The 136,252-nt window shown below is 46.8% G+C and overlaps 14 protein-coding genes, 3 long non-coding RNA genes and 18 other non-coding genes across 47 annotated transcripts; 15 read left to right on the plus strand and 20 right to left on the minus strand.

The window, feature by feature from the left end:
- Window positions 1-15,614: 15,614 nt before the first annotated feature.
- LOC116587677 lies at window positions 15,615-56,632 on the minus strand. Of its 5 annotated transcripts, none has more exons than XR_004284552.1 (6): window positions 56,152-56,632; window positions 42,584-42,716; window positions 24,071-24,210; window positions 18,801-21,651; window positions 16,670-17,271; window positions 15,615-16,521 (listed from the first exon to the last, which is right to left on the minus strand). It is a non-coding gene; the product is annotated as an uncharacterized LOC116587677 (long non-coding RNA). The 5 variants fall into 5 exon arrangements; XR_004284553.1 differs by having other exon boundaries at window positions 18,801-18,921; window positions 56,152-56,626; XR_004284551.1 differs by lacking the exon at window positions 18,801-21,651 and having other exon boundaries at window positions 16,670-16,822; window positions 17,118-17,271; window positions 56,152-56,618.
- TRNAK-UUU lies at window positions 16,259-16,331 on the minus strand. Its single transcript has one exon. It is a non-coding gene; the product is annotated as a tRNA-Lys (tRNA).
- TRNAM-CAU lies at window positions 17,545-17,616 on the minus strand. The gene has a single exon. It is a non-coding gene; the product is annotated as a tRNA-Met (tRNA).
- On the plus strand, window positions 19,710-19,815 carry TRNAL-CAA. Its single transcript has 2 exons — window positions 19,710-19,747; window positions 19,770-19,815. It is a non-coding gene; the product is annotated as a tRNA-Leu (tRNA).
- Window positions 20,762-20,866, plus strand: TRNAL-CAA. Its single transcript has 2 exons — window positions 20,762-20,799; window positions 20,821-20,866. It is a non-coding gene; the product is annotated as a tRNA-Leu (tRNA).
- Window positions 26,355-26,427, plus strand: TRNAT-CGU. The gene has a single exon. It is a non-coding gene; the product is annotated as a tRNA-Thr (tRNA).
- Window positions 33,960-34,053, plus strand: TRNAI-UAU. The gene is made up of 2 exons: window positions 33,960-33,997; window positions 34,018-34,053. It is a non-coding gene; the product is annotated as a tRNA-Ile (tRNA).
- Window positions 44,900-44,972, plus strand: TRNAF-GAA. The gene has a single exon. It is a non-coding gene; the product is annotated as a tRNA-Phe (tRNA).
- On the plus strand, window positions 47,291-47,364 carry TRNAI-AAU. The gene has a single exon. It is a non-coding gene; the product is annotated as a tRNA-Ile (tRNA).
- On the minus strand, window positions 49,971-50,052 carry TRNAS-CGA. Its single transcript has one exon. It is a non-coding gene; the product is annotated as a tRNA-Ser (tRNA).
- On the minus strand, window positions 51,565-51,637 carry TRNAV-AAC. The gene has a single exon. It is a non-coding gene; the product is annotated as a tRNA-Val (tRNA).
- TRNAT-AGU lies at window positions 54,425-54,498 on the minus strand. The gene has a single exon. It is a non-coding gene; the product is annotated as a tRNA-Thr (tRNA).
- A 324-nt stretch (window positions 56,633-56,956) lies between the features above and the next one.
- TRNAI-AAU lies at window positions 56,957-57,030 on the plus strand. The gene has a single exon. It is a non-coding gene; the product is annotated as a tRNA-Ile (tRNA).
- A 1,508-nt stretch (window positions 57,031-58,538) lies between these two features.
- Window positions 58,539-62,842, plus strand: LOC116587674. 4 transcript variants are annotated; one of them, XR_004284547.1, is made up of 5 exons: window positions 58,539-58,804; window positions 58,933-59,037; window positions 59,843-59,945; window positions 60,759-61,513; window positions 62,035-62,842. It is a non-coding gene; the product is annotated as an uncharacterized LOC116587674 (long non-coding RNA). The 4 variants fall into 4 exon arrangements; XR_004284545.1 differs by lacking the exon at window positions 59,843-59,945 and having other exon boundaries at window positions 60,759-60,977; window positions 61,101-61,513; XR_004284546.1 differs by having other exon boundaries at window positions 58,933-59,945.
- A 3,954-nt stretch (window positions 62,843-66,796) lies between these two features.
- On the minus strand, window positions 66,797-66,879 carry TRNAL-UAA. The gene has a single exon. It is a non-coding gene; the product is annotated as a tRNA-Leu (tRNA).
- A 1,530-nt stretch (window positions 66,880-68,409) lies between these two features.
- LOC116587678 lies at window positions 68,410-76,973 on the minus strand. 4 transcript variants are annotated; one of them, XR_004284554.1, is made up of 3 exons: window positions 76,071-76,973; window positions 74,884-75,526; window positions 68,410-70,873 (listed from the first exon to the last, which is right to left on the minus strand). It is a non-coding gene; the product is annotated as an uncharacterized LOC116587678 (long non-coding RNA). The 4 variants fall into 4 exon arrangements; XR_004284555.1 differs by having other exon boundaries at window positions 74,884-75,154; window positions 75,406-76,973; XR_004284556.1 differs by having other exon boundaries at window positions 68,410-70,631; window positions 70,720-70,873; window positions 74,884-76,973.
- TRNAT-AGU lies at window positions 70,943-71,016 on the plus strand. The gene has a single exon. It is a non-coding gene; the product is annotated as a tRNA-Thr (tRNA).
- On the minus strand, window positions 72,348-72,420 carry TRNAV-CAC. The gene has a single exon. It is a non-coding gene; the product is annotated as a tRNA-Val (tRNA).
- A 96-nt stretch (window positions 76,974-77,069) lies between the features above and the next one.
- TRNAM-CAU lies at window positions 77,070-77,141 on the plus strand. The gene has a single exon. It is a non-coding gene; the product is annotated as a tRNA-Met (tRNA).
- A 2,595-nt stretch (window positions 77,142-79,736) lies between these two features.
- On the minus strand, window positions 79,737-79,808 carry TRNAQ-CUG. Its single transcript has one exon. It is a non-coding gene; the product is annotated as a tRNA-Gln (tRNA).
- Window positions 79,809-83,430: 3,622 nt separating this feature from the next.
- On the minus strand, window positions 83,431-83,502 carry TRNAQ-UUG. The gene has a single exon. It is a non-coding gene; the product is annotated as a tRNA-Gln (tRNA).
- Window positions 83,503-89,133: 5,631 nt separating this feature from the next.
- On the minus strand, window positions 89,134-89,606 carry LOC116587655 (histone H2B type 1-C/E/F/G/I). The gene has a single exon (XM_032338283.1). The coding sequence runs from the start codon at window positions 89,569-89,571 to the stop codon at window positions 89,191-89,193; it is 381 nt and encodes a 126-aa protein (XP_032194174.1). The 5' UTR covers window positions 89,572-89,606; the 3' UTR covers window positions 89,134-89,190.
- A 242-nt stretch (window positions 89,607-89,848) lies between these two features.
- LOC116587641 (histone H2A type 1-H) lies at window positions 89,849-90,334 on the plus strand. Its single transcript, XM_032338269.1, has one exon. It carries the CDS (start codon window positions 89,895-89,897, stop codon window positions 90,279-90,281), a length of 387 nt encoding a protein of 128 aa, XP_032194160.1. The 5' UTR covers window positions 89,849-89,894; the 3' UTR covers window positions 90,282-90,334.
- A 2,906-nt stretch (window positions 90,335-93,240) lies between these two features.
- LOC116587629 (histone H3.1) lies at window positions 93,241-93,736 on the minus strand. Its single transcript, XM_032338256.1, has one exon. It carries the CDS (start codon window positions 93,697-93,699, stop codon window positions 93,289-93,291), a length of 411 nt encoding a protein of 136 aa, XP_032194147.1. The 5' UTR covers window positions 93,700-93,736; the 3' UTR covers window positions 93,241-93,288.
- Window positions 93,737-95,464: 1,728 nt separating this feature from the next.
- On the minus strand, window positions 95,465-95,950 carry LOC116587637 (histone H2A type 1-B). Its single transcript, XM_032338265.1, has one exon. The coding sequence runs from the start codon at window positions 95,923-95,925 to the stop codon at window positions 95,533-95,535; it is 393 nt and encodes a 130-aa protein (XP_032194156.1). The 5' UTR covers window positions 95,926-95,950; the 3' UTR covers window positions 95,465-95,532.
- A 263-nt stretch (window positions 95,951-96,213) lies between these two features.
- Window positions 96,214-96,657, plus strand: LOC116587659 (histone H2B type 1-C/E/F/G/I). The gene has a single exon (XM_032338287.1). The coding sequence runs from the start codon at window positions 96,249-96,251 to the stop codon at window positions 96,627-96,629; it is 381 nt and encodes a 126-aa protein (XP_032194178.1). The 5' UTR covers window positions 96,214-96,248; the 3' UTR covers window positions 96,630-96,657.
- Window positions 96,658-101,237: 4,580 nt separating this feature from the next.
- On the plus strand, window positions 101,238-101,595 carry LOC116587667 (histone H4). The gene has a single exon (XM_032338296.1). It carries the CDS (start codon window positions 101,253-101,255, stop codon window positions 101,562-101,564), a length of 312 nt encoding a protein of 103 aa, XP_032194187.1. The 5' UTR covers window positions 101,238-101,252; the 3' UTR covers window positions 101,565-101,595.
- A 2,980-nt stretch (window positions 101,596-104,575) lies between these two features.
- Window positions 104,576-104,972, minus strand: LOC116587663 (histone H4). The gene has a single exon (XM_032338292.1). It carries the CDS (start codon window positions 104,929-104,931, stop codon window positions 104,620-104,622), a length of 312 nt encoding a protein of 103 aa, XP_032194183.1. The 5' UTR covers window positions 104,932-104,972; the 3' UTR covers window positions 104,576-104,619.
- A 1,851-nt stretch (window positions 104,973-106,823) lies between these two features.
- LOC116587622 (histone H2A type 1-H-like) lies at window positions 106,824-115,960 on the minus strand. Of its 3 annotated transcripts, none has more exons than XM_032338249.1 (3): window positions 115,514-115,960; window positions 114,712-114,811; window positions 106,824-108,924 (listed from the first exon to the last, which is right to left on the minus strand). In XM_032338249.1, exons 1-3 carry the CDS (start codon window positions 115,900-115,902, stop codon window positions 108,889-108,891), a joined length of 525 nt encoding a protein of 174 aa, XP_032194140.1. In that variant the 5' UTR covers window positions 115,903-115,960; the 3' UTR covers window positions 106,824-108,888. The 3 variants fall into 3 exon arrangements, 2 of the variants coding, with proteins under 2 accessions (XP_032194140.1, XP_032194141.1); XM_032338250.1 differs by lacking the exon at window positions 106,824-108,924 and adding an exon at window positions 115,171-115,255 and having other exon boundaries at window positions 114,777-114,811; window positions 115,518-115,957; XR_004284542.1 differs by lacking the exon at window positions 106,824-108,924 and having other exon boundaries at window positions 114,777-114,811; window positions 115,344-115,955.
- Window positions 115,961-116,148: 188 nt separating this feature from the next.
- LOC116587652 (histone H2B type 1-K) lies at window positions 116,149-122,772 on the plus strand. The gene is made up of 2 exons (XM_032338279.1): window positions 116,149-116,632; window positions 122,723-122,772. The coding sequence occupies exon 1, from the start codon at window positions 116,228-116,230 to the stop codon at window positions 116,606-116,608; it is 381 nt and encodes a 126-aa protein (XP_032194170.1). The 5' UTR covers window positions 116,149-116,227; the 3' UTR covers window positions 116,609-116,632; window positions 122,723-122,772.
- A 3,947-nt stretch (window positions 122,773-126,719) lies between these two features.
- LOC116589455 (histone H2B type 1-M-like) lies at window positions 126,720-128,224 on the minus strand. The gene is made up of 4 exons (XM_032341392.1): window positions 128,212-128,224; window positions 127,995-128,013; window positions 127,440-127,838; window positions 126,720-126,774 (listed from the first exon to the last, which is right to left on the minus strand). The coding sequence occupies exons 1-4, from the start codon at window positions 128,222-128,224 to the stop codon at window positions 126,735-126,737; spliced, it is 471 nt and encodes a 156-aa protein (XP_032197283.1). The 3' UTR covers window positions 126,720-126,734.
- LOC116587636 (histone H2A type 1-B) lies at window positions 128,207-128,682 on the plus strand. The gene has a single exon (XM_032338264.1). The coding sequence runs from the start codon at window positions 128,243-128,245 to the stop codon at window positions 128,633-128,635; it is 393 nt and encodes a 130-aa protein (XP_032194155.1). The 5' UTR covers window positions 128,207-128,242; the 3' UTR covers window positions 128,636-128,682.
- Window positions 128,683-129,031: 349 nt separating this feature from the next.
- H1-5 (H1.5 linker histone, cluster member) lies at window positions 129,032-129,849 on the minus strand. Its single transcript, XM_032338241.1, has one exon. The coding sequence runs from the start codon at window positions 129,775-129,777 to the stop codon at window positions 129,097-129,099; it is 681 nt and encodes a 226-aa protein (XP_032194132.1). The 5' UTR covers window positions 129,778-129,849; the 3' UTR covers window positions 129,032-129,096.
- Window positions 129,850-132,893: 3,044 nt separating this feature from the next.
- On the minus strand, window positions 132,894-133,343 carry LOC116587627 (histone H3.1). Its single transcript, XM_032338253.1, has one exon. The coding sequence runs from the start codon at window positions 133,324-133,326 to the stop codon at window positions 132,916-132,918; it is 411 nt and encodes a 136-aa protein (XP_032194144.1). The 5' UTR covers window positions 133,327-133,343; the 3' UTR covers window positions 132,894-132,915.
- A 674-nt stretch (window positions 133,344-134,017) lies between these two features.
- LOC116587664 (histone H4) lies at window positions 134,018-134,402 on the minus strand. The gene has a single exon (XM_032338293.1). The coding sequence runs from the start codon at window positions 134,382-134,384 to the stop codon at window positions 134,073-134,075; it is 312 nt and encodes a 103-aa protein (XP_032194184.1). The 5' UTR covers window positions 134,385-134,402; the 3' UTR covers window positions 134,018-134,072.
- Between the last annotated feature and the right edge of the window lie 1,850 nt (window positions 134,403-136,252).

Genomic DNA, 136,252 nt, shown 5'->3' on the forward strand with positions numbered 1-136,252 from the left:
TTTCTTATTCTAATTTTTTTAAACTTTGCCTCTTTCCTCTTTTAACATTTATTAACTAGTTTACCTTAACAATACCTTTCTAAAAAATCTTCATTATTATAATCATATTTTATCCTTCATTGTATCTAACGTTATTTTTTGTATACATACAGGGTTTTTTTCTTCTAAAAACGTTTTGGGGGGCACCTGGGTTGTTCAGTGGGTTAAGCCGCTGCCTTCAGCTCAGGTCATGATCTCAGGGTCCTGGGATCGAGTCCTGCATCTGGCTCTCTGCTCAGCAGAGAGCCGGCTTCCCTCTCTCTCTCTGCCTGCCTCTCTGTCTAATTGTGATCTCTCTCTGTCAAATAAATAAATAAAATCTTTAAAAAAATTTTTTTTGGGATACAATTTCTTCTAATAGATCAAAATATACCCTAAATCTAGCACAGGGCTTTCTTCTAGTCTCCAGCCTGAGCAAATTCTCTCCACTTTCTTTTTCTTTTTCCAACCAACTTATCAATTCCTTTTTTAGAAATTTTTTTAAAAATTTTCATCTTTACAATCATATTCCATCACTTCATTGTGTTTACCCTTATTTTTGTATATATTTAAGTTTTTCTTTCTTTAAAATTTTGGGTCTCTTCTAAGAGACCAAAATACACCAAGATCAAATGGGTGGCTCTGTTCTATTCACCAGTCTAATATATATATATAAATTTTATAAAACTTCTTCTTACCCCCTTTCTTCTGCCCCCAATTTGGGATCTCTTATGGTTCGATTAGCATACATTTTTCTGGGGTCTTGGCCACCCTTATAGTATTTTATTCTCTCATTCATATATTCTTATCTGGATAAAACGACAAGGTGGAAAAACTCACCACAGAAAAAAGAACAAGAGGCAGTACCAAAGGCTAGGGACCTAATCAATATGGACACTGGTAATATGTCAGATCTAGAGTTCAGAATGACAATTCTAAAGGTACTAGCTGGGCTCAAAAAAGGCATGGAAAATATTAGAGAAACACTGTCTGGAGAAATAAAAGCCCTTTCTGGAGAAATAAAAGAACTAAAATCTAACCAAGCTGAAATTTAAAAATCTGTTAATGAGGGGCAATAAAAAATGGAGGCTCTTACTGCTAGGATAAATGAGGCAGAAGAGAGAACTAGTGATAAGAAGACCAAATGATGGAGAATAAAGAAGCTGAGCAAAAGAGAGACAAAAGACTACTGGACCATGGGGGGAGAATTTGAGAGATAAGTGATACCATAAGACAAAACAATATTAGAATAACTGGGATTCCAGAAGAAGAAGAAAGAGATGGGAGGGAGAAGGTATATTGGAGTGAATTATTATAGAGAATTTCCCTAATATGGCAAAGGGAACAAGCATCAAAATCCAGGAGGCACAGAGAACCCCCCACTCAAAATCAATAAAAGTAGGTCCACACCCCATCATCTATTAGTAAAACTTACAAGTCTTAGTAACAAAGAGAAAATCCTGAAAGCAGCCCATGATAAGAAGTCTGTAATGTAATGTAATGGTAAAAATACTAGATTGGCAGCAGACTTATCCACAGAGACCTGGCAGGCCAGAAAGAACTGACATGATATACTCAGAGCATTAAATGAGAAAAACATGCAACCAAGAATACTATATCCAGCTAGGTTATCATTGAAATTAGAAGGAGAGTTAAAAAGCTTCCAGGACAAACAAAAACTAGAAGAATTTGTAAACACCAAACCAGCTCTATAGGAAATATTGAAATGGGTCCTCTAAGCAAAGAGATAGCCTAAAAGTAGTAGACCAGAAAAGAACAGAGACAATATACAGTAACAGTCACCTTACAGGGAATACAATGGCACTAAATTCATATCTTTCAACAGCAACTCTGAATGTAAATGGGCTAAATGCCCAATCAAAAGACACAGGGTATCAGAATGGATAAAAAACCAAAACCCATCAATATGCTGTCTACAAGAAACCCTTTTTAGATCCAAAGACACCTCCAGATTTAAAATGAGGGGGTGGGAAACAATTTACCATGCTAATGGACATCAAAAGAAAGCTGGGGTGGCAATCCTTTTATCAGGTATATATCCTTTATATATCAGGTAAATTAGATTTTAGGCCAAAGACTATGATAAGAGATGAGGAAGGACATTATATCATACTCAAAGGATCTTTCCAACAAGAAGATCTAACAATTTTAAATATCTATGCCCCTAACATGGGAGCAGCCTACTATATAAACCAATTAATAACAAAATCAAAGGAAACACATCAACAATAACAAAATAATAGTAGGGGACTTTAACACCCCTTCACTGAAATGGACAGATCATCCAAGCAAAAGATCAACAAGGAAACAAAGGCCTTAAATGACACACTGGACCAGATGGACATCACAGATATATTCAGAACATTCCATCCCGAAGCAACAGAATACACATTCTTCTCTAGTGCACATGGAACATTCTCTAGAATAGATCACATCCTGGGTCACAAATCAGGTCTCAACTGGTACCAAAAGATTGGGATCATTCCCTGCATATTTTCAGACCACAAAGCTCTTAAGCTAAAACGCAATCATAAGAGGAAAGTTGGAAAGAACCCAAATACGTGGAGGCTAAAGAGCATCCTATTAAAGAATGAATGGGTCAACCAGGAAATTAAAGAAGAACTGAAAAAATTTATGGAAACAAATGATAATGAAAACACAATGGTTCAAAATCTGTGGGACACAGCAAAGGTAGTCCTGAGAGGAAAGTATATAGCAATACAAGCCTTTCTCAAGAAACAAGAAAGGTCTCAAATACACAACCAACCCTATACCTAAAGGGGCTATAGAAAGGACAGAAAAAAAAAGCCTAAACCCAGAAGGAGAAGAGAAATAATAAAGATCAGAGCAGAAATCAATGAAATAGAAACCAAACCAAACCCAAAACAAAACACAACAACAGTAGAACAAATCAACAAAACTAGGAGCTGGTTCTTTGAAAGAATTAATAAGATTGATATACCCCTGGCCAGACTTATCAAAAAGAAAAGAGAAAGGACCCAAATAAATAAAATCATGAATGAAAGAGAAGAGATCACAACCAACACCAAAGAAATACAAACAACTATAAGAAATATTATGAGCAACAATATGCCAGCAAATTTGACAATCTGGAAGAAATGGATGCATTCCTAGAGACGTATAAACTACCAAAACTGAACCAGGAAGAGATAGAAAACCTGAACAGACCCATAACCAGTAAGGAGATTGAAGCAGTCATCAAAAATCTCCCAACAAACAAGAGCCCAGGGCCAGATGGTTTCCCAGGGGAGTTCTACCAAACATTTAAAGAAGAATTAACACCTATTCTCCTGAAACAGTTTCAAAAATAAAAATAGAAGGAAAACTTCCAAACTCATTTTATGAGGCCAGTATTACCTTGATCCTAAAACCAGACAAAGACCCCATCAAAAAAGAGACTTACAGACCAATATCCTTGAGGAACACAGAGGCGAAAATTCTCACCAAAATACTAGCCCATAGGATCCAACAGTACATTAAAAAGACTATTCACCACAACCAAGTGGGATTTATTCCAGGGCAACAAAATTGGTTCAATACATGCAAATCAATCAATGTGATACAATACATTAATAAAAGAAACAAGAAGAACCATAAGATACGCTCAATAGATGCTGAAAAAGCATCTGACAAAGTATAGCATCCTTTCTTGATCAAAACTCTTCAAACTGTAGGGATAGAGGATAAATACCTCGATATCATCAAACCCATCTATGAAAAACCCACAGTGAATATCATTCCCAACGGAGAAAAGCTGAGAACTTTTCTGCTAAGTCGGGAATACGGCAGGGATGTCCTTTATCACCACTGCTATTCAACATAGTATTAGAAGTCCTAGCCTTAGCAATCAGACAACAAAGAGAAATTAAAGGCATCCAAATCAGCAAATAAGAAGTCAAACTATCACTCTGCAGATGATATGATAACTTTATGTGGAAAACCCAAAAGACTCCACTCCAAATCTGCTAGAACTTGTACAGGAATTCAGTAAAGTGTCAGGATATAAAATCAGTGCACAGATATCAGTTGCATTTCTATACACCAACAAAAAGACAGAAGAAAGAGAAATTAAGGAGTCAATCCCATTTACAATTGCAACCAAAACCATAAGGTACCTAGGAATAAACCTAGCCAAAGAGGCAAAGACTCTGTACTTAGAAAACTATAAAGTACTCAAAAAAGAAATTGAAGAAGACACAAAGAAATGGAAAAACATTCCATGCCCATGGATTAGAAGAACAAATATTGTGAAAATGCCCATGCTACCTAAAGCAATCTACATGTTTAATGTAATCCCTATCAAAATACCATCAATTTTTTCCAAAGAAATGGAACAAATAATCCTAAAATTTATATGGAACCAGAAAAGACCTTGAATAGCCAGAGGAATGTTGAAAAAGAAAGCCAAAGTTGGTGGCATCACAATTCCAGACTTCAAGCTCTATTACAAAGCTGTCATCATCAAGACAGTATGCTACTGGCATAAAAACAGACATATAGATCAATGGAACAGAATAGAAAGCCCAGAAATAGACCCTCAACTCTATGGTCAACTAATCTTTGACAAAGCAGGAAAGAAGGTCCAATGGAAAAAAGACAGTCTCTTCAACAAATGGTGTTGGGAAAATCGGACAGCCACATGCAGAGAAATGAAACTGGACCATTTCCTTACACCATACACTAAAATAGACTCAAAATGGATGAAAGACCTCAATGTGAGAAAGGAATCCATCAAAATCCTTGAGGAGAACACAGGCAGCAACCTCTTCCACCTCAGCTGCAGGAACTTCTTCCTAGAAACATTGCCAAAGGCAAGGGAAGCAAGGGCAAAAATGAACTATTGGGACTTCATCAAGATCAAAAGCTTTTGCACAACAAAGGAAACAGTTAACAAAACCAAAAGACAGCTGACAGAATGGGAGAAGATATTTGCAAATGACATATCAGATAAAGGGCTAGTATCTAAAATCTATAAAGAACTTATCAAACTCAACACCCAAAGAACAAAGAATCCAATCAGGAAATGGGCAGAGGACATGAACAGACATTTCTGCAAAGAAGACATCCACATGGCCAACAGACAGATGAAAAAGTGCTCCACATCACTCGGCATCAGGGAAATACAAATCAAAACCACAATGAGATACCATCTCACACCAGTCAGAATGGCTAAAATTTACAAGTCAGGAAATGACAGATGCTGGCAAGGATGCGGAGAAAGGGAACCCTCCTACACTGTTGGTGGGAATGCAAGCTGGTGCAACCACTCTGGAAAACAGCATGGAGGTTCCTCAAAAAGTTGAAAATAGAGCTACCCTATGACCCAGCAATTGCACTACTGGGTATTTACCCTAAAGATACAAACGTAGTGACCCCAAGGGGCACATGCACCTGAATGTTTATAGCAGCAATGTCCACAATAGCCAAACTATGGAAAGAACCTAGATGTCCATCAACAGATGAATGGATAAAGACGATGTGGTATATATACACAATGGAATACTATGCAGCCATCAAAAGAAATGAAATCTTGCCATTTGTGATGACGTGGCTGGAATTAGAGGGTATTATACTAAACGAAATAAGTCAATCAGAGAAAGACAATTATCATACGATCTCCCTGACATGAGGAATTTTAGAGGCAGAGTGGGGTGTTTGTGGGATAGGGAAGGAAAAAACGAAACAAGATGGGATCAGAAGGGAGACAAACCATAAGAGACCCATAAAACAAACTGAGGGTTGTGGGGGGAGGGGGTATGGAGAGGGTGGTGGGGGTATGGACATTGGGGAGGGTATGTGCTATGGTGAGTGCTATGAAGTGTGTAGCCTGATGATTCACAGACCTGTACCCCTAGGGGCTACAGTGCATTATACGTTAATTTAAAAAAACTAAAAAACAAAACAAAACTGAGTGCTCTTTCCACATGAAGAGATCCCCAAATACTTCCAAAATAGAAAAGCAAAGTACCATCATTCTTTTGGAAAGAGGGGGAAATTGGGAGGATCCAGCCCCCACATCTAATCACACTGGCCCCCGTTCACAGAGAACCGAAGCCAAGGAAATGACAAAGCTACTGCAGGAGATGGTGCCCAAAGCAGAAAGGGAAGGGTCGAAATTACCTGGCCACGCTGTCCCTCTTCTGCTCTTATCTCCCACAAGGGCGTTTTATTCACTAACATAAACTGCAGACAGGTGGGAAGTTGGTTTGGGAAATGCAGCCTGAGGAGGGGAGCCCTCTTGATATAAAGCAGTGCAGAAGGAGGGGTTGGAAAGATGAGGATCCACGGATAAGTGAGGGCCACCTCATGAGAATGTGCATTGGAACAGCAGAGGGTGGAAAGACTGGTGAAATACGACCCAGAAATGCTACAAGGTTCTAGAAAGCTTTGACAGGTTTGTGTGTATGAAATGAAGTTTCTTTTAATCAAATTATCACTTAGAATGAAAACACAAGTTACACTGAGAAAGGTTAACTGCAATTCAAATAACTGAATTGCAAGAAACTGAAGAGAAAAAGAAAAAAAATGTATCAAGAACTCCCACTGAAAGACCCCCTTCTCTTTCTCCTTGCTGAAGGCGAAATTAAGTAACTTGTTACCTCCATAACTAGATAACGGCAAGCACGTATCCTGTGCAAACAGGATGCCTGTGATCACCGGGTCTGTCAAGAAGGAAGACAAATGAGGAACAGGGACCTTCTGGAGTGATAATAAGTCAAGGCTGTCAAGGCTATGCTGAGAGAGCTGCCAGAGCAACCAGCTGTGCCCGTGCCTTGAACCCAACAATGCATGATTTCAAATTTACCAATCAGACCCCTGTAACCATGCATCTACTTCTGTAAGCTCGCTTCCCGCCACCCCAACCCCGCCCTATATAATCTGCTCCCCAACCTAGCCCGGCACGCTCAGTCCACAAAGGCTGATGCGTCCGCAGGCGCCTGTGTAACCAATAAACCTCTTGCAATTTGCATCCAGTGGAGGCGTGCTGTTCGATTCTTGGGTGGGGCTCCAGGTTCTTTCACCACATATGAAAAAGTCAAGCACATCAACCCAGTCAAATAAATAAGTAAACCAGAATTCAGGAGACCATTAAAATGTATAAATCCAAACATATATAGAGATGTTCAACCTCACTGTGACACAAAAATTGTAAGCCATTCCTCAGTAAACTTCTTTCCACTTGATAGGATAAAAATTTAATGAACAAAAATAACAATAGTTGGAGAGGATTTGAATAAACAGTATCCCTTTATACACAGCCCAAAGAGACCATGATGGTTAATTTCAAGTATTACTTTGCCTGGATCACAGGGTACCCAGATATTTGGCTAAAGATTGTTTCTAGGTGTGTCTGTGAGGGTGTTTTTGGATGAAATTAGCACTTGAATGAGCAGATTCACTGAGGCCTTTTGCCCTTGACAGTGTGGATGAGCACCATTCAAGCCCTTGAGAATCTCAGCAGAACAAAGACAGAGAAAGAATTCAGCCCCTCCTGCCTGTTGGCTCAAGCTAGAAACATGGATCTTCTTCTGCCTTTGGCACTCCCGGTTCTCAGGCCCTTGGAGTCAGATTGAATTACATGGGGCAGAATGTTGTGGACTGAATGTTTGCAAACCACAAATTCACGTTGAAATCTTGATCTCCAATGTGATGTTACTGGGAGGTGGATCCTTGGAGAGATGATTACGTTATGAATTAGTCCCTACTGAATAGGATTAGTGCCCTTTAAGGGAGATCCCAGGGAGCTCTCCTGTCCTTCTGCCCTATAAGGACTCAGGGAGAAGACAGTGGCTTATGAACCAGGAAGCTCTCATCAGACCCTTGATGTCTCTAAAACTGAGAAATAAATTTCTGTTTATAAGCCACTGAATCTATGATCATTTGTCCCGGTGGCCCTGTTTTAGAACCTGAACTGGATCCTGATGGAAGAACCAAGTGACACTCAGAGATTTTGGAGGATTAGAAGTTTATTTAACAAGGGCAGGCTCAGAGGAGACTATTCTCCAAAGGTCTGAGTCCTGAGCATGAGCAGGGATGGGAATTTATACCCTTCTACTTCCACATACTTGGCACTTTTGGCATGTGCGGGAAACAGGGTAGGAAAGAAGAACCTGGAAGGTCTTTGAGACAGGGACTGGTTTGCTGGTTTGGTCGGCCATCTTAGAGTACAGTTTTCCCCTATCATTCCCCTCTTTGATGCCCCTGTAAACGCCTAGTTTAGAGGGCATCTTTATCATCTATTATGATGGCCCTGCAAGCCTAGTATTTGGACAGTGAGTGGTTTGCCCAGTGACAGTGTTTTCTATGAACTTACCAATCCATCTTAAGGTTCCTAAGGCTGCCCAATAAGCAATAACAATAACAAGTTTCTGGGAGAAAGTCCAGTCAGAAGGGGCAGCAATGTAAAGTCCAACTCCTGAGGTGAGGGTGTTGGTGTCATGGCGACAATAGCCAGGGACCACAGTGAACAGATGTCCATCAGTCAGTGGGGTCTCATCGAAGATGGAGCTGGGGCAGGTCTGTAGGATCTGGCTGGGCTTTTCACTGTGTGATTGATCCAACTGGTGAGGGCCTGAGACACCTAAAACCCTGAAGGCGGTAGGGGTGGTTAGAACAACAGTGTAGGGCCCTGTCCACCATGGTTTGAGGGGTCCATTCTAAAGCTTCTCGGGAGATGCGCTTTCAAGTTTTTCCAGGGCTTGGAGGTGTTGGGACACTTCTCTGTTTCCAATATGTTCACGGTCTCCTCTATGCCTACTTACTATGGGGGGGGTGGCCTGCCATAGAGTCTTTGAGGTGAATTATAGCTGTGGGAATCTTTTACATCCAGTTGGCTAGAATAAACAGTACCAATGACCCCCAACTTTATGCTCTATAGAAGTGCGACATTCAGGTCCAGGCATAAGGGTGGCTGGATTTAAAGTCTGACAGGTTTTAGGGATTATTTCAGGCATATCTATCAGTGTAGCCTGGTATTTAATAAGTTGACATCCATTGACAGCCTTTGGTTTCTAAGAAACTTTGGACCTGATGTGAAGTCATTACAGTCAGGGGCTGTCCAATATGGAACTTTGAGGCTCTTTTTACCAGGAGCACTGTTGTATGCTTAGAAAGCCTTTGTTTATAATCGTATCTCAATAGAGGTGGCTTCCAGGATAAATATAACTCAAAAATACCATTAAGATCTTTGTTTGAGGTATTAACATTCTAATTACAAAAGATCAGTGGCAAGTGGGAGAAAACTTGTCTCAGGAGGTAAGGTTACCCCAAGTGCATTACTCAACCAATCATAAAGAAAGTGGTATTATCCTTTATCTCCACAAGTCCATAGTTAACCCTATGGAGTAGGGTATGCTCTGGCTTTTAGGGAATGATTTCATTATCCCAGTCACAGAATTGGTCAAGGTGATAACTTACACAATTGTTGGGGAATCAGTCCCATTTTCCAGTTGTTTAATCACGTGCCATGGGGTCCTGTTATTATTATCCCCACAGAATAATAAGCAAGAAGATTGTTTATGTATGAGTTACGCTGGTAATTTCTCTGAAGTTTACCTCAAGTTGTCTAGCTGAGGTAAACAACAAACATTCAGAGACAATCAAATCTAAAATTCAACATTCACAAGTGTGGGTATTATTTAAACAATTTTCTCTCTAAAATAACCTTCATTTCCAGAGATAGCCAAATCAAGACTAATTTACTTGAGACACAAATCCAGTCTAATCAACCTCACCTAATTATTTACATAAGCTCAGCAAGAACAGTGAGTGATCATACAGATCTTTTAGAATCTGCTTTGCTGGAACTTTATAAGGAATCTCTAGGTTGAACGTTTAGTAGCCTCTCCAGGCCAGAAGCCAAGCCATGTCCCAAGCCATGTACTTGCCATCAGACATGCCTGCAATAACTCTTAAGATTTGGGCAAATTCCTCCTCATGAGGTCCCCAAATATCCTGAGGTTCCTGTACCTGCCAGGAAGTGACATTCTTTACTCACCTGGTGAGGCTGCTGGGAACTCTGTAAGGTATCAGGCCAACAGTTCCAAGGGGCTTTATGACTCCAGTTTCACAAAGTCAACCTTAGCTCCTTAAAGCTGTCTGGTCATATCTGAATCTATGCATGTCTTTCTCAAATATGACATTCCAGTCAAAGTCTTGGTAAAATAACCCATGTTTCCAATGTCCTGTTGCAAGAAGAACAGATTCTTACTGAACTTATGAAAATGACTAGGATTGCCATGGAAGAAGGAATACTTACTGAGACCTTTCGCAGGGTTTCAGAGGGTTCAGATAGAGAGAAAAGTTGAATGCTTTAATTTGCTTACAAATGATTATTTTATCATGTTTCTGTAGGTCATAGAAATCTTACATTTCCTTAATCAGGAAGAGTTAACATTAAGGAACCAGCAATGTTTTTCAAACAAGGATCACAAAACTGTAATCATCTTTTTAGTTCATTTAGTCCCATGTTACTGATTCTTGTTCAGTGTGAATGCAGCTTCTTAGTTCTGGAAGTTCTTACTCATTTCAGTTTTAGGATTTTTAATATACTTAATACCTGTATCTGTCCTAAAAGTTCTTTATATGAATCTCTTTGAAGGTATAACTCACTTTACAAGACAGTTAAAATAATTATAAATGACAAGCTCAGAAAAGACATGGTTAATGATCTGATAGGAGAGTTCACTATGATATGATTAGACAAGGAAACTCAGGTATTCTGTGATACATAACACTTCAACAGCCAGAACCAGAACATTAAATACCAAACAAGCAAGCCTAATTAGTCAACAAGACTTTGTTAATGACTTATAGGTTAGGGAAGTTTGTTAAAACTTAGAAAGTTTTAAAGCGCATGCCTACATAGCATTAGGGATGTTAAAGACCTGATAAATTCAAGACACAGAAACTGGTTTTTCTAAACAAGCAGAGAGAAAACAACTATTTGCATTTTCTTATCAAGAGCAGACCAACAACTGAGAATACTTTGTCTTTTTGAAAAGAGAGAAAACCAACTTTCTACACCAGTGTCTTTTTAAAATTCATTTCAATCTTAGTCCATCCTGACCACACCTAAAATTCATTTCCAAAGATATCTCATCACAAACCTTCTACAACTTTCCTTTGTATTCAGGTTTTGTCCCAAGCCATTTCTTTCCAAACAACTATCTCATTTAGGACAAAATTACCTTCTCTTACCTTTAACAAAATGCATGCCCATTCCTTACCTTTCTTACATATCTCCTACTTTTCCACATACAGGGTTGATTCCCTTATTTCCATCAGGCTTAGTTACAGTTAGCAGAATTTTACCCTCTTTAGAAACCTTAATCTCCGGTGAAGACTAAGGAGTAACCAATTGTGAACTGTTACACCAGAATTCTTAAATGGCAAATCTATGAATGAGTTAAGCACAAAAAATGTTTACCAACATATTTAAATATCCTTAGTTCTTTGCAGTAAGCCAAAAGGACAATTCTATGTCCAGTAATCAATGCTTTAGCACTTTATCCCATTTGGAAAAGACTTAGATGTCCAACAAATTTAATTCCATTTGTCATCCAACCAAAACTTTAACGTTGAACAATTACCCATGAAATTACCCAACAATTACCACTTTAACAATTACCCATGAAAACTTTAATGAGACAATTGACCATTTTAGTCATCTTTTTACTAACAACCCAACAGAAGTAACATGAAGTTATTTGACCTTCAGTAAACCTTGACAGAATAAAAGTTTCATGTTTACCACTGATAATTTAAAAGACACGTCTGGGGGCACCTGGGTGGCTCAGTGGGTTAAGCCTCTGCCTTTGGCTTAGGTCGTGATCTCAGGGTCCTGGGATTGAGCCCCACATCTGGCTCTCTGCTCGGCACGGAGCCCTCTCTGCCTGCCCTATCCCTACTTTTGATCTCTCTCTGTCAAATAAATAAATAAAATCTTAAAAAAAAAAAGACACATCTGTCTGAACTAAACCAACAAACTTAGTTTAAGTGCTGAATTATGTTCCACCAGGATCTTCCCCATGGTCAATTTTCACCTGAGACACGTGGGGAAATCTGGAGGGGGTGGTGTTAGGTCCTGGGGGTGCTCTTCTTGCTCCCTGACAGTGAAGGGAGGAGTCATGGTGCTTCAGGCACTGAGCATGGTCTTAAAAGCCATTAATGCAGACCACACCCAAGGTAGTGCAGAAACAGGAAAACGGGGATGGGGAGGCAGAAGAGACAAAGTGCTGCCAGAGGACAGAGAAAAGTTTCTGGGTTCAGGAGACCATCAGTTCCAGAGGAGCAGATGCCATGTTTTCCCGCCAACAAGGGGTTGGGGGGGAATAGACAATCCATATTGGGCCAGAGAGGACAGGGAATTTCCCCGAAACAAAGGAGTTTTGGCAGCTGCTTGGAAATATTCCTTAAAGTTCCCATCCTGAAGGACATGTGGGATCGTTACCTGAGTAGAAGGCACATACTTTGCCAACTGAGCCACCCAGGTATGAGAGCTCCTGTTATTTTACATCCTGTTTGTCTGGATCAAGTTTCCTGTGGGCTGTCAGAGTTGCTAAATCGGGTATCTCCCCACACATGCTACTTACAAGAAGCAGGAACACTGTCTTCCTGCAGCTCAGCTTTAGGCTCTGGGTCAAAGGAGGACTGTGGTCCCCACACTTTCCGATGGGTTCATCTTTGTCCAGAGCTCATCCGCCGCCCCTGATGGTCCAGGGCAGGGCCTTCCTGATAGCTTTTGCTTCCTTACAGGCTTTGGGTTCTTTTACTAGGGTTACAAACGTCCTACTTTGGTCCTTCCTATTAGCACAGAATCAGACCTATGGGGGCAGAGTTTGGGCTATCTGAAGTCAAGAATCAATATATGGAAATTGGTCAGGGTGTCTGGGAATCCTGGCCATAATTTTGTAAATGACCTGGACACTGGGTAGGTCTTAGGGCACCCTTGGAGGGCCAGTTGACCCCAAAGGTGGCCCATTCCAATTCACATAATGTGCCTAATTTTCCAGATGTTTTGATCCCATAGTCTCCTGAGAATTGCTTCTTAAAATTTTGAGTGTTCAGTCTAAGACCTTTCATTTTGAAGAGCCTCCACGATGATGAGCAGGGAGGCTCCCTCGGCCACCCTGTGCGTTCCCTCCCTGTGTCACTGGCATGAAGACTAAAGGGTGGGTGTCCCTCCGAAGGAGAGACCACTCAGATGCCCCCCAGTCTGCCATCCCAGAGGATACCTGGGTGCCTCTTAGCCTTAGCGAGTCTGTATGAACTCCAGACTGGCACCCCAAAGGGGCTCGCCTTAGACGCTATGAGGTCACCACGGAAGCAGGTTAGGGCCACTCGGGCTCTGCAGGCTTCTGGGGACCCTAAGGGTGCCCGCCGGTGGAGCCACAGAATCAGTCCGCCCGACAAGCCAGGTCAGACTGCTCATTCACTCACGCATTCACACCGAAGTTCTTACAGTTCCTCCCCCCAGGAGGCCCGGACCAGTGGAACTCCTTCCGGAAATTCCTTCCCATCCCCCTTACGGGCGAGGTGTTCCAGACCTGAAGGACCCGCCCCCAGGGAGGCCCTACCTGTGAGACCTCTAAGAGGTCCCTGGGAGGTGGTCTGTCTCCCCTTCCACCCTCAGGGGTGGGCCTGCTGGGTCCTGGGGCCCCAGGCCTCACCGGAATCCGACGTCGCGACCAGGTCCTCACCTGCCAAGTCTCCTTCGAGTCCGCGTGGGAACAGCCTGCCGGCCGGAGGCGCCCAGGCGGGAAACTGCCGGAAATGAGCCAGGGCGCGGGAAACTGCCGGAAATCAGCCAGGGCGCGGGAAACTGCTGGAAATGAGTCAGGCACGCCTTCTCCTTTACGACCTCCGGCGGTGCCCCAAGCCGGTGCAACCCAGCGCCCTTGGGTTTCCTGGTCAGGGAACCAAGTGTTACGGAACCTGGCCTGGATCCTGACGGATCCCGACGGAAGAACCAAGTGGCTCTCGGAGACGCTGGAGGATCGCAGGTTTATTTAACACTGGTGGGCTCAGAGGAGACGGTCCTCCACAGGAGTGAGCCCCGAGCACAAGCAGGGAGGGGATTTATACCCTTCTACATCGCATATTGGTACGTTTGGGGTAGGAAAGACGAACCTGGAAGGGCTTTGAGACAGGGACTGGAATTCCCTTGCTGTCGTGGTCAGACAGCTTAGAGTACAATTTTTCCCTGTCACCCCCAATGGCCTAAGACAGGGGCATACCTTTTTACAACTTTGGAAAAAACAGTTTGTCATCACCTCAACTAGTTAAACATTTACATGACCTAGCAAATCAGCAGTTTGTCTTCTAGGAAGGTACTCACAAGATATACCTGCACACTTTGCTTTCTTGAGCTTTGCTTTACTGTTTTTATTGTTCCTTATAAACTGCAGGTTTGCGGCACCCCCCGCACTGAGCAAGTTTGCTAGCGCCATTTTCCGAATGGCATTCGCTTACTTTGTGTCCCCGAGTCACATTTCGGTAATTCTGATGATATTTCAAATGCTTTCATTATTATTATGTGTGTGGTGGTGATCTGGATCAGTGATCTTTGATGTTACTGTTGTAACTGTTTTGGGGTGCCATGAACTGTGCCCAAACCAGAGAGTGAACGTAATTCATAAATGTTGTATATATTCTGACCATTCTACCTGCTGGCTGTTCCCCATCCCTCTCCCTCTCCTTGGGCCTTTGTATTCCCTGATACACACGGATATTGAAAGTAGGCCAATTAGTAACTCTACAATGGCTTCTAATTGTTCAAGTGAAAAGGAGGAATGGCGTGTCTCTCTCTTTAAATCAAAAGCTAGAATGGGTCAAGTGAGGAAGGCATGTTGAAAGCCGAGACAGCGGAAAGCCAGGTCTCTTGTGCCAAACAGTTGGCAAGCAGTGAACACAAAGGAAAAGTTCTTGAAGGAAATTAAAAGTGTTATTCCAGTGAATACACGAGTGATAAGAAAATGAAACAGCATTATTGCTGATACGGAGAAAGTTTGAGTTGTTTGGACAGAAGATCAAACCAGCCACATCCAGAGCTGGAGCCTCATCCAGAGAAAGGCTTTGAGTCTCCAATTCTAGGAATGTTGTTCCTGAACTATTTACCAAAAAGTCTATCTTTGCACCCATGGTTTGAAATCCATTCTTTATCATATACTAAATGTCCTTATGTGATTTGGTTTATTTCTGGACTTTGTATTTTCTTGCACCGAGTTATTTGTCTATTCATTTGTGAATACCACAATTTGATATATTTACATATCTGAAAATATTTACATTTCAAGAAATGTGATAAACTAAAAACAGCTGACAAATTGGGGGGAGGAGGAGAGGAGGAAGGGGTATTTGCAATACATATCACAGATAAAGTGTCACCTACATCTCTTTGCATAGTTTTGACTTCTAGAATGTTATCTTTCATGTGCGTACAAAATTAATAAATAAGATAAACAAGGACAGGATAGAGATTCAAAAAGGCACACACCTGATTATTTCAAATTAATAATGTAACAGCAAAGAAGGAGAGAACTAACACAATTAACTTAAGTGCAGTATTTATACTTCATATCATCAGGCTAAAAGCATAAAGAATTACAAAAACTGAATTCACAGCCTCCTGGTTTAACACTCTGCCCACAGAAACCATGCACTAGGAGCCCAGGATCGGGGTCTTTAACCATAATCCAAATCTCTGGATAACAACAGAAACTTTTTAATGTAAAGACAAAAAAGACAGCTAAGACCATTTCAAAACGTGTTTGCATATTATGGCTTTTACAAGCAGGAGCTTTTAAGATGCCACACATTTTCTATATAGGAAGAGTCAATCTAAACTGTGGGAACAGACTGGACAGAGTCACTGCTTTCTAAAATTCTTGTCGGTTTCCCCCAAATTGCTCCCCTGCCACTCCAAGAGTAACGAATCAGGTCAAGGGGACTTTAAAATGGCCACCTTGGTAATTCCAACACTTGTGTCTTATTTTTCCATTATGTGCTTTTCCAATTCCTCTTGGCAACTCGGGCCCAAATTTCAGTTTTTATTGGGTAGAGGTAATTAATGAAACACTAGAACATAAAGCTCTTCAAGGATATGCCTTTGGTTTGGCTGTTACCAATATCCCACTCTAGAGATGTTCTCAATGAGCTTTACTTACATAGACTTAACTGAAGTAAAAATGCCCAGGATCGCCTGAACAGGGACTTGAACCCTGGACCCTCAGATTAAAAGTCTGATGCTCTACCGACTGAGCTACCCAGGCCTCCTGGAAAAATTTAGTTCACTATATAAAACAACTAAGAGATCCAAGAACTGCTAACTATGTTCATGGTTTCAGAAATTACCAGCCTCTTCCAGGTGCAAGGGTCACACACCTCAGCTCTGCAGTACATCTGAGCTTGATGGCACTGAGCATTGCAATTCTTCCTTCCACAATTATCGGGTGGTATTTACTGCAGGAGGAGTGACAGGAAAGTGGCTCAGAACTCGGTGGGATCCACTGGGGAAGGAATGAGTATTCCTGCAAGTGAGGATTGCAGATAGAACCCTTGGAGCCAGCCTCCAAGGGTTCGCAAGTCCCTCACCAGCTCACCAGCTCACCAGGAGGAAGAGCTGTCCCTTCCACCAGTGGCTTCTGTAAGTGGGAAGAACTTCAGGAGAGCCAAAGCTTGGTAGAGATAGAAGTTGTGGCACAAGGCAGGAGGTTCACTTCCTGTCCTTTCCAACCGTGTTTTCTTTCGGAGTTGGGGGGTTCTAGGACGTTAGTGGCAGAGCAACAGACAGACAAAAGTGACACCCTCTCCTGAGAGGGGCTTCTGTCCGGAAAACTAACCCCCTGGGAAACCCACCGCTCTGCAATTCCGTCCTTGTCATTCCTCATCTTTCCTCCACGCTCCTTTCCTTCACCCTCTCCCCGTGTCCCTACCCCCCCCCTCTCCCTCTCACCTGCCCACCCTCCCCTGTGCCAATTGCGCCATTTTTGCACCCATTCGTCCGGCCTTCCACTGCAGTGAACCCTATAATGCGCCGCCCCTCACCACCCACGCACGGGAGTCCACTCGGGTACACTGGCTCTATTTTTTAGCTCCACGTTTGATCTTGAGCTACAACCTAGTAAAAGGCAGGAAGGATCAAGCAGATGAAAAGGCGTCCGGCTTCTCTCACTGCAGATCTTTGCTCGCTCATGAGACACGGCAGGCCCACTGCAGAGGCAAAGAAGCAGGGGTAGAGTCAGTGCATATGGGCAGTAAATAAGATGGTGCGTTGTTTCCCAGTGTTGTGAGCTTTAAAAATGTGAATACAGACACAATTTTGATAATGAGTGAGTTTCAACAAGATCCAAAGGAGAACAAGAAATGTAAATGAATGTAAATGAATGTCTGGGACTTGGTTTCCTCGGCCTGGTGTTCTGTGGGAATTTTGGAGCTTGAGAGAATAAAGCGCGCCGAATTCGCGTTGCGAGGAATAAAATACTGTAGCAGAGGATGGTTTCGATCCATCGACCTCTGGGTTATGGGCCCAGCACGCTTCCGCTGCGCCACTCTGCTGACTGCTATGAGCGTTTCTCTGATTCCCACAAATTTGGAAGTGTCTTAGTACAGTCATCCCCGAGCGTCAATTTCCCCTTTTCCTCTTGCGCACCCGTCTCCTCTCCAACCGTCTCCCACTCTGGGTGTACCCCACGTTGCCTTCTCAAACGCGCCGCCTACAAGAAGTCTCTAGGACCCTGCGCCTGTGCAATCTTCTCAAGAAAAACCAGAACCTGAACGGAAGCCCTTTCTCGGGAGCTCGGTGTTCGCCCGTTTGGCCTTCCCACACGGATTTCCAGGGATGGGTTCCAAACTGAGATCGCCCGCGCCTACACCAGAGCACTCCGCCGCTCCGCGACCCCACCGGGACGAGTGCTTGGGGGCAGAGCCTGGGCGCCGGGCTCCGGAGCAGGGCCCGGCAGGGGCGGGGCGGGGCGGGGGGAGGGCCGGGCAGAGGGTGGAACAGGGCCTGAGAGAAGGGCCGGGCAAAGGGAGGGACAGGAGCAGGGCTAGGAGGAGGGCTGGGCTAGGGATGGTGGGGCGGGGCGAGGGCCGGGCGGAGGGAGGGGCAGGCGGGGGCGGGGACGGAGCTCCTAGCGGCGGGTCACTGTCCCCATCAGGCGGGGCGCCCGGGGGCCAGCGGAGCGGCGGCAGGGGAGGAACAGCAAGCGGTAGTTGTAGAACGGTCTCTCGCAAGGTTACAGGGAAGTGGGGACGGCAGGAATCTCGCGGGAGGCTCGGCGCCGTCCTCCCCTGCAGTGGGACGTGCTGCCTACAGGAAATCTCCGATTTCTAGTCTCCACACTGAGTAGGTGCGTGTGAGAGAGTGTGTGTGTGTGTTGTGACCACCTGATCTGTGGACCGTGGAGCGGAAAACAGAGGCTCGGGGCGCTTTCTAGTTATGTCCGTGGACCACTTTTGTCACCGAAGCCTGGTTCTTCCGGACAAAGAATCCCGCAAAGCTGTTTTTAAGGCTTTTCCATCTCCTCCTTTCTTAGCTAACACCCTTTGCCTGCGCCTTCCTTCCTGTCCCTCTCAGAGACTGTCTCATCTTCCACCTTCCAAGGATGCCCGGAGACCATAGTTGAGAAGCTATCTCTTCTGCAAAAGTAGCTGAAGCCTCCTCTCAGTTCCTAAAGGTAGTTTCCTTTTTCCCACCAGGGACTTGGCCTTACAGCTATCACAGCCCAAGGCGAGCTTACCTTGCTGGAATCTTTGCTCACACCTGAGCCCATGGCCTGCTGCTTACTTACTCAAAACCAGACTTCTCTCCTTTCGGCTTCATGGTTATGTGTCATATTCTTTTGTATGATTCGGATTGCTCTAAAGTTTAAAAAGAAAAAAAGTCTTGAACATAGAAGGTGCTTGCTACCGCAGAGGTAAAATTTTTTTAATGGATTTTTGCAAAGACTGGTTATCAATACTCCATACTTCTTAAGGAACCAGAAATCATTCTTCTCCAAGGGCAGAGAGAACCCCAGTTTCTTGAGATGAGCCTGGCTACCAATATTCCGAAAACAGAGGTGTGATGTTTATTGCATGAACTCCAGCCTTGGGAAATTCTAGTTGATTCCTTTCTGAGCTGTTCTTTCCTTCTCAATTTTCCCTCTGAAATCTTCGGACCACTATTCCACTCTTTTTCATTTCCTCTGCTACAGAACCTGCAGAATTTGTGTTAACCTCCTAAGACAGAAGCCATGGGGTCATGACTTCCCGAGGATGGTGTCACACCCAGTGACCTCCCAGATGCGGGAGAGTCTGTGAACCTCAGGGAGAGCCCCCTAGACGGCGGTCGCCACGCGGATCAAATCTGCATTCCCAGCGCCCCACGCCTAAGGCCGGTCCTGCAAGTCGCAGCCAGTAGGATTCGTGGGGGAGAGGAAGAAAGACCTCCAGAGAGGCGTGGGCGCCTGGACTTCAGAGCTGCGTTCATCCCGTCGCCAGCTCGCCGCTTCCCCGCAGAACTCGTCCTGTCCCATCTTCGGGTTTTGCAGGTCGTGCCGAATGCTCGATCGCTCCTGCACCTGCTGGAAATAGCTCTCCGCTCCCTTCCTGGATGGAAGGTCTTTGGTCACTGACAGTTGTTACTTCGCACAGCTCCAGCGTGTCGTGTCAGGATGGCCGAGTGGTCTAAGGCGCCAGACTCAAGCACCTGCTTCCCGCTCTGGGACTTCTGGTCTCCGCATGGAGGCGTGGGTTCGAATCCCACTTCTGACAAGGCTCATTTTTGTTCTTGCCATACTCCTCAAATATTTTGCCCTCCAGTCCTAGGTTTCTCTTCTTCCCGATCGAGACTCCTCCCACTCTCCCCGTGCGCGCAGCCCCATTTCGTTCCTCGCGCGAGGGCAGCACCCTCCGTTACTCCGTCCTTCCCCTCCCCCAACATCTCAGAGCCCCCTCTTCCTAGAGAGAAGGCGGCAGCGATTTTCCTGAGGTCATGCCTTGCTCTGCCATCCTGGTGACCTTAAGGAAGCCTGGGAACTTGTCTTAAAAACAAGCAAAACAAAAACGAAACAAAGATGAAAGGGAACCAGAAGGACCTTCTTCTCCTGGGGGAGACGTGCAACCAGGTTCTGTGGTCTGTAGGAGGAAGATGCATAAAAGGCAAACCTTCTGTTTCAGAGGAGCTGCTGTCGGGCCCCCGCCCCGGCGGGTGATGTAGCTGAAAGGCCCCTGGGGGCTCTAGAGAATGGGGGGACCGCATTATCCCGCGGCGCCCGAGCGACCCCGCGGGGCAGGAGGCTCCCGACCCGTGTGGGGAAGTGAAAGATGACGCGTGGCTGCGGCCGGTGGCCTCATTGTCGGGGACAGGAGGAACGCCTCGAAATGCCCTGAACGGGTCTCTCAACGACCCCCTGCGTCCAGACACTGGTGCGCCGAGCCGGGCCTGCAGGATGCGGGTCGGATCACGAAGATCGCGGTGGCCTGCAGGCAGGTCCCAGGCCAGGTCCCAGGCGGGGTCGCTGCGAGGCCCGAGGCCGGGCTGCGGGGAGGGGCGCCGGCTTCCTGGTCTCCAGGTCTGCAGGAGAGGCTCGGGTTCGCGCGGAGCGCGCGCTCCTCGGTCTTTGCGCTTCTGCATCGGAGTTCGGAGTTTCCGCTTCGGCCGCGAGTCCCGGGGAGAGCCAAAGCTGAAGTAGGAAACTGAAGCAAGCCGCGGCGCAGTGTCAGGATGGCCGAGTGGTCTAAGGCGCCAGACTCAAGCGCAGCTTCCCGTCCTGGGACTTCTGGTCTCCGCATGGAGGCGTGGGTTCGAATCCCACTTCTGACACTCTCTGTTTTTTTTCCCCCTGAACACCCAACCCTCCATGAGGGAAAAGACCCACAATGGTTACAAGCTAACAGAGAATTTGTTACTCGAAAATGGTAACAAATCCTACTGGAAAGCAGGCAGGAATCAGAAAAGGATACTGCAAAGTCCTGAAGACAGCTCTGTCCGGTTTCCCTGGTCCCAAGTCTGGGATGTTCAAAGGAGAGTGAGGAAAAATGCTACTAGAAGCTGGAGAAGGGGCACCTGGCTGGTTCAACCGGTAGAATATGCTCTTGATCTGGAGGTTGTGAGTTCCAGCCCCATGTTTGGTATAGAGATTACTCAAAAATAAAATCTTTAAAAAAAAAAAAAAGTTGGAGGAAGGGAGGGCCCTGCTATCTAAAGTCTAATGGCAGGAGGTTGAGCAACACTGTTCCTGTGCTAATGTGAAAAGTAGGACATGGACCTAATGAATTTAGGGATTCATCCAAGGAAGTGTCCGGGCAATGTTTTGAAGGTGTCACCTTGCTTATCCTAGATGCCTAGATGGTAACATGAGTCATGAGAGAGATAAACAAAAGAAAGAAACATTCATTATAAAGGAACCAGGACTTGATGGATATCCAGTAAGAAGACTGTCCCTTTGCCTGGGTAGTTCAGTCTGTTAAGCTTGTCTTCGGCTTAGGTCATGATTCCAGGATTTTGGGACCCAGTTCCCCATCCCGCTCCTTGCTCAACAGGGAGCCTGCTTCTGCCTCTGTCTGCTGTTCTCCCTGCTTGTGCTCGCTCTGACAAATAAATAAAATCTTAAAAAAAAAAAAAAGAAGATTGTCCCTCATTGCCAGCCTCTCCAGATGACAGACAACATCACAATTAAGAAAAGCCTTCTGGGAAAACATCAGGAAAACACGGTCTAAAGATGAAGCCAATAATGCAACTGTAAAACCTTTGGTCAGATCCCTGAAGGATGCCAGGCGACACCTCGGCCATCATGGGATTCAGAAATTACATATATATGTACCAAAACCCATGTAGTACTGTGTCAAGCCCTTGATTTGGGGGTTATTTGTTATGCAGCCATAGTAATTTAGGCAATAGTAATGGCAAATATAATCATTTTATAATTAAAGGAACAAGCAAAAAAGGGACAGAGAAGAAATTCAAATAATGGCACTCAAGTTTCAAACCAGACTCTGAGAGGTTGTATTCGCCTGTATTTGACAGTCTATATTGTATTCCATTCCGGGGTCAGCAAACCACCCCACTGGCCAAATCCCAACCATTGCCCATGTTCGCAGGGGCTGTGAGCTCAAACGTTCCATTTTAAGACGATTGCAATGATCAATCACGTGAAAATTCCTCATTTCAGTGTCATGAATAAAGAGCTGTAAGAACACAGCCACGGGTACTTGCTTATCTGTTTTCTAGGACTGTGGAGGAGCTTAGTTGTAACAGAGACTACGTGCCCGCAGAGCTGAAAATATTTACTACCTGGCCCTTCATGGCAAGAGCTTGCCAGCTCTTACTCTAACCCATTTTGAGTGCACCGATAACTTTGGGTTCTTCGTTCTTCCGGAGGAAGGTTAGAGCTTCAGTTTCTTTTCAGGTGGTTTTGCTCATGTCTTATCAGTGGAGTGCCCCAACTCCAGCTTCCTGGGTTAACAATTTCTCTCTATTCTAGACTAGCTGCCGCTCATGGAGAAGCATGTCCCTGAGTGGGGTGGGGTGCGGTATAAATTTGGGGTGAGGGGTTTGTGGAAGGCAGAGATCTAGCCACGTTTCTTCCATCAGCCTTATGCTGGAGGCCCCATCACCTTCTCCGCACTGGGGTGCCCTTTATTCCCTTTCTTTACCCGAGAGGGATCCGTCTATCTCCAGATGTCCCATTCACGTGGGCTAGATGGGCCCAATATGCTGGTCTGTTCTACCTCTTCCTGGAACCAGCACAAAACGTCTCACTTATGGAAATCCTGACATTCTTGTCAATGAATTTCTCTCCCATACCCTTTGGACTTGTTTTCAGTTCTCTGTGCCTAGCTAGAATGTGTTTGTGCCTTCTCAGCTCCTCCTACCTCCTTCTCATCCTTTGAAAGAGGAGATAAGAGCATTTGTCTTGCTAAGTCTTACCTGTCAGGGATGGCGAAAGCCAGCCACAGCTAGAGCAGTAACAGCCACACTAGGTTTCAGTCATTAGGAGAGACATTATGGATTCCAGCTGAGTCCCGTTGGCCAGAAACCTGCCTCCAAAAGGAGTTATTACAAAATCAGGATTTTCTCTTTGCTTCATGTATGAACTCAGCCCAATGGAATAGCTGTATCAATAGCTATTGATCTGTATCAATACCTGTATACAATAGCTGTATCAATAGCTATTGATCAATAGCTAGTACCAATAGCTGTATCCATCAGCCCAAGGTGATACACACGTGTGTGGCTGCAGTCAGTGGATATTCTGTTTGAGGGCAAATGACTAGAAGGAGGGAAAACTGTGGGCAGAGCCACTCAAAGTGTGGTTGGCGACCAGCACAATCCATAAATGTTTGGAACCAGTCTGCTCTGTTTCAAGATATGGAGTTTTCGCCAGAGGTAAGTCAACTGTATCACCAAGCATCTTGTTTCGTTCTGCTGATGATTTGCTTGTAGTGAAGTTGCATTTAATTATATCCTGGAGCAAGCTTACCTTTCTGTGGGCCAGTAGCTGATGTTTCCCAACTGGCAACTTGCACATCGCTGGTATTGCCAGAGCATCCCAACATTCAAGCACAGGGTAACATGGTGCATTTTAAAAGGGTGACACAAGGATGCTTGGAGGGCTCAGCTGGTTAAGCATCTGCCTTCAGCTCAGGTCATGATCCTGGGGTCCTGGGATCGAGTCCTGCACTGGGCTTCTTGCTCAGCAGGGAGCCTGCTTCTCCCTTTGCCTGCCACTCCCCCTGCCTGTGTGCTCTAACTCTGGCAAATAAATAAATTCTTTAAAAAAATGTTTTTTAATAAAAGGGTAATTCATTCGGCTCACATCATCAGAATGAGTTTTCCAAAACATTATTTATATAGATCATAAGACTCTCCAAGAGAAACAGACTTGCTTACCCCTCCAGCAGGACTAATAGAGCCAGGAAATACGTCTACACTGCAGCCTTCATTGGCAGTTTGGAATGAACTGAGCTATTGCTGCAACCAGAAGCCCCACATTTTTTCCAGAACCAGATGCCTCCTAAGCCTTACCTGACCACAGAGCTGCCTTGCCCATGCCAGGCTCCCTGGGACACATCTGCTAGAAAGAAGCTGTACTTCATGCCTTCTTCCTCACTTTATGGCAGGCAGTGGCAACCAGATCCATATTCCTCCTCACGATGGCTGTGCTCCTGACATGGGATGATAAAAATTGTTTAGAAATACATATTACTTATCAGCTGCTCAAGCTTCAACCTACCTATGATCCAAGGTTTATACATGATGGAAAGTCATGACTCAACCAACCCCACACTAACCCCATCACCGCAGTTACAACAGCAGGGGCTGAGCATTCGCTATTTTCTCCCTGCTTTTGGGCCCTGGAAGGCAGCATCATTTGGGCTTTCTTGCCCCCTAGCTCCTGTCTGGACTCAGCCAATAGAAGGCACTGGCAGATGGGAGATGGTAAGAAGAGGAACAGTAGAGATTCCTGATGTCCCCTCTTGAATGTAACCCTAAATTTGGAGATCAATCCAACGGGTGTTCTGAAAACCCTTCCTAAAATAAATTCCAACTGGGCAAAGATTTCCTACATTGGAAGGAGGTGGAAATTAATAAAACAGTAGGGAAAAGTTCATTGTCTAAGTTAGCATCACTGAGTCAAAGGGTCAGGTCCAACAGAGACTGAATTCTGGAACATTTGGGTCTTCAGTTTAGCGTTACCTACGATAACGCTAAACTGAATATAGAGAAATATTACTTAGCATCATCTTATGATACATGATACATGATGTATGGATATATAGTATCTTAGTGTGGTGTTTGTAAGTGGAAAGCCCGACCAAAATTCAGAGTCACAACCAGAGACTCAGGCCTGGGGGAGGAGTGGCTCCAGGCTTCTTTGGGAATTTCACCCACAGATTTGGTGGTTTGGTGGGAACAGGTGGTTACCCTCTCCTACTTCCTGTCCTTCCTGTCTCCCTGCTAACTGCATTCTCTTCTTCATTTCCGGTGTTCTTACCACCCCTCCCCTCTTTTTAAAGAGCCCTTGCAGAGCTGCAAAAGCACTTGCAATTTAACTGCATCTGTAGGTAACATAGCCTGACACAGGCTTTGTCACCTGGTAGAGATTTGAGTGCTAGACAGTCTCAACTACCGAGGACTCGGTGAACCAGAGAAGTGTCTCCACAAGCCCCTGCCTGTCATTGCTCCACATGTTAGTAAACACTATGCTGAATGAATGCATTCAAGGATCAGAAGCCATTGTCTCTGCGGGTAGAGGAAAAAAGAGAGCCCACTGAGATCACACTTAAGATCATTAAAACACAAAACACCAAAAAAAAAAAAAAAAAAAGGTCCAAGTGATTCCTCTGAACCCTAACAGACCCGAATTTCACTGAAGTTATACATTTCTGTAGGTGCTAGAAACAGGAGGTGAACAGGGTATCTAAATATGGGATAAAATCTGAAAAAAACTGCAAACTGGAACTCCTTGGGCCTGCAATCCCCTTCTTCTCTTATACTCGGGTGATGACGATGAGTTTCGGGAGGTAGGGTCCCTTATTGCACAGGTGAATTTAGGATTTTGGAGAACTGGAACACACTGGCTCCTCCGGGGTGCAGGAGGCGGTTTTTAATCCTAGGACGTTCAGGAAAGCGTGATGAATAAGCGACGAGACTGACATCCCCTTCACGGCCCGCACTCTCAACTTCATTAATACGACCATTCCTTCGTTTGCTTGGTTCTCCTATCATGCGCGTCTGTGACACTCCGGGTCACAAGGGCATTGTCGTGCCTGTGTGTGACCGCGGTTGTTTTGGCCCGTGGGGTCCTCTGCAGAGCGGGCCTCCGGGCTCTGGCCGGATCGCACCGCCTCCCCTGTGCAGCAGTGAACGTGTTTGGAGTCGGGGCCGACGCGCCGCCGTGCATCTTAGTTTTCTGAGTGTCTTTCCTGAGTGGCGGGTATCGCCCGTGGTCGGGGTGTTGGGGTCTGTGTTGAAGATAGCTGCAGTTTCCTCGGAGGCCGGCGCCCGCCCTGGAGGCGGAGAGGAAGGCCCCTGCTTGCTGGTTTCCGAGACACCTGCGGCGGACTCGGGTCGGGAGGCCTGCGAGATCCGGCGCCGTTTCCGTCCCTACCCCCGCCTCCCTACTTTGCCCGGTCGCGCGTCCGGGCCGAGTCCCCAGACAGCCTTTAGGACGTGACAACTGTCACGGAGGACATCGGAAAGGGGAGGGGGTGCCATATCAAATGTCCAGGAACTCACAAAAACGGAAAACGAAACTTTGGCATAGATAATCAGCTTTAGGGCACGGAGTTGAGGGCCCCTTCAGCGGGGCTCCGTAGCTCAGGGGTTAGAGCACTGGTCTCGTAAACCAGGGGTCGTGAGTTCGAATCTCACTGGGGCCTCCAGCTCTTTCCTTTTTCATCTTCGGTAGATGATTTCAAAAGGAATGTTTCCCTGACACCAAAAGCTGGAACTAGAAATGAATTTGCCAAATCTATATTCTCTATTCCCAGAAAATTACTGCTAACATAAGCAGGGGATTCTAAAACGGAAGTTCATCATAAAAAACGGGGATAAAGCTGCTGTATCATCTTTAAATTGTTGGTGATACCTGAAATTCGGGTGTAGGAAAACAGAAGTGCCACCATTTACAATTAATGCCAATAGAAGCCAGCAGATGCGCTAACTTGTATTGAGTCTCAATCACAACCTAGAGTCAGGATTAGTTTAGCCACTGTAGGGACACTCGTCTGAATGAAAAGAGCATCATTAATAATCACATCAGAACTCCAGGCATAAACAGGGCTGCACTGTCACCCTGATTACAGAATCCAGAATGGCCCCCACGGCTTCTCTGCTCTCCTGTTGGTCTCCCCCGATTCTGCTGCTGCTGTCATAGTGGACTTTCTGCTCCTCTGGGAGCGGACCAATAGTCTATGTCAGGGTCTTGCTCCGGCCGCTCCCCTGCCTGGCATGCTCGGACTACCAATGTCCGCAGAGTGCACGTTTTCATTTCTTTGAAGTCTGCACCCTCCACTTTCTCAGTGATGCCTTCTTCGGTCATCCCGTCTAACATTTCAGTATCCTCCAACATTGTCTCTTTTTCTGCTTATTATTAACATGTATTTATATACTTAACAAAACAGAATAGGATGTGTATTTTAGTGGTCCATCTCCTATACTGTCTGTATCCCATACTGGAGTGTAAGACAGCCGAGCGCAGGTGTTCTTGTCTGGTGGCTAGGATCATATGCTGTAGCTTCTACAGTAATGCTCAGCACCTAGTAAGCAGTCAGTAAATATTTCCTGAGTGAGTTGAAGAATGTATCGTATTTTAATAAAAATTTTTAATTAAATTTAATAAGGGTTTAGGAAATATAAATTAGACTTTTAAAAATGTAGCACACTTGGCAAAATAGACATCCGTCCTTGATCTTAAATGCCTCATTAATGTGACTTGTGTTGGGGGAATGGCTGTTATTTTTGTTGTTGTCATATGTTTATTTATAGGTGTGGTATTTTTCTTTAGGCCAAGACAGAGAGCAGAGTGGGTAGGGGAGAGGGAGAGACAGAGAGAAGCATCGCATCAATGATGGCGGCACTGAGGGGCAAGGACCTCAAGCATCCACGGGATACACAGGCCCAATGAGCAAATTTGGTTTTCCATGTCCTTCTATCTGGATGTCCTGTTACCCATCCCCACTTCATGGTGCCTGAGGTCAAGACTAAAAACTGTGACTTCAGTGACTCTGACTTCTAGAACCCACCTTCACAGTAAACTCTTACTCACGGGGCTGATGAGAAGTGAAAATATAAAAACTAATAGAGAGAAAGGAGCATGTAGATGCTGTCCGTAGCGTCCCACCAAGTATGTCTACAAATCTTGGCATTACATGGGAGACGAAGATATGAAAAGAAAGAAGATCAGGAGATCTTGGCACCTGAAGAATGGCATGGTGGTGAACTCCTTGAGTTTTCTTTATGGGGTTTTATATATTCTAGATTGGATACTATTCCAGATGCCTGCTGTGTAATATTTTCTACATAACGCAGTAGTTCATATATATATATATATATATATATATATATATATATCAATATATGAACAGTGTGGGGGGTTAGGGGTGATGAGAACACAGAAGGCAAGTTGAGGACAAAGCAGAAGCTGACACCCTGCAACCCCCTCCCCCACCATGGGTATGTGTGACATCCTCAGGCACTCCTGGTTGCCCTAAAGGAAGAACAAACAGCTAACTTGTAGAGATCATGATCCTTCCAGACCTGAGTCTCCCTCAGTTTACAAATATCCTAGTGATTTACAAGGAAAGGGCTTTCTTACCAACAGCCTAATTTCCAGAGACCCAGAACTCCGCTCCCGGAAGCCCTAACATCACCCTTCCTCCCTAAAATTGAGGGAGGCTGAGGCAGAGGGAAATGTAAATAAAGTTAAATTTCTTCTAAACCTAAAGCTCATTGATAAGGACGTGTGATAGCAGGAGTGTGACTGTAACGTTCCTCCAGGAAGCTCCCAACTGTCTCACTGTTAATGCCTTACTGAAAGGAAAAACAACCTGAACTTCACAAAGAGCAAAGCCTCTGGTATCCTGTGTGTCTTCTTCAATACATGAAAGCTCTTTCCAAACCTCCCTTTTCCTTACCTCCCCAGTCCCATAGTCTATAATCACCACCCCCACAACACCGGGGCAGCAGCTCTTTCTGCCCACAGGTCCTGTTTCCGCGCATCAATAAATCTATTTTGCACCAAAGACGTCTCAAGAATTCTTTCTTGGCCATGAGCTTCAAACCCTAATAAGGTCTTTCCGACATCATACTCATGTTCTGTGTCTCACCTTGCATCTGGGTGAGCCAAAGATGCTCTGCTCCCACTCCAGGGGGGAGGCAAGAAAGTGCATCATTCTGAGTTTCCTCCTAGGCCTGTACAGCTGGTAGCATCTGAGAATGATGACTCAGGACAGTAGCTGGGAGCCCGCTGCCGGGTGACCTGGGGAGACCCCAGACCCTGAGGCCACCAGCCCACCTCCAAGATGGCGCTTAAGGCTCTGGGTCTCCTCATGGGAAATAATTTGAGGACAGACACAGCACAATGCACAGGGATACAAGCGGGGAATTTTATTAAAGCGAAAGCACATTCTCAGATGTGAGCGCGGGTGAGAGAGAGAGCTGTGCGCCTTGGGATTCACTTACCGACAGTTAACAAGAGGGTGGAATATTCGTTGCTTGGGATCAACATTTCTCGCGAGCAGGATTTGGGGGGGGTTTCCTCCTCACCAGCTAAGGGGTTTCCGGTCGTGGCGCCGCCGTCTTGGGCCTGTCTGGTGGGGTCCGGCTTCTCGCGGGACTTCTGACCTTCCCCACAGCCGGCGGTGGCCTCCTCCTTGCTGGCCTCTGGGCATCCCCTGAGAGCCTAAACTAACTGCCTACCCAGACAGTACAGAGAGAAAGCCTGCATAGAGCAGGGGGTAGTGGAATGGCAGGGGAGGGGGCAGAGGGAGTGGGACAGCAGGCTCCCCGCTGAGCAAGGAGCCTGACCTTGGACTAGATCCCAAGACCCCAGCATCAAGACCTGAGCCAAAGGGAGGCACTTAACCGACTGAGCCACCCAGCTATCCCTTTACAAATATTTTTATTGAGGTTTTAATTCTTAGTTCACTTATTTTTTTTTTCTACTGCAGACAGGTTGACTTTAGATCTCCGTTCTCTTTTAGGTATTTGTCTTTTTCCAGTGAATTCTATGAAACTTTCACTAAGCTTGTTTTGTCGCACATTCAGTGTTTGGAAGGGCGGCAGAGATTTTGCTTGCTGCTTCTCATCTGTCAATTCTGTAATGACCTCTTTACTCACTTGCTTGTCTTTGCTCTGCCATTGTCATTGTCATTCATTTCTGTCCTCTTTAAGTTAATTTTGTTTCCTCAGCCAGAGCATAAGACCATGACCAAGCTACCACCCAGGGATTCACCTGTGTCAGGTTTGGATCCAGGAGCTGTGGACATGGAAAACAGAATGCAAGACATCCATTCTGCTGAGAGTGGCAGAAAATGGAGAGACAGAGAGATAGAGAGAGAGATGATCTTAGGGTTCTTTTGGTCTTGTATGTGATACTGCTCTCTCCGGAGTGCTGGAGAGGGCCATAGACTTTCTGGGCATCTTTTTGGTCACTGGCCCATATTTCCACATTATTTTCCATTGTTCTTTGTGACCTCCCAAGGTTTGGTTTACTCTCAGAGGTTATTCATTCTGGATAATTCTTCCTCTAAGACTCTCCTAACTTAATCCTAAAGAGAGGATGGCAGAAGAGTGAGGTTTGGCAGTTCTTCCATCTTGTGGGAAGTACCCCTTATTGGTGTTGGGGGGGGGTATGGGCTTCCAGGCCAGAAGGTATTGCGCACCCCACCCCCAGGCTGCAGCTCCCACCTCCCACTGCCAACCTACAAGTTTCCAAGTTGGAGAATACTAATGGCTGTTTTCAATTTCTGCCTAATTAACACATTCTGTGAAGTACCCGGGGGTGTTTACAGAGAAAACCTGGCCATCTGCTTCAATTCCTCAACTTTCCTTTTAGACTGGTGCTCTTAAATTATTCATTCTTTGGGTGACTTTTTTCAAATGCATGTATAACTTCAGCCTTTTCTCCACTCTGAGTAATTGAGAGGGATCCAAACAGTTTTCCTTATTTTTCTTTGATTCCTTAGATTAAAAGACAGGGAGGGCCTATGATTATTAGAATCAACTGGAGCTTTTTAAAAATGTTGGTTTCCGGGATCCATCCCAAACCAATGAACTCGATCTCTGGGGGTCAGACTATTCATGGGTATGGTTTTAGGCAATTTTCCAGTTCCTCTGGGAAAGCACTGTTCTAAAAACATAGAATAAATGGGGTTGGAGAGTTTTGTGCCCCAGAAGCACATGGCAGCCAAGTCCTGGGATGTTTAAAATGCTATTTCAGGGGCACCTAGGTGGCTCAGTCATTTGAGTCACTGACTCTTGATTTTGGCTCTGGTCATGATCTCAGGTCCTGAGATCGAGCCCGGGATCCACACTGGGATTCATGCTCAGCAGGGAGTCTCTCCCTCTCCTTCTGTCCCTCCGGCTGCTCATGCTCTCTCTAAAATGAATAAATAAATATGTAAAATGTTATTTTAGCATATTCATGTTATTAATGTGGCCTAAAGATTTGTGGAGAGAAGATACACCCACAGGTAAACGGCATTATTCTCAGGTTATAAAAATACATCATTTTTCTCAAATCGCAAATGGAGCTCAGCCATATCATATTCTTTCCAGAGCAGAATCATGAGAACCTTGAATCATGGAGTCTTCAGAATCATCTTTTTGAGAAAGAATTTGAGCATTCCCTGTAGTCAGTGTCTGAGATGACTTTAATAGGGCACTTTAGTTGTTAGCAAATCTCTATCCTCTTCCTGAAGAGTAGGTCAACGGTCCAATGGTTTCCCTGTATTTGCAATACTATTATGTAGGGAAGGGAAAAAAGTTTTCCTGGACTCTCTTAGGGTCCCTGGCTGGGTCTGAAAATTAAACTGACACAGTTTAACAGGAAGGAAGCATACATGTTTACTTGATAAGAGGTTTATGGGACGTGGGAGCCTTTATAAGGAAATGAAAACACAAGGAAGTGGTTAAAGCTGAGTATTTCTATGCTGAGTTGGACCAAGAGAGGACTGTTGTGGGGAACTATGATAGGCCAAAGGATACAAGGTAAGTCTAGTAAGCTGGAAGGAATTTCTTAGAGTCCCTTTGTCTTTGGACAGAAGGGTGCCCCTTTCCTCAGGGTACCTCTCACATGAGAGTTTTATGATCTGCTTCAGGGGAGAGGCAGGAGCGGGTCAGAGTGAGCTTCCTGCTTTTCACATTTTCTCAGACTCCTTCAGCTTAAAATATTTAATTTGCTAAGTTGTCATATTTTGAGGTAGTGTGTTCTGAACCCCATCAATTACAAAAATATGTTTATTCCCATGTTTATTCCCCCATTCAAAACATAATATTATAAACTATCTCACAAACTATGGTCAGTCATTCATAATTATGAATTCCATCATGGTTTCTGTCAATCAGGCAATCAAGAGGATACAGAGAACTTTGCAATGGGGTATTTTTAGAAGGATTTCAGAAAGGGGCTACTTAAAAAAGGTGTGGGCAGGTTGGGGGGAAAGGCAGAGTAGAGGGCTACTGATATCAAGTGGTTAGTATCCCAAGGGCTTGAAGGAAAGAGGAAGGAAGCCGTTATTGGAACGAGAAGGAAAGATCCACTTGGATGAACCAGGCCGTGTTGACCCCCAGAAAAGAATACAGAAAAACGAACACTCCAACTTCTGTGTCCTCTCTCATTCTGATCTCCTTCTAGTGCTCCCACCATGAAAATCCAGCTGAAGGCAGAGGGCAGGGGGCCGGTGATGTGGTCCATACAGGCTAGGCTTCCCTAGAAGAGTAGATGGAGGTCAGAGATGGTTATTCTTTTTTTAACATTAACTATTCCAAGTATTTAGCTCTCCGCTTTTTCCTCCGTGAACACGATTTCATGCCCTACTGCCCACGTTGTGTGACAGACGTGTCTTCTCTGATGAAAGTCAGTTTAATCCCCAGTGACACTTCGAGTCATGGCAAGTTTCATCCCTTAAGAACAATAATTCCCTAGATACTGACTCCTATCCAGATCCGGATTTGGAGCATAGGCCCGTGAGTGCTGTTAGAGATTTAAGAGATTTACATAACTCACTTCGAACGGTGCCTGGCCTCGGTAAGCTCTGTCCAGGGGGTAACTGCCAGGGTTCTTATTTAGACGGAATGATCGCTAGAGGTCCAGGCGCCCTCGGTGTCTCTGTGTGATGGGGATGTTGGAGGAAACCCTCCGGTGCAGCGGCCATCCACCCAGGAGCTTATGGTGCTTCTCGCTGCTCGTCATGTTAGGGCGTTAATACTCGGAAAGATGCCCGCACAGCGGCGAAGGGGGCGGAGACCTCTTCCCTCCCCGGCCCCACTCTCCGTGTGTCTGAAAGGAGAGAGCTTCTCCTTCCAGGTAGGGCTGGTCGATCACTCCCAGTCCTGTTTGGTAGCCACTATGTGTTCAAGAACAGGCAGGCTATCTCCTTCCAGTTCACGGCAATTAGTCCATAAAAGCCAAAAGGCTTCGGATCTTAGGTGTATGCGCTTTGACAGCTGCCGTGTCCCCAGGCCCGAATCAGACAACTAAGCAAACAAACGGAGAAATGCCCACAACTGGCCTTTCTCCCGAGAGGCCCCGGGGAGGGGGCGAGGATCAGGGGCGGGCGCGGCGGCGAGACCGAGACAGGTGCAGGGGCGCCGGGGAGGGGGTGTGGACACCGCCTTGGCCACGGTGGCCTGCGGCACGAACGAGGAGAGGTCACGATCCGGTAGGTTGCCTGCAGCTCGTGGCCGAGCAGCCGGCTCTGCCTCGGATCGCGGCTTTCAGGCAGGCCCGGGAGGACATGGGCGACGGGAGGCCCAGCTGCGGGGTGCCGCCCGGGGCCGCGCGGAGCCGGGGCGGGCGGACTCGGCTCCCGGGGTCCCGGGGCCTCTGGGAGCATCCCCGAGCCGCCGCGCCTTGGCCACACGGCTGGCGCCTTCCACGGACGCGTTTCCCTTCTTGCGGCGAAGGCGGAGGGAGCCGGAGTCCGCGCGCGCTCGCTCCTCCGCCGTTGCTCCGGGCGCCTAAAGGACGCGTCCCGGGTCGCCGGCGGCCTAGGGGGAAGAAGCACTGCGCTCTCCCCGGTCGGAGGCAGGGAGGCGTGCAGACAGCCCCGGCTCTGCTCCGCAGCCCCGCGGGCGGCAGGTGCGCGGGGCGGTCCCGGGGCTCGGCGCGCTTCCGCTGCGGCGCGGGGACAGGCGCGCCCTGGCCCGAGGCTCCGTAGAGCGCGCGCCGGCGCCGCGGGGAAAGCATGCTCCAGTGGCGCAATCGGTTAGCGCGCGGTACTTATACAGCAGTATATGTGCGGGTGATGCCGAGGTTGTGAGTTCGAGCCTCACCTGGAGCATGTTTTCTTCCCTTTGCGATTTCAGATTTTTTTTTTTTTTTAAAGACACATTTATTCAGCCTCATGATCAGACTATTAAATTTAGCAATCAACAGCATGGGTGCAAAAAAAAAAAATCTACATTAAAACCCTTTGTGGGAATGCTTTACACTTTCCACAGAACAGAAACTAAAATAACCTGTTATACAATTAGTCACAAATACAGTCCTCTTGTTTTTTTGCCCACACACATGAGTATTGTCTAAAACATGTCTTCTTTGCAGCAGCTAGGCCCTGCCACCACTGTGCTTGGCTGAGTTCACAAATCTTGTGTAACCTGTAGCTTCCCTGTCACTTCTCTGGCTCTCCTCTCCTGCTAAGCTTTGTTTCCTGGCAGTAATTAAAACCCTCTGCCACTGCCATAGCTGCTGCTGCTGCTGCTGGAACCACCATAGCCACCTTGGTTTCGTGGTTTGGCGAAGTATTGGCCTCCACCACCATAAGGGCCAGAGCTTCCGCCTCCAAAATTGCCTCCTTTCATGGGTCCAAAATTTGAGGATTTTATTGTTGTAATTGCCAAAATCATTATAGCTTCCGCCACCTCCAAAGTTGCTTCCATCATTACCAAATCCGTTATAGCCATCCCCACTGCCACCATATCCACCACCACCTCGACCACTGAAGTTTCCTCCACGACCAAAGTTATCATTCCCACCAAAACCACCTCCACGACCACCACCACCACCAAAGTTTCCAGAACCACTTCGACCTCTTTGGCTGGATGAAGCACTAGCCATCTCTTGCTTAGAGAGCGCTTTCCTTACTTCACAGTTGTGGCCATTCACAGTATGGTATTTTTGAATGACAATCTTGTCTACAGAATCATGGTCATCAAATGTTACAAAAGCAAACCCCCTCTTTTTGCCACTGCCTCGGTCAGTCATGATCTCAATCACTTCGATTTTCCCATACTGTTCGAAATAATCTCTTAGATGATGTTCTTCAGTGTCTTCTTTAATGCCACCAACAAAAATCTTTCTCACAGTTAAGTGGGCACCAGGTCTTTGAGAATCTTCTCTTGAGACGGCCCTTTTTGGCTCCACAACTCTTCCATCCACCTTGTGTGGCCTTGCATTCATCCACCTCCTCCACAGTGGCCTTTGTGACAAACCCAAAGCCTCTGGAGCGCTTGGTGTTCAGATCTCTCATTACCACAGTCCGTAAGTGTTCCCCATTGCTCAAAATGGCTCCTCAGACTCTCATCGGTTGTTTCAAAGCTCAGACCTCCCATGAAGAGCTTCCGCAGCTGTTCAGGCTCTTTGGGAGACTCTGACTTAGACATAACGGCAGTGGGAGGGGAGACTTTAACGATGCTTACTCGGCGGCGTCCACGGGCAGAAAGCGCAATTTCAGATTCTTATTCTAATGCATTTTTCCCCCTCCTCTTCGAAGAAAAAGCTGGAAGGAGGGCATTTTATTTTCCATGCTGAGACCGCGGATATGCCCACGATGAAGGAGGGCTTTGGGTAGTTTTCGAACCGGAAGAAACCACAGACCAGAGGAGGCAAATGGAATTTACCCAAGGAAGTTCTCCTCCACCTGAGACGGTAAAGACATTGCACACCTTCAGAGGAACCCCTCAGCCGTTACCTGCTGCTTTCTTTAAAGGAGTTCTCAGCTCTTAGGGAACTGCGCAGGGGAGCGGAAAACCCGGGTCCTGAGCTCTGCGGTGGTTTGGTCAGCTCCGGGGTCATCTCCCGGGTCAGCTCCCCGGGCCACCTCCAGGGGTCAGCTCTGGGGTCAGCGACCGGAGCTCCGGGAGGTGCGGAAGCCACCCCCGAACCGGGAAAGAGCAACTTAGCTCGGATGCCACAGGGCGCGGTGAGATTGCTGAATTCCACCTGTGAAATCTTACTGTGATTTGAGTCTCACCAGCCAGCCTCCAGCAGTCAAACATCGGGTGGGGTGACTGGGTATGTATTTTCATCAGAATATAAAACAAGTCCTATTTGGACAACTACATTCGTTCTGACGCTGGATCTGCCCTGGATGATTCAAGGTTACTCTGCTTGGATCCAGTCTCTCCCAGATTTATTCTGTCTCTGGGGCTCTCCTCTTCTGTTCCTTCAGTATGATATTCCTTACAGTTCTGTCCTCCTGATCATATACACATTCTCTGTATTACATTCATGCCCTTGATCATGACCTCTCTGTAGATACTGATGACCGGGTACCATTTCTCCCCACGCCGCCCTGTCTTTCCCTTTGAACCCTGAGCCAGGCGTCCTGTAGACCAACCTGCTCTTCTGACCGGAATCCCGTAGGTCTGTCACAGCAACATGTGAGAAAACCATCAAACTTCAAGCCACTCCCTCTCCTGTGCTCTTTTTCTCCAATGTGGTCATGTAACAAACATGTAACGCCACGTTTCCTGCTAGGTGTGTTTCAAGGCAAGGTCACTGCAGTGACTGAGAAAGAGGAAGTCTCTGGGCTTGGAGGTAAGTTCTAGTTGGGAGGAATCCACAGTGACAGCTAAAAGTAAATACATAAGTAGATGTAGTTTTATAGAGCAAACTAAAAACAGGATGGGGGAGAGGAGATCCCAAGGTATGTCTGGGTGCTGTATTAGGTGGGGCTGTTAGGGAAGGCCCCCTCTCTGGCAGGTGGCATTTCAGCAGTGGCCTGGAGGGCAGGAAGAAGGTCGTGGATACACACAGTCCAAGACCTGTGGGGACAGAGGGAAGAACCATGGCAAAGACCTCTCTGTGGGTATGTCCCCAGAAGCACCCTCAGAGAGCAAGGAGAAAAAGGCCTCATATCAGCACTTGTTTCAACAGAAGACACGATCCCATCATTTTTATAAAGCTCACACCTGATGCGATGTTATTTATGATCCCAGTTAAGGCCTGACCAAGTGGCATGTGAGAAAACAGTGTGACCGTAAACTTGTCAGAGGCGCAAAGAAGTGTCGCCAGGGGTAAATGCTGCTTGCTCTGGGAGTCTCTGACCTGCAGGGACTAGGCTGTCCCTAGCTTCCATGGCCTGATGTGACAACCCTGCAATGACTCTGATCACACCGGCTTCTGTGGAGTTGTTCAAAACAGAAAATAGCACTGCAGTTTCCTCATGTCTCCTTTTTAGTAAGTTTCACCAACTTAGTGGCTTAAAACAGCACAAAATTGTTGTCTTAGGGTTCTATGGGCCGGGGCCTAAAGTGACTCTCCCGCACTGGAATCAGGCTGCTGGCTGGGCCGTGGTCTTCTGGACGCTCTGGGCAAGAGTTCTTTCTCTTGCCTGTTCCACCTTCTAGAGCCTGCCCACATTCCCTGGCTCCTCATCACCTTCTGCCTCCCAAGTCCGCTAGTGAAGGACTCTGGTCTTTGCTTCTGTTGTCACATTTTCTTTTCTGACTCTAAGGCCTCTCTTCCATCTTTCAAAGGACCCTGTCATTATATCGGACCCCCTGCGTAATGACCTTCCTATTTCCAGATCCTGACGCTTAGCTTGTCTGCGAAGTCCCTTTTGCTCTGCGAGGCAGCACATTCCCGGCTTCTGGGGCTTATCCCGGGCCCATCTGTGAGGAGGCCCTACTTGGTCCGGGTCATCACAAACCCTGTATGAGACGAAGATCTCATACCCTCCCCCGAGTCTCCTCCTTTGCTTGTGGGATCCGTCCTTCTGGCGCGCCTTACCTGGCCACCACTGATGTGCTTTCCATTGCTATCCTGTTGCCTTTTCTAGAATTTTGAGTAAATGGGGCCATACAGTCTGGGGCCTTCTGCGTTAGACTTTTACTTAGTATAATGCTGTGCTCGTCTCTGCAAGGGATTCATTTCTGATTCCTTCTCTGTGTCCCTGTGTTCACCTGTTACAGAGTCCTCTTCATTCTCTCCTACCTCCTAATGTCCATCAGCATTTCCCTGCTCATAGTCCATGTTCCCAAAGGCCTCGGTTCTTGATAAATACCCTCATTTTGCCCTGGCTCTTTTCTCTTTCTCTTCACTTCTCCCCCGGAGACCACGGGCCTGTGTTACCCACCCCCCACCCCCTTGCTCCCCTGTGAGTTTTGCCTGCTGGGCCAGGCCCTGAGGCATTAGCTCAGGCTTCTCTTTGCTTTCCTCCCTCACTTACTGGATCAGAAGCTCCTGCAGTTGGGGGGTAGGGGGGATGGGGGAGTTGGGACAAGGACTATATTCTAACTGCTTTCGTTTCTTTAGTATCCCCACTCAACTCCTGACTCTCCCTCTCGGTAAACTTTCTCTACCTGTGGTCTCAGGGAGGCCTCTGGTCCTTTGCTCCCCGCAAACCCCTTGAGGTGAGAGTTTCTTTTGTTTTACTGACTTAATTCATTTATTTTAGGAAAATGAAGGTTAAACATAGATACTGAGTAATGAATACTACTAACAAGAGAGTTGTGTTTTGTCTGGCAGTTTCTTTCACTAAAGAATGTAAAGTCAAAGGTCAAAGAAGAGATTTGCTAGTGCAGATAAAAAATCAGGAGGCTTGTTTGACTCCTTTCTCTACCTAGAATGCTATTCTTCCATGTACAGGACGGGATTGCTGTGCATTCCAGGAAAAAAATCTGATGGTTTCTTCCTTCTTACTTATAGATCATTTGTAGTATCAGGTCTGCATTTACCTCATTGTAAAAAAGATGTATTTATATACACAATTGTCTTTTCTGCTAGTTTGCTTACCGAGGACAATTACCATGACTTTTTTAAAAAAAACTTTTAATTACATAGTCCATTATGTGACATGTAGAAAATATTTTAAAATATCCATAGAGTCTCAAAATGGTGCAGTGGCATAAACTCAGAACTTTGGGGGGAGAAGAAGAAGACAGCAAAGAAAGGAGGAAAAAGTGAGGTGGTTTGGAGGGGAATGAGGAGGAGAAAAAAAAAATGTGTTTCTTTTGATTGTTCCAGGTGAAAATACTGGATATTTCAAACACTACAACTCAAGGCTTTTCTAGAGTTGACATTTGCTTCTGCTAAATGAGGATTAATATTTATGCTTGGCTGACAAGGAGGATTGGTTTAGGTCCCTTGTAAAGTAACAACTCCCCACCCCTAGGCCTCACACTGCCATCAGAAAGGGCCAGATGGCCTACTTTTAAAAATTTCCCGACCCCAGACCCCAAGATCATGACCTGAGGGAAACCAAGATTCCAGCGCTTAACCAGCTGCACCACTCAGGAGCCCTCTGTCCAGTCATTAAAAAAACAAAACAAACAAACCAAAAAAACAACTATTTATGGAGTGATACAATTTTAAATTGTTCCACAAGAAACATTTCTTCCAATTTTGGCTCTTTGGGTCTCTTTACTATTTGTTTATTTCCCCTGGCTTCCATTTCTATTTCTGGTGCAGACTAAAAAGACCCAGATCCTTAAAAACCTCTACAAGCGGATTTACCCATTACAAATATGGCCTACTTTTTGTCTTTTGTCACCTCCAAATTCTATTTCATGGAACAATCCTGTTAATTTTTATTTTTTTGCCTAGGTAATACGTTCCTGTGGTTCCAGATATCCATAGGTATAAAGGTCCTCCCTGGTCCGATTTTTAAAGAGCAAAGAAGAGACTTTTATCTGAGTCCAAGTTAGGTCAGCTGCCCAGGATACACAATCTTCACAAAGAAGAGGGCTCCAGGGAAAGAACATCTCGTACAGGGTTATATATGTTTTTTTACATTTTTAAAGTTACAAATCATCATCATGAACAGTCCAGAAAGTTACAGACTTCATCTTGTGTTTTCAGCATGTGCAAGGCAGTATGACTTTAACAGGAACCAGGAAGGTTTAAAAATTTTTCTTATCTTTATGCTTGGAAAGCTCCTTTTTGGTTATTTTCTGTAAGGAAATAGTTGTACAAAGTGCTGGGGCAGAAATAGAGCCCATGCTCTGCAGTTTTGCTGAGTCATTCTGACCTGGGTAAATGTTAGAGGAGAGCCTCCCTGGGGGCCCAGGGGCAGGCCCCTGCCCGCCACCCCCACAAGGTTGAACATTTCCTTTATTTTACTGCTGTTATTAGTTTCTCAAAAAAAAAATAATAATAATAGCATGACTTCCATTCTTTTCTTTGCCAGATACCATTGTAGCTGAGTGTGTTTTTTCCCACATGGCAAAAAAGAGAGGCCTGGCCCTTGCTTCAGCTCATGGGAGATATCTCATGACAGCTCATGATTATCTCATGGGAGATAATCCATGTCGTACCTAACAGATATCTTTTTAGGGTGGATATGGCCACATGCGGTAGTCATGTCAGAAAGACCAACCCTGTGATTTAGGGTGAGGGCTCTGTTACCCTATCAGTCAGCCCGGAGAGTGAGTTCAAGCACACGGGTCATCAAGGGCTTAGGCCGATATAATGAAACCCCAATAAAAACTCTGGACATGGAAGTTTAGGCAAGCTTCTCAAACTGACAATACTCTGTGCCTTGTCACACAAGGGTAACTGGCCCCGAGGACAACAGGAGTGTCATTTTGGAACTCTGCCAGGGTCTGCTTTATGTGTACTTTCTTTTGGCAGATTTTAATCTATGTCTTTTCCTTGTAATAAGCTATAACCAGTAAGTATAACAGCTTTGAGGAGTTCTGTGACACCTTCTAGCAAATTATCCAAACCAAAGGTATTTTTGGGAAACCTCAAAACTTGCAAATAATGTCAGACGTGAGGGAAGTCTAGGGGACTCTGCTCTCACACTTTGCTGTTTGACGGACTCAGAGGGAAGGCTACACTCTCTTCTGATTTAACAACGCTTCTCAGGAAACTGATCGATAGTAACACAGCAAATAAATTTAATTATTTCTAACACCTTTCTTTTTACAATATTAAAGAGCAAGTCTTTGCTGATTTTCTGGGAGCCCACTGGGAAATCTCAGCCAGTTTTAGATGCAAATGTCATAAGGATTTGATTTGAGGAGGAAAAATATCAAACTAGTAAATAATAAATAGTAATAGCAAACTAGTAAATAGTAAACAGCTAACTAAGTAGGATCACAAGTTACTGAGAAACAATATGTAGCTGCCTATGTATCCAAGTGACAGATGACTTTCCGTTTGTGCTCCCACATGTGAAAAGTTTGGGACTCACCACTCTCATCCTCAGAACAAGAGAAAAGCTGAACAGTCTGAAAATCAGTAACTCTCCTTAGCTATATCCGAATATTGAGGTCACAGGGCAGCTTGCTGACCCAGAACCTGGAGAGAAGGGCAGAGCGAATGATTCACAGAAGCAGAGACTCACAGCTGGTGAGAATCATGGACAATGTTAAGGACAGAGAAGGCAGAAACGGGCTGGAAGACAAAATATAAAACAATGGACAAGGGAAACGAATAGAAAATATTTACAAATACAGTTCTTTCTTGACTTACAACGGGGTTATGGCCCCATAAACCCATCATAAATTGAAAATACTACAAGTCAAAAATGCATTTAATACACTTAACCTACAGAACATGGTAGCTTGGTTTCACCCACCTTAAACGTGCTCAGGATGCTTACATGAGCCTCGAGCTGGGCAGTCATCTAACACAAAGCTTATTTTGTAATAATGTGTTAAGCATCTCACACAGTTCACTGAACACTGTACTGAAAGCAGAAACAGGATGGCTGTGTGGGGACAGAATGGTTTTTAGTGAGTGAGTAGGTGGTTGGCCCTAGTGATCCCGTAGCTGACCGGGCGCTGCGGCTCGCTGCCCGGCGTCACCAGAGAGGATCCCACCCACATCACAGCCTGGGAGAAGATCAAAAGTCAAAGTATGATTTCTACTGAATGTGTATTGCTTTTCACCACTGTCAGTTGAACCATTGTAAGTCAAGGACCGTCTGCACAGTAATCCCCCCCTTACACACGGCTTCACTTTTGACAGTTTCAGTTGCTGGTGGTCCACGGAGACCTGATAATCCTCCTTCTGACACGTCATCAGAAGGTCAATAGTAGCCTCACACTACATCGCAATGCCTACTAGTCATTCAACTAATGCATTATGCAAATCCATTGAACTGTGCAACGCAAAGAGTAGATCCTAAGGTAAACTGGGGGCTTTAGGTAGTAACAATGCATCAATCTTTGTTCACCCATCGTAATGAATGTATCACAAGACATTAATAATAGGGAAATCTCTGAAGTTGGGAGAAGAGGGGATATGGGAACCTAGTGCTTCCCATACAATTTTTATGTAAATTTAAAATGCTCTAAAGGATAAAGTCATTTTAAAAGGTCAACATAAGAGGTAATATGATTATAAATAACCTTAGCTGTTTCAGAAATGGAAAGACTTTCTTATCTTAGATAAGAACATAACGAAGAGATGGTTCGAGGAGTTGAATTCTGCCATTTTTGGGGGAAATGAGCTGAATTGTCACCGTAGTGCCAAAGCACGTCATGGTGGGGGCTTTTGGAGGGGTTTAGGGGTAGACTTGGAGAGACCCATGATACCAAGTTTAAACAAAAGCCAGCAACAAAACCAAACCCAAAGAATTCTCAAACCAAGAAGTGCAATGAAATCCTTACTAAGTTACCACGGACGCCTGTCGGGAGTACCTGGATGAGGGGCTGGGCTTCCTGTAGGGTCCCACGAGGAAAGGAGCACAGCAGGCTTGGGAGGACTCTGTCTGGGCGGATGAACTGGGTGTTTCAGGTGGGCTTTTACTCCTGTGTGACTCAGGACACCAACCTGTCAAAGACAAAAACCAGGTAAACGAGGACACTGACTTTAGTTAGGCTCTTGTGATCGGGAGAACACCCCAGATTGAAGGATCAGAGTGCTCTCTGCAGGGTAGCCTGCCGTAGACTTTCACAGGGATCACAACTTCCTGATGAGGTTATTTGCAATTGTTTTGCATTGGAGAAGCTTCAGTCCTATGAATTTGAAGTGTTCATTTGGGTGTCTAGCTACTCTCAAGGGGATTGTGCAGAAAAAGTTGGCACAGCAGGCCTGAGACTATTCTCCTTGGAAAGGCCTGCTGGCAAGATGGGCCCTTGGCTGGCATCTGGGAGCTTACATTTTAAGAGAGTTCCCACCATTTCCCAGATGACAGGAGTGGCTCACTGCCTAAACTGTTCATGCAAACCATATGGTTTGTGCTGAACACCTGCTTGCTTTCTTGGTCTGGATTTTTGATATATGCTAGGCAGCCTCCCCCAAGTATCCTGGATACCAAATCTTTAGTGAACTTCCCTGGTGGACGTTTTCCATGTGTTGTCACGATTTTGCATTGAAGGAATTAAGCGCATCCTGTGTGACTTGCACCTGGTTTCCTGCAGACTTTATTCCGTGTGTCTTTTCCTTTTGCTGACTCTGCTTTGTATCCTTTTGCTATAATAAATAATAGCTGCGGACAACTACATGCTGAGTCCTGTGAGTCTTTCTCGAATCATTGAACTAGGGGAAACACAGGGACAAACAGCTCTCATCTTAGCTAATCACTCATGAGACAAAGAATAAGAACTTGGCTAGGAGTGAAAGGGGAAGGATCTGTGTTTGGCCTTATCAGCATGTTTGAGCAAATGAGGAAGGATTTGTGTTTGGCCTTGTCTGTACCTAAATACTATAACGTTTTGCATTACATAGGAGGTAGGGTTTGTTGACTGCAAATATTTCATGTAATTTTTGATATAAGATATGCTAAATTATTATTTTTTTCAATTACCCAAATAATAGATACTCCTATAATGTAAATGTTTGAAAAAACGTAAAGAAACACCAAAAATATCTTACTCTCTTCCCTGTTAATAATTAGTATCCTTAGTCATCAAAAAATACAAGTTAAATTCACAAAGAAACCCCCCTACATCCTGGCCTGAAAAGCCACAATTAAAATGGTTGACAATATCAGTATTGGCTGGTCTGTGGAGTGACCAGAAGCCTCGCACATCATTGTTAAGAGTGTACACTAATACATGCATTTTGGAAAACTGTTTAGCAACACCTAATAAAGTTAAACATACATATATCCAGCATATGTGACCCAGCAATTTCATACACATATCTGCATATCCAGGTACCTATGTATATATGTATGTATCTATCTGATAGAAGAGTGTTTATGTTCACCTAAAATTTGCATGAAAATGTTCCATGATTTTTGTAACCTAGAACTGGAAACAAGTGCCTGTCAGCATTAAAATGGACAAGTACATTGTGGTGTGACCAAATGGAAGCTGACGAAAAGGAAGAAACTGTTTTCACAGCTAAAAACACCGATGAATCTTAAAGGCAATATTGAGTGAAAGAAGCCAGACAGAAGAATGCAGATGCAATTTGACTTAATGTATATGAAGTTACAAAATAAATGACAGCACATAAGTGGGAATTCAGACCAGTGGCTAACTCTGGGAGAACAGCAAAGAAGAGGGTCCTGAGGGAGCCAAGGCGGTTACACGGGAATGTAAATTTGTAAAAATCATTACCTGTGTGCTTAAGATATGCATACTTTGCTGTATTAATTTATACCTTAATAGAATGAAAGGGGAAAGGAATAAAAACAACTGAAATAATAAAAAAACCCACTATGGTTTGAACTAGAATTTATTCCAAATGGTGTTGTCTTGAATTCCTCCAGCAGGAAGATTTGAATCATTACACCGCAACTAATTCATATCCTTAGAAACTATATATAAAATGTTCATCATCACTGTTTTTTGGTTCTTCCTATTATACTTAGGAAACTTCCAGTATGTTTCCCCATTGCCTAATTTTTATGTTGGTATATTTATTCTTGAAATGGGCAAAATGTTACATTTGCAGAAAACAAGACAAAGACTTTCTTTTCCTGAAATGTAGCATCCAAAAAAGGAAATAGGCTTTTCAGAAAAGGTTATTTCAAAAGTAATTGACAAGAAATGCCCTGTGGGCTGGCTGAGATAGCTCAGTTGGGAGAGCGTTAGACTGAAGATCTAAAGGTCCCTGGTTCAATCCCGGGTCTCAGCAAAGGATGTTGGTCCTTTTGCAAATGTTGACTTTTTCATTGCTGATTGGCAATGAGTAAACCATTGACTACCCACCCATACTGTATGTCAATCACCTTTAAATAAGTTGAGTCCACAGTGCCGGTTATGTGGAAAGGAGCTACAGGCATATTTACCCTCATCACAGACCGGGCTTTGGTAAATTCTTTGGCAAAATACAATTCTCTGTCCATACACCTAATTGCTTCCAGCAATCCTTCGAGGTAAAGAAAACCTCCCCAATGCCTTTTTCAGAGCACTTCGGTGTTCTTAAATGCATCTATAAGAATCAGGGTATGGGCACTTTCAACTCTTCACTTTATTACCTCTCTTCCTGGCTTCACTTAGTGCTGGGCCTTCCAGAACCTTACATTATTGTCAGCACTTTGCATCCTGTAAAAAGTTTTGCCTATCTTACACAGCATTTGGTTTTCAGCTGCGGGGACAGGCCTAGTGGCAGGAATGGTAGTGTAAACATAAATTAAATTTTAAGAGTATTTATTAAGATTCCGTGTGGTGGTATTTATGCATATGCACATGCTGTAAAATGTAATAGAGATTGTTAATACTATTATTTTTCCTGAGACAGTGTTGGATAATTCATAGGCTCTAATCTGGAATATAACACACATAACTTGAAATCTTCTTGCATTTACAGTAGATGTTCCCTTGTGTATTGCCAGCGATGTAGGTGGAGGTATTTAAAGGTATGCGAGAGGACCTGTGGAATATTTTGGGAACGATATACGAGAAACCAAGCGCTCTGGTGGCCTCCGAGGAGGATTTGGGGGAAGCTGGAGTCAAAGATCGGTGGAGATTCCTTCTGTATCATAGTGTAATGTTAAGGACGGATCTTTTAATAAGCCCTTCTATTGATCTGGAATCACTACTAGTAACGGTTCGTACCCAATATTTCATTCAAAAGCAGGCTCCGGAAAAACACAGTTCCGGGGATCTGGAGCCCTCTCAGTCTACCCGGGAGGTAGGTGCAGGTGGGGCTGTGGACAACAGACCCACATCTTGGGTTTTGCCAACTGGTCAGGTGCTGGTTTTTCTAGGAGAGCGAGTGCTCGGCGTGCGTAATCCTCCCGGACACCGTAGGGCGTAGTCGGAAAAGTCGGGGAGGTCTGCCACCCGGGAAACTCCGTTTGTCCAGGGGAGGAAGGAGCCAAGAGTAATCGTTTTGGGGTTGCAAGCCCCGGACCCAAGCGAGGTGCGTCATGGTGGCCTTGCCTGAGGACCCCGGGGTCCGGGACACGGTTGGGGAGGCAGTTCCCCGCGGCTACAAGGAGGACGCAGCCTGCAGAGGCCACGTCGGAGAGCGTCTCTGCGTGTGGGGTCGAGGCTGGGAAGCCCTGGGCCGCGGACGAGAGCCCGCAGACTGGAAGAATGCCGGGTGGAAGATCCGCGGGGACCCCGCCCTCGACCTTGAACTGTGGACGCTGGAGGCTCAAGCTTCTCTCCCGCGCCCGCGTCCGCTTTCAAATCAACAACGTCATTACCTGCTGATTCAGTTAGCTCCGAAAACAAGTATTCGCTGGCAATTGTCTAGGCGTGGGTCAGCAAGAAAGTTGGAAAGTCACAAGTGAACTAACACTAGGGACGCCTCCCACCTGTCTCCGGGTGAGGAAGCCAGTAGGCTCGCTGGGCACCGCGGAGGCACCTCTCCGACTCGGGCCTCCGCTGCCCGGGGCGGGGGTCCCTCGGCTCGCACCCCGCAACCTCTGGGCCCTTGGGTGAGAACTTGAAAGCTCAGCGGGGCGCCGCTACCACCTCGCCCTCTGCAAACCCCCCACGGCCTAACAGGACAATAAGTCACCCCGACTTAGCGTGTGACCAGCCGTCCAGGCGCGGACCGCGTGGCTGATGACGTCAGGGCGGGTGTCTGCGGGTCTTCCGCGACCCCGGGGCTCCGGATCCTTTCCTCCTTCGCTCCTCTTCGTTTCGTCGCCTTGAAGCAGCCTGAACTTAACGGGTCATTAAGCTCCGAGTCATGAAAGACCAGCGTGCAATTTGTCATCCAATGCTACAGACGTGCTTCTAGGAAGGGGGACTTCCTTCACCAACGACTGAAAATCCGGCTACAGTGCACCCTCCACAAATAGAGACTCAGCCTCTGCACACAAGTTTCTCCGTGGATTTTCTTCTCCAAATCCGAAGAACTGGAAGGATGTAGACTCCTCGTTACAGTCTGTGAGTGTGGTTTAATGGCTCCCTTAGAAGGAGGGGGAACAGGGAGAGAAGAAATTCCTTTTAGTAGAGGAACTTACTTTTTAAAACAAAGAAGCTCTGCCTCAGGGTGGCCGGTTAGCTCAGTTGGTTAGAGCGTGGTGCTAATAACGCCAAGGTCGCGGGTTCGATCCCCGTACGGGCCAGGCGCGTTGTTTTGGCAATAAAAAACGTACAACTGCTAGGAAGACTCTACTGAGGAAAAGCAGCGTGGGAGCCAGGCAGGTGTGTCTGGGAAAGGGGAAGCTGAGGAGTTTTCGAACTATGTGTGCTCAGTTTTTAGTGACACTCGGAAGACAGTATTATCTGGGCACGTTAAAGAAGCTTCTGGGCAGAGATGGAGTCAAGCGCAGCGTGGCCAGAGGCTCGGTGGGCTGGAGCAGCGAGACGCCGGCGGTGCTCCCGTCGGCTCTGTGCTCGGTCCCTCCCCTTTATCGAGAACCCTCCCTCCCGGCGGCGGCGAGGACCGGGCGCCCAGTGCGACTCTGCGCGGTCGCCGGCCTTCGTGCACCTGCCGGCGAGGCTGCGCACCCGCTTTCTCAGGTTTGGTCTCGGCCCCCGACGGCGCACGCGTTGACTGCAAGTCACCTGTCATGTGCGCGGAGGAGACAAGCTACACGTTCGGAAATGGGCCCACATATGCAGATGATCTTCTGGGTTGGTTTGAGGACTTTTCCCCACTTGGCAGTGATTTCTCTCCAGCCTCCACGCGCAGCCACGACGCACACGGAGGAGGCTCGTCTGTCCAGAGGCAGCCCGACAGCTGCCACCTCCCAGATCTTCCTTACACTCTCATCTTTTCCCTGCTGTTTACCTTTGCAAAATAAGGAATTCCTGTTGATTCTCTGTCCCCCCCCCCCCCCCCGCGCCTCCGTCCCCATGAACTCGGCCGTGCACGTGGGGCCTCGCAGGAAGGAGCAGCGACAGCAGCCTTCAGGGCCAACCTCTGTCTAAAGGGGCCAACTGAGGCAAAGAGTCGCTCCCGCCGAACCTTCCTTGCCTCCACCTATCCCCAGGAGATGTCTGCCCCCTTCTCTTTGCTGGTGTCACACCAGGAAGGAACTGCGTAACAGAGACCTCTCCGTGAGGACTCTTTCCAATGGGGGAAAAATATCAATAGAGAAGATACTGGAAGAAAAGTTATTTTTCTTTAGAGTTTCTTTGATTTTAAAACCTTCCTTCTAATGGTCTTTTCCGGCCAATCTCCTGTCTCAAGTTCAAGAAGGGATGAAAGAAGAAAATCTTAGAGGATCACTCCTTTGATGCTTGTGACTTCTCCTTCAGACTCAGCTGACAGCGGGTGTGGGAGAGCGTTTGTGAAAGTGAAGGATCAGTTCCTAGAAAGCGTATTCGAAAAACTTTAAGGATCGCTTCAATGTTTTTTGTTTTGTTTTAAAGTACCTAGGAAGTGTGAAGAAAAAGTAAGCTCAGCCAGCCAGCCAGAAGTTGAACTTGGAACCTTCCAATCCAAGTCAGACACATTACCCATCATGCCACTGGCCCTCACCTGTCACAGCACTCTCCATACTTGTATTTTCCGTTCCTATACACAATTCCTATCAGATGAAGAAGTGGTTGATGTTTTAATTTAGACAGCAATTAGGTACAAAATCTGTACCAATTCTGGGAAACCATAATTTATTTTGTGACTTGTTTGCATAATCCACGTTTACATAAAATGTTTTCATTGAAAACCGGTCAATCTTCACTCATTTTCTGCCTGTGTTCATTGGAACCTTGTTCGTTGCTTCGTAGCTGTTTGTTCTGCTTTTGTTTTGTTGTTTTACTTGAACATATGTCCACCGACTCAGTTTCCACGTTCTCTCTTCACTCCTTGCCCAGTTTATATTCTTGCCTAGTTCTGAGCTCTCTGTTACGGCCCTCCCCCAGCCATAATATTCTCTGCCCACAAATTGCAAAAAACACAAAATGCAATAAGAATGCAAGAATTCCATAGAAGTATACATTTTAAGAATCGCATTTGACAAAGAAACTTGGAAACCAGGAACCCACTTACCAACAAATACAAAATTGGCTTAAATTTTTTTTAGTTTTTCAAAGTTGATGAAATAGCTGAAAATGCAAAAGTGCTTATAAAAGAGAGGTTTAGTCCACTGAGGAGACGAGGTTGCATATGGGCTTGAAAAGGCAAAGTCAGAAGTCAAAATTTAGCTTCTCTGTGCCTCAGTTTCCTCATTTGTAAAAAGTGCTGCAAAGAGTGGCAAATATAATGCAGTATTATCCTAAATTTTTTGTGGCTCCCACCAGCCTTTGATGTCAGTACAAACACTAAAGATTGCTGCCTGAAAATGCCTTTAAGGAAGTTGCTGGCTCTCTATAATCAGAAAGGGCACATAATCCCCCAAATTTCAAGTCTCCTGTGTTCTCTTTGCTGCTGTGATCAGACATTTGCCAGATTTAACAACTTCACCTCCAGGCACTCAGTGTTTTTGAGCGCTCCAGTCTGAAGTTCGGTGTGGACAGTGGGGAGGGAGCCCGAGATCTGGCGGTTCCCATGCGCCCAGACGCCAAAGAAGATGGTGGAACTCATAACCGGCTGGCGCCGCCCTCCTAAAGGATTTGAGTTATAATTTGGAACGGCCGCTGAAGGGATTTCTCTGCGGTGCTGGGCGAGGAGCCATTTAATTTTGCAGAAGTTTCAAGCTGTGGGCCCCACACCAAAAGGTATACCGCTGGAGCCATTTAATTTTGCAGAAGTTTCAAGCTGTGGGCCCCACACCAAAAGGCATACCGCTGTGAGCAGGATTTGAACCTACGCGGGGAAACCCCATTGGATTTCGAGTCCAACGCCTTAACCACTCGGCCATCACAGCCCCTCTTCTTGGTGCTTCACTCATTAGACTAAAGACAGGTATATGTCATTTACCATGTAGTATGTTAGAAGACAGAGGATGACTGGTTCCTGAGTGTCCCCTCAAAACCTTCTCCAAGCCCAAGCTTCCCTATTTCACTTAAAGGCAACTTCAACTTCTCCAACAGTTAGGTAAACATCTTGGCAACACTCTTGACCTCAATTATTCTTTCATTCCACATATATGAGGGGCTTCTCTTTTCCTCCCCTCAAAATGCATCTAGATTTGAAAAACTTCTCACCACTCCGCTGCTATCGCCTTGGCCCACGACACCTGCATTTCTGACATGGAATATTGCAAAAATCCCTTAACAGGTTTCCTTTCTTCCACCCTTTCCAGCTTTACAAAAAACTCAACCAGAGAGATCTTTGTGAACAGCTTTGCTCTAAACGCAAAAACATCTTCTGCTTTCATCAGAGTGAATGCCAAAGTTCCCACTTGGGCTGCAGTGTTGCCCGAGAGCTCATTTCTCCCACTGCACCCCTGCTCGGCTGTTCTTGCTTTGCTGTAGGTATGACTCAGCCACTTGCCTTACTTCAGGTGCTTTCTCAGGTATCAGCTTATCAGGAAACACAGCCTGAACATTGTATCTAAGCTCTACACTTCCCTCCTTCCAGTGCTCCTCTCCGTTCTTTGTTTATTTTTCTGCATATCACTCATGGTCCTTTAACACACTAGGCACCTTATTTATTTTGTATGGAACCATGTGAACTATGGTTCAAGCTCAAGTACCCATGGCTTCACATTACATGCTTCTTCCTTAACATCTTTTTGGGTATGTGTGTATTTTCTTCAAATTCCCAAAGCCCTGATTGTCACAATTTCCATATGTAAGGAAGAAGAATTTTTCCTCTATTCTGTTAGGTTTGTGGCAGGGGCCTATGAGTTCAACAAAGGACAGATTGATAGGAGAAAAAGTACAAATTTTGTTGATGTGACTATTTTTTATTTTAATTTTACATGCATGAAGGCTTCCCAGGAAAGAAGTGAGAACCCAAAGAAGCAGTTAAACTTGAAAGCTTTTATACCATTTAACAATATTGTAGGGAAGTGGGTAGACAACGAAAATGAGAGTTTGGACTTTTAGGGGAAATATTTGTGGGACGGTAACTATAAGGGGAAACTAGTGGAAGCGGGGGTAATTTTAGTGGGATTTGTTTCTGCAGACTCATATTGGTGCTGACTTTCCATCTTTGGTGATCAGAGTAGTTCTCCTCCTCTCGTATGGGAGATGAGAGTGGAACACCTTCACAAAGGGACATTTATGCCCCGCTTTTAGGCAGACAGGAGGAAGACAGAGAGCCCTTCCCGTTTGTTTTTTCTTAATTGCTCTCAGCTCAAAATCATCCTTATGCTAAAGTGGCATATTTTGGGGTCGCAAATATTTGCATTTGTTTTAAGTCTGAAACCCTCAAAAGAAAATACAAGTTCATTATCTAAAAGGAAATACGTTCAAAAAGCAAAGAAACCATCTGTTTCCGCCCGGTTTCGAACCGGGGACCTTTCGCGTGTTAGGCGAACGTGATAACCACTACACTACGGAAACCCTGCAGAATAGCGCTCGCGTAAAAGTAAATATTTCTTGATAGCCCAGCCCTTTTTCCTGGAGGGATTTCCCTTTACCATGTTAATACAATCATATACTAGTAGCAAAGTGTTCGCCAAATATATCTACTATAATGTTCAGAGAAGCCTGTTTAGAACAGCCAAAAAACTGGAAACTACCTAGTGCCCCTGATGGTTTTCTAGAGAAAATGACACCAGATCTGAGACATCATAGATGAAGACTATGTTGAAGTATGATGCAGAGAGATTAGAAAGGGGATTTTGTCATTGGGAGCTGAATGGGGTCGGCATGATGGTGGCAGGAGGATATCCAAGAATTTGAAGCAGGGGAAGGAAATAAATGAGATTAAATGGGAATATGTGGGCCAAATCAGAGAAATATACAGGATGTACCTTCCAAAGAGGGAAAGGTGTATTTTGATCTGAATATGAGGAGAGAATTTGGAGCCTAACCATTAATTCTTGGAGTACAGATGTCATCAGTGAAGCCTTCTTTAAAAAAAAAATTAAAGTGTAATCTACATAATTAAAATGCACTAATCTTAAGGACACATCTCAATGAGAAAAAAAGTCACATCAACTTATTGATTCAATAAACTCAGCAAAGGACACCCAGGATAACCATAAAGAAAATTGTAGCTACCTAAATTATACTGAAATACTTGAAAATCAAAATTTAAAAAATCTTAAAAGGAGCTGGAGGGGAATGACCTACATTTTAGGTCAAAGGTTAAATGGAATAATAATCAATCAATCAATCAAAGAAAGGCAGGAAAAAACCCCCCAAAATAAAAAACAAGTGGGACAAATGGAAAACAATTAACTTGATGATGGGCTTAAATCCAAATATAAATAATTGCATTTAATATAATGAGATAAACACATAATTAAAAGGCAGTGAATGGCATGGTAAATAGTGAAATAAAACAAAGAAAAGCAGGAGCCAACTGTACCCTGGTTACAAGAGACACATAAGACGAATAAAGATGACAGGTTGAAAGTAGGGTGGTGAGGGAAGATATACCTTGAAAACACAAACCATTATATCAATATTGGATATATATCAATATCAGACAGAGTAGACTCCAAGGTAAAAAGTAAGATTAAAGATAAAGAGATACATCCAATAACAATAAAATGATCAATTCATCAAGAAGATTTGTTCTTAAATGAAGCAAAACTGAGACAATGAAAACAAGAAATAGAACAACCAAAATTATGATTGGTGATTTTAAGGACTCCTTTGAGTAGCTGATGAGAAGCTGAAAGAAAAGGGGAAATAACTAGGATATAGAGGATTTGAACCATAGCTATTAACTGATCAACTTGATCTAGTCAGCACTTACCAGATACTACTCATAACTACTGTAGAATACACGTGTCAAGAATGGCTTTGATGACCAATCTTGAAGACGGGGGGAACAAGAGGAGGCTATTATAGCTTATGGTCAAGAAGAGATATTGAAGACCCAAATAGGGACCAACAGAAGGAAAAAAAGGGAAAGACATTTTACACATGTTGAAGGCAAAGTTAGCAGGACTTTGTGATGATTTGATGGTGGGAGGAATCAAGGTTAACCACAGGTTTCCAATGGGTTTAATGTCAGTTGAATTTATGGTGCCCTGTGCCAGTAGTACCTATATGAAATCCAAGTGGAGATGGAAATATGAATTTGAAGCTAGGGAGAGATCAGTGTTGGATGTGGATATTTGGGGAGATCCACTCCAGGCAGGCAGCTAAGAGGTTTAGAGTTGATAAAGAAATTCTGAGGGAGAAGAGATCAACTCCAGAAATTCTGCAATGAGTCAAGACGTGGACATCAGCACTGGAAAGCACCAAATGCTTGAGATTCTTCCAGTTGCAATCATGGTGTGGGTACAAGACTCAAGAACTTAAAACTTAACCATCTAAGTGTGCTTGACATTCCTAAGTTTGATGTGCTGTGTATGTGGAATTGTAGACATAAACTCAGCATTAAACAATCCCAACACAGAGAAGAAAGTGTGACAACAGGTGACAGGGACAGATGAATTCAGAAGATCTCAGCTGAGTCTGAAGAGTAATGATTTCTGGAAGTAGGTATCCCCAGTATGGTCATCACCACATTTGTTTCACACCTAAAATTTCCTGGTTAGACACCGAGTGGACATACTTCCCAACCATTTCTCCGTCTCTGCCATTTCTCATCATGACCATGCTTTATCTTTCATATTTTAATAGACATTTCATTCAAGTGAATTCACCAAACTATCCAGTGCCCAACGTTACCAGTGAATAGCTAGACATGAAGAAGAAAGAACCACATAGCTGACCTAAAACAGTAGCATGTCTACTTTAATAGCACAAAAGAGGAGAGCTGTCTGCCTGAGGATCCCAAGCCAGGGAACATTTAATAGGGGAGGTAGTTGCATTTCCAGATGCTCAGCAATCCACCAGAAAGTAATCCTTTCTTAGTAGTCAGTAATTTCACAGTAATATAAAAAATATCTGAAAAGGCATGTTTTTAAAGTGGTTGAGCCTCTGTCACTTGATCTCAAATGGTAGGACCAAAGAGGGAAACCTCAGCTAGACTACTCACCTCCTGCAAATATCATGACTAGCACAAATATTCTGAGTCCTCTCATAAGTCTTTGTATATGTATTGGGAATTCTTCTCAAACCCTGAGTGTTATAAGAGTCATCTTGTGTAAGTTCAAGTTGGTTCCTACTCACCTACTGAAAACATAGGAGGATAAATCATAAAAACCAGGAATAAAGCAAAGAAACAGGCCCTGCTGGGATTTGAACCCAGGATCTCCTGTTTACTAGACAGGCGCTTTAACCAGCTAAGCCACAGAGCCAGGTGTGGTACCCTTTTCACTTACATCTTATTTAAGTATGATTTCACACACTTTAACAAAATTTGTAGCTCGTCTACCAGATGTTTCAGAAACAAAAAAGAATAGACATTGTCTCAGTCAAAACCAAAGAAGAATGTTCTTTGGAAGGATGAACATAGGGACTGGACTGAGATGACTGTCTCTTCTTGGATCATTGTTTCAGTGTGGACACCACTAGTCTCAGTAGACTCTAAACTCTGGCAGCAAAGACAGGCCTTGGTTGAATTCAAAAGGAAATATGAATTGACTTTCTAACCACCATTTTGCTTTAACTCCACCTGGGCTCTCCTCTATGGGTGTGGAAAAGGACATGTTACTGGTCAAAGACCAGCACGTATCTGACCCATGGTTGTCAAAAGAACTGTGAGATTACGTTTGCACCTGTGAGGTTGTGCTCAAGTATGGTGGTACTCTTTTCTCAACTTCAGAACTGTTGACAGCTGGTGGCTCACCACTGAGTTGGTCTCTGGGAACTGTCCTCAACAGAAGAGGCATCTTGCTCAAATTTACACCCACCATTAGGGGTGCTCAAATCCAAGACTGGTTGATGGAAGAGTATAAAGTCCTCCCCTCCTCTTATGGACATTTCTGAAGGGCCGTTCCAGGCTCAAATATCCCTGAGAAATCCGCTGGTGGCCTCTGTTAAACTACACCAAGCTCGTCTTCTGCTTGTTTCCAATCCCACTTCCCTCACTCTCTCCTATTTGCTGATTCTAAGAGCATTCCCAGTAATACTGCATACAACCTCCATCTCTGTGTCTGTTTCCCATGGAATCGACCACGACCAAAGGCCTACTTGCTGCCAGGTTTCCACTGCCATTCTTGGGGGTATACATCTTTGGGAAAGGTGGTGACAGGGCATCCACTAGGCTCCCTGTCCCCCTGCTGCTCCTTCTGTAAGAAAATGGAATATTTTATGCCTAGTACTCACACGCAACATTTCTCGTATTTTGTAAATCGTTTTTGAGAATGCAGACCACCTCACTAAATCGTGAAAGGAGAAGCTATTTTACTTTTGGTCTCTGTGAGTCACATCTCTCTAAAGGTTTACATGAAAATTCCAACTAAAGATGTTTGTTAAAGTTAAACAGTGTGCACTATGAATCGAACATCTTTTTATTCAGCCTGTACACAGATCTTTGTTTAGAGCTCTCAGAATTACTCAGACAACATTTTGTAACTGCTGCTGTTGCTTTATACGTCCACCATAAAATGGCATTTAAAAAGAAATAAAGGAGATGTTGCACAGTTCGATCTCTAGAGGTCGAAGTAAGTCTGAACGTGGCCCGGACTCAGAAATCATTTACCACAGCAAGTACCCTGGTAAAATAAAAGTGATCATAGTATTAATATTCTACCCTACAAACTTACAGACTTGTCGCCACAGAACAACAACAACGACAACAGGAAGACACCTACCAGTTGGTTCAAACGATGTATATAGATAAAACGTGCTCAAGGACCAGAGGAATGATTTACGACAGTAAAAGCAAGTACCTGAAACGGGAGGTTAGAAACTAAACGAGACATGTAGCTGGTCAAAGAACATGATTCTCATTTCTAGGGAAATTTCTAGGGAAATCCAGAAGACCACACAGACGCGCGCACACGTACTTACAAACGGAGCGTGAGGGCCTCTAGTCTGCACGCAGACCGATCGGCTTCTGAAAATGCCAGTACCCCAGCTCAGAAGGAGCCGTGGTGGGCAGAGGAGAGGCAGACGCCGCAGGAGAGCAGGGACCAGAGGACTCGGCGGCTCCCGCGGCCCCCGTGGACGCGCACCTGGAGGCAGGTGGGTCCGGCGCCGGCCGGAGAGGGCGCCCCTCCTCGGAGCTTTCCCGCGGTGCTCCTCAGCCTCGCGACCCGGTCAGTCCCGGCGTTTCTCCCGGGCCAGGTAACGGCCCTGACGCTGGACACCTCCTGCCTCCCACAGACCCCGCCCGGGTTTGCGGGGTCCTGGCTCTCCGCTCCGGGTCCCGGCGGGGTCAGAAGCTCCCGGAGACCACCGCGGCTCTGGTGCCCGCGCCGACGCCAGCCCCGCACTCGGGCGCCACCGCGCGTCCGGTGCGCCGCACTGCAGCTCCACGTCGGCGACGCTCCCGGGGGGACTCGGGGTGGGCGGCCGGGCTTGCAGGGTCCCGGGTCCCCAGGGTCCGGGCGGAGCTGACCTGCGGAGAGCAGGCCCCAGGAGCGGGAGGCACCCGGGGCCCGCTGCCGGGGGTTGGCCTGAATCTTCTCAGGTTTTCCTGGAAGAAGCATGATCCGTTGAGCCCGAATATGGGACTTTTCCCTCCCTTCTCCCCCATCTGTCCCTCCAGAGAGGAAGAACGCGGGGGATCAGAACGATTCTTTTTCCCGAGAGAAACCTGGGGATAGGATTATTCTTTCTGTGTCCTTTCGGAAACACAGCGCGCATCCTGGCCGGTTAGCTCAGTTGGTTAGAGCGTGGTGCTAATAACGCCAAGGTCGCGGGTTCGATCCCCGTACGGGCCAAGCAGTGGGTGCTTTTTGCACTACACCGGGAGCAAAGTCAGACTTCGGGCTTCACGGAGGAACCAATCTCTGAAGCCGTTTGCTCGGAGTCCTGATCCCCAGACGGACAAAGTCAAGGACCAGCCTGGGCTCCTAGCAGGGCCCGCTCGGCCCCGGAGACGAGGGACAACATATAGCGCTTGTCTTGCTTGGTTTTCCCGGGAAGAAATTGTTTTTGGGAGGGGGAAATTGTATTATTTGAGAGTTACCTCTGAAAACCAGTTGTGGAATCACCCTTTATATCACTCCTGGGGCATTCCGCATTTCCCAGTTCAGTCTAGAAGAATTAAAAAAAATAAAAGACTAAAAAACGAGAAAAAAAAATCTTGCTTTAATAACAAGAACGGCCAAGATCTTTGTTTTATACGCTCTCACACTTTATCTGAAATAAAAGGGTTAAGTAACTCGAAACACAATTTTATTTTTTGCATAAGCAACTACATTGATGTGTTTCAAAAAGAAACTTTAAAGATAAATGGAGATGTTTCCCTTTCACCCTTATTCTTCATCAGCCCACTTCTCACCATCACATCCCAGGTAAGCTCTGTCCATAATTTCTCATTTAGCCTTACTAGTTTTCCTTAGGCGTGGACACATAAATATTTATATTATTTTTTCTTCTTTTTCACACAAAAGATTTACGTATTGTTTTGCATTTGCACTTTTTTCTAGGTATATCTTGAGTATTTGTGATTGCACTTTGTACCTGGTACACTGTGAAAGTTAAAGCTTATTTTCAAATGACTTGGTCCTGCCCCTGGTGAAGTATAGATGTCGCAACCACAGAGGCGCAGAAACCTCCAAGTTCCTAGAGCGGACCGGAAATGACGCCCGCGGTGGGAAGCCGAGCGTCGGGTGGGGGACCCGAGCGGTCCCTGTGCTCGCCCGCTCCCTGCGGCTGTGGGCTCCGGCGGAGTGCGAAACCGGCTCCCCAAAGCCGGAAGCGCCGCAGGACCGCCATGGGCTTTGAGGCGGCCCGAGAAGGGCCAGGCTTCGGAGCCTGCCACCTGACGAGGGCGGGACGTGGGGGGACGCGTCCAGAAGCGTAGGTCTGCGACGAGAGCTGCCCCCGCAGCACTAAGGCTGGCCCCGGAGGCGCCCGGCTGCGGGGGAAGCAGTAGTCGCTTCTCCTCGGCCTTCAGGAGGGAACGGAGGGGATGGCTGTGCGGAGACAGCCCTCGGGCCCGGCTGCAGAAGGAGCTGGCCTGGCCGCTCCCCATCAGGTGAGGTCCACCCGCAGCAGCCTGGCCTTGCAGATGGCAGGACGTCCCTGTTGGTGCGTGTGGTTGGGGGGCGGGGGGAGCACCGAGGGGTTCAGGTGCTGGCGCGGCGGGTGCAGGAGGATAACAGCAACTGCTCAGGTAGCAGCGTCTTCTGCAGAACCACCCTCTGGAGGGCAGAAGCGATGTGACTGTGTCGAGTGCACTGATGGTTCTGCGCGTCGTAAGTGTGAGATGTGTATTGTCGCCGGGCGAGCCTGTGGTCAGATGATAGCAGTCCGTCGACCTCAACAGCCTGCCTCTACCCTGAAGTCATTAGAGATGAAAGTTCTTGAGCAGCGTTGATGTGCAGAGAGTGCTCCGCCAGATCCCCGAGTCCGTCTGGCCCTTCCTTCTGCGCGGGCGCTGTTCTGGGACGCTGCCTTGTTCCTGATCTTAAAGGGAAAGCTCTCATTTCTTCACCTTTGAGAATGATGTTAGCTCTGGGCTCATATTCCATCTCAAATTATGTTTAGGTACATCTTTGTAAACCTAGTTTGTCGAGAGTTTGTTTGTTTGTTTTATCATAAAAGGTGGTCGAAACTTGTCAGATGGTTTTTCTGCATCTATTAAGATGATCATGTGATTTTTACCCTTTGTTCAGTTCATGTGGTGTATCCCACTAATCCAGTCATCTCTGAGGTGTGTTGATGATGATGAATATCCCGGCAAACCTGGCAAGACTGTGTCCCAGATCTACCAGTTAACGGTGAGTCAAATTTTGTGTTCATTTAGGCTGCAGAAGCCTTTCAGTTTTTGATTTCTCAAAAAGGGAGTCCACGAATTGATGCTAAATTGGTGTGTTTGTGGGAATAAGGAGGTCCTCGGCTTCCTACACCATGTCTTGCTCTAGAAATAGCACTGCTCCCTTGTTCTCAGCTCCCCTCGGCCCATCCACCCACTCTTGGAGTACGGCCCCAGCGCTCGTGGTGGCTGTCACACCCACTAGCACCATAGTTCCAATAACTGCTCCCTGAGAGTGCGGAGACCATCCTGGAAGCTTAACTAGTTCTGTGGCAAAGGAGCTCGAGCTCTTGACCATTCCAGTGTTGGAATGATTTATCGTTTTCTGAGCACTGGGGCCATCATTCTGTGATGCGTTCGTTGTTCAACAAATAGCGTGGTGTCCTAGGCAGTGGGGAAACAGACCAAGTCCTCAGGCCATTCCTGACTCCTGTTTCTCTCCTACCACGCGTCTCATCTCATCACTAAGTCCAGTGGCTCTACCGGCAAAGTCAGCCCAGTTTGAGACTTCCAGTGCCCTCCTCAACCACAAACTGCTCCAAACCACCATCATCTCATATGGCCTCACTATTCCAGTAACTCCTGAGTTCCTCGCTTTACCTCGGGCCCCATAGTCTAATCATAACACAGCAACTGAGCGAATGCATAGAATTGTGAGTCCGATCTCCTGTTCCTTTGCTCCAGTGGTTTCTCAGAATAAACACCAGATTCTTTAATGTTACCTGATGGATCTTACACAATCTGGCCTCCATCTCCTTTCTGACATCTAGTGCTCTCCTCTGTCACTCCACCATGCTGGCCTTCTTGCTTGAAGCGATACATGATTGACTATGAAGTAGGGAAGTCAGTCATTGTCATACGTATCCACACAAGGTGAATAAGGTTTGGGCAGTGCACTTGGGTAAGCTTCCAACCCAAGCTTGGGCCTTGAAAGAGAGATTTATACTGGCAGACGAGAAGAGGGAAGCAAGAGGACCTAGCAGATGGGATCGAGCAAAGGCAGAGGGTTGTAGCACGCTAGGGATATCTCCATATGGTAGCCATGTTTGTTTGCAAACCAGTATTAGGCACCTGGAACAGTACAGGCACCACAGTAGGGGGTTGAGACTTACTTACTGAATGAACGAGAGATATTTGGATGGTACTTAGTGGGCAGTGGGACAGAAGGTTTAGATGACACCCATTGAAGGAACACTTGCCTGTATAGGATTCGAGAAACAATATGGCGCATGTTTTTGGCAGAATTTGCCAAAATTCTGCCAAATTCATTTGGTTGAATTTTTGGAGGGAGTAGACAGAAATAAAGCTGGAAAGATAGGTCGAAGTGAGATTAAGGAAGGGCTTGGATGTCACTCAGAGGTTTACATTAGGTGTGCTCAGGGAGATGTTGGGGGGCTTCCAAGCAGGGGGAAACCAGATGAAGTGACTGTCAGTCTGGAGTCTGGAATGATGGCAATAGTGGCTGGAGCCCGGGAGAGACATGTTCCAGAACCTCAGGCTTAACACACTGTGGGCCTACAGTACTTGTTAAATAAGGAATTGAATTGCAGAGGGGATATTGGGGCTAGAATGGGAGATTTAAGAAAGTTTCAGGAATGAGGGATCATTAAGAATTGTCTTTGAAGGATGAGGAGGAAATTTGGAGGGTCTGGGGACACACTTCCCCACGTCTTCCCTTTCCATCAGTGCTTTAAGAGGAAGAACCTGAACAGAGACATGATCCTCACCTGTCATGTCCTGGCCACCATCCTGGTGTGCTCTTCCCTTGTCTCCTCCTGGGTGGAAAGAGAACTGCCTGGAGAGGCCTGCGTCCTCGTCCGTGCACCCTTCAAAGACCACAGGAGTCAGACGTGCTGGGAGCCCAAACACAAGCCCAGTGAGTCCCGGGGTAAGCTGCAGCCTCGGGTACCTGCCGCCCCGGCCACTCCTTCCTGCTCCCTGGACACCTGGGCACCGGGAAAACCGGGGAGTGGACCCTTAAAAAGGATGAACTTCTCAGACTCTCTTGTCCTTCTTCCCTGATTCTAGCCTACTTTCTCCTGGGTAGAGTTTTCGCGGTCAGCGCCCTTCTTCTCTACTCTGCTTCAACTTTGTGTTGCTGACCTTCCCGCAGTTACTCCCTGAGACCCAGAAACAGTATGTTTCCTGTGCTGGTGTCTTCATTGTCACAGGCAAGGAGAGGCGGGAATGAACTCGGAAGGTCTTGGCTTTGGGTTAGGGTGGGATTTTCGCTTGATCTGCTTTTTAATCACTGTTCAGGAAAGTACAGAGGAAGAGGAAAGTCTAGGAGAAGCACATCGTCTCAACGGAGGCAGAAGGAAAGTGGGGGGCAGTAGCAATGGCACGATTCTGGTTCATCGATCACGACCCTGCCGTGAAACCTTGGAGGACTGGCAGAGGCTAATCGGGAGACCTGCATCTCCCCTTTCTTGGGTCCACAGGTAATTTTGTGTTCCTCTCATTATTAATGCATACATGCAAATTTTGGGAGTGTCTCAGGGACCCAGTCCACCAAAAGTCACCTGTAAGTTTTCTTACTTCATGAATGTGTCCAGCTCTGTCCTGTTTCTAGTATCTGGTCAGTGATCATTGGATTCTGGTGAGGAAGGTGAGTTAACCTCCCAGGCAGTGGGTAAAGCTCATTTCTTTGATCTCCCTTTTTTTTTTTTTTGTCTTAGAGTCTCAGACATGTGGAAGTTACATCCACAGCTGATTATCTAACTTTCTCCAATTCCTCTGTGGTTTCTGGGCATTGGTGGCCCTTACGATGTTTGCCTGCGACTTCTTCCTATTGTCCAGTGACCTGTATTAGAAACTTTGTTCCTTCACGATTTCTTCCTGCAGTTCAGCTTTGCAGTATAAATCCTCAAATTGGTATTGAGAAGCAATCTCTCTGCACCAACTTGAACAAGGGGTCGAATGCAGAATATGGGAAAGAATTGTTTCCCTTTTTTGACAACAGGAAACAGAAGACCACTTGTAGGACTGGTTACATAATTTGGGCGGCCCGGTGCGAAATGAAGGTGTGGAGTCTCCTGGTCGAAAATTATTAGCAATTTCAAGATGCTGACAGCAGAGCTTTAAAGCAAGCATGAGCTCCTCTGAGTGTAGGCCCCGTGTCGCTGCCCAAGTCGCACGTCCTGGAAGTGAACTCGGACAGTGTATTATGCGGTATGTGATAACAACAACGTGTGTGGGTGACCCACGCTGTAGTCTCTGGGCCCATTACACTCTTTAAAATGAGAGGTTGTCCTAGAATCATGAGTGTAGTTATTTTGTTAGGAGCCCTCTGTCTTCGCAGTTCCCAGCGTTTGGAAGCTGTTGGCGTTTTAAAATCTCGACCTCGCCACATGGATGCCGTCTCATCGGAAGACACAGAACTGGACCTGGAACCATGCAGAAGGCGTGAGTGTGGTGCGGAAGACTCCGCGCCCTAAGTGGGGATTTCTCAGCCATTCACCCCAAAGACGGTGTCACTGATTCAGGAAGGCCCTGACTTCTTCCCCTTGTTCTGTTCATTTCTCTTTCTGGAGCCTCGGGCCACAAGTCTTTTTTGGGGCAGAGGAAGGGAAGAGGTAGCATTGTGTGTGCGGGGCTAGCAGAGAGGCGGCCTTGCCTTTCGGCTCCTGGATTACGCAGGTGCCTGTTCGCCGTTATCTCTGCTTCTCTGTGCTTGCTGGGGGCCTGCCTCACAGGGGTGTCTCCTTGTCCTAAACAAAGCCCTTTCCCCATCTGTGAAGTTTAGGTTTTAATAAAAACTCTCTTCCCTCTGGAAGTGTGACAGGTTGTTGATTCCCACAGCGTCATTTCCACAACTGTTGCTGGTGGGCACAGTGTTTGTGTTTGGGGGCGGGCCTTCCTCACTCTGGTAGCTGGTCATCTGGTGTCACCAGAAGGGCAGCGTCTGTGGGGACCTACCTCTAGCAAACAGCTGCTGTGGGAGGGGACAGAGAGGAGGCCTAGAGAGCAAAGGGACACTGCCAAGCTGGAGGCGGTCTTGTGGGACATGTTGCCTTTGCAAGGAGCGTATCCCACACAGGTGTTTGACTGATAAAGGTGTTGATGAGATGATACAGTTTTTAGAGAAGTGAGAAATGAAGTCTAGACTATTTTAAAAGCTACAGAAATTAATCAGAAGTATTTTCACTAAGGTCAGCTTATAAAGGAAAAGAATGTTTTCCTTTTAAGGGGCAAAGGATGAATATTTACTGAGTACTTACTTACCAGGTGCCGTGCTACACATAGTGTGTATGTATGTCCTGTGCATGTGTGTCTGTCTCTGCATGTGCATGTGTGTCTGTGCATGTATATGTCTGTATGCATGGGTGTGTGTGCACATGTGTGACCTTGTGTGCGTGTGTAATAAAGTTTTATTTTAAGTATTTCATCTTTTCTCTGTTGTTCTGCATATATCTTCAGTGTAAAGAGCCAGAGGATTGAAATCTTGCCATTTGCAATGGAACTAGAGGGTGTTATACTAAGTGAAATAAGTCAGTCAGAGAAAAACAGTTGTCATATAATCTCACTCATACGTGGAATTTAAGATACAAAACAGGGTCATGGAGGAAGGGAGGGGAAAATAAAATAAGATGGAATCAGGGAGACAAACCATAAGAGACTCTTAATCATAGGAAACAAACTGAGGGTTGCTGGAGGGGATGGCAGTGGGGGGATGGGGTAACTGTGTGGTGGGCATTAAGGAGGGCACGTGACGTGATTCTCTGATGAGCACTGGGTGTTATATGAGACTGATGAATCACTGACCTCTGCCTCGGAAACTAATTTAAAAAAATCCAAAAGATTGTGTTTTTTTTCACTATTTCTGAATTTACTTTTCTCCTCTTTTTAATTATGCAAGTATTATAGATGGTTGTTGTCAAAACACATAAAACACATCAATTTCCTGTTGAAAACAAAAGCTACCTGTCAGTCTCTCCCTCTATTCAGAAAGCCTGGTGGGAACGGAGAAACTTAGTTTTTTTTCCCCTCAGTATTGCATTCCCAATATCAAGATGCATGTTTAGAAAAAAAGTTTAAGAGAGAAATTGGTAGCTATAGTTAGTTATATATTAGATGAAAAATTACTATCTGTAAAGGATTTTACAGGGCTTATACACCATGGGAAGGCACCTTGGTGGCCGTCAGAGAATTCTGCCTACCTCAACATACAACAACAGAGGTTGGAGTTGAGTGGAAATTGCCAGTATCACTGACGATTGGAGGAATTTAATAAAATCAAGTGCCTCATACAACAGGTTCAGATCTTCCCAGTGGCAGAGATAGGTATGGGATCATAGTTTAGATCAGCTGGCTCTCTGGTGAGGAAAAGTGACATAAGGATTATTACCTCCATTTAACAAAGAAAGATATCAAGGCTCAGAGAGTCAATGGGAAAGTCAGGATTAGAACATTGGTTGTCAAGTTCCAAACTTCATAGTCTTTCAAATCATCTTGCCCCATACATTTTAGAGAGAACAGAATTTAGTAGTCTGGCTTTTCAATGGGGGAGAATATGGACATTCAATTATACAGTGTTGGCCTGCAAAAGAATTAAACTGGACCACTTTCTAACACGATACACAGAAATAGACTCCAGATGGATGGAAGACCTAAATGTGAAACAGGAACCCATCAAAATCCTAGAGGAGAACACAGACAGCAACCCCTTTGACCTTGGCTGTAACAACTTGCTAGACATGTCTCCAAAGGCAAGGGAAACAAGGGCAAAAATGAACTACTGGGACATCATCAAGATAAAAGGCTTCTGCACAACAAAGGAAACCATTGACAAAACTAAAAGGTAACCTATGGTATGGGAGAAGATATTTACAAATGACATATTAGATAAAGGGCTACTATCCAAAATCTGTAAAGAACTTACCAAACCCAACATCCAAAAAACAAACTGTCCAGTTAAGAAATGGGCAGAAGACATGAACAGATATTTCTCCAAAGGAGATATCCAAGTAGCTAACAGACATGAAAAAAAAAAAAATGCTCAGTATCAGTCCTCACCAGGGACATAAAAATCAAAACCACAATGAGATTACCACATCACATACAGTCAGAATGGCCAAAATTAACAACTCAGGAAACAGATGTTGGCAAGGATGTGGAGAAAGGGGAACCCTTTTATGCTGCTGGTGGGAATGCAAGCTGGTGCAGCTGCTCTGGAAAACATTGGGAGATTGCTCAAAAAGTTAAAAACTATCCTATCACCCAGCAATTGCACAACTAGGTATTTATCCAAAGGATACAAAGGGGCACAGGTACCCCAGTGTTTATAGTAACAATTTCCACAACAGCCAAACTATGGACAGATCCCAGATGTCCGTTGACAGATGAATGGATAGAGAAGCTGTGTGTCCATATAGGCTATGGAATACTACTCAGCCATCACAAAGAATAAAATCTTGCCATTTGCAAAATGCAACTAGAGGGTATAATGCTAAGTGAATAAGTTAGAGAAAGGCAAATACCATATGATTTCACTCATATGTGGAATTTAAGAAACAAAATAGATGAACATAAGGGAAGGGAGGGAAAAATAAGAATCAAGAGGGAGGCAAACCATAAGAAATGCTGAACTCTAGGGGAAAAAAACGGTTGCTGGAGGGGAAGAGGGTGGGGGAATGCGATAACGGAGTGATGGGCATTAAGGAGGACACATGATGTAACAATAAGGAGCACTGGGTGTTATATACAATTGATGAATCACTGAACTCAATCTCTGAGACGAATACAGTATATGTTAATTAAATTGAATTTAAATGAAAAAAAAAGTGTTGGGATCACTGGCAGTTCTCTGGAAATAAGGTGGAGTTGGATCTGTATCTCACATATTAAAACACAGGAAAAATTTGGATAAATCAAAGACCTAAATACAAAAAAGAAATCCTGTACATTCTAGAAGAAAGCATGGCATTCCTCTGTCACTCTTTTTGACCTCCTAGCAGGGGAAAGGCACATCTAAGTCAGACATTGAACCAGAATGCCCCTCACTTGGGCCACAGACCCAAATCACTGCAAAGTTCTAGGGCAAATAACAAACTGGATCATTGGGGACATACCAGAACACATTGGCTTAATTGATTCATATTTAAAGAGCCCCTCTAAATCCTTAAGAGAAAGACGTAACAAACCGATAGAAAAACGAGCACACAGAAAGGGAAATGCAGGTGGCTCGTGAACTTAAAAAATGCTCAACAACACTAACCCGAGAAAGGCAAAATCAAGTGCACTGAGGGGCCGATTTCAGATTTCAAAGCCCTCCTGTTCTGCTGGGAAGGGTTCGCCTCTGCTCTCTGGGGCGAGCTGGAAGGGCAGCGCCCGCAGAGCTCTGACGACCTTTGGAAACAGAATCCCGCGGCAGGTGGTTCTCGCTTCGCAGGGGCCGCAGGGAAGAGGGTTTCTTCCCTGTGGCCTCAAGGGCAAAGCCCCCGGGCTTCCACCCCCTTGCAACTGCGGGGCCCGGAGTAAAATCTTACTAGGAGGGGCTGTGGACGTGGGAGAGTTCTCCTTAGGTTGGCAGTTCGGCGGGGCCGGGGCGGAAAACAGTTGGCGCAGGTACTACCTGCTAGTCCTCCTTACTGCTTGGAGGCAGAGCAAGATAACATTTTCTAACGTGTTCGCGGGGGGACAGAAAAGCAGACGCGGGATCCGACCCCAGGCTTTGCTGGAGGACGGCACTTCCCTGAAAGGGCTGCAGAGACGGAAACCTGCTCTACCGGGAGTGGGGTTCGAACCCACGCGGGCACACGCCCATTGGATCTTAAGTCCAACGCCTTAACCACTCGGCCATCCCGGTGGCTGGGCTCTTGTCCTCGGCAATTATTTTTTTATTGGAACCAGTGTCTCCGCGCTGCGGCTGGAGGAAATACTTCTGCTTCTGGAGAATCGAACGAGGAAGTCGTGATAGAGAAGACAGCACGCTTTCCCCTGAACTCCGCTCGCGAGATCGCCGCCTGTGTTGTAGAGAAACTGATGTTTTTTGTGTCTTTTGATACGAGAAGAAAAACGCGTGGGGGAGGGGCAGAGAGTGAGGAAGGTGCACCTGCTCCCTCTGTCGCCTGCAGACGTGGCCCGGATTTTGCCAGAAGAAACCAGGGCTCCTGCTCTCGTCCACCCCCCTGCAGACGCCCCCGAGCACTGGAGGCTGTAGGGCTGGGCCCCAGGGGACAGAAAGTGAACACGAGCTCGCCCTCGGGAGACATTTGGAAATCCCTAGTGGACACAGAGGCAGCTGGATTTCGTGAGTTTGATTTTAATGACAAGACACTTCCAGCGACACCCAGTATGTCCACAACGGAGCACAGTAAGCTCAATGCGGGCTGCAAAGACAGTAGGACCCCCGTACCCCCAAACTCTGATATAGAGGGACCCCAAGAATCCAAATTCCATTCAGCACCCTCATCTAACTAACGTCATCTGTCTGCTGACTACCCTCAGTCAAGGGCACGAAAAGTGGTCCTGGGGAATTTAAGGACATGAAAGCAGCTCCCAAATGGGACATATGGGGTCGCTGAAATTATATTCTGGTGCACAGGCTGCAATGTAATAAATTTATATTATAATACAGAACACCTCGTGTGTGACAGGGGCTCTCCAGTCGCTGAGGGAAGGCACCCCGGTATGAGGGGGTTATGTCAGGGGTATAAGACAAGCAGAGGGTCTGAAGATAGCTCTTCCCAGAATGTCAGTTGATGTGGAAGTCCATCCTTCATGCTAAATGTTCAGACCAACTGAGTCCCCATCCAGATCTTTCTCTTTGCCTCATAAATTCCCGGGCAAGGAATGACCTGAGTATGTGCTCGGTGGTCCCGCTCTGGGTTCTGTCTCTGGCCAGATCAACGTTCAACTCCTAGAAAGGAGACATCGCCTGGAAGAGTCCTGGACCTCCCAAGCCCTGAAGGAAACCCAGATCCCTCAGTGCTGGGGTGAGAACTGGGTGGGGGACGGGGCTGGATGTCACTGCAGGCTTCCACACAAGACAGATCAGAGAGAGACTCCATCAGGTATGGACATACACAGAACTTTCCAAAATATCCCAGTCCTGCTGTTCTACACAGGGGCTACACAGCAGAATAAGTGATTCAGTCTAATTCTTAGGTGTGAAAGTAAAAAATAAAGCTACTTGAAGTATATGTGGGAGAATATCATCATGTGCTGTGAGCAGAGAAGAAGTTTTATTTATTATTATTTATTTTTTTATTTGAGGAAAACCTTTAAAAACTTCAAGAGCACAAACAACAAAGAAATATATTCTAGCATTTGCTTCCATTAAAATGAAAAATATGTAAAATAAAGGACATAAAAGAAACATAAATAGATAAATGTGATCATGGGAGAATATATTTAAATTGTCCCCAGATAGATGGGGCGAGATGGAGAGAGAGAAGATATCATAGCAAGAAGCCATGACAAGCAGCGAGATCACAAGGACATGGGCCAAAGATAGGACAAGCAATTTAGGGAAGAGAGATCTAGGAAGACCAACAAATCTTGTGCAAAAATCTCCAAAATCATTTATCACCACAGAAATAATAGGTAAAAAGAGATGATACTCTACCACCATTTGATTGGCAAGAGTAAAAAGCTGAGTAAAACCTGCTATCGTAGGACTGGGAAGGAAAGAACGCCCATAGCCTACTGGAGGGGTTTGGCATTGAGGGATGCCGTCCTGGAGAACTTACACAAGTGAAAAATGTCTCCGTGAAGCACGGAGCCATTCTGCTCCTGCTTCTGGATCTTTCCCCGCCCTCCCCACCCCTCAGATCCCGCCGTGACAGGGCACATGGAAGGAGGTCAGCCACAGCGCTGGGTGCGGCCTTGTGAAATTGGAGGGAACTTTGATTTTCATGATTGGGCAGTGTACATGCATGCACATTTATGCTGTGGTGATAGTTTGCAACCTTGGAGCAACACGGACGGAACTGAAAATCCTAGCGCTGTTGCAGGAGAGCTCTGCATGCCGACGACGCCTCCCTCCACCTGTGACCCCTGGCCGGGGTCGGAGTTGCCCTGTCCCGGACACAGCCAGGATGGCAGACACACATCCGTGAATGACCATTTTCTGACCCTCGCTGTCACCACAGGACCTTGGTCCCTGACAGAAAGGAAAGAGAAGCGATGGGCCTGACAGGTTTTAGCTTGGTGCCTAGTGGCAGTTTTTAGGCTCCGGTCCCCCCTCCTTGTGATTTAAGGCACATTGCGGGGGTTGGGGGTTCTGAACAAATGCAGAACCTTAGGTTTGGACCCATCCTAACCAGGTGGGACACAGGGCTCCCAGGGAAAATGTTACCTGATTCTTAATGGAGCAGCAGATAATTCATCCACACCGTCGCCCGCACTGTCGTGGAACGGACACCTCCACGCCGGCTCTTGTCGCTAAAGAGATTTCCGGCCAGAGTGATGACAGCCGGCTCAGCCTTTCTCGCCGTTTATGGTAAAATGTGAGATTAGAGCTTTAAGCTAAGGGAAGAACAGTTAAATACCAATGAGCCCAAGCTGAAAGGGCTTGAAAGAGAAAGCTGTTTCTTACTCCCCACCGCTGCAGATGAAAACCAACACCGAAATTAAGAGATGCCTTTCAGGCAAATGTTAAGGCCAGAGCCCCGCCAGCAGCCAAAGGTGTGATTGAAAAATCTTTTGTTGGCACGGCCAGGTGAGCTAAGGTGGTCTCTCAGCAGAACAACAAACCTCTAAGGGTCTTCAGGACATGTTCTACGTGTCCCATTCACAAACCCACAAATCTGGGGGTGCGCCCCGCCAGCAGCTGTATCGGAAGCCAAGGTAGACAAGGACTCCTGTTCCCAGGTTTGCAAACGCAGTTGTTGTTTAATATGGAGGTTGGAACACTTTTTCTTGAGGGGGCCGGATGGGAAATATTTTAGGCTTGTCTGTTGACATGACTCACATCTGCTGCTGCATCAGGAAAGCAGCCACAGATAATATGAGAAAGTAAGTGTGGCTGTGTTCCCAGAAAACTTTATAAAAACGGGCAGCTGGCCAGATGTGGCCTGGGGTCATCGTCTGCCGACTCCAGGTCTAAAGGAATCCACTCCAGCAATGTTCATGACATCGCAGGGGTGTCAGGAGCATGGTGGCTGAACGCCGACGGTGCGGACTCGAAAAGCCGGAGGACAGCACGAAATGAGCAAAGTTTAGGACAAAGTCTCAGTAAAAGAAATGCCGTATGAACAGGACGGATGAGTGGGACAGAGCGGCCAGGAGTCCGGAGGACAGTTCCCAGCCAGCACGACTGAGTCGCAGTCAAGTGGCATCCTGTGCTCACTGGCCTCTGGAACTGCTGGAACTCGGTGTGTCCCCTGGTTTTGTTCTCTTTGAACGGGAGTGTGGATGGTGTTTAGCCTCTGCCTCCGATGCCGGTCTGTGAAGACGGGGGACTTGGACCTTCAGTCCACAGATGTTCCACTTACGAAGAATCTGGCTTGAGCTTTCCCACCTGAGGAAATTCACCTGAGCCTTCCCCTAATTTGGATGACGCCATCCTGGATTTCACAAAGGAATCTGACTGAGAGGGAGAGAGTGTATTTTTGCCTGTGGAGGAGACAGCATCATCGGAGGTCAAAAGTTAGGGGGCATAGGGGTCAAATCCAGGGTCTTATTTCTCCCATCGGTCACCCACAGAGTTGGAAGGGCAGGCTCCTGGCTGGTCCTAAGGGTTTCAGTGCCAAGCAATTTGGGCTTCCCAGTGCAGTTCTTGTTCCACAGAGGGAGTGTTCTTCTTTGGTTCTGACTGGAGTCTAGGTTCACTTTCTTGCTAAATCCTAAAGAAATTGCTGAAATAAGAACACAGATTAAAATGTGAAATTTTAAAACAATAAGTGAGATAGAAGGGCAGACTGTGAGGCTCTGTGGCTTAGTTGGTTAAAGCGCCTGTCTAGTAAACAGGAGATCCTGGGTTCAAATCCCAGCAGGGCCTTTCCCTTTGTGGTTTTATGCAAACTTGGGGTTATAGCTTATTGAAGCCAAAGATGGCCAGTCTACCTGTCTGAGGCACTTTGTAAAGGAGCTGGAGAATTAATCCCATGAATTAGCAAAGTCTATGCTATGAACTAGACGAGCTATAGTTTCTTAATTTTAAACTTTTGTAGCTACGCTCCACATTTCCTAAGAAACGTGCAGTCTCCCTTCACGTTTTGTTTTGAATATAATTCGAAGAGAAGGCAAAAAAGAGATAAAATGTGCATATTGTATAAATTGAGTGCTGTGATAACAATCTCTCCTTCTCCCATGATTCTGCATTCTCTAAGACGTCCTTGAATATTTTGAAAAATAGAGCCACGTGTTGGAATCTTGAAGGAGTAAGAACGGTTAGTGCTGAAATATACAGAAAGGAAACTCATGGGAAAGCCAGAAAGTTGTAACAAGAGATGGGAGTCAAGTGAGTCCTGAAGGACTCAGATGAAAAGAAACGGCTGGAAAAAATCGTCAAACCCTAGAATAAAGTGTTAATGCTTTAGTGGATCTTTATCTTTTGATATTCTAGGGTTTGTCTTCAAGTGTTACCATAGTCTACAAACGCACCCTCTCACCCTCAGTGGCCTGCACATTTCTTGTCAAACAGAGGGTGGCCTTCTTCTCAGCTTCCCCCTCCTCCCTGTAAGGAACACTGAACTTGGATGATTGTTCCCTTTGTGATCTTCTTGGAGAAGAACTTGTTACACTACTTGTGGTCCCAGTGCAAAATGAGAACGCAGGACTTTTTGTTCATAAGTTCTGAGATTTCCAACCAGCCACCACAGAGCATTGAATCAAGGGTCTGGCCTGGGACAAATGCCCAGGTTGGGAACCAGGAAGCCAGTCGTCTCTGGGAGTGCAATATTTTTTTGCCCAAAGGCTGGATTTTAAAGGACACCTGAAAGTGGAATGGAATCCCAGGCGATGGTCCATGATACTGAGTACTTGCAGAGAGCTTGAAGAAGGTACTGATGCGGGAATGTTACACTCTACAAACAAAACCTGTGAAAATAAACTTGGTTGAAGATTTTTCTTTCCAACACTATATTTCTCGCTCATGTTCTTTCCTCAAATAACTCCTTCTAAGTCCCAGTAAATGTCACCTGGCCTTGGCTCTAGGGCACACACCTTGTCCCTGCTCCTGGGACTCTGTAACTTGGGTTCGATTCCACACAGCAAGTCACTGTTGTTTCATGGGTAGGTTTGACTGGGATGCTGGCGTGAAAGGTGTCCAGGAAACGCGCGATCTAATTGTGAAAGGGAAGGAAAAGCTAACCCGCCGCCGGGGGTGTGTGTTTCCGCCCGGTTTCGAACCGGGGACCTTTCGCGTGTGAGGCGAACGTGATGACCACTACACTACGGAAACCCCTCCCCGCGCCCCTGCGCTCTGGACGCGCACTCCTTCGCAGGCACCGGCGCTGGTTCCTACAACCGCGGGGGGCTGTTACCGACTCCACCGCAGCTGCGGCAGCAAACGGGCCCAAAGGAGCAGCGCGCCCCGGCTAGGAGCTCTCCAGCTCCCAGGTGTGTTAAGGGCTGAAGCTCTGCGCGCCTTCTGCTCAAACCGCGGCCGGCACCAGAATGCTCGGAGACACCCCGGCGCTCACCAAGCTTGCATGTGACTCCTGTATCCCTCGGAGTTCCTTCCCAGCCGCTCGCTCAGCGTGGAAATGCCGACCGCGCTCTGCAGGCTTTGCCTTCAGACTCTGGAGTGGCCTCCGCTCTCCAGTCCTCCTGGGGCACTAGTTAAGGCCCCCTCTCTCCGCCAGACTCCCAGGCATGGCTCTCATCTCTTCCCTGCCTAGCCGGAAATTCAAAACTGCAATTCTTTTCCCCAAATCCCACAAACAGAAACCACTTTCTTTTCTAACAGAGGTATTTATTTATGTTTTAATTGAGTTTTGTTTTGAAGAGCTGCTTCCGATTCACAGCAAAACGGAGCACAAAGTACAGACATTTGCTGGGAGTCCTTATCATGAAAGGCAGTTGGATTTTGTTGACTGCTTTTTCTACATCTTTTGGTCTGGTCATGTACTTTTTCTCGCTTAGCCTGTTGGTTTGATTGTCGGTGTTGAACCAGCCTTGCACACCTGGAATCAATTCCACTGGGCCATGGGATACTCTTTTTATACGCTGCTGGATGAGATTTGCTCTTATGTTGCTGAGGATTTTTATATCTGTGTTCGTAAGAGACGATGGTCTGTACTCATCTTTTCCTGTAATGTCTGTTTGATATTGGCATTAGGGTAACGCTGGCCCCATAGAGTAAGTTTTGAAGCATTCCCTCTGCTTCTGCCTTTTGAAAGAGATCATAGAGAATTGGTATAATTTCTTCCTTAAATGTTTGGCAGAATTCACCGTGAACTTTTCTGCACCTGAAATTTCTGTTTTGGAATGTTATTAGTTTTTGATTCTATTATTTAAATACATATAGGCCTGTTCAGATTATTGCTTCTTGTGTGAGTTTCAGCAAATTTTGTCTTCACAATGTCAGCTGGTCCATTTCATCTAGGTTATCCATAATGTGGGCATAAAGGTTGTTCATAACAGTCATTTATTATCCTTTTAATATGCATGGGATCTGTAGTGCTGTCCCCTCTTCCAATTCTGATATCACTAATTTGTGTCCTCTCCTCTTCACTTTTTAGGGATAATTTCACAGGGTGCAGACGTCTGGATTGGTGGGTTTTTCTCTCAACACTAAACACTTCATTTCCCTTGTTTGCCTGGTTTCTGAAAAGTTTCACCTTTGATCCTCTGTAGGTAATTGTTTTCCCTCTAGCAGCTCTCAGCAATTCTTTTTTCTTTTTTTTTTCTTTTTTCTTTATCTTCCTTATTCTGTAGTTTGAAAATGATGCATCTGCGTATAATTTTTTGGCATTTTTCCTGGTTGGTGCTCTGTGGGCTTCCTGGGTCTGTAATTTGGTGTCTGACATTCATCTGGGAAATTTCTTCAGTCATTGTTGTTTCAAATATTTTTTTCTGTTCTTTTCTGTTTAAATATCGTTTCTGTTCCATTATGCCTATGTAATGTCTTTTATATATCACTGTTCTTGGATATTCTGTTCTCTTTTCTTTGGTCTTTCCCACTTTGCTTCTCAGTTTCAGGCGTTTCTATTGAGATGTTCTCACGCTCAGAGGTTCTTTGCTCGGCCATGTCCGATCTGCCAATAAGCCCATCTGAGATGCTTCTCATTTCTGTAACAGTGCTTTTGACCTCCAGCATTCTTTTTGACCCTTTCGTAGCATTTCCCTCTCTCTGCTTCTATTGCCCTGCTGTTCTTGCCTGTTGTCTACTTTATCCATGAGCTCCTAACATAGTTATCATAGTTGTTTTAAATTCAGGGTCTCATAATTGCAACATCTCTGCTTTATCTGAGTATGGTCTGATGCTTACCCTGTCTCTCCAGACTGCGTTTTCACTTTCTCTGGCTCATGTTTGATTTCTATCCTGTGTGAAGGACCCTCTTGATTGTCCTGTGGGACACCCCCCCAGGGGTCCTCAGACCCAGCCTACCTGCATCGTTACTGGGAGGTACAAAGTCTGCTTCTGGTGAAGGGGTCTTCTAATGTGCTGCTCTTATAGGCACAGTCTAGTTACTTGGCTGGTCTTGAGCACCAACAGCCCCCACCCCCATGCCCTTCCTCCTGAAAACTTACTGAATCCAGAAACCATAAATTAAATATTTATTACTAAACAACATAGATGGGCAGATACGTAGTGCTCAGAAACCACTAAGGGTCTCATTGTAACTCATCCATTTAATTAATGCACTCCATAGTCATGCCAAGGGTCATTAATTTAGAGGTAAGAATGATTGAGACTCACCCAAGCAATGCACATATCTTCGATAAAACTGAACTGGACCACTTCTTGTTTCTCATCCTGCACATCAACTGTTTAGAAGTTGTCGCTCCTGTCCTCGGAATGACAAAAAAGCTAAACAAACTGAAAATTAACAACTTTTCTTAGCTCCGTCAAAGAACTGCGGTCAACAGGGTCAACCGCATTGGGAGGCATCCCAGCTCACTGTTGTGGAAACCACCCCTGGAACCAGTATGAGGGAGGAACAGGTCAACCAGGAGTTGCTGGAGGTTTCCTGTGGACAAGCATGAAGTCAAAAACCAGAAGCAGCCACTCCTACGGAAGCCCCCACACTTGTGTGACTTTTACCCTTGGGAGTCCTACTTGGTTCTCCCAGTGAAGACTGGAGAACAAAATCCCTTCCCACACTCTCCCCCCACCCCTTCCGGGAGGGCAATAATGACCATTTAAATATACCCTCAAAGCCGTCATTCTCCCTAACAAGGCCTGTGCGTGGGGAAGACTGTCCGCCAGAGCCCAACAGACCTGAGGGGTAGGTACTCCCAGCCCCTTCTGTGCCCACCCATGGGGGGAAGTGGGAGGCCTGTTGACCTCAGCTCCTTTCACCAGCACTCGTGTTTGGCTTTCAGAAAAGTGACAAGTCATGCTGAAAGACAAAAACACAAGTTTTAGAGACAGAGAACGCCTGAGAGTGAGATTCTTAGGGGAAATTTTTGGAGTCATCAGAACAGGAAATGATTAATGTACCAAGAGCTTTCAGGGAAGGGAACATTTTTCTTTCCCCTCTTAGGGCCCCTGGCTGGGTGTGGAAATGAGACTCAGAGACAGATGAACGGGAGGAAGACACACACATTTATGTACGTTTTACAGGGCGTGGACCTTCCTGAGGAAGGCAGACTCAAAGATGAGGCTAAAGTCGAGGGCTTTTATGGTGGTTTGATGAAGGAGGTGGGAAGGCCTTGCCTGGAGGGGAGCCGGGATAAGAATGCTGGCGGCCTTCTCCTCAGAAACCATCCAAGCACCAAGAGTGGAGTCAAATATTGAAAGCATTGAGAGAAACAGCTACCTATGTGGAATCTGTTACAATGACACTATCCTTCCAAGTGCAGGAGAAAAAGACTTTCTCAGAAGAACAAGAGTAGAAGGAGTACATTGTCATAGACAGGCCTTGAAAGATTGAATAGAAGTACCTCGCAGAGGATGCAGACGACGAAATCCTGCAGGAATGATGGAAGAACACCGCAAAAGGAATCCAGGAAGGAGATTGTGTCTAGGTACCTGCTGGGCAGCCTCCTTGGTCTCCCAAGGCCTCCAGCTCCCGGAGAGAGGGGCAAGGGCCTTGTGGGCCTCAGGGAGCAGGGGCTGGGTTACAAGATAAGCTGCTGAGGCTCATCCCTAGATGGCAAATGCCAGGCCCCCATATCTTGTGGTCCTGGGTCACCTGGATCTGTGTTGCTGGGGATCCCTCTTGTGCACGGGAATCCCTCAGCTTTCTCCTGTTCCCGCACACGTTCCTCTCTTGTCCTTAGGGGACGGTGGTACCGGATTTCCTTCCAGCCCACATGGGGGAGGGGCTCCTTTCCCGCGGGTCTCTCCCAGGCACCCAGGAGGTATACGTGTTAATAAACTTGTGTTTTTCTTTTGCTGCTCTCTTGTGACAGAGTTCCCAGCCAAGGGCTTCCAAGGGTAGAGAGAAAATGATTTTCCCTCCCCTTCCTCAGTAACGGACACCCTGAGTGCCCTGGGCCTCTGCCCCCAGGTTCTCGGTGAAGGCGGAGAGACCCTTGCAAAGGCAGGTGCAGGAGCTGGTGACGGAGCAGAGGAAGGCGCGCGGGGTCAGCGGGTGCCGGGGGCTGGAGGGCACTGGCCGTGGGCACCGGCCGTAGGTACGGCCTTGGCTTCAAGCCCAAGGCAGAGGCAGAAACCGCAGGAGCCGCGCGGTCCGCTGCCCAGACGCCTCTATCCCAGCCGCTCCGGGGGTCGGGAAGCCGGGCTTCTTCGCGCCTTCTAGCCCGCAGGGGTGCGGGGACCGGGCGCAGAGCGGCTCCCCGAGGTTCCCGCCGACTTCCAGGAGGAGGCGGTCCTGCGGAGGCCAAGGCCAGAAAGGGAAGTGAAAGACGTGTGAATCAAACTGGCAAGGGTCTGATCCTTCCTATGATAAATAATAAGAGTAAACCCATTCTCAGTGGAGCAGAGTGGCGCAGCGGAAGCGTGCTGGGCCCATAACCCAGAGGTCGATGGATCGAAACCATCCTCTGCTAAGTGTTTTTGATTTCCCTGCGTCTGGACGGGGAGATGGCCTCAGAAAGGAAGTGCAAGCCATTTAATAAAATCCAACACTGACACTGTATCTGATTTCTAGGAACGTGTGATATTTTCCACCTCTCTCCCCAAATGATTGCATAATTCCCTTTTTGCTCATTTCAAAGTGGAGGCAAATCTTATCCCTGGAAGAGAGAAAGGGAAGGTGACAAACTCACATGTTTGTTCCAACAGGTTAATCCACCTTCCAGTGAACAGACTCTACCTCGAGGCGGTATAGGACTTCCCTTGCACATTTTCTCACACTTAAAGGAAAAACATTACTTTTGTCTGAGATCATTGCTTACTGTAAAGCTATAATGCCTTTTTTTTTTTTTTTTAACTTGGGTGGGAGTTTTCTGCTTCTTTCACTCTTTTGTCTCTTTCTATGCATGGTTTTATTACATTCATTTCAAGTTGATGGTAATGGGCTGAAAATTCTTCTCTAAAGCAATTTATGTACACTAACTGGGAAGATGTCTTTTATAGCCTCTCCTTGTCCATATCCACAGAAACTGGATTCTTGGGAATGTTATGAGAAAGACAAGAAGTTAAAAGTGAAATGGAAGAAAAATTGGAATACGTTAAAATGAAACATTTTGTGCATCAAATTCCATGGATGAAGAAGGAAGAAAAATAGTTTTTCTGATATATTTGCAGAAGAAATTGGGAGAAAATGACTACTCAAAATACTTTTAATGAGTGCCTAGAGTGTGGCAGGAAAATAAAAACGCTTCTAAACAATGGGAATTCACAGAGCAAGATATCAAAAGCAAAAATATTGACAAAAAGGTGTATGCGGTAGACCTGTCTTGTTCCCTCGAGTTTAGTGATGAAGATGTTCCTGTTTGGCAAGACCAACCATCTTCAATTTATTTTGCTTGTTTACCCTCTAAAAGCATTTTAACTAACTTTAAGTGTCCAGGCATAGGAGATTGGTTGAATAAACAGCGGCATACAGACTCAAAGGAAAAGCCCCATGCGGCTACAAAAAAATAAACAGACTGATTTCCAAGTGATATTGTTAAGTGGGGGGTGGAGTGGGGGAACCAGAGCAGGTGAACATTACACTATGCTACCATTCTTTAAGAAAGAAGGGGAGTTAGGATAACCTACACATACAGTATCATTCATAGATAACCAGTGAAGCTGGTTATTTTATGAGCTGAGCCTTTTTTTTTTTTTTTAAGGAAGCTGGTTATTTTATTTTATTTTATTTTATTTTTTGGGATGGAAGCTGGTTATTTTAGAGGGTAGTAATAGTTGTGGGGGGGAACTGAGTATAAAGGAATATGGGAAGAACATTTCTCTGACTATACTTTTTGACAAACTTTTACCTTTTGAAAGCAGGTGAAAAATCTGCCTGAAAATTCGAAATGAGTCAGTCTGCTGGAGACAATGGAAGGGGCTCCTCTGGCCCATCACTTGATTGTTTTAACTAACAGTGCCTTTAAGCAATTTTAATTCCTTGGAGTCTTTATGAATTGCCACAGTATTTTTGTGTTCTCACACATTGCTTTCCAGTGGTCTTCTAAAAGGTTTCCTCATAAATTTAAATTACTCCAACGAATGTAACTGCTAGCATATGGTAAAATTTGGACATGGAGAAAGAGTCCTGTTAGCGATTGGATTTTGTCCATTGGAAACTAAAAGCTCTAACGATTTGATATGCATTAGCATTCTCTAAAAATATATTTGGTGAAAAAAGTAGGACAGAGAAAGGCAAATACCATATGAGTTCATTTGAATGTGGAATCTAGCAGAAAAACAAACAAAAGAGCTCATAGATACAGAGAACCAGTTGGTGGCTGTGGAGGCAGAAGATGGCAAAAGGCAAGAACCAGGGTTCAAAGGTACAAAGTTTCTGTTACAAGAGAAATAAGTCCTGGGGAGGTAATGTACATCATGGTGACTGTCCTAAATAAAACTGATTTGCAGATTTGAAAGTTGATAAGGGAGGAGATCTGAAAAGTTCTTATCACAAGTAAAAAAAAAATTGTAACTATGTTACCAGATTTGTTGTGATCATTTTACAATATATATATCAAATTATTATGTTGTACACCTGAAACTAATGTTATGTATTAATTATACCTCAATTTAAAAAATATGGCATGCTTTTATTGAACAGTTGAAAAACGTTCGCGAATTCTTCTTTCTCTTTTAAAAGCATTTCTATTCTGTAACTGTCACAGAATTATGTCCCCAAATGTTGCATTTATATGCTTAAAGGCTGTGATTAATTACCCTATCATACTAGTCTAAAACAGAAAAACATAAAAATTGAGATTTTTAGTTATTTCAAGTGTTTTAAATTCTATTTTAAGTGTTTTTCTTCTGGTTTGAGTTGTCTTTGCGATCAATAAAAAGTGATTGTATATTTTTTCATAAGTATTCAGTATATGAAAAAGAAAATTGTATTGGAACTTAATAAAAGGGTTGGGATTCCCCCATTCAGGTCACGGGTCTGTGGATGCCAATTTCTTGGCGCTGGAATGGAAAGGGTTTGGTAAAGTCAGGGGAATGATCAGGACATGGATAAAAGTCTCAGGCCAAGGTCCCACCGAGATTTGAACTCGGATCGCTGGATTCAGAGTCCAGAGTGCTGACCATTACACCATGGGGCCCACCTGTCAGGCCCCCCTCTCTGATTCGTAAAGGACAGAGATTTTCCTCCCCAAGCCCCCGCCCTCGCCGGCTGAAAGGTGCTCAGAAGCGCGCCGCGTTTTCCTGCTCTGGGACGCTGTGGACCGGCACCTGTCGCGCACCCTCTGCACCAGAGTGTCACGCAGAGCCCCGACTCCACACGTCCGGCGCCTCCCCGCCAGCCCCGAATTCCCGCCCTCGCGGGGTGGGAAGTGGTTCTCGCCGCAGAGCAGGAGAGGCCGTGACGGAGACCGACCGTCCCCGAGGTGCGGGCCCCGGGACGCGGGTTTCGTCGTGTTCCGCACCTCAGGCTCACGGCTGCCCTGAGGTGGGACACCACTGTCGCTCCTTTACTGGGGACACACCTGGGGCAGAGCCCTGGGGTCCTCACGCCGCTTCCTCAGACTCTGCTCCTTCCACCAACGACCGTCCTAACTGCGGAGGTGGCGGAGCCCGCGGACCGCCTGAGGGAGGGTCTCAGCAAAGCCCGGGGGGGGGGGGTGTCTGTTCGCGCAAGGACTGGGGCGGGAGGAGGGTCGCGGGGGCACCTGGGTGGGGGGGATACCCGTGTGTGGCGGGGGGCACTGGGGGCCGGGGGAGGAGGATCCCCGCGGCCCTGGCGCACCTCGGGTCGCGGGGAGGGGCCCTCGGGAGCGCTCCCGCAGCAGCGCCGAGCCTCGCGTCCTCCGCCCGGACGGAAAGCGCGCGCAGGGGAGGCCCCCGAACTCCCGTCAAGGCCCGGCGCCAGCTGCCGCGCGCGTCGCCCGCACTCGCCTGGGCGCCCCCTGTCAAACCCGCGCGGCCCGCGGGAATGCGCTTGTGTGTGCGGAGGGGCGCGTCTCGCAGAACGCGGGGCGCCGTCCGGCCCCGGCGCGCGAGGGAGCTACCTGGGTCTCCCGCGACAGCACTCGGCGTGCGAGCGAGCGAGGGCCGCGGCCACTTCCTCCGCGCGCGGGGCTGCACGTGCCCTTCCACGAGCCTGTGGAAGCGGGACCGCGGGGGGCGGGGGCTAATGCAGTTTCCGGCCTGCGCGGGGCGGGGCTGCTGCCCCCTGGTCTCGGGGCTCCGCGGAGCCGCGCTTCGAGGGCGGCGCGCCCCCTGGCGGACGTGGAGCGTAAAGCGCAGCCAAGCGAAGCGAAAGGAAACAGCCCACCCCGACAACGCGGACTCCCCCTGCAAAAGCCAGGCCTCGCTCGGGAGCCCCTTGCAGCGGGAGTTCTGCAGGGTGGCAATTACTGCACAGTTGGGTCTGTTCTGGAAAGCCAGGCTGGGAATCTTCCTCAAGCTACGACAGGTGGAGGATGGTCAAGGTCGGTCGGTTGTTTGCAGAGAGGTGGTAGGAGGTCCTCAGGAAGGAGGGTGACAGTCCTCCACAGGTGAGTCCAAACTGTCAAAGCCTGGCAGAGATAAGGAAAAGGTCCTCACAAAGGAAATACACTTAAACGTGCGCTGAGAAATCCGCAGATTTCCCTTTCCTTCGCAAAACTAGTCAGCGATGAATACAGTAGTTAGGTCACATCTTGTAACGCCAAAGGGAAGAGCAGTTCCGACGGCCTTGACCCTGCGGGGTTCTAAAGGCAGCCCGGACTTGAGCAGCGCGGCTCTCCGTTTAGCGAACAGGGTTTCGGTGCTGCTCGTGGTCTCCTCCCGTGGGCCTCCTTCCCTCCCTCAGTTGCCTGGGATGGGAGCCAAGGTGGGGCACGAGTAAGAGCCCAGGAAGGGCCCAGTTCAGAAGCCAGTGTCTCCTTCCTGAGGAAGGAAATAGGGCATCTTCAGCCCCAAACCCTGCTTCCTGGAGAGCACTCAAAAATCTTCAACTTACTCACAGACGTGCAATTAGTGCTTTCCAGAGGCTGGGCCCCTGGCAGACTGGGCTCCTTACAGCCAACAGGAAATCAAAACTAGGCCCATGCAGACCTCAGGATGACTGGGCAGGAATGCAGTGAAAGGAGCCTTTCTTTCCGGAGGTGAATTTTCACCCAAAACATGCAAATTACAATGGCCCACACCCCCACGCCCACCCCTCCTGCCTTTAGCTACGGAGGGGTCTCATTAAGAGAAGCCATGGTTGGGGCCTTGGTCTGCTAGGTTTGGATCAGGTCATAATCTCCCTGTCAGGGGACTGAGCCCCTGGTCTGGGCCCCCCAATCAGCAGGGAGTCTGCTTCCCCTTTGCTCTTCCACTCCCCAGTCTCCCGTGCCCTGCCTGCCCACTCCTTCTCAAATAAATACAAAAATAAAAAATAAATTAAATTAAATTTAAAAGATGACTTTTTAAAAAAGTCATGGTTGATGTTTATCTCCAAGGAGACTGGTGCTCCAGTCTTGGGCCAAGCTCATTCTTAGTGTGGGCAGAGACTAGGGGTCATCAAAGGAAAAGGAGGCAGAGGAAATCTGGGAAGAAGCAGAGCAGAACGTCTGAGAACCCAGCAGGGACAAGAGCTCTTCTGGGTTCTGGGATGATCTAACCAGAACAGGCGAAAGGCTCTGGGCTCAGCACGTCTTTGGGAGCTCCTGTGTCAGCGGGGGGTCTGCGGGGCGGAGAGCGGAACGGCGAACAGGCCCCAGGACCAGGCCCTCTCGCTGGAGAACGAGAGGCCTTGAACTTGGGGAAGGGCCTATTAAACAAGCAATTAGGACAAGTATGAAAAGGGGGTTTTGGGGTCCTGAGGAGACACAGAGGAAGCACTTAAGCCCAGATAAAGGGAGCCAAGGATGGCCTCAGGGAGAAGGGCTGAGTTAATAATGGTCTAATTAATAAATAGTCTAAATTAATAAATGAATAAAGGTCTAAGTTAATAAAGGAGGAGTGGGGAGAGAACCGGACCTCATAACAAGAGGCCAGAGAGGAGGACAAAACCGCTTAGCAGATAAAAAATGAGAAGGGGAGGGGAATGGGAAAATAGAAACCAGTTCACCCTGGCGGGTGACTAGAAGCTATGGGGGCGGGGGTAGGTGCGTGGCAGGAACAGTGACAGCGAGGCTGGAGGCGTGGGCAGGTAAAGGCGGCGGTCACCGAAGGGAGCAAGCCGCCCCTCGAGAGCCGAAAGGTTTGTCCTGGGTGAGAATCCTCTACGGGGCCACCAGCGGCGGCCGCCCGCACGAGCGAGGGCACAGTCTCCCAGCACGACCCCCTCGAGAGCAGCGGGAGCACGAAAAGGCGAGGGCAGCTGCGGCGGGACTGGGTGGCCCGAGGGCAAGGCCGCAGACGGCGAGTGCACCTGCTCGGCCGTGGGCTTGAACGCCATCCTCTGAGCGCCGCGCGGGGAGAGGCCAGGCCGCCGGGATTGCGTTCCCAGGCCAGGTCCCCCGCTCTTCTCAGGTTACACGTCCCAAACACTGCCCTACCCCACCCCCCACCCCACTTCCCCCGACACCACCCCCGGGTCCCCGCACAGTTCCAGGATTGGCGGCTGCTTCCTGCGCGGCTCTCTGCCCCTGGTCTGTGGGCTCAGACTTCCGATTATATTAGTGCTCGTTCTGGCTGCTGTATTGGCTGGATTACGAGGGGATAGAGAGGGGAGGGGGGAATGTTAGTTTTAAGAGGGGAGATAGCAGGAAGAAAAATGAAAAAGAAAAAGAAATTGTAAAGGAAAAGCAACGAAGGTCCCACCGAGATTTGAACTCGGATCGCTGGATTCAAAGTCCAGAGTGCTAACCATTACACCATGGGGCCGGCGGGGGCCGTTCCCTAACAGGTACCTCTTGTGATAAATATGCATCACCGAGGCGCTAAATGTCAATTACTAAAATTAACCCCCCACCCCCTTTTCCAATCAAAACCGTACCGCCCCTTGAAGGGTTATTTTGAAAACGTGTGAGTGCTGTAGTCCTCTCCGTGGATGGGGGCACAAATGGCTTTTACAGGTCAGGACCAGAGGGGCTGGAAGTCCTGAGATTCTCAGGAATCCTAGACAAAGAATTATCCCTAGGGCCCTGCAGACTTCGTAAACTGACCTTGTCTATTTCCTCTGGTTTTCAGGGGCCTTTTCTAACAGTGACATTCCTGCTCCCACCTTTGTCCCCTTCTATCCCGAATCATCAGACACACAACTTGTAGGGCAGTGTAGGGCCTTGTTAGGACTCTGACTTTTATTCTGAGGTGGGAGGTCCCAGTTTCTGCTTGGGTGTCCTGGGAGATCACCTTTGCAATGGTCTGCCACCACATGAGAAGTCTGACCACGGTGAGGCCACCATCCTGTTAAGAAGCCCATACCCTATAGCTGGCTCAGCCTGGCTGTCACATGACAGACAAGTGACTGAAGATGCCCGCAGATGATTCCAGTCCTCAGCACCTATCCCCAAAACCACCCTGGTCCAGGAAAATTCGCATCTGAGGGCCCAGACATCCCAGAGGCATCCTGATCACAGAATCCATGAATATAACAAAATGTTTGCTTTATGGCAACAAAGTTTGGGCTCGCTTACTCTGCAGTCACCGTAACCCCCCCAAAACCCCCCTCTAGAAACAGCAGTTGTCCCTATCTACTCCCTCAGTGTTGCCCAAGAGGACTATCCTCAATTTTTTTTGTCACCATAAATAATTTGTTAATGAATATCAGGGTTCATGGTTTTTTAGGGCCTGTTTACGATCTTGTTATAGACTTTCCAAAATGAGGACTGTTTACATAATTGTTAGCCTTGGGGTCTGCAAGAGTTGGATGAAATGGGAAAAGTTGAAAATATGAAGTAGATGACTAAGGTTACGAAAACTCCCCCCAACACATCCTCTAAGCGCTATGTATTATTCCATTAAGGAGTAAAAAGCCATCTGTTGGGACATCAGTCCCTCAGTGTCATTCCAGATGTCTTGGTGCTGGGGGTATGTATGGCTGGAAACAAGATTCTTGTTAGAATTCACCTCTTTAGGGAGAGTTTTATAAGAATGTTATTTGCTTCCCTAGATCTAGATCCTGGTGGAGATGGGGCCATTTTCTCTTTGTGCAGAGCTTACCTGCGACTATGCAAAAACCTTCTGAGTTTTGAGGCTCAAGGCAGGCATTAAGTTGAACTCAGAGAAACAGGCAGACATGTGAAGCAAAACTTCTCACCCCATTACTCCCTTTGCTACAAGCACACCGTCCTCTCTTGCTGTTTCCAGAACATGCTAAGCAGGGAGCTGCCTGGGGTACTTCGCCCTAATTCCTTCCACCGGGAGCAGCTTCCCCCAGATGGCGACTCTGTCAGCGCTCAATGCAGCGCTGGTGCCCCAGCGAGACCCTGTGCAAGGGTCTCCCAGTTCAAGCTGGGACTCCCAGTTCCTTACCCACTTCCTTGCTTTATTTTATACAAACTACTTCATCGAGGGGTTGATATAGTTTAGATTTTATTAATTTATTTCTGATTGTCTGGCTCCCTCCTCCCCTCTATGTGCCACAAGAACAAGAAATCTCACCGACTTTTTTTCACTGGGTTTCCTCAGTGCTAGACTAGTGTCTGCTGTATAACAGACGGTCCTATTTTATGATTAGAGCCATTAATTTTCTTTACACACAGAGGTAAAGTTATGGGCCCTCCAGTGATTTGTGTGACTAATAACTGGGATTTGCAATAATGTGCATATTCTGCTTCCTTTAATGCGTGATGCTGAATTATGTTCGTGTTACACATGGTCTCAAGCTCTGTGGATTATTCTGGCCTTTGTCACAGTTTCTGTCTTGCTCGCATGTTCTGAGACAGACTGAAGAGTAAGTTCAGAGAGGGAAATGGGAGGTTAAAGGAAACCAATTTAGAAATAAAGAAAAACTTGCATGAAAGATGATGGGGAATGCTTCTCTACTAAATGTAGAAAAAAAAAAAAGAAGACCCTTTTTACTGACAATAAGCCAATAAACACACTCGAAAGGACTCCCGGATAATAGACGATAAAACCCCATCAAAGGATGCTAGGTGCCCCAATTGTCTTGTCTGAAAGGAAATCTTCTTCAACCTCTTTTCTATTTCTTCACGTAAAATATGAACTCAAGGCTGCCCTGTGGGATCCTGCCATGCTGCCTGGCGGATATGGAGTTCTGGGCCAGGGCTTGAAGCTGCCATTGGGTTGTTTTCAGTTAAATAAAAAGGAGTATGATAAAACGGAGTATGATTTGATTTGTAAGGGGTTTCCTGAGACTTCGTAGACATTGTTGCACAGATCATGACCTGTATCCGCCCACAGTGTGCCATTCTGATCCCCTGGCTTATTTGATCATAAGCTACAAAAGTAACAAAGTTGCATTATGAAGTCTTCCCTTCAACCTGTAATAGACACTTGTAAGATTCCTCCCCTGCTTCCAAAACAGACAGGTGATGCTTTCTGTCTCTCCTTCATGCTCATGGAGTGAAGAAATCCTACAGATGCTGGATTGATAGTAAATAATTTGAGATCCAGATCCTACAGATGCTGGATTGATAGTAAATAATTTGAGAGTCTGCTTCACTTAAAAAACCAAACACTTATATTGGCATCTAGAATTTGGCATATTTCAGAATCTTACTTGATAAGCTCTTCACAGTTCCTACCTAGTTGTTTTATCATGAGGTCCTCTCATCATTTTAAGGACCACACACTTAGTACTGAATGAAGCCCCGGGTATAACATTCTGTTGGACTCTTTGGTCAGCCCCTTGGGCTGCTCCCTTCTGCCTACCCTTGCAGACTTTAGTCCCGCCAACTATTACGAACTCCTGGAATGTGACACCCACTTTCTTACTTCACCTGCCTAGAACAGTTTTGTACTACCCCCCTACCCCCCCATACACACTGGGAATATTATCTCTCCAGTGCTCCTGAGGTTTTCCACACACATCTTTACTGAAGTATTTATTTATTAGTATTATTTTCTCAATATTTGAGCAGGGGGATTCTCAGATTTATTTATTTATTTATTTATCCTTTCATTCATTCATTTATTGGCAATGCATACATGATTTAAGAGCATAAAAGTGTTACCGTTGAAAAGATCCTCCCTTCACCCATGACAGCTTACCTAGTAACCTTCTAGAGATATTTTGCAATCGTATAAACATACATGCAGAAAATTCTACTGCATACTATCCTGTATTTTTTGCACTTGCCAATAGATCTTGGAAATCATCCCATATCGATACCCAGAGAAGGCTGATAATACACGGTGGTTGCAAATATGGCTTCAGAAGCCAGATTTTTTTTTAATTATGTTTTTACTGTTTATTAGCTGTGCAACCTCAGGAAACTTACTCAACCTCTCTGAATCCCCATTTTATAATCTATAAAACAGGCAAGTAATAATTTAACTCATCAGGTTGTTATAAAGATTTGGTAATTGGATGTATGTAAGCAAACTTTTAGGACATTATTTGGTAAGCAATAAACACCAGCTGCTGTTATTACGAAGAACATTCTCAATTGTTCTTACCATCAGACAGAATAATGTCCTGTAATTCATTCCTTCGTTTTTGATCACTCAGATTGCTCCTTGTCATCTATTCTACTAACCAGGCTGTTGCAAAAGCCTGTAATATGCCATTTTGTACATGGTGCCACCCCAGAGGTGGTGTTTCTGGTTGTAAAAATATATGCTTTTTTTTTTTTTTTTTTTTAAGAGAGAGGGTCTTTTATTATTATTATTATTTTTAAAGATTTTTTATTTATGTATTTGAGAGAAAGAGAGACAGTGAGAGAGCATGAGAGGGGAGGTCAGAGGGAGAAGCAGACTCCCCATGGAGCTAGAAGCCTAATGTGGGACTCAATCCCAGGACTCTAGGATCATGAGCTGAGCTGAAGGCAGTCACTTAACCAACTGAGCCACCCAGGTGCCCAAAAATATATGCATTGTTTTGAGAGATATTGCCAAATTTTCCTCAATGAACGTTTTACCTATTTTCAGGAACACCAGTGATAACTGAGAAATAAAGTTCAGGAATTCCCAGCACTAAGCCAACATTCAATGAGCCGCCTGTAACGAATAGTAAATGCTAAATAAAATATTAGTTAATTGGTTGGAAGAATGGTTTAGGAGGTACAGTTGGATTTGGAAGAGTAGCAAGAAAAGCATTTTAAAATCCACTGTGTCATTCATTTGCTGGTGAAGTCACTGATTATTGGAAGGCAAAGTACAGATAGTTAACTTTAACTGATCACTTTGAGTTGGTCTACTATTACACAGATTTATTTCAAAATCTGGGAAGAGTAATAAATTACTGCTGTTTTGTCAATACCTTGATGCAATAGGGTGGCAGAGGATTATACATAGAATTTGGGGCATAGTATAATGGGTTTACTGCTTTCCTGTAGCAAAATGCTTTCCTATTGTAATAATGTGTCTTCACTTTTATAATTTCATGTGATTCTAATACATATGAAAAGATACAAGGGCAGAAAACAAATGAACACCGAGGGACTAAAAGCTGCAAGCTCCCTTACATTTATCCAAGTAATCTTCAACTTATTCCCATTTTAGAGGAAAGATACAAAGATCCATGCCTTATGTAATGTGCTGCAAGACACAAGAGCCTAGAAGTGGCCCTGGTGGCCCTAAGAACCCAGTTGGGCTCTGGGAACAGTTAAGGCCTGATAGACTTGAATCAGTTAATTGTTGTGTAAGAATGACTGGTAAGAGCCAAGACCTGTTCTGGGTTTGATTTGTGCTCTCCAGCCTCCCAAAGGTGGAGATTATGACCTAAAACGGGCAGTAGATCCTACTACAAGCAGGGACTCAAAGTTTGGAAGCTTAAGTTCCACTCACTCCACTTTTTTTTTTTTTTTTTCCTGTATTACCTCAGGTAAGTTACTTCTGTTTTGCCTAATTTGAGAGTCAGAGATGACTGTGCCGTAGCAAGCGGAGGTCCTTATCCACTAACTTCTTTTTCTTCCCTCAAATATTCATACCGGAGTCTACAGGACACTCCTATCCCTGCAAGGGCACCGCAAAGTCCGCCTCGCCTTCCCCCACGACAAGCTCCAGACACGTACCTCCCTCCACCTTTGCTTGCAAGGAGGAAGGGGGCAGAATCCAGCGGTGAAGCTTTCGGGCCTGCGCTCTAGTTTTCAATTTGGTCTGAAGGGTTCAAAACGCCTTTTGCCTCTTGAGTGCACCAGTGTTTGACTTTTGTTTTTCGTGTTCAAGTCTAGCTGTGGCAAAGTAGGAGGGGCTGTGACTGGACCTGGGTGATGGCAAGCGCCACCATAACGCGGTGCACAACATGCACGGACTGCCAAGCCCGTCATCTGGCTTCACTTACAGGAGATCCGCGGGGTGCTCAAGGTGCTCCTGGAGCGAATGATCCCGGATCCAGTCACCGAGACTTTTCAATAGACAAAGCGAAACAGCTCTTTCTTGGTAAAAAAGTTAAGTGGCTCTGAAAAGAGCCTTTGGGTTGGAGAACAAAACGCTTACTTGGCAAGTTTACTTGGAGCTGGTGTACTTGGTGACGGCCTTGGTGCCCTCGGACACGGCGTGCTTGGCCAGCTCCCCGGGCAGCAGCAGGCGCACGGCCGTCTGGATCTCCCTGGACGTGATGGTCGAGCGCTTGTTGTAGTGCGCCAGGCGGGACGCCTCGCCCGCGATGCGCTCGAAGATGTCGTTGACGAACGAGTTCATGATGCCCATGGCCTTGGACGAGATGCCCGTGTCGGGGTGCACCTGCTTCAGCACCTTGTACACGTACACCGAGTAGCTCTCCTTGCGGCTGCGCTTGCGCTTCTTGCCGTCCTTCTTCTGCGCCTTGGTCACCGCCTTCTTGGAGCCCTTCTTCGGGGCCGGCGCCGACTTGGCTGGTTCAGGCATGCTGGAGACACTCGGAACGCGCTCAGGGGACAAGAGAAAGTAACAGCGAGCAATGCCCCACTTGCCCGTCTTATATAGAAGCCCTTATGCAAATACGGTGTGAGCTACACTCCTGTGTCTGATTGGTGACTATCCCCTGAATTCGGGCATTAGTGCTGCCCAATCAGAACGCACGGATCCCAGGGTCGCATTTCCATTGGTTGAGATGAAAGTGCCTCCTTAAGCAACGCCAAACCTTGTTTTTCGCGCCCTAGAACGGTTATAAAAGCTACTGTCCTTGCTCCTCGCTCGCTGTATTTGCTAGTGGCGCATTTGACCTCGGGATGTCTGGACGCGGGAAGCAGGGCGGCAAGGCGCGCGCCAAGGCCAAGACGCGCTCGTCGCGGGCGGGTCTGCAGTTCCCTGTGGGCCGCGTGCACCGCCTGCTCCGCAAGGGCAACTACTCGGAGCGGGTCGGGGCCGGCGCGCCCGTGTACCTGGCGGCCGTGCTCGAGTACCTGACGGCCGAGATCCTGGAGCTGGCGGGCAACGCGGCGCGCGACAACAAGAAGACGCGCATCATCCCGCGCCACCTGCAGCTGGCCATCCGCAACGACGAGGAGCTCAACAAGCTGCTGGGCCGCGTCACCATCGCGCAGGGCGGCGTGCTGCCCAACATCCAGGCCGTGCTGCTGCCCAAGAAGACCGAGAGCCACCACAAGGCCAAGTGAGGAGGAAGATTAAAAACAACAAAAGAACAAAAGGCTCTTTTCAGAGCCACTTATATAATCCTAAAAAGGTGACACTTTTTTTCACTTTGTGTCTCAAATCAACCTCACCGGTGGGATACTTATCTTGCCAGTTACGCTTTAGTCCTAGCTAATCCTTAACCCATGTCCACACTCAATTGGTATTACAGTGGCCAAGTGCAGGCAAACTTACCACAATGGTACATTGGTTACTGTGAATCGAGGCTACTTGGAAACCGCCAGATTAAAGACACAAGACCTTCCTGTTTCCCTGGAAAGCAGGGATTAAATGTATATGAAAAACGCCCTCCTGGTACTAAGGTAAAAAGGCAGTCTTGTCACTGGACATAAATGAACTCTAAAGGTAAGGAGCTGTAGAAACAAACCTTGTTAACATTTTTACTAAATCTGCAGCTCAAATTCTGCTATTTCCTCACTAAATCATGCTCCCAAATGTCGGTTTTCTGTATTCTGTCAAGTCCTCACACAGTTCTCTAAAAAATAAAAACTGGCTCTGCGGTTATTTCTTTGGCGTAGGAAGTTTAAGTGGGCCTCTGCTTGTAATCAAACGTGTTTTTCCTCCTGTTCAATCTGTCCCATGTCAGTTTATTTATTTAGCCAGGTAGGGTGGAAGGGTAGGGGGTGGGGGAAGGTTTAAGAAGAAAAAATTATTTTCCATCCCTACAGTATTTAGGATACATTGCCAATGCCAACAAGTTGACGTTGACATTTGTGAGCTTGACTATTATTTTAAAGTCATTTATATTGAATATACAAGAACAATAAGTTGACTTTTGATGATTACCTAAGTCTGTATCTGGAAATTCGGGGTGGCTTATGGGTGACAAATTTTACTATCAAGTCAAAGTGGCTTTGGGGGGGGGGGTGGGATGCGGGAATGGTTTCCCTAAATAGTATACAGAAACCCACTGGGGTTGTCAGCAGGAAGGTAGTAAATCTTGTATCTTAAAAAATTTGTCTTTGGGGAATAATTTTTAAAATGATGCTTACTGAAAGTATTCAAATACGATGTGTAGTATTCTGCTTATCCATGTTTTCTACCTGACAGCATATAGATTACCACACTGCCAAATGAGATCTTAAATACGACAGTAACAAGCTTGGTGGTAACAAGGACAACACTGAATACTATCAACTTGATTCCAAATTTTGATGATGGAGAACCACAGTTTGAAAAAAAAAATAGGTTCATTTCAGAAAAGCCAAATGCTGTTTTGAGAAGAGTGAGGTCAAATATCCTGGTATTTTGTTCATGTTTCTATACGGGCAAAGCTAGATCTTTTTATTCTAGGCCTCAGAAAGGAGTGGAATATTTACTCCATTTACTAGTTTTGCCATCTGAGGAAATGGAGGCACAAAGACTTTCTTCTGTTTCCTTTTTTATTGAATCTTAATGTTCTTACACTTTTCTTAAATTTTTATTTCATGATCAAGTACAATGCATTAAGGACACACCAATAAACCATGGCCTGTCCAAAAGAAATTCAGTCTAATGGGAAGAATCAGACAAAAGCAAATAATGAAAACACAATGTAGCAAGAGACATAAGCATAGGGTATTAGGAGGGCAAAGAGGAGTAAGATCTGTGTGAGGGAACATTTGACCTAACGGTTAAAGGAAATTATGAATTAGAGGAAAGTAGGGGGATCACAGCAGAGAATGAGCAAGACTCCTGGCTTGTGAAATGTTCAGGCAAATGACATGAAGTTTGATACTGGCAATAAAGTGGAGATTGCAAGAGACGGGATGGAACCGTAGGGGATCTGCGGGCCACTCCCTTGGTTTAAAATACTATTTATAGACTAATGACTCCCAGAACTTTATGTCCATCCCAGACTGTATCTCCTGAGCTCAGATGTGCATATTCATTCTTGTAGATCTCCAGGAAACCCTAAATGCATCTCGGACTGATCACCACTATCACTAGTCCAGTGAGATATCTTAGTAGACGCTCCCACCATCTACAAGGTAGCAGAGCCCAAATGATCTGGTGTCACTGAATATTTATTTGTGTGTCATTCCTACAGAAAAACTAAAGTCCTGGTACATGGTTATGAGAGAACCTTGAGCCCAGAAAGAGCTTAGGTGGAAAGCCACGAGATGATCAGTTTTGCACAAGGAGTGTTTTGAGAAGCATGGAGTATCGATGTCCACAGAACCAGAACCACGTGTTGCTCCTGAATAAATCTTCACATAATCAGAACCGAAAGACTAATTTAGAAAATTATACTGACTGCATGTCTCAAGGAGAGGGGGCTCTACCCAGCCAGCATGAGTATTGTTCAGTGGGGACAGGGACTTTGCAATGTGTGGGCCCTTCCTAATAGCTGCTTCCCAGCCCATATGAAAGGAACTGTTTGCTCTCAAGAACATCAATCTGGTTAGAATTTGGGCCTTAGATTGGATCACCACGGCATTGAGGAAAGGGAGTTACGAGGGAGGGCACTTGCTTTCCTCCAAATAGTCTACCTCCCCTACATTTCTATTTGATAAAATCATGGCATCATCCTAAATTCCAGCTGTGGACATCCCAGATTCTACTCACCATAAAGTCACTTACAGGAAGGCAGACAGCCTGATTATGGTCGATGGTTTTAACAATTAGCAGCTGTGACCCTACCATGCAATTTAAAAAGTACCATGTAACTTAAAAATGTCTTTCCATCTGTTTCACAAAGTGGAGAAGGATACATTTTGGAGGTGGTCTCACTGCATGCTAAGCCGAAGTTCTTTACTGTTCTGAGATCAACGCCAGACAAGAACAGGTAAAGGTATGTAAAATACAAAACCAGGCCACCTATCAAGACAAAGGAGGAAAACACACCTATAAGGTTATCTTGTAGATACTTAGAAACCACAACTGTGAAATGCCCAGAAATGGGGCACATCCGTGCAGAGAAACAGACCTTTTCAGCACACGTGGTGGCTCTGAAAAGAGCCTTTGGGAAGGAGTGGGAGACCGTGTGGCTCAGGCCCTCTCGCCGCGGATGCGGCGCGCCAGCTGGATGTCCTTGGGCATAATGGTGACGCGCTTGGCGTGGATGGCGCACAGGTTGGTGTCCTCGAAGAGCCCCACCAGGTAGGCCTCGCACGCCTCCTGCAGCGCCATGACGGCCGAGCTCTGGAAGCGCAGGTCGGTCTTGAAGTCCTGCGCGATCTCGCGCACCAGCCGCTGGAACGGCAGCTTGCGGATCAGCAGCTCGGTGGACTTCTGGTAGCGCCGGATCTCGCGCAGGGCCACCGTGCCGGGCCGGTAGCGGTGCGGCTTCTTCACGCCGCCCGTGGCCGGCGCGCTCTTGCGGGCCGCCTTGGTGGCCAGCTGCTTGCGCGGGGCCTTGCCGCCGGTCGACTTGCGCGCCGTCTGCTTCGTGCGAGCCATGACTTCAAGGCTCAGTTGCAGTGGAAAGTAAGACCCTGTCAGAGTATTTATAGTGAGAGTCAGAAGCTGATTGGGCAGAAGGGACTACACAGCCGGGAACCGGATTGGTTAAGGACTCGAGCTTTTAACTTGTGCCCCAAATGCCCTGATGTGACTTGACCATCACCTTAATATGTATGTATGTTTTCTGTCCGCTTTCTACCGGCGATTTCCAGTATAAATAAAGGCAGCTACGTAAGAAATAGCAATTTTTCTAGGATCCACATCAGAACAAAGTAACACCACGAAAAATTATTTTAAATATTATTTTTTAACCCAATATATCCAAAATATTTATTTTGAATGTGGCCAGCAACTGTTAGATATTTTACCTTCCTTTTTGTTTTGTACGATCCCGCAGAGTACAATATATTCCATAGATCCGCACCCCTTAAGTCAGACTAGCCACGTGCCCAGTGACTGCCGGCCACGATTGGCTAGTGGTTACCACACAGGACAGCTCAAGTCTATACCCTCTTCTCGATTTCTTATTCTTTGAATACTTAAATTTATTTTTTATTTTTCTGCTAGAAAAGCCAAATTGGCACGTGAGCAATCCAAGACAAGTAACTTCACAGAAAAACTTCCTTACATAAATTTTTCAGTTGCAGATAATATCAGGCAGTCCCACTGCAGCATGCATGCTTTATTTTTCTGCTATCCTGGAAATTCAAAATTATAACAGAAACCGACTGTCTTGTTCTATTACTTTGGGGGTGGAGGGGCTGGATCTGCCAGGGGCATAAAGCATTGTGTGTCTGTAATTTACCATAATGACTCATAATCCCTTTGTCTTAAAGAATCTAATTCCCCACCACCAGTAAGCTACGTAGGGATGAACTAAGCCACCCCTTTGCATCTGCATGCAGCACTTCTCATTAGCAACCGGCAAAACCATAGGATAGGCTCCTTGCAAGGCATCGTGCATCTTGAGGACCCCTGAGCTAGAAGTCACCAAGGCCGGCAATGATAGAATCTAATTCTATTCGTGCATCAAGACCTTTAAGCCACAATAAAAAGACTAAGACAAACACATTTTAAAAAGAGGAATGATTATCAGTAAATCAGCTACCTGTTTACTTTTCTAATGGAAAACGGACCGCATCAGGTCTGTCAGAATTCTAAAGGCTTTACAAATAGCTTTGGCTCCATATGGAGATTTGGGTTGATCCCTGTATCTTCAGAATGTCTTTAATTGCCAAGAGCCATGACGAGGGTTTAAAACTGCTGCCCCAAAGAAATACATCACCAGAATTTATCCCTTTAAGAGGCCTATAATATGGGAGGTTAGGAATGCGTTTCTAATGAGTGAAGGAGACAATGCATAGTTCGTATTCCAAATGCGAAGGAGCCCAAACCAGCATTCAGAATGTTCCATACACGAAGATGGGATGAAGACATAGGATTTAAAAAAATTTCAGGCTTTGGGGTGCCTGGGTGGCTCAGTGGGTTGAAACCTCAGACTATTCGGATCGAGCCCCGCATCGGGCTCTTTGCTCAGCAGGGAGCCTGCTTCCTCCTGTGTCTGCCTCTCTACTTGCGATATGTCTGTCAAATAATAAATAAAATCTTAAAAAAAAAATAAAAACAAAAACTTCAGGTTTTATAAAAGCGAACTTTAAAATTTCTTTTGCCCTAGTTGTGAGGTTGGTGTTAAATGCTGCTAAATTACTTTTGAAAATACAAAGGATGAAAGGTTTTCAAAGTGCTCAGTTCTTCAGAGTAGTAGGTGGCTCTTAAAAGAGCCTTTGGTTAGGCTGGGGAAGAGCTGGGGTGGCAAGTTGAACCACGATTCTACTTGCCCTTGGCCTTATGGTGGCTCTCAGTCTTCTTGGGCAGCAGCACGGCCTGGATGTTGGGCAGCACGCCGCCCTGCGCGATGGTGACGCGGCCCAGCAGCTTGTTGAGCTCCTCGTCGTTGCGGATGGCCAGCTGCAGGTGGCGCGGGATGATGCGCGTCTTCTTGTTGTCGCGCGCCGCGTTGCCCGCCAGCTCCAGGATCTCGGCCGTCAGGTACTCGAGCACGGCCGCCAGGTACACGGGCGCGCCGGCCCCGACCCGCTCCGAGTAGTTGCCCTTGCGGAGCAGGCGGTGCACGCGGCCCACCGGGAACTGCAGACCCGCCCGCGACGAGCGTGTCTTGGCTTTGGCGCGCGCCTTGCCGCCCTGCTTCCCGCGTCCAGACATCCCGAGGTCAAATGCGCCACTAGCAAATACAGCGAGGGAGGGGCAAGGACAGTAGCTTTTATAACCGTTCTAGGGCGCGAAAAACAAGGTTTGGCGTTGCTTAAGGAGGCACTTTCATCTCAACCAATGGAAATGCGACCCTGGGATCCGTGCGTTCTGATTGGGCAGCACTAATGCCCGAATTCAGGGGATAGTCACCAATCAGACACAGGAGTGTAGCTCACACCGTATTTGCATAAGGGCTTCTATATAAGACGGGCAAGTGGGGCATTGCTCGCTGTTACTTTCTCTTGTCCCCTGAGCGCGTTCCGAGTGTCTCCAGCATGCCTGAACCAGCCAAGTCGGCGCCGGCCCCGAAGAAGGGCTCCAAGAAGGCGGTGACCAAGGCGCAGAAGAAGGACGGCAAGAAGCGCAAGCGCAGCCGCAAGGAGAGCTACTCGGTGTACGTGTACAAGGTGCTGAAGCAGGTGCACCCCGACACGGGCATCTCGTCCAAGGCCATGGGCATCATGAACTCGTTCGTCAACGACATCTTCGAGCGCATCGCGGGCGAGGCGTCCCGCCTGGCGCACTACAACAAGCGCTCGACCATCACGTCCAGGGAGATCCAGACGGCCGTGCGCCTGCTGCTGCCCGGGGAGCTGGCCAAGCACGCCGTGTCCGAGGGTACCAAGGCCGTCACCAAGTACACCAGCTCCAAGTAAACTTGCCAAGTAAGCGTCCTGTTCTCCAACCCAAAGGCTCTTTTCAGAGCCATCCACACTTTCTAAGAAAGAGCTTGTGTGCTGATTAGCTTTGGATACAAGTAAAGAGTGAACATTAACTTTTTAAACATACGTAGCTTGACGTTAACCTGTATTCTAGCTGGCTTATGGGATTTGCCCAGTGCATTTTAGCGTTTCCAGTTGCATATTAGTGTTACATTTTGCCTAGTAAGTCACCAATGCAAAGAACACCTCGTATCTTTGTGATACAAAACTATTTGGAAGTTCAGTGGAGAAACTAGTCGTTCCAGCTCCTTCCACTGATCTCTGTAGCCCTGTTTCATTGCCTCCAGGTTTAAAGCATTAGGCAGGCTCCTGGATGGTCGGTCTACGTTGATTAGACTGTAGAATTACTCAGCTGGTTTATCTAGTTCTTGCTCCCCAGGCTGAAAGAGGCCCATGTTCTGTCTGTTTAATACTTTCTCACCTACTTAACCGAGGCTGGTTACCCCGGGACGTATCCACGCTTGGCCCACCGTCTCCCATTAACATAAGCATTGTTAAAGGCCTATTAGCAGTGTAACCATTTTGGTTCGAAGTTCTTTCTCCTGGAGCCGAGTGAAGAGCGAGTAACGTTTCTTCCCCACGTCTTCCAATTCTCTAAAATAATATTCCCAGGAATGCAGCCTGTCTTTTCATTTCTGTAAGCAGGGAGTCCAGTGCCTCTGAGGATGGGCGGAAGCCCTTTTAAAGGGACGCCTGGTCTGGTGGCTGTGCTGGACTACTGGCTGCCGTAAGTCCAGGAAAACCTACTGTTAGTGTCTTTGCTCAAGAGTAAGGACTTGCGGAGTGGATTGCAAGAACAAAACACGTGTGGCCTGTTTGCCTTTTAAAGCTAACTTGGAGATTTGCTTCCTTGAGGCACCCACCATTCTTCGCTCTTGCCTATATCCCACTCACTGGTCTCCTAGGTGCTAAGAAATAGCACCTGCATACCTTAGCACTAGGTGCTAAGAAATAGCATACCTGCAGTGGGGAAGTCTCAGCATCTTCAGAAGAAACAGTTAAGAAAATACAAACTCTAAAAAGAAGCTTGGAGGGATGCAAAATGGAGGCTGCTGAATGGGGCAGATCATGTGGTGGGGCCGGGAAGGTGCTCTAGGACTTGGAAATCCTCTCCCAGGACTGGAGGCTGGAATGGAGGGAAATGACTGTAGAACGAGAAGTAGAAGGTGGGGCAAAGAACTTCCCATACTGGGGAGCTTTGTACACCTTGAAAATAAATACAAAGTTTATCTACTAGGGGAAGGCAGACTCTGCCGCATTTTAAAATCTTTTAAAATATATGATTCAGAACCATTATTCTGGGGACCTAGTTGAGAATGGATGGAAAGGGGGGGAGGTGTTCAGGTCAAAAGTTTGGAAATCCCAGCCAGAGGTGAGTGTGGGAACGAGGAGGAGGGGAAGCAAGGGGGATAAAGGGGAAGAGGCAGCAGAAAGGTCAGGCCTTGCCGCAGAATGACTTACAGGGGCAAGTGAAGGAGGGGAGCCTGGAACGTCTCGCTTTCAGCTTGTGCGACATCAGCACTCAAGAAAGGGGCTACAGAAAGTGGGCTTGGGAGGAAAGGAGACTTGCCATGTTCATTCCAACTCACTGCCTCAAAGCACCCAGGCATATATGGAATATCTAAAGCTTAAAAGAGTTTGAGAAAACTGCAGAAGCGGGAACGTCAGTAGGATCTCCCCACCCACCCCACCCCTCCCCTGAAAGCGGGAGATAAAAGTCCGCTGGGACAGGCACGCACCCTGTACTCTGAGGAGAGGAGAACTTCTTATCACCAGATGGAATTTAGGGCTGAAAGGCCACAAGTAAAAACCTTGTTATTTCTTCAATTGGCTACCCCAAGCCCAAACCTCTTTGTCTTGTCAATTCTTCACAAACTTATCTTGTCTAAAAATATGAAATCTCCCTGACTAGTTGCTTTGGGACTTCCTTCTCCATGGCTGCCATGTAACATGTAAAAATTTAATAGACTATGTATGCTTTTTTCTCTGTTAACCTGTCTTAGGTCAGTTTAATTCTTGGACAGAGACCCAAAGAGGGCAGAGAATTTTTCTTTCCCTACATTTCATTCATCAAATACTCGTTGCCCCTCTACTGTGAGCCGGGTACAGCTTTAACCTAGCAATAAGACAGTGAAAGGGTTCAGAACGAGTCTTCCCCAAATGCCACTGACACATGGACTGTTTAGAACTGAAGTCCCCTGAGAACATCACGGGCAAGAGAAACTTTTGCCCTCCTCCTATGGCCTTGAAGAATTTAGGTAGGGGGTTGATAACAGAGACAGTTAATAACAGATACAGCTTTTTAACATGAAAGGCTCAGCTTGTCGGGACAAGCTCTGACGTGATTACTAAACTCTACTCTTATCTTGCTTTGAATTATCCTCCTCCCCTCTGAGGCTCCAGGCCCCTCTCCCATTCCTTAGCTGGGGATGGCATATCAGCCTTAAGTGCCTGACCGCCTTTAAGTCTTATTTTTTATAGGGCTTCTGTACTTAGGAAATTAAATGTTTTTCTCCTGTTAGTCTGGTTTTGTTTTGTTTGTTAAAGATTTTATTTATTTGACAAAGAAAGAGAGCGCAAGTAGGTGGGACCACAGGCAGAAGGAGAGAAGCAGGCTCTCGCTAATCAGGGAGCCCAACATGGGGCTCCATCCCAGGACCCTGAGATCATGACCTGAGCCAAAGGCAGATGCTTAACAACTGAGCCACCCAGGTGCCCCCCGTTAATCTGTTTTGTGTCACTTTAATTAGTAGCTCGGCCAAAGAACCTAGAAGGAAATAAGGGAAAATTTTCCAGCTCCTACAATATACAAGGATGAAGAACCCATTCTTTTAAAGAAGTCCCAGTTAATCAGTGTGATGCAACGATGACAAAAATTCCGAAAGGGTTAATTTTTCCTTTAAACCTGAAACAAATTACAATATTTTGAAGAGGAGTAGAACGTATCATCTCAAAATATGCCTCTTTGGTATTGTATGGTAAATTTATATGCACAACACTTAACTGCTGGCAGAGGTGAATGTGGTAAGAATTGTGGAAACTGTACTAATATTAACGAAATACCACAAAAATCTATACCGTCTCTGACAAAGCATTTCAATTCTAGGTTATCTTCAGGAAATAAGTTATGTACAGATCTCCTTTAAAATAGAAAAAAATAGAAAGCATATTATGTTAAGTGCTGGATATTTTGCTTAAAATGTATAATAGAAAATGCTTATGATGGAATATCATACAGACATAGTCACTTTTCACTTTCCCTAGTGTAAAATTTCCAAGATTGAACTGAAAGTAGATTTCCTTTGGCAAAGGACATTGCTTAAACTATAGTTCTATAGTTCTGTATAGAATAGAATTTTTAGGAATAGTTCTGTCAGGGAGCAGGAATATCCTGTCCTATTGGAGATCCTTCCAGCCGGCTAAGAATCAAATAGACATGAGCCAGATTCACAGGAGAAAATAAAATGTATCAGTATACTACAGGGATCTATACAGACATGAAATTTCAAAGACAGTCAAGCAAAATGAAGTATATAAATGTCTTTCCGAACTAAGGAGAAGGGGCCAGGAGCCTGGGACTTCAAAGGGAAGGAATGTAATTCATAGAAGAGCAAATGCCTGGTAAAGAAAATGTCTGCTGGGCCACTTGGAAACAAGGGCCATAAAGGGCTTTGATCCAACAGGCCTTGCTGGTCTCCATCGTCTACACCTAGTATAGTATAGTATAGTATAGTAAAGTATAATACAGTTCTCTCTGTGGTAAATTTCTTTCTGGAGCAGGTCCTCTATCTAATTTCCTTTTACGCAGTTTTGGAGGAGGTAAAAAGCTTTTACAAAATGTGCTGGATTTTAATAACCTTCACGTCAAAGTGACTCATTTTAAGCTAACCTGCCCTTGACCCCTACATTTCCTAGTTTTGAAAGTGGTACATCAGTCAGTAGGGAAAATAATTATTTTATACATGTGACTTATTAAGGAATTACTAGGGAATTGGCTCAAGTGTACTATAGAGAATGTTTAAGAAGGAATAACAAGTAGATATTAAAAACATTTTTTTTTTTTTTTGGTCTTTAGAGAAGGGAAAGTGATTAAAATGTAATCCGTGTGAAGAAGTTCCAAAACGCCATACATGGAACTATGTCAATTTTCTCTGGGGGGGTGGGGAAGATGTGCACTTCCCTATTTCACCAAAATCCCAAACTGGGCAGCAGTACTGTGTTCTCTGCGTGGGGGGATAAAATATTGCTATTTTATTACTTGCCCTTTTCTGTATTTCTCACAACATTCGCGTTTGGGGTTCCCATCGAAAAGCAATTTTTCAAGTTTCCAAACAGAGTAACAAAATAGTTACCGGGTATAATCAAGACACAGTACAAGGAAACCTATGACTTTTTTTTTTTTTTTTTTTTTTTTTTTTTGGTCTTGTCACACTTCTCTGCCCCCACAGGGTGGCACTTCTCGGCTGTGTGAGGTTCTCAGTTCGGTCCGCTGGCAGCGGGATAAAAGCCGTGCAGCGCGGGAGACCTGACAAAACGCTGTGCTGTTGTCTCTCAGCCATGTCTGGTCGCGGCAAGGGCGGGAAGGGCCTGGGCAAGGGAGGCGCCAAGCGCCACCGCAAGGTGCTGCGCGACAACATCCAGGGCATCACCAAGCCCGCCATTCGGCGGCTGGCCCGGCGCGGCGGCGTCAAGCGCATCTCCGGCCTCATCTACGAGGAGACCCGCGGGGTGCTCAAGGTGTTCCTGGAGAACGTGATCCGCGACGCCGTCACCTACACGGAGCACGCCAAGCGCAAGACGGTCACGGCCATGGACGTGGTCTACGCGCTCAAGCGCCAGGGCCGCACCCTCTACGGCTTCGGGGGCTGAGCCTCTGCCCTCGGGTTTGGTTTCTGTGAAAATCCTAAAGGCCTTTTTCAGGGCCCCCACCTCTTTCATCTCGGGAGCCGTGACGCTGGTTTGTCTTCAGTAGTGTTCGATTACGGCTGTGAAAGTAAATCCATTCCCGTTTGCGCAGAAGCTTCCCTGCTTTTCTTGTGTTCAACTAGAGAATGCATGAGCCCTTTCATTTTTCATGTTCTCACACAGGTTTTTGGAGACTTGCATTAAGTTACTGTTGGCACTTTATATTTAACACTTGGCAGGTACACTTATTTAAAAAAAAAAGATTTTATTTGACAATACAAGCAAGGATTGTGGGAGAGGAAGAAGCAGGCTACCCGCTGAGCAGGGAGCCGGATGCGGGGCTCTGACCAGGCCCTGATCGTAGGGCCCTGGCATCGCCACCTGGGCCGATCGCAGGCGCTTAACCTACTGAGTCACCCAAGTGCCCCAGACATGTACATTTTTAAATGATACTTTAATGCTCTAATGGGAACGTTGGCATGACAGTTGGAAGGAAACGGGTTTAAGACTTGAGCAGGAGCAGAACGGCTTTCTCGGTATGACGGAGTGCAGGTTTGGGGGTTGCAAGGAGCCAGAACCGCAGGTGCCTCAGCGCTGAATTCCAGAGAAGGTACGTCTCCGTGTACATGAGGCCGTGCAATGTGATCACGTTTAGTGATCTGCATTCTGGTGCCACGTGTCCTCTGCTCAAGAAACAAATGAGTGTTAAGTAGACTTCACAATTGGAACAGTTGGTGAGACCAAGCATGTGACCAGCCTTGGCTCCAGTGTTGGGGTCTGCTGGGAGTGGAAACCCAAGTTCCTACAGGACGGACAGGTCAGTACCCCACAGACCATGTGGTGAGGGTGGGATGCAGTTAACAGGCATTCCAGCTAAATGATAAGGGAAACAACAGAAATGTTGCCATGAAAATTGGCAACCCTAGCCCAGGAGAGATCATTGGTACAGAGTGGAAAAGGAATCAAACACAGGATTAGGCCATAAATCTAGAATCTAGGATTCTCCTAGAGGAGGTCTTAAAAAGTAGAGAAAGAAACCCAGAGTCGAAGGGGAAGACTTGGGTGTTGGTAGGAAGCTTGGCTAATGCACACACACACAGACGAAAGTAGTAATTGCCCAAATGTATAGAAAAACAGTAAGCGAAGATGAGATGTATACATTTTAAAGCTGAAGTTAAAACCGTCAACATCTGGTCTCACCATGATTTAACCCTTGTTAAGGTCAAAGGCTAAATGTGCATCCAGCCCATCTACCAGCTCAGGAATGTTTCCTCAAAGACCCTAGAGGCATTTCTGAAATACAGTGCTGTTTTAATCATGGTGATCTCCCATTCTCCTGGGAAGACTTGGGTCGAACTTCAGCTAAGGTATGACTCCAAATTGTAACACTACTGTGTTTCAGATGGGTTGTGTCCATTTAGCTATCCAACAGAGTGAGATTTCTTTTTGTCTATTCTATTCCCATAGCAGATTGCCTATGATAGTCATTCTGGTTTAACACTTACTCAATTATAAAACTTCTGGTTCTACTACCTTTGTGCAGCGGTTTTCTAGGCTGGGAGATTTTGTTTTTAATTATATTTCCCAACAGCTTCTGAGGGTCAATTATGTATTTAAGGCTTTCCATTAATTTTTTCTTCTTTTTAAAAAAATTATTTGTTTAACAGAGAGAGAGAGTGACAGCCAGCACACAAGCAGGGGGAGTGGTACACAGTGGGAAAAGTGGGCTCTTGGAAGAGCAGGGATCCCAGTTGTGGGGCTCTGATCCCAGGCTCTGGGATCATGACCTGATCTGAAGGCAGATGCTTAACTGACTGAGCCACCAAGGTACCCTGCTTTCCATTGATTTCTTGCATAATTTTGATAGTAGTCCCTTGGTTATTAACCCCCCCAAAAAATCCCTACATATTCCATATATTATTTAAATATATCTATAGCTAATATTCTAGTACTTGTCTTTAGATGTCTGACTAATGTTCATAACCTGATTTAATGAAACTTAACACTTCTTGATAATACTTTTCCTAAATGCAGGTCCTGCATTTTGTATAATGAAACCTTTTAGGTATCACTTATATATAAACTTCTCTGTAGTTTCCCAAGTGGCCACTGGGCCACACATGGTTTCTCATTTAATGAGAAGAGACATAGTTTGTTTTTGTGATTAATCATATACAATTGTGAAAAGTTTTCTTATATATCATGCAGTAAGGGAAAAAAGAGCAAATCAAAAATAAACTATACATCCTTGCTAACCAGATAAAAATTAATATAAATGTTAATTATACTTTTAAAATTGTATAGAACATATTTACATTTATACTTCCATTACATACTTACATTAACCTTAATGTTACATTAACTGTAACTGAGTGTTTATTGGCAATCACAAATAACACATTCGTCATTCACCCATCGTAAATGCTGAAGGAGTGCTATTATGATCACTGTTCTTAAAGACGAAATGCCTTAAGTTCTCTACTTTTTGTGGTAAGTGATGGAGGCCAGCAATAGGCCACTAATTGTCCCTCCAGGCTAATAGTGACCTCCTGAGTTGCCAAGCCGGGTCCCATTTAGGAGCGGAGGTCAATTATAGTCAAACTTAGAAATTGCCTTTTTCTGACCATTTTTCCAGCTCTCCTAAAAGAACTCTCCATTAGGACATTTCTGGCAAGGATATTACTGGGGTAGAAGGATTCTTTTGTGTCCATAAAACAGCAAACTCTTCTGAAGTAAACTGTGCCCAACGCAACACGCCCCCAACCTCTCACAGGACCATCTTTGAGCAAGTGCTGCAGTAACTTGGGGACACCAAACCAACCTGGGGCAAGGTTCCTGGCTACAAGCTTGATTGGCAGGACTAGCAACCAGGCCGGGGAATGGCGACATGACCCGCAGAGCAACAGGGCCGCAAAGCCCAGTGAGCTCCACTAGTCAGAGTTTCAGCTCCTCTCGTGAAAGAGGGGGAAGCCCTGAAAAGGGCCTTTTGCTTTTTTGGATGGGAGGATTAGCAGGAGGCTCAGCCCCCGAAGCCGTAGAGGGTGCGGCCCTGGCGCTTGAGCGCGTAGACCACGTCCATGGCCGTGACCGTCTTGCGCTTGGCGTGCTCCGTGTAGGTGACGGCGTCGCGGATCACGTTCTCCAGGAACACCTTGAGCACCCCGCGGGTCTCCTCGTAGATGAGGCCGGAGATGCGCTTGACGCCGCCGCGCCGGGCCAGCCGCCGGATGGCGGGCTTGGTGATGCCCTGGATGTTGTCGCGCAGCACCTTGCGGTGGCGCTTGGCGCCTCCCTTGCCCAGGCCCTTCCCACCCTTGCCGCGACCAGACATGTCGGAACAAACTCTCTGCGAGTTCCACACAGCGATAGCCCTTCTCATCCGTCAGCGCTAATTATAAGCAGAAGTCGGACCTAGTTGAGGACTGACAGCGCGGGCGGGCCCCAAGGCCCCGCCCCCACCCCAGCTCCTCCCCCCTCTGGGCGGAGCTCCGAGGACTGTGTGAGGGAGGGAGCAAGGTCGCGTGGAAGGTCTGCCTTCTCCTGAGCCGGTTTGTACTGGTGTCTGCAGGAATCTCCCCCACGAAAACGTTACTAGGGGCTTCAGTTTACAACAAAGTACTGCCTTCTCTCATTGAGAAGAGGAATGATTGTTGGCTGGGAAGGGAACCCTAAGATGTCACCCCGAAACAGGAGTGTAGGGGTTCAGGACATACCGTCTCAAAATAGGCCTCTTCGGTATGGAGGGCAGCAGAAGACGTCCCCTCACCCCCCAACCAAACGCGCCTCTTTGGCTAAGGACTATATGCGAGCAGATGATTTTTAAGAAACACCGACACGGGAGAATCTCTAAAATCTTCCTAACGGGACATTTTAGCATTTATGAAGGAGACCTCAACCTCTAAGTGTCGCCCTCTCTGCAGCAGGAAGAGAAGGACGACTAAATCACCAGACATTCCTGTCCTTGGGAAAGCCCCAGCCTAATTCGGCATCACAACCTTGTTTCCCATCTTTTTCCCGCCAACCCCAGGCTGGCTTCCTGGGCACTCCCTTCCCACACCAACATCTGTTAGCCGAAGGGGGTCTTTCCTGGGGTGGCTGGGGCCTCTTCGGGGAGCTCCGCTCAGTTCTTCAGAGCATCTCCCAAGTACACACGAGGGGTCCATGTCATTAAACTGCTCTTTGTTTTCCTCCTTAATCTGTCTTTTATTATAAGGGGAAGTTCATAGCACCTAGAAGGGTAGAGGGGAAATTATTTTTCCTCCCCTACACTGTTCTGTTTACTACATCAAAATTTTAAATTGTAGTTGCCTTCAGGTCATAATTTGGCACTGTGGGTTCCATTATTTCTTTTCAAAAGTTTCTGATCTAGTTTCACACTCCTTTTATGTGTGTGTGTACGTTTAGAATCACTGTAGCAGTTTTGAAAAATAAATCTCTTTGAGCTTCTGATCATGATTGCATTAACAATAAATTAATTAAAATACAATGAAAGCCCTACAAAAATCAAGTACTTAAATTCAGAAATGTGCTTTTAGTTGCTTTTAAGCCTTTTAATTTTTAATGACTAAACATTCTATTTTTTTATTTTTTTTAAATTTTGGTTTTCATAAGGTATTTAATATGGAATTATTTTTTGCATACATTGAAGTTTATTTTAAAAGAAAACAAATACAGAATCATACTCCAAAATTCTTGAAACTAACATAGTTTTGTAAACTGTAACTAATGTCACCCATTATTCAATTGTTTTAGAAAGTGCTTAAGAGCTGAAACTCGAGTTAGAAAAATTTGATTTTAAGTTGCATCTCTTCTACCAATTGGCTTTTGGACACTTGCTTATGTCTTCTAAACCTTTGCTCATCAAGAGTGGGAATAATATAATAACAATACTTAACTCATAAAGCTATTTTAAGAGCTAATGCAGGGGCACCTGGGTGGCTCAGTCTGTTAAGCGTCTGACTCATAATTTCAGCTCAGGTCATCTCCGGGTAGTGAGTTCAATACCTACATCAGACTCCATGCTGAACTGCAGCCTGTTTGGGATTCTCTGTCTCCCTCTACCTCTTCCCCATGCATGTTTCTTTCAAAAAATAAATAATGGAGATACTTTATATAATATACTGAGTCTACAGAGCACATACCTCCTGTCTGTGATTGCTGTGGTCACTTACGCTGTCTTGGCGCGTTACTGCAATTCAGATTTAACTGTAGGACATATAAAGATTTCAAGAGGCTGTGAAAATAAATTTATTCCAGCAGACTAGGAATGCCAAAGAAGCTGATTTTCATTAAGACATCCATGAGTAATAAGTGAACATTGGCTGCTATGTACAGGGGTGGAGAGGAACAGAAGACCCTCTCTGGCTAGTGACTTGGTGATGAGAAGGGTATGATGAAGGGAGGGAAGGGGACAGCATCATGACTGACTGGGTCCCCAGAGACTTCAGGTCCAAGAATACCCGTGAGGCCCGCCGACCAGGGGCAAAACTGATCCTATCCCTGCAGCCTCTGATCCTACTGTATGGCTCTTTGCTTCTCTGTCTCCGATCCGTCCCTGACATATTCCCACCCCCCGCCCCTCCCGAACAGGTAACTCCAAACTGCCATCTGGAGCAGGGGCGATGACCGATCTGTGGCTACTTCTTGCTGGGGAGGGGCGCCGATGGGTTCAGAGGTCTGTCCTGAGGCCCCTACAGTAGGCAGGATCGCCATCTGTGGCTGCCTAGACAGGACCAATGCTGTCCTGATGGACTCTAAAGGAGAAGAAACAAGTTGGACAAGGGCATTTAGAATGCAAGGTCAGAAGGGAAGCAGGAGGAAGAGGACGAATTCTGGGGTCATTAATGGCCATAGTCAGTGTCTCTGCTGGACCCAAAGGGAGGTCCACCAGAAGGAGGGGTCCTCTATTTGGGCCACCAGGCTACCTGACAAATCTGAACGAGGCACCCCCTGACCTTGTTGTTAATATAAAAGCGGCTTCCTGGAGGAGGCTGCAGGTGTCCCCTGCCTGGGAGCATGGGAGGACAGGAGGTCCCAAGGTCCAGGGCCCGGGGATTCTGGAGGGCCACACCCTCCAAACAGAGGGAGTCCTCGGGTCTCTATATCCAAGGCTCGGACTGGTTTCCGACCTGCGGCATGTGGCCGGCCCCGGGGGCCTGGGGCCCAAGCGGAGCTAGGTAGACGAGTGAACAGCGCCCTGTCCACTGCGCAGGTAAGAACGCGCGCGCCCTTCTCCCACAGTAGAAGAACAGACCGTCCTCTGCTCGGAGGCTTAGGTGGAACCCATACTTAAAGAGAAGCTTCGGCGGGGAGGTCAAGGCCGCGCCTGACAACTTCCTCCATATCAGGGAAGCATCGAACCGGAGCCGCTCGCCCGCCGTGACGGCAAGTGAGCTGGAAGGATAGATTTTCAGGAAGAATTCTTGGGACGAGAGGAGCAAACCTCTGGCCAACCCTAGTGTAGAGGAATTGCAGGACTCCGGGGACCACCCTGCTGAGCAGGAGTTGTTAGCGGGGGTCCAAAAAGATGTCTTTTCCTTTAGGGGATCCTGGGCCCGGAAAAAGAGGTGCGGCTGATCAGGGTCTTTGTAGGCGCTGAGCGAGTTGAAAAGGGAGCTATTCCAGGGCTCCTCTGCGACGCTTGAAGGGATCCGGAAGGTGAAGTTGCACTGGGACGTGGAAAGGTTTCCTACAAAAATCCCCGAGTTCGGAGTGTAGGTGTTTTCGCAGCAAATAGGGAATATTGTTGAGGTACTGATCCGGAGCCGAGCTAGCCAAGCAAGGTCTGGGGTGTTGTCAGACCAGGGGACACTGGCTACTTTGGTTTCCATGTCCTTCTTCCAAGCTTTAAAAAATAGTTGCTCGATATTTTGATTGGGGAATGAATTAATATAGGAGACAAAAGGAGTGACAGAGTAATTAGCCCGCAGCCAGACCTCAATAGGGGCGGGCACAGCGGTCCCTACTGAGTCTTTCCCACATACCGGACAATCAGTCAAATTGAAGGGCGTGGTACTGGGTTGAACCCATGCTTGGGTCCCTGCAGATGAGTGGCAATGTAGAAGTTTGGGAAGAGAAAGAAGGAGAAAGAGAACAAATGCATTCAAGGGCATCTTTGATCGGGGGTTGAAGTACTTAGCTTGGTGTCGTTGGCTTTTCTGTTTTTTAAAGATGCGTTTAAGCCCTTCCTTGCTCGCAGTGGTATCTTCTTCCACTGGAAACCAGGGCTTGACCCTAGAATAGTGGATCCAGGCCTTGACCTTGGGTTCCTTGACAGCCGTTGGGGAGGCTAAGACGACTGCGTGTGCGCCCTCTTAGACAGGCTCTAGAGACAAAGATAAAGAGGAAAGATCTTTAACAAGCACTTGGTCCCTGGGATGACCGGGAAAGGTTGGTTGTCTTGGAGCTGAGGGTTAGGAAGCGTCCAAGGAGCTCATGGAGACCTTGCCAGAGGGATGACATGATTTTGTCAAAGCCTCCCTTGTGCACCAGCAGGTCATTTACACAGATGGGACTCCCATACAAGACCTGGAAGGGGCTCCAGCCCGTTTCCACAGGGACATTTCTAATCCGGAGTAAGGCAATGAGGAGTACAGACCAGGGGAGTCCCAGCCAAGGGATGGTTTTACTTAATTAGTGCCTTTACCCCCCCTGAGGCCTTCTGGTTCTGTAGGGGAAGGCCTCTGCCCAGCATGGGATGGTTATCTACCCAAACCCGGAGGCTTTGGGACCCTTGTGCCTCAGGCATACCTGTGAAATCCATTCGCTAATCGCCAGTCTTCCCCACTCACTGTCTGCCTCTGGGGATTTGGGGATGAGAGTACGGGTTATGTGTTTCCTGTGGCAGACTTCACAAGTCTTTAAAAGGTACTTAAAGGTTTTGTCCAGGATTTTTCCTGTAGAAAGCATGTGGGTCATCTGCAAGGTTTTATCCCATCCCAGATGGAGGGTTTGATGTAGGCTTTTCCCAACCTTCTCTTGGTTCGCTGCCCAGGGCTGAGCCTACATTCTTACCCCGGAGTCGGCCTGGAGGGTGAGGGTTATTGCCTCCTTCTGATGCCCATTGTTTTTTCTCTGTGTGGGAGCAAGTTTTCCCCTGGGTTTGGAGCCAGCTAGATTAGGGAGGCAACCACAGGGGCAGCCGAAGACTTGGCGGCAGATTTCGCTGCATCTGCCAGGCAGTTCCCTTCCAGCACCTCACCTGTTCCTCTCTGGTGTCACTTTCTCCCACCTCTCGGGGGTAGGGTATGGCCTGTAGGGGCGGGTGATTTCTGGGTGATATTTAGTGGGGGAACCTGAGGCAGTTAGACACTTTCTCTCCTTCCACCTTGTGCCGCGGGCATGCAAAGGCAGGAAGGCGTGTTTGGAGTCAGTAAAGACATTGCCACTTTTGTTTTCTACTGAGTTCCATCGCCCGGCTGAGTGAGGGCTGTGGTTGGAGGGGGGGCTCGATCCAGACAGCACGGGATCGCTTTTTCTCGTTTCGGGTGATGTGGTAAAGTGACCACAGCACACCCAGCCTTTCGGGTGCCTTGCTCAGCAAATGGGCTTCCTTTGTGAATAGGGTCCCCTCCAAATTCTCTGTTGGGGGTCCCCTTTAGGTTCTCCCAATAGCACAGGTTTGAGCTAGGATGTGTTGACGGCCGTGCACTGGCTCTGTACCCTCTTCTGGAAGGAAGGGGTCAGGGTTTAAAGTGGAGCGAGTTTTTATTTGCACGACTGGACCTTCCAGCAAGAGCGCTGGGTGCGGTGAAAGGCGGCTCTCCGTGAGCCTGCAGTCACTTTCCGTGGAGAGGAGGCCTTGACAGTTATGCGGGAGGGGTGTGTGCAGTAAGATCCCATCCCAGAGTTAATTCGTAGCTTCGGGGATTAAAGGTGCTGAGGTGGCCACGGCCCTAAAGGACGCTGGCAGCCCACAGGCCACCAGGTCAAGGTCTTTGCTTAAAGATCCCACTGGCTATGGAGTGGGCTCCCGGGCCTAGGTTAGGATACCCAAGATCACTCCCTTCTTCTTGGTCACATCTAAGTTGTAAGACCTCCCTGTAGGGAGGCTTAAAGCTGGGGCACTGAGCTTTTTACTTTTTAAAAGATTTTATTTATTTATTTGACAGAGACAGAGAGAACACAAGTAGGGGGCGCGACAGGCAGAGGAGAAGCTGGCCCCTTGCTGAGTGGGGAGCCCAGAGCGGGGCTTGATGCCTGGAATGGACCTGAGCCAAAGGCAGATGCTTAACGGACTGAGCCACCCAGACGTTCCTTGATGAGGTCTTTAGAAGCCCTTTCTGAGTCTGGGTTCAGTATTAATGAGCAGGTTTCCAGCATGTCCTGTCCTTTGATCAATTGACAAAGAGGACACATGATTTCCCATACCCCAGTGTCCATAAGCGACGTACACAGTGAAGCCTGAAAAATCTCTCAACCAGTTAAGGGTTTTGAGGAGATGTTACAAGGCAATGGGGCTGTATCCTATCTTCCTCTGAAAGAACCAGACCTAGATATTGGACACATGTCTCACATAATCGAGCCTTAGGCTGGCAGACCTTCTATTCCCCCCATACTCTGAAAATGTAGAAACTTTTGGGTGCCAGTTTGTATACTTGGCTCAGAGGGGGCTTATAGCAGGAGATGGTCCACACTGTGAAAATTCTCACACCTGAAAATTCTCACAGCTGAAAATTCTGCACAATTTCAGGACAGGGCCTGTCCAAATAAGTGGGGACTGTCTCAGAACCCTCGAGGTAGAACTGTCCGTGTGAACTAGGCGGTCGGATTTGTGGGCTCCTCGACTGCAAACAGAAACAGAGTCTGGATGGAGTGGCTTGCGAAAGAAGGCCTCTTGTAAGCCTAGGACTGTAAAGGAGCTTGTGCCAGGGGGTATCGGTGGCAGCAGTGTGCAAAGGTTGGGGATGACAGGACAACTTGGGACCACGGCCTCATTAATAATTCAAGATCTTGTACCAATCTCCACTCCCCGTTAGTTTTTGTATCCCCAAAACTGGGGTGTTTCGTGGGCTGTTGCATTCTTTTAAGACCCCCCCCCCCCGCTTCTTTAGATTATTTATGGGATTTTTTAGGCCCTTCTTTGCTTCTGGTTTTAGAGGGTACTTGTTCTGACAGGGGCAAGTTGTGGGATCTTTAAAGTGTTTGTGAATGGGCACTGCAGGTAAGGCCCAACCCACTGCTGAGTTGCCCAGACCTGGGGATTAGTATGAGCCTCTAATAAGGGGAGGCGACTGCCCGTCTGTCCAGGGGCCATCAACATGAGTATTCACAAATTGGCCCATAATATCTCTATCTAAGGGGGGTGTGGGGCTGTCAGGCATTAACAAGGAATGAGAGAAAATTAGATCGCCCCAGATGCATCCCAGGGGGAGAGGAAAAAAAAACTGATTCTGGGCTGTCCAGCAATGCTCTGAACAACGGCACAGAGGCTGGGCGGTGGGCGCCGGGGTGGGGAGGAGAACAGGGAAGGTGGAAGGAAACGGACTGGCTTTCCCTCTGTCTCGTGAGTTACCCGAGGCTCTGGGTCCCAAAGGCAAGCTGCCCCAGGGACGCCCCTGTGAAGAGCTCCGGGCCCCATCATACCCCGTTGGGGGTGCTGAGCTCTCATCGGAGCCCTCGAAGATGGAGGTCCTTGAGGGCATTCGGATTTCCAGGGTCCTGCACAAGCAGGACAGGACTTGGGGGCTTTTATTTTGGGTGTCTCCTTTGAGGGCATCCCGGCTGCCAGTGCTCTGGGCGGCCACAGACGAGGCATCTGGTACCGGAGCCTTGGGGTAAGGGTGGGGGCTGATGGGTAATGGCTTATAAGGCCACAAGTGGACCCTACAAATTCTTTCCCAGCCTCTTCTCTTGTTCCTCACTCTCCTCTTGGCCCTGGTTGTAAAAGACCCAGTTAGCAGCTCCGAAGAGCTCTTCTAGGGCCCCCTCAGGGCCAGTGGTCAACTTCTGCAGGTTTTCCCGAATATCTGGGACTGACTGGATCACAGTTTTGTCTTGGGCATGATCTCAGCCTTGGGAGAATCAGGAGAGACAGCTGTATGTTTCATGAGAGCCTCCCTCCTCTCTAGGAGGCTGTTGTGTTTTCCACTGGAGTCTGGGTGGGGGTGGGTAGCCTGGCAAGATTCAGGACTCGAAACTTTTTAATCCCACCAGGACGTAGGCCTGGAAGTGACCCAGGTATCAGTTTCTGAGGGGATCGTTAGGGTCCCAGTTGGGATCTTGGGCCCCAGTTGAGAACTGGAAGTACCCCATGGGCCCAGCGGTGCCTGGGAATTACTCAGCTGTTTGTCCCCATTCTCTCCGAGGTGCCTAGGACTCCGCATTTGTCCGCCTCAGAGAGTGATTGATTTAACAGGAGCATTTCCTCCTTCCCGGTTAATTCAATCACAAGTAAGATTTTGGGAGGCTTCTGTATAGGGTTTTTGGAAAGCTTCCCAAGGTCCCCTTAATCTCTGGTCTTGCAGTGACATGGACACCTGTACCCCAGCCATAGCGGCAGCTGCCCTTGGTCCTCCTCTGGGTCCTGTATATTGTTGCAAGACATAGAGCCCTGAGCGCAGCAGGGGATCTGGGAGAGCCGGACAGGAAAGGGACGGAGACCCCAGGGAAGATGGGGCTGGGGCTGGAAATCCTCTGTGGACACCATTTGCCTGTCTGTCTTTGGTGTGGGTGTGGGGTCCCTGTGTTCCTCACCACCCCCTCCCCCACTGCTCTCTAACCCCCCCCCCGCCCCGCCCCGTGTCCAGCCGTGAGAGAGAGCAGGCAGGAGGCTGACACAGGCCCTTATTTTCCCTTAAGGCCCAGAAACCCTGCACATTGGGTACTTCTCCCCATATCCCTCACGTTTGCAAAACCAGTCCCGTTGCAACAGGGTCTTATAACTGACGTGTCCCTCAGGCCGCTATGTCTCCTCCTCCAGTCTGTGTTGTGGCCATACCGTGGAACCAAAGAAAAGAATTTGCCTTTTCTTTAGGGGTTTGCGGGTCAAACCATTCCAATTACTCAGGAAGCGCCTCCGAGGAGCACCAGCTCCGGTCAGGGGACTGAGACCCCCGTCCACGGGAAGGGGGGCAATGGCTCCCCTAACCTCATTCCTCATAGTTGACCAGGAGGCCTTCATCCTGACCCAGTGTCCTGGGTGTCTTTGCGACTCAGAGCCAGGACTGCTGTCCCTTCTGTGAGGCGCTAGTTAGTCACTCTAACCGGGCTTGATCCTACCTCTCGGGAGCCACCCTGCTTGTCCTGACTTTTACTGTCTCTGCATTTCCCAGCCAGGGGACGGGCCATGACCCAGTAAGGCCCCTTTAGTGGCGGGTGGATGTGCCAGACTTTTCCGGGCCCAGTGGACGCCGGCGTGATGGGCAGAATAAAATCGCTGTTTGACAGACCTGTTGTAAAAGGCTCACAAAGGCCAATTTCTGGAGGCACAGGATGGGCCGCGGGGACGGGGGACACGGCCGAGGTAGGAGTCCGTTCCCTTGTCCTTCTCGACACTACCTACACACATGTGTTCAGCCGGACGGGGGTCCATCCTAGGACGGTCACAGCTGAGCAGAGGGGCGGGCACCTCGCCAAGTGGAACCAAATGGCGCGGGTGGGTCCTGGAGGGTGTCCCTCACCCCGTCAGGCAAGCCCGATCCACAAGGTGTGGGGTATAGTGACCTTCACACAAAAACGAGAAACATGCTCTGTGGCTGGAGGGTCACAGGTAGAACACTGCGTGCGGAACCCCAGTAAGGGGTTATAAGATGAGGGGAGCTGAGGGGCTATTCCTAACAAGTTCTGGGCCAGATCCCGGAGGACGCCACGTGCCTAAGTGCTCTGTCCACTTGACCGGGCAACGGGTGAAGGAGCAGGACCCTGGCGGGGAGGGCAGAGGTAGACGCTGCTCCTCCCTGCAGCAGGCGACTGCGGGTGCCATCCCTTGGAGGCCGCTGGCAAGGGTATGTCTGGGGGGACCCTCCTGGGGTTTTCGCATTCCTTCTCTTAGAGGACGGATCTGTGGGAACCTATCACCCGAGATTTGAGGGCCGCAGCAGTGCCATTCACTCGGAGATGATGAGGCCCATCTTGTTGACTGTAACAGAGACACTGGCTGTCCACTACTCACGGTTAGACGCCTCGATGACGACCAGAGATCCCGGAGTCCCCAAGAAAATGTTTCAGGATTTTTTCTTATTGCAGCTTTCTGGTGCCCAGGGTCGTCGGTCCTGCCGCTCGGAGGAATAAAGAGGGAGACCAGACACAGAGTGAGGGGCAGCAGACAAAGGGTTAAGAGGAGAGATAAGCTCTTCACAGGGAGAGGGGTATCCAAGAATGTCCCCTTTCCACCCCCAGCAACGAGATGAGATTTTCTTTTATGCAGTTTCAGTTTTTGCGCAGTTTTAGCCGGGACTGTTTAGGATTTCTTCAGGTCTTTGTCTGATTGGCCCCGGGGCAAACTTCCAGCAAGACTATGCTCCCCAGCCCAGCCCCCTTGGGTTGTTTCTCCTCTGGTATTCAGGACCCAGCCCCCTGGGGTTTTTTCCTCTGTGGTATCCCAGGGAGGCCACGCAGATAAGGATCTTACCCCGTGTGTGGCCTCAGGTCCTACTAGATCCCTGACTGTCCCTGCCATAACAGGACAAGCTTGTGCTCCAGATGGACCTTTGATCCTGCAGAGGAATCGGGATACCCCAGTTTTGCTCACATGGGCTCATTAGAGCAAGGTTGTCTCTTGGGCCAAACGAGACTTATAAATACCTCAGGCAAGATTTTCTTTGCTTTACAGGATTTGTCAGTATTTAATACTTTGCTATGCCAACAATGTGACTTAAAGGCACAGCTCCTTTTGTTGATTAAGAGAGTGGCTCTGAAAAGAGCCTTTTGGTTTGTACAGGAGATTTGAGCTGTGCACTCGGCCAGTCTTCTATTTGCCCTTGGCCTTATGGTGGCTCTCAGTCTTCTTGGGCAGCAGCACGGCCTGGATGTTGGGCAGCACGCCGCCCTGCGCGATGGTGACGCGGCCCAGCAGCTTGTTGAGCTCCTCGTCGTTGCGGATGGCCAGCTGCAGGTGGCGCGGGATGATGCGCGTCTTCTTGTTGTCGCGCGCCGCGTTGCCCGCCAGCTCCAGGATCTCGGCCGTCAGGTACTCGAGCACGGCCGCCAGGTACACGGGCGCGCCGGCCCCGACCCGCTCCGAGTAGTTGCCCTTGCGGAGCAGGCGGTGCACGCGGCCCACCGGGAACTGCAGACCCGCCCGCGACGAGCGCGTCTTGGCCTTGGCGCGCGCCTTGCCGCCCTGCTTCCCGCGTCCAGACATAACGAAGACGAAAAACACAAATCTCAGTAGGGTCAGAGTTGACTCAGCCGGAGCTACCCTACTTATAGTCTCTATTGGGCAGAAAAATAAAGCCGTGCCATTGGCTGAAATTAGAGTTTCACTTAAACCAATGGAATCCTGGTTTTCAAATACACTTCTTTTGATTGAACAAAATCAATTCGTGACGTTTGCCGAATTCGCCAATTAGATACAGGATTTGACTCACTGCCTCCTTTGTTTAAGAAGCCGTGGATAAGGAGGACACGCACAGCCTCATACTCATTCTTCCTGTTATTTTCTAGTCCTTCAACAGTTACTTTCGGCCATGCCCGAGCCAGCCAAGTCCGCTCCGGCCCCGAAGAAGGGCTCCAAGAAGGCGGTGACCAAGGCGCAGAAGAAGGACGGCAAGAAGCGCAAACGCAGCCGCAAGGAGAGCTACTCGGTGTACGTGTACAAGGTGCTGAAGCAGGTGCACCCCGACACCGGCATCTCGTCCAAGGCCATGGGCATCATGAACTCGTTCGTCAACGACATCTTCGAGCGCATCGCGGGCGAGGCGTCCCGCCTGGCGCACTACAACAAGCGCTCGACCATCACGTCCAGGGAGATCCAGACGGCCGTGCGCCTGCTGCTGCCCGGGGAGCTGGCCAAGCACGCCGTGTCCGAGGGCACCAAGGCCGTCACCAAGTACACCAGCGCCAAGTGAGCCCGCCGGCTGCAAGAGCAATCGGTAAGGCTCGGCACACACCCCAAAGGCTCTTTTCAGAGCCACTCAGTGTTCTAAAGGGACCTGGCACTCATTCATCCTGTGTTGTTTATTTGCTGCAAAGAAACTGAATTCCATGTTTTCACCTCTCGATAAGTTAGTAGGATGTATGGGGAACTGAAGTAGAACCGGAGACCTATTTAAATGGATTTTGATCAGGAAGGATACGGTCATTATCAGACAATTCGGGTAAAATAAAATATTCTTGGTCTCCAAAGCAACACCTGGTCACCTTTGAAAATTTCCACCTGGCAAACTTTTATTAATAAGGCCTCGAGCGCTCTGTCCTTAATTCTCAGGTGTACCTTGCTGAGGGAGCAACGGGCACCCGCTAAAAGACGCACAAATTGTCTTTATTCACTTAAGTTATTTTGGGGGTGCTGCTGGCTCTGCTCCCTGGAGCGTGTATTTGACATACACTGAGAAAGGCAACAGAAAATAATGGAAGCAAGTTCCCGATTGAGCAATCCGACTGCTCGTTGGTGTGAGCGCCATTGCGGACCCCGCGCGGGCAGTTTGAAGTCGCCTCCCCCCCCCCCCCCCCCCCCCCCCGCACCCAGTCCCCGCGACTGCCAGTGTGGCCTGACCGGGTCCTTGCACGCAGCCCGGCCACGACTCCCTCGTTTCTCTGAGTGAAATTCCTCTCCTGGGAAGGACTGGGCTCCGATTCCTACCCTCCGGGTAAGAATCCACTCCGTATCTTCGTTCTGTCACTTGCATTCCGTGTGGCTGTTGGAAGAGGTTTAAAAAAACGTAAAAGGGCCGCGGAAGCCCTGTGCCTTTGTCCCGGATTCCGGAGGTCAAAATCCCTCCTTCCAGTGTAAGCCCTGGGGAATGGCACTTTTAAAAATACTTTGGTCTTTGCTAGGAATGGGGTGGTGGTGGTGGTGGTGGTGGTGGTGGAAACCCTGAATTGTATTTGCTGAAGTTTTTTGATAATATCCTTTATCCAATAACGGAGCCCAGGTGTTGGCACGAGACTATTCCGATCGCTTAGAACAGGAGACACAGGAGAATGGAGCAGTTCTATTCTTAATAGCAAAATAGAGGAAGCAACCATATGCACCGCCAAAAGAATCAACAAATTTAGTGAGATACAGTCACCCAATAGGAGTCCAGTGAGGGCGGGAAATGAGTAAATACACAGTAATATTTGGTTGAATTTCAGAAACCCGGATCTCAGAAGGTTCATATATGATACCACTTTAAAAAGCTCAAAAATAAATTATTATTTAAGCATATAGAGAAGTACATGCAAGTGTATGATTCAAAAATCTTTTTAAGAGTTTCATGAATTAGTTTTTAAAAATCAGGTAGTGAACGCGGCAGTGACAGTCACAGCAAGAGGATGTAGACAAGAACAGAAGTAAACACAAATTGTGGCCAGCTTTCTAGATTTAGTGCTAGACGTTCCATCGTGAGTGTTTGATATAATTTGTTTTATAGGTAAGATGTATGTTACATATGTTCTCTTTATATGTTGAGTACGGTGCTGAAAACTATCCTAGGCAAAGTATCCTTGCATAAAAACAAGTTCCAAGCATCATCTGCTTTGTCATAAAGGTAATTCTATAAAGGAGAATTCCAAACCTTACGGTGTTTCTGCAGATAGAATTACTTTCTTTTAGAGAATGGGAGAAAAGGAAGGCTGACAGTTCACTAAAAAGGCCCATGAATTTAGAATACTCAAGATTTGGGTTACAATTAACCCAGTTCCTCCAGCTCTTGTAAACTTTGTCTACTCAGGTTTTCAAAATCTTTGTGGCAGCTTTCTGGCCGGACTGTGCATAAGGAGGTACATGTGTGCGTGTGTGTATTTCGTGTATTCATGTCAGTGTATGTGTGTATATCCCTCCCTCAATTCTGTTAGAAAAGAAATTACACTTTTTAAATTAATGTATCTTCTCTCCTTCCATCATCACATCAAGGTAGTTGATGATGGTAAATTCACCATATATTGGGTTCTTTTAATCACTACTTTTCAGAGCACAGAAGCCTTTGATCCTGTCCATTAATCCATTAGTGGACATTACAGATACACATACAGGTACAGAAAGAGGTATAGGTATAGACAGGTGTGCTTTGTATATGTGCTGCCGAAGCGAGCACTAGACAGGTGTGCTTTGAATGACTTGCAGTTGTCAGCGGGACTGATATCTAGAAGACTATGGGGCAGGTGGGGCTGAACCCTGCAGAATGGACAGGAGGAAGCAGAGGGAATTTGTGGCCCTTCTGTGAAAGGTTCACATAGCAGGTCCATTACAGTCCAGTATTTAGAAACCTAAATTTCCTAAAAAGAGAGAAAAATAAAAAAAAGAACTCAAAGCTAGATTGTATTGGTTATTTCTGCCTTGGTGATCCAGGCATCCAACCCTCTGTTGTTCAAGGTATCTTGATTAATTTGTGTCATTGCTGATACGTCTTGGGAAATGGACTTGAGCTCAGCCAGACCTGGATGTCACTTTACTACTTTATACTGGAACAGCTGCTGCTTTGATAATTCACATGATTTGCCTCTGATAATATTGTTTGTCATTTTTTCCCCTAAAGAACAATGCTTAGAACACAAAAGAACAGATGGAATATTAAAATAGATGTGAGAGTCCTATCCTAAAGGAGAGATTTTTTTTTTTCCCCAAGTTATGTGACCTGAAACTGGCCTTTGTCCAGCTTAGAGAAATTCGTGTTTTTTTCATTGAAAACTCCCTTCCACAGAGGTTGGACAAAATGTACTGACAAAGCTTAACTCTTTTTCCACTCCTTTCTAGATTCTGTGCAGTTTGTCATCCTTTAATTAGGACATTGTTTCGGGCACATTAAGTTCATTTGACCACAGCTTACTGTGTTACATTTTAGGTTCCTAGATGTGGGAGATGCCTGCATCTCGTTATCCATAACAGTCCAAACAATCTCCAATGTGTATTTTTTCTACAGATCACTAGTTTATCCATTTTCTGATACCTTTCAACTTTGATTTCAGAGGCTTGCCTTTTCTGGCACTGTCACTAAATCAGCCTCTTGGGAGGTTTCAAGAGTAAAGCAGATGTGTGGTATTAAAAAACAAAACCAGGGGCGCCTGGGTGGCTCAGTGGGTTAAGCCGCTGCCTTCGGCTCGGGTCATGATCTCAGGGTCCTGGGATCGAGTCCCACATCGGGCTCTCTGCTCGGCAGGGAGCCTGCTTTCTCCTCTCTCTCTCTCTGCCTGCCTCTCTGCCTACTTGTGATCTCTCTCTGTCAAATAAATAAATAAAATCTTAAAAAACAAAACAAAACCAATTCACAAAACGCACAAGGACATTTTTATCCAGACTTGAATGAGGATAAAAAGTTTCTTTCAACTCCTACAGAGTTGAACACACATGTAAGTATTGCTGGGGTCAGTGAGACTAAAAGGACAAAGGCCCCGCCCCCTGCAGGTGCACTAGAGTTCCCATTGATAGAAGGAAGAATAAAATCAGACCCTCAGCCAAAGGTCTGCATTTACATAAAAAATAAGCAAGTCTTTTGATGGAGAAATTATGAAAAGCTATAAGAGGACACTGGAATCTCAAGGATGTTAATTTGGGGAAGACAGCAGGCACAGGGCTGCTGCCACTGGTGAGAGTGGCAGAGGGGTTTGTGACTGTGTTTCTGGACATCGCTGTGACATCTGTGCTTGTGCAGCTAAATAAACAGGTTACATTCCTGGGGTTCATTTATGAAAAGCAGTGGTTTCCATAGCTGTCATCCCCAAGGCTCCCCTCTTATATCTAGTATTTTTAATGGCCCCTTCCCTAGGCTGAAGTTAAACTCTTTGGTAAGAATACCTAAATGCATGCATAATTTTCCAAAATCATGAAACGCCATAAGCGTTATATAAAAACAAAATAAGAGACAGTTATTTTAACAATAAAAGAGATACTTTCAACATACTAATGTGTGGGCCCCAAACCAAAAAACATAAATTAGAAGCTGGGTATTTGTACTTGGGTTAGTGAGAAATAAAACCAACAGGATGGATGTGCATATAGGTGTGAAAAGATTTCTTATAAGGAACCGGTTCATGCGATTATGGAGGCCACCAAGGCTCGAGATATGCAAGCCAAGTCGGCGCACTGGGGACCCAGGGGAGCCAATGGCAAAGTTCCAGTCCCAAGGTCACCAGCAGCTTTGAGACCCAGGCAGGGCCCATGTCTCAGTCTGAGTCCAAAGGCAGGAAAAAGCCAGTATCCCAGTTCCAAAGCAGCCAGACACCAGGAATTCTTACGCAGGGGAAGGGCAGCCTTTGCATTCCATTCCTGATTTCAACTGATTGAACGAGGCGCACCCACATTAGGGAGAACAATCTGCTTTACAAATCAAGCCTAACAATTTCCATGTTTTACTCTCATTCGAAAACCCCCCTCACAGAAACACCCACATTGATGTTTGACCAAATATCTGGGTAACACACAGCCTGGTCAAGTTGACACACACACAGCACCAGGCATCACAGAACCTGTGGATAGAATCATCCTGAAGAAAACAAGGACCTTGTAGATCAACACAGATGATCAAATACCAAGGGACTCACTCTCAGTGATGTGACTTTTTTTTTTTTTTTTTTGAAAATAGTAATTCTTGGGGGACATGTGAAAAGGAAAAATACAACTTCATTTATAAAATGATGCATTCTTGGAAATTTCAGTGCCTATTGAGCTACACACATGCACACGTGCAAAGACCTCGTGCTTCTTTGTGAAAGGAGTCAGGTTCTAGGATTGATTAATAGGTTTTTCACCTTCAGTTTGCTATGGGATGGTTGGAAGTCATGTATAACCGACTCAGTTCTTCATGGGACATCTAACATCCCTGGTCTTTTCCTGTCAGTGGTGCACCTTCCCCCAAGCCCTGGGACAGCCTAAGAACAGTCTGCCTGGTTTCTAGAATGCTCCTAAGGGTCACTATTGTTCTGTGAGGAGACAGACACTGGTTACTTTCATTGCAGAAGCTACAGAATGGGAATGTCGACAGTGGGAGCCACCGTAAGGCTTCCAGGAATGCCGGAATGTCCCCAGATATAGTCTGTGATGCTGAAATGCCCGTTTCGAGGCATCAATCCTGGGTAAGCCAACTGGTCCCTGTGTCTCGTGGAGCAGTCCCAACTCCTTGTGTTCCCTGCAGCTTATCTGGGGACATGTGAACAAGCAGCGGACCTTAATGCGGAGACGAGGTGGATAGCTTTGAAAGCCAAAGTGTCTCTCACTCAGCAGCCCTCTCCAGTGGCCGATTCTCCGACCAGCTCCATCTGTAGGTACACAAGTCACTGGCTTTGACTTTGGGCAGCAGCCATGAGATTTACATTCAGCTTGAGCCCAGTGATCAGCAAAGCACAGCAGGACACTGAAATACAAGCGGTGGGTCCGCCTCTGTGGGATCCGTGACACTGTGGAATCTACCGTGACCTTAACGTATGGGAACTCAGCTGTCCTCCAAATACTACACAGAGGCCTGGCAATCCCAAAGGAGTGAACTCCCCGCAGCCACCTCCTGAAGAGGCCTTTGCAACAGTGACCTCATCACACTCACCTCCCGCCTCCCTCCCCTGGTCTCCAGCCCCACCTGACACATGGACCGGACTGGTCCCCTCTCCCTAAAATCAGTCAGCGATGTTGCAAAACTCCCCTTTTTGGAACTTCAGCAGTTCGAGAGGAGAGCACATGCTCTGGGAAAGAAAGGCCACTGCACCTGCTTGTCCTGGGACAAGCTATCCCCAAACCTCGGTTTTCACTTGTTGTTTTCCTGTCCTTTTTTCCTGAGATGCAGTACCAGCCTAGAAGGAAAAAATGAAAATAAATGTGTCTTTGGGGGGCAGGGGGTGAAGATGGAAGAAGGAGGTCAGCTCTCATAGAGTGTGTCCTCGGGGAAAGAGGCCGTGCAAAGAAAACATGGTCATTGTCCTAAAGGACATATATCCCAACACAGGACCACTGAAGGAGCTTTATACATGATCTGTCTGATTCATGCGTCGTGATCTCGTGTGCCATATTCTTTCTTCTTTTTAACACTTTATTTATTTATTTAATTGACAGAGAGAGAGAGAGAGAGACAGAGAGACAGAGCACAAGCAGGCAGAGGGAAATGAGCTGTGGCTTCCTGCTGGTGGGAATGCAGACTGGAAACGTGCCTTCTACCTTCGAAGGAGTTTGGCCAATTCTTAGAAAACTACACCTGCTCTTCCCACACAATCCTGAAAGCACGTTCTCTGGTATTTACCCAAAGGAGTTGAGAATTTATGCACACACAAAATTTGCACTCAGATGTCCTTCAGTGGGTGAATGGAGAAATCAATGGAGAAATAAACTGTGGTCCATCCAGACAAGGGAATTCTATTCAGCGCTAAGAAGAAATGAGCTCTCAAGCCATGAAAAGACATGGAGGAAACTTAAATGCGTATGACTAAGTGCCAGGAGCCAATTTGAAGAGGCTACATGCTGTGTGATTCAGCTATGGGGGGAGGGGCCTGCTTCTCCCTCTCCCTCTGCCCCTCCCCCTTTTGTGCTCTCTCCAATTAATAAAATCCTAAGAAGAAAAAGAATAATTTTAATGTCTTGTTATAACAAAACATTGAGACAAAATAATTCCCGGAGGATTTCCTCAGATGCTTAGAATGAAAAAGAATGAAGAAAAATGATCCACTGACAAATGAAGGCTTTTGGGGGGTGTACGTTTTATTTAAAAAATAAATATGATTTTTTATATCATAGCAACTTTACTTGTAAAAATAATGCAGAATATAAAAATGAGAATATAGGTATGGACTATTCATGCAAATATTAAGGTGTTGCATAAAAATGTTGAGTAATGATAACTTTCTAAAGTCCCTGCACTTGTCTAAGAAAAAGACAACTATGAATCACACCCCAATTAATATTAGAAATATGTACGTGGGATGTGAATATGGAGTTACACCTAAAATAGGTTAGAACCGAAACAGTCTAGCAGTTTTTGCTGGTTGGTCCCTTTGAAAGTATTTTGAGAATACAAAACTATATAAAATTCTTCCACTCAAATTTGAGGGGTAATGTTTTATAAATGTAACACCGGATTTTTAAAAAAGAATTCTTGATATTTGGTTGCACTGTAGCTTTATCTTAACTTACTCCCCCCCAATATTTTAAATTCATATCTTGAAAATGAAATAACAGAACATGAAGATATGCTGTAAGTATCAGTGTATTTGTATTAGGCCAAATACAGTTATTTACATTTATTTCCAAGTCACTGAAACTTGACACTGCTTGCAATTTAAATAAACTATATCATAAAATGAGTGTGTGTATATATGGTATGTGTACATAATATGTATCTTATATATACATATAAAATATGTGTTATTTATACACAGTTACAGTAAAATATATTCTATTTTAATATTCCCAATACTTTTACTCCTGGGGGATGTCAAAAATTCAATGGCATTGGCTCTCCAGTTTCTGGTTATTTTATGCTCCTGGTTATAGACCAGCCCTGAGATGGAGAGTACAGATAGATCCTAAGCCTTTGAGGTTTCAGCTATATATTGTATGTGTCCAAATATACTATATGCATACATTAATTCATACATACATACCTTTAAATAATTATATACATAATACATTTTATATGTTATATTTTTATTTATATTGTATTTAATGGAACTAATGGAATAATCAGAAACTGGACAGTCCATATGACCTTCTATTTTTTGGTACCTCTTAGAATAAGAGTGTTAGAAAAATTAAAATTCCATATTCTTTTCAAATAAGTGGTATACAGATGATCATGACTGGGAGAACCATTGGGAACCATACATGCTAACAGCATCCTTAACTCTATTCTGTGGCCTATATATAATTCTTCCAAAAGCTCAAAGTGGAATGTAAAAATTATTAAGGTTATATATATATGGATAAGAGTCCATTGTGTGCTTGCTAAATTTTTTAATTGTACTGTTTTTAAAGACATGTGATTTAGGGGTGCCTGGGTGGCTCAGTGGGTGGCTCAGTGGGTTAAGTCCTCTGCCTTCTGCTCAGGTCATGATCCCAGGGTCCTGGGATCAAGCCCCGGCATCAGGAGCCTGTTCCCCACCAACCCTGCCTGCCTGCCTGTCTGCCTACTTGTGATTTCTGTCAAATAGATTAAAAAAAAAAAAAAAAGACACGTTATTTAGATTGGACAAATCTGGTATATTAACATTAAGAAGCTAGTGTCTTTTGTTGGCAGAGAAGAATGATGTTATTAAGCTTCAGGCAGAGAAGTGAGTTAGATTAAAAACAAAACAGAACAAAACAAAACAAAACTCTGGGTCCAGATTAAGGACTTTCAGGGGGAAAGGATGCCCTTAGCCTTTTGAAACACCACCTCCTGTTAAGTTGTCTCGAGGTTCCCTGAGTCAGGCAGGTGCACAGTGCTCTGAGAACTCCCTCCAAGAAACCCTAGATGGAGATTGTGGTCTCTATTCAAGAACCAAAAGTTGTCGAAGAGGAGTTGATTACAAGTTTTGAATTAATGGGTCCAAGACATCATACTGACCGAAAGAACGATCTCAGATGTCTGGACTCACAGTAACAGTAAAATAAAAAAGGGGGGGGGGGTGTGTGTGTGCACCAGAAAGCATGAAAGAAAGCACGTTTAAGTAGTGCTAATGCGAGAATTAAAATGAAACAAACGGAACCATTTAGCTGTCACTTGGAATGGATTCAGCATGTAAACTGGCAGAATTCATGATGCTAATCAATTGGAACCAATTCTGGAATGGGCTGAATCAGACCTCTACGCTGTGTGTCTTGCACCTGTCTTTCTGAGGTCAGCATCCCATCCAGAGCAAGCGTCCGTCCTGGTTCTCTGGGAGTTCTGTGTGTACACAGGAAAGATCCACCTCCAGCAGCGTTATAGACCAAGCCTCAAAGAGCTTCCTGAGAAACTCACTGGTGCTCTCTGGTTCACTGAAACTTCATTTCAGGAGAGTAAATTTCATTGACAGTCACCACTGGGAACACAAAGTGATTCGTAAGGAATTCTCAAATGCTGCTGTGTATCAGCTTCTGCCAAAGGCCTCCCCAGCCGTACCCACACCACTATGGTTACTAAGTAAATAAATAAATGTTTGCTTTCTTTTTGTCCAAAAGTTAACAACTCTCAAAATATGATCTGGGGACCCAAGCCTCTTTCTGAGACCCGTTTGGTGGGACTGTGAAGCTAACTGTATTTGTGTGATAATCCTGAAACTTAATTTTTGCACTGTTTTTCACTTGACAGTTATATAGCAATTGATTGAAAGCAGAAACAAATACTGTGCAAGAATCCATCTGTCTTCTATTAAACCAGATTATTTTTAAAAATATTTTTATTTATTTATTTGACAGACAGAGATCATTAGCAGGCAGAGAGAGAGGGGTGTAAACAAGCTCCCCGCTGTGCGGAGAGCCTGATGCAGGGCTTGATCCCAGAACCCTGGGATCATGACCTGAGCCAAAGGCAGAGGCTTTAACCCACTGAGCCACCCAGGCGCCCCTCTATTAAACCAAATATTAAAGATACTTATGAAATGTAAAACCATGCCACTTCCTTCCCTAAATTTTTTTGATTTTGAAAAATTTAGCTATTTTTCTTTTTTCTTTTTTTGAGGATTTATTTATTTGACAGATCACAAGTAGGCAGAGAGGCAGGCAGAGAGAGCAGAGGCTCAAGTGGGGCTCAATTCCAGGACCCGAGCCCAAGGCAGAGGCTTTAACCCACTGAGCTACCCAGAAGCTCCAGTTTTTTCATAATACATATATTGACAAAAAATTGGACTTGACCATATGAAAATCACAGTGAACAGAAATGCCACATGGGGATATGAAAGGGTGAGTGATGAACATGAAACAGGATCTATTTCCATCTTTGTGGAACTTCACTAGGAAAGAGGCAGTGGAGAGCAGAGGATCTTGGTTTACCCAGGATACATGCACAAGAAGTTAACAGTAGAAAAATTCAACTGGAGATGTAGAGCCTGAATTAGCAGTCCTCATCCATAACTGGTGGAAATAGATGATTAAGTTCTCATTTTCCTCTTTCTCCATCTTTACCCCAACACCATGACGTTGTTTTGTGCAAATGTAGTCCTAGAGTGAGGGAGAAACCAGTTACATACCTTCCATGGATGTTAAGGAGTAACTGAAAGGAAATGTGACTTGGGAAGATTCCTTTAAATCAATTTATGTGACTCACAGAGCATTCTACTGGGAAGGAAGATGGTGACTGAAAAATAGTGGAAAGACCTAAGGAAGATAAATGGAAGCCCTGCCAATAAGATTTTTAATGCAAGTTGAGAGACATTTTTCTTTTTCACATTAATTTTCAGTTTTCTCACTGATTAACTCAATGGGTGGTCCTTAAAGTTAGAATTTGGATGGTAAGTGAAATATGCACAATAAAACAATGTTTTAAAGTATTTTGAACACAAGCAAGGGGAGAGGGACAGATGGAGAGGAGTGTTTTGCAGATCTGACCCCAGGACCTTGGGATCATGACCTGAGCCAAAGGCAGACACTTAACCGACTGAGTCACCCAGGCGTCTCTGCACAATAAATTTCTTTTGGAGTGCTTGATGTTTGTAGTATTAAAAAAAGAAAAGAAAAAAAGACCTTACTGAAAACACACAGGACCAGAAAGTACCTTTCACAAATGAAGGGTGTACAAAAGCCTTCAGATGAAAATGTGCTTTTGCCTCTCCGTCAGAATTAAAAAAAAAAAAAAAAAAAAAAAGCCTTTGCAGCTGGTAGCTCACTTGGAGCTGGTGTACTTGGTGACGGCCTTGGTACCCTCGGACACGGCGTGCTTGGCCAGCTCCCCGGGCAGCAGCAGGCGCACAGCCGTCTGGATCTCCCTGGACGTGATGGTCGAGCGCTTGTTGTAGTGCGCCAGGCGGGACGCCTCGCCCGCGATGCGCTCGAAGATGTCGTTGACGAACGAGTTCATGATGCCCATGGCCTTGGACGAGATGCCGGTGTCGGGGTGCACCTGCTTCAGCACCTTGTACACGTACACCGAGTAGCTCTCCTTGCGGCTGCGCTTGCGCTTCTTGCCGTCCTTCTTCTGCGCCTTGGTCACCGCCTTCTTGGAGCCCTTCTTCGGGGCCGGCGCCGACTTGGTGGGCTCGGGTACCGCCAGAAACAACTGTCGAAGGCTTGAAAGTAACGCAGTGAGTGTGAGGCTCTAAGCGTCCTCCTTACTCACAGCTTCTTAGACCTGACCGGCTTTGGCAGAGTGGACAGTAACTAACACTCCTCTACCCCCTCCCCAACACCAAAAGCCCAAAGACTAAAGAAAAAACAGGCTCAACCTGTCATCTTTATCAGCTCCTTACACGGAGGTGATAAAACAAAACCAACGATTTGTAGTAAATACTGGGTAGCATCCTGTATCTAACCAATCAAAGAAAGAGTCTTTGGAAACCAGGACTCCATTGGTTTAAATGTAACTGTAATTTTATCCAATGGCACAGCTTTATTTTGGCGCCCAGTGAGGACTATAAGAGAGGAAACTTTCTCCTACTCTACTCAGCCTAGTCATTGGCAATTTCCCGAAACCATGTCCGGACGCGGGAAGCAGGGCGGCAAGGCGCGCGCCAAGGCCAAGACGCGCTCGTCGCGGGCGGGTCTACAGTTCCCGGTGGGCCGCGTGCACCGCCTGCTCCGCAAGGGCAACTACTCGGAGCGGGTCGGGGCCGGCGCGCCCGTGTACCTGGCGGCCGTGCTCGAGTACCTGACGGCCGAGATCCTGGAGCTGGCGGGCAACGCGGCGCGCGACAACAAGAAGACGCGCATCATCCCGCGCCACCTGCAGCTGGCCATCCGCAACGACGAGGAGCTCAACAAGCTGCTGGGCCGCGTCACCATCGCGCAGGGCGGCGTGCTGCCCAACATCCAGGCCGTGCTGCTGCCCAAGAAGACCGAGAGCCACCACAAGGCCAAGGGCAAGTAAGGTCTCCTTTAGCAGCAACCAAACCAAAAGGCTCTTTTCAGAGCCACACACTATTTCTGGAGAAGAGCTGTTGCCGCAATTTAAAATTTGTTTAATGTCTCTAATGTCTCCCGGTCTGCCCCTTGGCAAGAGGGCGGTGTGGTTGACCGACCGTCTCCAAATTCTGAATTCTGTCACTCGTGTAAAAAAAATTAAGGGAATCAAGGGTTAAAGTACTGCAAACAGGGACCAGTGGCCAACCGGGGCCTAGTGAGCCAATGGGGAGTTGCAGCGGGCTTTTTCAAGCAGCAGCTGTGTATAGTTCTTACAGGTCCGGGGGACGTGGTATATATATGCATGGCACTTTTTGAGGTTTGTTGTTTTCGCAACAAGCACGACTGCGTACAGCTGTTTTCAGACAAATTTGGGTGGCTCTGAAAAGAGCCTTTGGGGTTTTCGTTGCCTTTTTGAAGGCCAGCTTCCTACTTCTTTTTCGGAGCCGCTTTCTTTGCCTTGGCAGCCTTAGGCTTCGCTGCCTTGGGCTTAGCGGCTTTGGGTTTGGCTGCTTTCGGCTTCACCGCCTTGGGCTTAGCGGGGCTCTTGGCCGCTTTCTTGGGCTTTGCAGCCGCCTTGGCTTTCTTGGGGCTCTTGGCCACCTTTTTAACACCAGCGGCTGCAGGCTTCTTGGCTTTCTTGGGCGTCTTCTTCACCGCCTTCTTCGCCCCCGCAGCCTTCTTGGGCTTCTTAGGGGTGGTCCCGGCCGCCTTCTTAGGCTTGGCCGCGCCCGCCTTCTTCGGCTTGGGCTTGGCCTCGCCGGAGGCCGCCTTCTTGTTGAGCTTGAAGGAGCCCGAGGCGCCGGTGCCCTTGGTCTGCACCAGGGTGCCCTTGCTCACCAGGCTCTTGAGGCCCAGCTTGATGCGGCTGTTGTTCTTCTCCACGTCGTAGCCGGCGGCCGCCAGCGCCTTCTTGAGCGCCGCCAGAGAGAGGCCGTTGCGCTCCTTGGACGCGGCGACGGCCTTGGTGATGAGCTCGGACACCGGGGGACCGGTGGCTTTGCGCTTCGCAGCGCCGCCGCCCGCCGCCTTCTTGGTGGTCTTCTTTTTGGCGGGCGACTTCTCCACCGGCGCCGGGGCCGGCGTCTCAGCGGGAGCGGTTTCCGACATGGCCGGGAGCAGAAACTGCTACGAAGAGAGAGAATGAAAATCCAAGGCGCAAGTCTGGCGATGCTGCGTGACTCCGGCCAGGGGCTTATATAAGCCGGGGCTGCTCTGTGATTGGTGGAGCGTCCAATCCACTGCCCTCAGGCAGCCGCCCTTCGCGGTTGGACTCCCAAAGTGTGTTTGTTCGTCCCCCAAATCTGATTAAATGCTGAAAATAATCATACAGAATCGGAGGCTTTGAAGCTCTCATGGAAGACAGCAGTCTCCACGTTCGCACACGGGTTTGTGTTTTCATAAATAGTGTGCAACAGAGGAAAGATATTTTTTAAAACTCTTTTCGGCTCGTCCCAGGAATCCCCTGGCTTTAGGGCATCGTGCTAGTTCTCTGGAAGTTGCAATGACTTTCCGCTAAACATCAGGAGGACGTCTTTAAAAATGCTTTGTCCCTAGCTTCTGCTTTGGACTTTTGCAAGAGGAAAGACACGGTTCCCTGATTTGGGCATAAACATTGTTTCGAACTGTAGCAAATAGCATAGAGGCAGGGGGAGGTAGACTGCATACCGCCCCAAATTAACCACATAGATCTTACTTGGAAAACCAGTTCTGTCTCCTAGGAGTCTGCACGTGTGAATGTCTTCAGAGAGTGTCTTTTGCAGTTTGGGAAAGTTCAATAGCCACAATGACGCCTGCTTTGCACCTGACTTGAGGATCCAAAGATCTGGATTCAAATTCACACTTGAATTTGATCTGTTTTTGATTGAGATTCTTTCTCCTTTAGTAACAGGCAAATCCATTAAAGAAAATGGGAAAGCTGCTTTCACAGATAACCCAGACCTGCTGGAAGTACTCCAGGGTTTCCAGCAGTCCTTGAACACACGTCCCATGACATGGGACTCTTCCGGGTTTCCGAGGTGTTCTTCCGCACTCCCCAATTCAAACTCCTTATCCCCACCAACATATTAAAAAAGGGCACTGTCAGAAACACCCTCTTCTGTTACGTGGCCATTACTGTGTGTTTGCAGGAGAGACCTGTACTTCAGGGATCCCGGGGGGTTACGGACTCCTGAGGAAAGCAGATTAGGGACGGAGGGACTGCAAGTCAGAGAGGGTCCAAAGAATTCAGAAATACATTAACATCGAAGAGAACTGACCTGGTGACCATGAGGTTGGGATGCAGGGTGGTTAAGCTTGCTATTTCTTTGTGGGGAGGGTGGAGTGGGGAACGGATGGGATTTTGTGAGGTGGCCTGGATTCTGATGTGGCCTGGATGGTAAGTAAGGTCTAATGATTCGAATGTGTACTGCAGTCAACACTCACTGTGTTCCCAGTGAAGACCGGCAGGGAAGTTTAAAGTTGCGAGCGTATTTCTCTCCAAGGAGCACCTGGAGTTGCAAGTGTAGCCAACTACGGCCATATCTGGACAGTGTCCTATTCTGTGTGGCTCTCAAGCTAAGAGTGGTTTTTATATTTTATTAATTGTGTTAGGAAAAAGAAAGAGAGACCATATTTGGCCGGCAAAGCCCCAAATATTTGCTATTTGGCCATTTTGCTGTTTTGGACTCCTCCATATATGCGGTTTGGCATATTGCTACAAGTCTGCGTCTTTCAGAACAACGCAAATTGAGAACTAACGAAAGACCTTAACAAGGAAAATGTTTTAATCAACCACTTCCCACTATTTCAACCACAAAACTTTTAGAAGATTGGGGTGGAGGGGACCCCTTCACCACATGCTTAATGGGCAGGAGAGAGATATAATAAGGGCTAACCTTCTTTGAGCATTCACTAAGTGCCAGGAACTAATCAAAGAGTGCTCTACGGTTTTGATTCATTTGCCTCGGTTTACAGCTACACAGGCTGGGACCCAGAGGAAAGAGGAGTCGTAACCTGGCAAACGGTTATATGGCTAGTAATTGGCAGCTCTGAGGTTTGAACCTAGATCACCTGGCCTTGGCTCCATTATGATGGGAAAATCCTGCAAGGGATGAGGAGAAAACAATCTGAAGCTCCTAAGAGGCAGCATCAGGTAGTCCCTACAACCAAGAGCCACTCAAGGATCTCTAAACTAATCTGTAGGAAGAGGTTCTGGCCCCTTGGGTCTTTGCCCTCAATCCCTGGGCCTTCCAAAAAGATTTAGGAGCCAGTAGATGGGATAAAAACCTTTCTGAAAGGACAAATCTGAAAACAGGGGAAAGAATATAAAACCCAGATGGCAGAAAGCTCCAGAGAAAAATGGCTAACGCCTGGAGTTAGAATTTGAAACCAAAAGAAGCAAAATGAGTCAATAATGTTCACATGTGAAAAGCATGAGATTTCAAAATCTTAAAGTAATTGGAGAAAAGTAATACAGTGAAGTTGTTAGGAAACCCAGAATTTTACGTGTGAAAACCTGCAACATAACAACTTTAAGACATCTCAGATTGAATACCCAGGCTTATTCTCTTCTTGAAAACAAAACAAAAAACAGGGACAACTCAGCTTCAGACTGAGAACGTTTTTAAAACAAGTGGGCAAATACTTTAGATTTTGAGAGCTATGGGCAGCTCATTCTGACAACCTGCAGGTCCGCATCTAGGTCATTGCTGGCCCATTTTCAGCTCAGTTAAGAGCATACACAAAGCCCAGCAGCATACTCTTGACAAACATTACATTACACTTAAAGAGTGGGAAAGCTAACCCCACTTTTGGCTCTCCCCGTTTTGTTGTTTCACAGGACAGGAAAACGAGTAAGGAGCACATTTCTGAAGTGAAAACGGGGATCATTTGGCAAAAGTTTTAATTGCCATTTGCACAATAATCACAGGAACCTGAACTCAAGTCTCCGACAACTTGAGCGTCTTCCTTCCGTCCCCTCCTGCAGTCCAGGTTTAATTTCTAAAAACGTGAGTCACCTTTAAAATGCCCATCCAGAAAGCGACACTTCCCAGGCTCAGTACCAACAGGGCACGCCGGCATTTAGGTTTACAGCCACATTCTCCAAACCTCAATTTAACTCTCGAGCCTACCAGCCCTTCCTCAAAACATACCCGAGCTTTCATGGGGCTATCAAATTTTCGAACGTTAACAGCTCCTTTGGGGGGACAATGGAGGGGCTCTGAAAAGAGCCTTTGGGTTTAATGTTGGCGCTCCCCTTGCAGAGACTTAAGCCCTCTCGCCGCGGATGCGGCGCGCCAGCTGGATGTCCTTGGGCATGATGGTGACGCGCTTGGCGTGGATGGCGCACAGGTTGGTGTCCTCGAAGAGCCCCACCAGGTAGGCCTCGCACGCCTCCTGCAGCGCCATGACGGCCGAGCTCTGGAAGCGCAGGTCGGTCTTGAAGTCCTGCGCGATCTCGCGCACCAGCCGCTGGAACGGCAGCTTGCGGATCAGCAGCTCGGTGGACTTCTGGTAGCGCCGGATCTCGCGCAGGGCCACCGTGCCGGGCCGGTAGCGGTGCGGCTTCTTCACGCCGCCCGTGGCCGGCGCGCTCTTGCGGGCCGCCTTGGTGGCCAGCTGCTTGCGCGGGGCCTTGCCGCCGGTCGACTTGCGCGCCGTCTGCTTCGTGCGAGCCATGGCGAAGACGAAGTAACAACTCAGAGCTGTGAGAGGGAGAAGCCGCGGTCCGATATTTATAGCGACCCCCGGCGTCCTGATTGGACAGGAGCCTTCTGCCCCTCCCCGCGCAGAGATTGGTTCTTGGTTCCAGGAAGCATTTTCCCGCCTGCCGCTTAGGTCTCTAGGATAATAGACAAAGAAAATGTGACTTTTTAAAAAAGCCTCTAGGATGCATCAAAATTCCTTAAAATGTTGTTTTGAGAATCGGAAAGTGCCTTCCTTCCACTCTTAAATAAAAGGTCTTGTGACTGAATTGATATATTGTTTATTGAAAATTAAAGGGGACAGCCGAAAACATGGGAGGCCTTGACGTTATTTGAAATTCTAGCCACAATGTTCTCTGGCAGGACGTTCAAAAAAAAAGCTTCAGAATCACTCAGCTTCTTCCAGCAAAGACTGGCCAGCTGTACCTTATAGAGAATAAATGGTACATTAGCTCGGCTTTCAGCAGGACTGTTTTATAGTGTGGACACGGGGGTGGGGGGGATGTACTTTCTGGATATGGTGGCACCGGGAAGCCGTTACAATCTGAGACACATTCAGCTTTCACATTTCAAATACATTCCCGTAGACCACGTGCTTATGGAACTCAGGGTTAGGAAGTCTGATATGAATATTTCTACAGTCTACAGCGCTTTAGCAGATTTCGTGGGCGGCCCTGAAAAGGGCCTTTTGGATGAGAAGTACGGCGGGTGAGATCGGTTTTAGCCCCCGAAGCCGTAGAGGGTGCGGCCCTGGCGCTTGAGCGCGTAGACCACGTCCATGGCCGTGACCGTCTTGCGCTTGGCGTGCTCCGTGTAGGTGACGGCGTCGCGGATCACGTTCTCCAGGAACACCTTGAGCACCCCGCGGGTCTCCTCGTAGATGAGGCCGGAGATGCGCTTGACGCCGCCGCGCCGGGCCAGCCGCCGGATGGCGGGCTTGGTGATGCCCTGGATGTTGTCGCGCAGCACCTTGCGGTGGCGCTTGGCGCCCCCCTTACCGAGACCCTTCCCGCCCTTGCCGCGACCAGACATGACTACCAAAGGAGCAGACACAACAGCCCTCCGCTCGGGGTGGCGGCCTATATAGTCGTTTGTCGGACCTGTTTGGGAACAGCGCAGGCTAGTTGTATCCGCTCAGGGAAGTCCCGAGCCAGAGGCCGGCCCACACTTTCAGGACCGGAGCGAAGGGAGGTGATTAAACTCCTCCGCTGAAACCCGACGCTTCCTGGAAAGTTTCCTCCGCGCGGCGCCTGCCCCCGGCCGGAGGGTTGTCGTGTTTCCCGGCCGAGCCTTGCTGGATTTCGGTCTCTGAGCTTTGCTCGCAGCAGTGACTTGCAGCTGCCGGCTTCGAGTGGTCCCCCTCCAGCGCAGCGACTGCAGTCCGCGGGGCATTTTCGCAGCTGTGTCGCGTGCAGCGACCTCAGCACCCCGGTGACTGCTGCTTAGATTAGCGCCGCCTGGTCCCCGCTTCAGGGTGCGGGCAGCCTCACCTTTCTTCAGTTCGCTTCTCTAGCCTCTGCATTTCACTCACTCGGTCGTCTTTCCTTTTCCTCCATCCCAGTCACGTATTTTGGGGGAGAACTGACCACTCTTTATCTGTGCTAGAAACACTTAAGGTTTCTGAAGGTGTTTGAGGAGGAGGGTCCTTGGAGAGCCGAGGAGCGGGAGACCATGCCTTTCAGAGCTGCCTTCACCGCGCACCCCCAATCCTTTGTTGAACTGGGAAATCGGCTGCACCCAGATACCCTCTGCCTTTAGTTTACAGATAAGATGTAGGATGAAGAGACAAGAACAACTTTATCCCAGGAAAACAACAACTTGGAAAGAAGAGTTCCTTGGTTGGTTTCCATGGCTGGGGCTGTTTGGAATGACCTCCCTCCGGCGCTGGCTCGCCCTCCAGCTACCGTCAGATTTACACTGTTTCACAGGTGTGTGATTATTCACCCCTTGAACAAATACCTACTTTTAATCCAGGAATCAGCTACCAAAATATATTATTATAAATTCGGTAATTGCTGTAAGCCGAAAACATTACATGCTCCCGCTCTATGAGTCAATCCATTTCTTACTGAGCTTCTAGTCCGGCCTGTTTTTTTTTTTAATCCTTGTTTATAAAGGGAATCTGAGTGCTTCATACTGAAGATCTCAGACCTGTCTCTGTTGGCGGGATAATTGCCGTCTTTCTCTTGCAACTAACCGAGAACCAGGCAACTTTCTGTTTCCTTATGTAGTAGCTGTTCTTGAAAATGGTACTTTAAGACCAACCTTTCCAAGACAAAGTCTTGAAACACTGAGAAAAGTTATGAATGTTCCTTTACCAGGTGAAGGGAAGATACTCTGAAAGATCGGGAATTTGTTTCATTGCATTTGCCTGGGCTGTGCCCTGAACATGCACGCACATGTATGTTTCCAAAGATGTCGTGCTGTGTTAGATTAGATAAATTCCTCATTCTTTTCTCCCACTTGCATGCAGGGAACAAACAGACTGCCTGCAGATTTTTTAAGCTTAAAAAAGTTTAGGATTCTCATTTCATTTAAATTAAACTAACTAATAAAACTATTAAAATTCTTTTTTTGGGGGAGGGGTCTTTCTCAGCATAGGATAATGCTGATTGACATGAACTGTCCAATAATTTCTTGGTGAATAATTAGGAAAAATAGAGGTTTTTTCCCCCCCTTCTCACATTATGAAGAGATATTTTCCAAATGTTGACTGTTTCAAATCCTATGAGATTCCCTTCCCCCTTAATTAGATGAATAAATGAGATGTACTTGCCCTTCCAATGTTCTGAAAGTTGCTTACTGACCCACACTTATGTAGTTGACAATTTTTAATGTTCTTAGTTTCAAATGTTGGGCTCAATCCTTTTCAATATTGTATTTTCAACTTAATTTGCCAC

The sequence above is a fragment of the Mustela erminea genome, chromosome 4, assembly GCF_009829155.1.
Source record: "Mustela erminea isolate mMusErm1 chromosome 4, mMusErm1.Pri, whole genome shotgun sequence".
In the NCBI taxonomy this organism is placed as follows: domain Eukaryota; kingdom Metazoa; phylum Chordata; class Mammalia; order Carnivora; family Mustelidae; genus Mustela; species Mustela erminea.

What these genes read in the sequence shown, in the direction of transcription:
- LOC116587627 (XM_032338253.1), bottom strand. Translation starts at nt 133,326, where the DNA reads ATGGCTCGCACGAAGCAGACGGCGCGCAAGTCGACCGGCGGCAAGGCC.
- LOC116587659 (XM_032338287.1), top strand. Translation starts at nt 96,249, where the DNA reads ATGCCTGAACCAGCCAAGTCGGCGCCGGCCCCGAAGAAGGGCTCCAAG.
- LOC116587637 (XM_032338265.1), bottom strand. Translation starts at nt 95,925, where the DNA reads ATGTCTGGACGCGGGAAGCAGGGCGGCAAGGCGCGCGCCAAAGCCAAG.
- LOC116587667 (XM_032338296.1), top strand. Translation starts at nt 101,253, where the DNA reads ATGTCTGGTCGCGGCAAGGGCGGGAAGGGCCTGGGCAAGGGAGGCGCC.
- LOC116587636 (XM_032338264.1), top strand. Translation starts at nt 128,243, where the DNA reads ATGTCCGGACGCGGGAAGCAGGGCGGCAAGGCGCGCGCCAAGGCCAAG.
- LOC116587652 (XM_032338279.1), top strand. Translation starts at nt 116,228, where the DNA reads ATGCCCGAGCCAGCCAAGTCCGCTCCGGCCCCGAAGAAGGGCTCCAAG.
- LOC116587663 (XM_032338292.1), bottom strand. Translation starts at nt 104,931, where the DNA reads ATGTCTGGTCGCGGCAAGGGTGGGAAGGGCCTGGGCAAGGGAGGCGCC.
- LOC116587629 (XM_032338256.1), bottom strand. Translation starts at nt 93,699, where the DNA reads ATGGCTCGCACGAAGCAGACGGCGCGCAAGTCGACCGGCGGCAAGGCC.
- LOC116587664 (XM_032338293.1), bottom strand. Translation starts at nt 134,384, where the DNA reads ATGTCTGGTCGCGGCAAGGGCGGGAAGGGTCTCGGTAAGGGGGGCGCC.
- H1-5 (XM_032338241.1), bottom strand. Translation starts at nt 129,777, where the DNA reads ATGTCGGAAACCGCTCCCGCTGAGACGCCGGCCCCGGCGCCGGTGGAG.
- LOC116587622 (XM_032338249.1), bottom strand. Translation starts at nt 115,902, where the DNA reads ATGTCTGGACGCGGGAAGCAGGGCGGCAAGGCGCGCGCCAAGGCCAAG. An exon ending in CACCATAAGGCCAAGGGCAA is followed by an intron (nt 114,812 to 115,513) that starts ATAGAAGACTGG and finishes TCCGAGCGGCAG; the next exon opens with GACCGACGACCCTGGGCACC. An exon ending in CGTCATCGAGGCGTCTAACC is followed by an intron (nt 108,925 to 114,711) that starts GTGAGTAGTGGA and finishes CTTTGTCTCTAG; the next exon opens with AGCCTGTCTAAGAGGGCGCA.
- LOC116587641 (XM_032338269.1), top strand. Translation starts at nt 89,895, where the DNA reads ATGTCTGGACGCGGGAAGCAGGGCGGCAAGGCGCGCGCCAAGGCCAAG.
- LOC116587655 (XM_032338283.1), bottom strand. Translation starts at nt 89,571, where the DNA reads ATGCCTGAACCAGCCAAGTCGGCGCCGGCCCCGAAGAAGGGCTCCAAG.
- LOC116589455 (XM_032341392.1), bottom strand. An exon ending in ACCAAGTACACCAGCTCCAA is followed by an intron (nt 126,775 to 127,439) that starts GTGAGCTACCAG and finishes CCCTCACTCTAG; the next exon opens with GACTACATTTGCACAAAACA.